At 46.8% G+C, this 112,542-nt stretch overlaps 1 protein-coding gene, 1 long non-coding RNA gene and 2 pseudogenes across 2 annotated transcripts; 3 read left to right on the top strand and 1 right to left on the bottom strand.

Annotated features, from left to right (window-relative positions):
• Window positions 1-5,405: 5,405 nt before the first annotated feature.
• On the top strand, window positions 5,406-25,041 carry LOC147303127 (uncharacterized). The gene is made up of 9 exons (XM_086281207.1): window positions 5,406-5,622; window positions 5,767-6,015; window positions 8,458-8,503; window positions 14,772-14,908; window positions 16,052-16,528; window positions 20,108-20,411; window positions 21,600-21,760; window positions 24,551-24,737; window positions 24,900-25,041. Exons 1-9 carry the CDS (start codon window positions 5,406-5,408, stop codon window positions 25,039-25,041), a joined length of 1,920 nt encoding a protein of 639 aa, XP_086137333.1.
• Window positions 25,042-28,152: 3,111 nt separating this feature from the next.
• LOC147303125 (uncharacterized) lies at window positions 28,153-81,294 on the top strand (annotated as a pseudogene).
• Window positions 30,145-32,247, top strand: LOC147303126 (uncharacterized; annotated as a pseudogene).
• Window positions 81,295-91,465: 10,171 nt separating the features above from the next.
• LOC147303124 (uncharacterized) lies at window positions 91,466-92,194 on the bottom strand. The gene is made up of 3 exons (XR_015126894.1): window positions 92,143-92,194; window positions 91,804-91,892; window positions 91,466-91,691 (listed from the first exon to the last, which is right to left on the bottom strand). It is a non-coding gene; the product is annotated as an uncharacterized LOC147303124 (long non-coding RNA).
• Between the last annotated feature and the right edge of the window lie 20,348 nt (window positions 92,195-112,542).

Raw genomic sequence — 112,542 nt, 5'->3', positions numbered from 1 at the left:
GGAAGCTTTTTATTTAGTCTAATGAAATATACTAAGAGTCATAGCCTTCCTTGTTATGATAACATGAATCTGTGTATTAGACATGCATATTTATTTATAGCATATACATATATTTTAGATTTAAAATACATACATATATAACCATTAGGTTTTCTGAGAATGGCTAAAATCCATATTGCTTGTGATTTCTTAGTTATTCACAAGTTTAAGCTGTAGGCAATGGTAATCTGGGATATTGTGTCTCTTTATGGGATATGGCAATAAGCGAGAAAAAAAGGCTGTGAGGTTCCGCATCAAATGGGACAATTAGTCACTGTCCCGACAAACCTTAACGTCAATGCATATGTGTTTGCAGGTGTTGCAGTCAGACTGTGAGGAAAAAATATCTAAATAAAAAGATACATTTTCCTGGCTTCTGATAAGTTGAATTACTCCAAAACATAATAAATAACAAAAATATAACTAGTTCAAGGGGTTAAAGTGGACTATTAAAAGGGCGACCTTCTAAACCTTGTCCTGTGTAAAAGTGCAGTGGGAAAGAAGTGAAGAAAAAAGAAAAAGACTTTGTGAGCTCCAATAGTTTGGTTTCTTTTGCGGCCAGGCTGTGTTCAGCTGACATGCTGCCGATCCAGCTCTGAGGTTTAGTGCTCTTTGTGGAGTTAGCTGACTGCACAATACAAAACAGGGACGCCACAGGCACCTGCAGCCGTCACTGCAGTTCACAATTATAAACTGTAGCACTTGTGTAAACTGTTTGGTGTTCTTAAAGGTTTCGATAGCAACAAATGAGCATCAATAAATTTGTATTCCAAAATATTTTGTAGATATTCAGAAAATATTTGTTTTTCTCTTTCTGGGACACAATGAACTTAAACAAATATGTTTGTAAATGAGTATCAAGCAAATCTAAACACCATCATATGTACGCTGGCTGGAGTCTTTAGTTTAGACGATTACGTGAGGATTCTGATAGTTCCGTCAACTCATATGTGTCTTTATTTCTTCTATAGCAATACGATAAAAAATTGTCATGGTCCTGGGTCATTTGACCCATCGTTTTGTGTTTTCTATTATTGTAATATATTCTGGTCATGGTTTCTTGCGCGTTGGTTTTGGTTCGGTTCTTTCTCAGTTCTGTTTTTGCCACCCTCGCCTTTCTTGTATGTTCCCTCTCCATAAATACAGCTCCCTCACATCAGTAGTGCCTGCATCTTGGGTCCTTTAATAATTCCACATGGTTTGCCCTGCTAACCGTGACAGTATGAACTATTATTGTAATATATTCTGGTTGTGGTTTCTAGCTCGTTGGTTTGGGTTCAGTTCTTCCTCAGTTTAGTGTTAGTCATCCCTGCCTGTGTGTTCCCTCCGTGTAAGTCTGTGTTTCTTTGAATGTGAGAGTTCCTGCTTTATTTTGAAGGTCAGTGTCTCTTTGTCTCTTTGTGTATATAAGCCCTGTGTTGTCTGGTGTGTGTTGCTGGTTCAATTCAATTCAATTCCATTTTAATTATATAGTGCCAAATCACAACAACAGTCGCCTCAAGGCGCTTTATATTGTACAGTAGATCCTACAATAATAGATTCAGAGAAAACCCAACAATCATATGAGCCCCTATGAGCAGCACTTTGGCGACAGTGGGAAGGAAAAACTCCCTTTTAACAGGAAGAAACCTCCAGCAGAACCAGGCTCAGGGAGGGGTGGGGCCATCTGCTGTGATTGGTTGGGGTGAGAGAAGGAAGACAGGATGAAGACATGCTGTGGAAGAGAGACAGAGGTTAATAACAGATATGATTCAATGCAGAGAGGTCTGTTAATACATAGTGAGTGAGAAAGGTGACTGGAAAGGAAAAACTCAATGCATCATGGGAATCCCCCGGCAGCCTACGTCTATTGCAGCATAACTAAGGGAGGATTCAGAGTCCCCTGGTCCAGCCCTAACTATATGCTTTAGCAAAAAGGAAAGTTTGAAGCCTAATCTTGAAAGTAGAGATAGTGTCTGTCTCCTGAATCCAAACTGGAAGCTGGTTCCACAGAAGAGGGGCCTGAAAACTGAAGGCTCTGCCTCCCATTCTACTTTTAAATACTCTAGGAACAACAAGTAGGCCTGCAGAGCGAGAGCGAAGTGCTCTAATAGGGTGATATGGTACTACAAGGACATTAAGATAAGATGGGGCCTGATTATTTAAGACCTTGTATGTGAGGAGCAGGATTTTGAATTCTGGATTTAACAGGAAGCCAAAACAGGAGAAATATGCTCTCTCTTTCTAGTCCCTGTCAGGACTCTTGCTGCAGCATTTTGGATCAGCTGAAGGCTTTTCAGGGAGTTTTTAGGACTTCCTGATAATAATGAATTACAGTCGTCCAGCCTGGAAGTAATAAATGCATGAACTAGTTTTTCAGCGTCACTCTGAGACAGGATATTTCTAACTTTAGAGATGTTGCACAAATGGAAGAAAGCAGTCTGACATATTTGTTTAATATGTGCATTGAAGGACATGTCCTGGTCAAAAATGACTCCAAGGTTCCTCACAGTGTTACTGGAGGCCAAGGTAATGCCATCCAGAGTAAGAATCTGGTTAGATACCATATTTCTAAGCTTTTCAGGGCCGAGTACAATAACCTCAGTTTGATCTGAATTAAGAAGCAGAAAGTTAGCAGCCATCCAGGTCTTTATGTCTTTAAGACATTCCTGCAGTTTAACTCATTGGTGTGTGTTATCTGGCTTCATGGACAGATAGAGCTGGGTGTCATCTGCATAGCAGTGTAAATGTATGCTATGTCTTCTAATGATGCTGCCTAAGGGAAGCATGTATAATGTAAACAGAATTGGTCCTAGCACTGAACCCTGTGGAACTCCATAATTAACCTCAGTGTGTGAAGAGGACTCTCCATTTACATGCACAAACTGGAGTCTATTAGATAGATATGATACAAACCACTGCAGTGCAGTACCTGTAATACCTACAGCATGTTCTAATCGCTCTAATAGGATATTATGGTCGACAGTATCGAACGCTGCACTGAGGTCTAGCAGGACAAGCACAGAGATGAGTCCACTGTCAGAGGCCATAAGAAGATCATTTGTAACCTTCACTAAAGCTGTTTCTGTGCTGTGATGAGCTCTGAAACCTGACTGAAACTCTTCAAATAAACCATTCCTCTGCAGATGATCTGTTAGCTGTTTGACAACTACTCTTTCAAGGATGTTTGATATAAAGGAAGGTTGGAGATTGGCCTATAATTAGCTAAGACTGCTGGGTCTAGAGAGGCTTTTTGAGTAAAGGTTTAACTACAGCCAGCTTGAAGGCCTGTGGTACATAGCTGATTATTAGAGATAGGTTGATCATATTTAAGATTGAAGCATTAATTAATGGCAGGACTTCTTTGAGCAGTTTTGTAGGAATGGGGTCTAAAAGACACGTTGATGGTTTGGAGGAAGTAATTATTGAAGTTAACTCAGAAAGATCAATTGGAGAAAAAGAGTCTAAATGGATATCATTAAGATAAGATAACCTTTATTAGTCCCACACGTGGGAAATTTGTTTTGTCACAGCAGAAAGTGGTCAGTGCAAAGATATATAGCAAAAATTAGAGAACCCTGGAATACAATAAGAATAAGATACTGTACACAACCGTACAGAATAGAATAGAATAAAATAAAATATTATAAACAATAGGATAAAAATAGAATACAAATGCTATATGCAACTGAGTAAAAATACAACAATGGCAGAAAAGATTATTGCACTTAGTGTTATTGCACATGTGTGGATGTGTGTGTTTGTTCAGTTAAAGTCTTTGTTGTGGAGTCTGACAGCAGTGGGGAGGAAAGACCTGCAAAATCTCTCCATCCCACACCGTGGGTGCTGCAGCCACTGAAGGAGCTGCTCAGTGCTGTCAGAGTCTCCTGCATGGGGTGGGAGATGTTGTCCAACAGGGATGACAGCTTAGCCACCATTCTCCTGTCACTCACCACCTCCACTGGGTCCAGAGGGCATCCTAGAACAGAGCTGGCCATGCGGATCAGCCTTTTCAGTCTCTTCCTTACCCCGGCAGAGATGCTGCTGCCCCAGCAGACCACACCATAAAAGATGGCTGAGGCCACCACAGAGTCATAGAAGGTCTTCAGGAGTGGGCCCTTCACTCCAAACGACCTGAGTCTCCACAGCAGGTACAGCCTGCTCTGCCCTTTCCTGTAGAGGGCGTCTGAGTTATGAGTCCACTTTAGTTTATTGTTTAGATGAACATCAAGGTACCTGTAGCTGTCCACAGCCTCAATGTCCATACCTTGAATGTTCAGTGGTTGCAGTGGAGGATGTTTGTGCCTGTGGAAGTCTACCACCAGCTCCTTGGTTTTATTAGTGTTGATCTGGAGGTAGTTCTGCTGGCACCAGTCCACAAAGTCATGGATCAGTTCTCTGTACTCTTTGTCATCCCCATCAGTGATGAGGCCGACTATTGCAGAGTCGTCAGAGAACTGATAACAGTGGGTGGATTATATTCTTAAATTTAGTTGCAGCACTTTCAGAAAGACATCTACTGTGATAAAGTCTACTCTCCACTGCTGTGTAATCAATTATTGTAAATGTAAATGTTATCAGGAAATGATCAGACAGGAGAGGGTTTTCAGGAAACTAATAACAGATTAAATGCCATGTTGAGGCTGTCATTTTTAGCATCTGCATGGATGTTAAAATCACCCACAATAATTATTTTATCTGAGCTCAGAACTAAATTAGATAAAAAGTCTGAGAAATCAGACAGAAACTCTGTGTAAGGCCCAGGTGGACGATAGATGATAACAAGTAAGACTGGTTTCTGAGTTTCACAGCTGGGGTGGACGAGGCTAAGCAGCAGCCTTCAAATGAATTAAAAGTCTGTCTGGGTCTTTGGTTGATTAATAGGCTGGTGTGAAAAATTGCTGCCACACCTCCCCCTCGGCCTGTGCGTCGAGATTTCTGGTAGTTAGAATGACTCGGGGGTGTTGATTCATTTAAACTAACATAATCATCCTGCTGCAACCAGGTTTCTGTGAGGCAGAGTAAATCGATTTGTTGATCAATTATTAAGTCATGTACTAACAGAGACTTGGAGGAGAGAGACCTAATATTTAATAACCCACATTTCTCTGTTTTACTCTTTGCTTCAGATGTGGATGCTGTATTGTTCTTTCTTTTTGATTTTTTTATGTTAGGGTTAGTTAAGTTGTTTGTTGCTGGTTTTAGTTTGTTTTTTGTCTTTTTTGGAGCTGACACAGTCTCAGTGGAGATGTTTTTTTTTTTTTTTTGGGGGGGGGGGGGGGGGTGTAACAGGAAGAGAGAAGCTGCATAGAGGCGTGTAACGGTGCGTTCACACCAAACGCAATAGACGCGACCAGATAATTCAGAATCAGATTTGTGTCTCGAAAATGCCTCAGTCACGCGTCCAAGTAGTATATTTTGTGTATTCGCCCGTATCGCGTCTACCGCTCAAGTTGGAAAAATCTGAACTCCAGCGTCAAGTCGCGCCACGACAACCAATCAGAAGCCTGGTGACGGTTTACGACGCCATCTCCTTTCTGTACCGTGACAGGAATAAAAAGGACCTAGCTTGGAAGAAGATAAGCGAAGAGATCGGGCAACCTGGTAAGTTCATTCATTTCTCTTTTAAAATTTTTTGACTGACCCGTGGAAGCCGCACAAAAGCTAGCAAGCCCGCTTACTGTCCCGCTATTTTCCCACTGATGAACATATACCTTTCCGCTAACAAGATAATGTGTTTATTCAGAGGACATCTGCAGGAGAAAGTGGAAGAGCCTCAGGGACACATACAACAAAGAGAAGAGGACGGAGAAGGAAAGAGGAGTGGGTCTGCAGCAGGATCAGGGAGGAGATGGAAGTTCTTCGTGGTCATGGGGTTTCTGGACTCCTTCCTCACCCCGCGGGAGATTAGCAGCAATATGGTGAAGACCGTGGAGAACATCCCCCCCGAGGACCAGGGACAGCCCGCAGAGGCAGCAGGGGAGTCCCAGTCAGAAGGTATGTTTACAATGAATTAATGTAGGCAGTTCATTTATGTATGTTGTCATATAGGTATATATGTTATTGTTTATTAATAAACAGTATACAGTGGTCCCACTGTTCATCTGTCGCTGAATTGCTTTTTCACAGATTTTTTTATTGCACGGTACAACTTTCAACAATGCACATTGCATTCTGCAGCCTGATTGACAAATCTCCTCCGTGTCGTGTCTCCTGCGCTTGCCAAATTTATCATGTTTGGTTTTGATAACCATCACGTCCAATAAAAAAAACAGCACAAAAACACCCATAACTATGAACCCTCATTCGGAAATAGACCCCTGCACCGGGAGGGAAAAAGGCGCACAAAAGTGGCACATAGACAAAGAAAAAACGCGGCATAATAATACTTTTACGTTTTAAAATCTAGAAAAGTTTGCACTTTGAGAATCAACTTGTGAGAACTGTGACTAATGTTTATGTGTGTGACAAAAAGTGTATAAAGTGCGTGGTGAAGGGCTAGTTATTCTGAGAACCCCTGTTGTAATAAATGAGGGACCACTGTATATACTTTCTCTGTAAATAGTTATATTTTATATATTTATGTTTAATGTTTTTCTGTTTGAGAATTTTAATATTATTTCAAATAAATTTTTGTAATGACTAATGTCTCAGTTCTACTACCCAGCAAATATTGGCACACAATTTGACACATGTAGAATTAATTTCATATTATACTAATAAAAACAAAATATTGCTATATAGGAACATAGTGAAGACCAATTATTTAAGAGAATAAAGAGAGGTTAGTTTATTTTGGAGGCAAGCTCCATTTATTAAGAATATTTTTAGAAAGGCAGGAACGCTCTTTAGAGGTTTGTGGGTGGCTCAGAGCCGTTGTGGGGGAAGTCACTGAGACTTTAAATGGGCTATTTTTTTGTTTGCCAAGACGCTGCTCCCTCCGCCGAGAAGTGGGCCATGAACTTCTCCCTCACCAGGACAGCCTCTCTGGAGGAGTTTTTGGCTGCTACACGACCCAGGCCTTTTTTGAAAAATTAACCTGTGATAAGACAGCATATCAAGATAGAATTGTTATTATCATATAACTAAAGATGAACCAAACTGTTCACAATTTTATCTAGCTCTCAGTTTTAAAAAAGGCTGGTGATCCCTGTTATAGAATCTGACAGTTGCAGGGATTATATACAAATATTCAATTGGTTCTATACCAGAATTAAACCAGGTCTTAATAAAAAAAAAAAGACTTTATAAGATAGACCTTTTGAGTATCACTAGAAAGATTAACCCACAGTGGTCCTCATACCACAGTTTGATATCAGCAAACACCGAGAGAAGGGCTGCTCGATTATGGCAAAAATGATAATCATGATTATTTTCACTGAAATTGAGATCTCGATTATTTGACGATATTTATTTAACAATAACAATGTATTGAATAATGACTTTAAACATCAAAAGCTCAAAAAATAATATAAAATAGTGTGCAAATACTGATAACAGTGCAAATGTTTGCAATATAAAAAATAAATGAAAAATGTAAACATCTATGTTTAGTAAAGTCAAAGGAGCTTGCAAAGAAAAGCGTCTGGACTTCTTTAAGTTACTTGAAGACGTTTCACCTCTCATCCGAGAAGCTTCTTCAGTTCTAAGGTCAAATGGTGGAGAGTCCCAGATATAAACCTAGTGGGAGTTTCCCCCCACAGAGGGACAAAAGGCCAAATCGCCTGAGCCAAGGTGTGAAACTGGGTGTGGGTCCCAATCAGCCACAGTTTTGGGTGAGTTCATTGTGAAACCTGGCCCCACCTTATCATGCGAATTCCTGAGGTCAGATGGCCCAGGATGTGAGTGGGTGTTAAGGCGCCTGGGGAGGATCTCAAAACTGGATTATAGATGGCAGAGAGTTGGTGTCGTAAACCCCGCCTCTGTTCAAAGATGGTCGCTCACAGTGGACATAGATGGCTTCTTTCATGTCATGGTCCGCGGCCCAGCGTCCGAGGTGCTGATGGGATGCCCACTCCCGTGGGCGTGGCTGCTAACTCCACACCTGCATCCCATCCCGGGCGATCACCAGGTGGACTATTTAATCCTGCCCAGCCTGCTGCTCCACGCCAGTCCGTAGTCGTCCTTCTGCGGTAACGTACACCTGCGGGAAAGCCCTTATGTAAACCTATCCGTGTGAACTAACACTAACTCTGCCTTGTATACTCAGATCACAGCTCGGCGTGTTTGAGCCACCAGCCTGTCCACCTGCCTGTCCGGAATTTGGATCAAAATCAGCCCCAGCCGCCTCGACCTTTCTGAAGCTTCTCCCCACGGACCCTCACCCCTCCCTCCGGTTCCCTCGGCCCCGCTATCATCGTAAGACGCGTACTCTACTTCCCTTCGTATGCTGCCGTTTTCCCACACCCCAATAATCCTTTTTTCCCTTTTCTGTTTCAGCCTCCCACAGTCCCGCTCTCGGCGTTCCTGCGCGATTCACCTCCCGGTCCCTCGGTTTTTCTGGTTCCGTGCGTTTTTTCCCTTCTACCCTCCCGGGACACCCTCAGTTATAATAAAGTTTATTTTTTGTTCTCTCGTACCGCTGTGTGTGTGTGTTCTGCTCCTGGGTCCAGCTTGTGCGTGGAACTTCGGTTCATGACATTTCACTCCTCTTTTGAAAGAAAGCTGTGCATGGAGTGTGATTTTAATAGTCGTGGAAGCAAAACAGCAAAATTCATGACGCATTGATCAAATGTGAAGCGCAGTTTGCTGCTTCTTTTGCTGCTGGCTCGGTGAATTTTGGTTGGAGAGACAAAACCTGCAGCTCAGAATCAGCGCAAAAAGACGTAAACACAGCGCGGACCGGACGCATCAGGATCGCTGAGCTCCGACAGCGTGTCCGTCTGCGGGCCGTCGGGTGAGAAAGCCGAGAAAGACAAAGCTGATTCTGATGCGTCGGTCTGTGTTTACGTCTTTGTGTGGAGTCCGTGTACCTGCTCTCATCTGCTGTTTGGTTGTTGTTGAAATGGTTTTGTGAGCTTTAATCTGAGAATCTGGCGTTTCTGGCAAAACACAGTTATATTTAAAAGTCGATTCAGGATTTAATGAATTGATATCGCTTTATTCAAGCTACTCACCTCCCACTTCCACCTGCACTTTCAACTGGACCACGGCCAATCAGAGAGGTCCCGCCCCTTACCATCTCTGATTGGTTTAGTCCACGATAGGGGCAAAATGTGTGTCTGTTGTTGACCACAGGGAAGGTTGCAGATTTTTTTTTTTTTTTGCTACCCGAACAGTTGGTCGCACAGGTGCAACCAAATTTTTTTTTTTAGTCGCACCACTGAAAAATTTGGTCGCATTTGCGACCAAATTGGTCGCACTCTAGAGCCCTGATATGTGTATATTTATACACAAGCACTCATATATATTCAAATAATTTACAATTTATTTTTATTTACCTGTTAGTACCACACACCAAATCCGGTCGTTGGTACTTCTTGGCTTGTGTAGCCTCTAGGTAACAAAAGCTCAACACTGCCCCCTAGCATCCTGGAGCACTTCTGTTGTGTTTTGGAGTTTGTACGTGCTTCTGAGTTTTTACGTGTTTTGGAGCTTGTATGTGTTTTGTCTCATGGGCCACCTTAAATATACTTTCATTTATTCACTCCACATAAAATGTAATAAATAAATCATATAATACAAAGAACATTTCAACTTTTAACTATTTAAATTTTCAGCTTTTTCCTTTTAAACAAATTTAAAGTGAAACAACACAAAACATAGCAAACCACAACACAATTAAATCTAAATTATAATATGAAAACAAAAAGAAGATGCACATTATCTGTCATATGGGCCTGCATGAATAAACTTTCTGAATCCTTTATCAACTGTATATAGTTGTGGATGATTACCATACCTTTCTAATGTGACGTTGTTGTCCCTGGCCTTCTTTCTCTCTCTTTCCCTCCCGCTCTGTTCCTGTGCCCAGTGCAAGCACAAGGCTCACGTGCGGAGTGAAGCGGGAAAAAGTGCAAGAGAGAGGGTGAGAGAAAGAAAAAACAAAACAAAACATGGCTCCCACTAAGGAGCCAGCTTGCGTCGTTCACTTCAAAGACTGCTCTAAGAGCCATTTTGTTCGCGACCGACACATCACTATTCAGTACGTAGCAATGTGGTATATACTGTAACTGCTGTAAGAGAAGCAGGGAACACCCTGGAGAGATCACAGGGTTACAGACACTGAATCTGCGTGTGTGTGTGTGTTTCCTGCTAGGTCCCAGCAAACTACTGAATAAACAGAATATTTGCTCTATTGGCTTAAATCTTTCAAGTCCTAAAACTAAGTAGAACAGAAGCAAAAGTCATGCATTTGATTATAATTTTTTTCTGACATAGTTTGATTAATGTTTTTTTGTTTATTGAAGCTACTGCAGGTCAGAATGAAAACAACTTTTAATTCCACTATTCTTGATCTCATGATACAATACAATACAACTTTATTTATAAAGCACATTTAAAACCGAAGGTACACCAAAGAGCTTTACAACAAGGTTTAAATACAAGATATAAGATAAAAGGCTATAACAGAGTACAAAAAATGATGTTACACTGCTCTCACACAGAGGCGTTGTGAATGCCTTGTTATTCTCAAATATGACTTATGCTGCTGCACAGCCGAAACTTTATATACTGTAAATTGAATAACGTCTGCTTATCTATATTTGTTCTCTAAATAGGTAATAGTACACGTTAGCTGGATCAGCTACATCACTAGCCATTATTAGCTTATTATTATTAGCTTTCTGAGCCACAGTACACTGGTATATCAGTAGCTGCCAGCCAAGGAGCTGATGTACTTTTATTGTCTTACTGTGTGTATATTTTATATTCTGGTATATATTGTGACAGCACAAATACTGCAGATGAAGGACAGAGAAACTGAAACAGCAAAAAGACAAAAGGAGAGACCGAAAAGAAACAGGTAACAGTGAAGGTAGTCAAAGTTAGAGACTGGAAGGAAAAATGAGGTGAGCAGATGGGGAGTTAGTGAAGTTAGGTGGAACAACATAAAATCACCTCATAAAAATGGGTGAAAAACAATCCCCAAATGATTTTGACAAGCATTTGATGAATGTTTTGTGTGCTTTCCTGTAGCACTCTTAAAATGTCAGTGGACATTTGAAAAAGAACTTATGGATTGATATGAATGGTAGCATTTATTCCGCAGTCACCCGTGTGGCTCCTGGCTGCGGCTAAGGACGTAGAACAGCTCATCTACTAATGGGAAGCTCTGTGGTTTGATCCTCATCTGTTCCAGTCCGCTACATGTCCTTGGGCAAGTTGCTGTCCAATGGATCCATCAAAGAATAAATGTTAGATAGAAAGCACTTGTGCAGAAGAAGTGTCTAAAAAGAGTGCTTGTATGAATGGGTGAATGAGGCAAGTTGTGTAAAGTGCTTTGCCATCTCAGATGGGTTGGCTAGGATAGGATAGGATAGGATAGGATAGGCTGCCACTACACTGAAATCTATTTTTCTCCTCTCGGAACCAAGAGTAGAATCTGCAGAATAAAGGTAGGGTTTGTATGAACTTGATGTAAAAGAGACTAAAACAATGCTTGGCATTTTACTTGTTTTATGTGCTTTACTACAACTTGTTCCTTAACTTACTTTGGAGTGTTATGATGAGCCTTTTCCTTAAGTTTAGGGTCTACTTTAAAAGCATCAATCCATTAATTTTCCACCGCTTATTCAGGTTTTTGCTGTGGGGCATCAGTCTGAGCAGAGGAACCCGGACTTACCTCTCACCAGCTGGCTGTTCTGGCTGATCAGGAGGAACACAGAGTCGTTCAGATATAATCTCTCCACAAAGTCCTGAGTCTGCCCTGGGAGCTCCTCCCAGTAGGGATCAAGAATATCTCCTAGGTGAGGTGAGCCGCACCTCACCTAGGAGGTGTCCAAAAGGCATTCTATGTCATGGTCCTGGGTCTTTGACTCAGTATTTTGAATTGCAATTCCTTATTCTTAGTTAAGAGTATCCTTAATCTTGCATTCTTTATGGCTGAAGTCTTGTAATTTTCGGATAAGGATTTTGATTTTTTGTTCTCTGTTTGTTTTCTTGTATTTGTGTCAGTGTATTTGTGTCACTGATGTGCCATTCCATACCCTGCCACCTACTGGTTGTTTAATGCTACTATAGATGTATGATGGTTCATTGTACTTATTTTTATTTAACCTGTCATGCATTATAATGAAAACCTCAATCAAGATTTGGCAGTCAGCTGGGTGTTACACACCCAGCTGACTGTTTCAGGAGGACAATAGGAGAAAGGTAATTGGATGGTTAATGCACACACCTTTAACCATGACAATAACTACCATTGCTCCACCTGCACATATTTGCCTGCTCATAAAAGGAGGAGCTCAAATCAGAAAGCACTTTCTTCCACTTCAGAAGACGACATACAAGCAGAGAAGTAATATGTAAGTAATCCTATAAAAAAAGAAATAACTGACATCAACATGTGATATTTAAGGTGAACTGTTTTTGTGTGTTCTTTTTTCCGTCTGTAATCAGTTTAGAATATATTGAGTCACACATGAGTTACTCAACGACGTTCAAAAAATCACTGATAAAATATTAACAAAAATGTATTTATTTATAACTTCTTTGCCTATTTTTTTCTCCTGGAAAGTTTTTTGTTTCAAAAATACTAGGAAGAAAACTTAAGGTGTTTGAGAGAATAATGGTTTACAATATCGCATTCAACATGATGTACAGCATGTCTAACTGAATCATCCCTTTCTCTAATATTCAATGATACTTTGATGACCAATCAACTATAAAGTTTTTTCTGTCATCCATTATTAATACTATGCTTTTCGTTCAAACAAACAGTGTACTGAAACATGTAGACTAATTGTGAAACTATTATGAACTAAAGAAAAGTGAAAAGTTGCAGAAGTATACCGAGAAAGCCCTGGTAGGAAAAATATTTATGACTAGAAAGAATACAAGGGACTTTTAAATGTAAAGTTTCCATCATGAATTAAAAAAGGAATATGTTAGAACTTTAATGTTTAAAGTTTTTAATGAAATAAAATTTTTTATTCTATGGATGGTTAAACAAAATAAAATTTCTATTGTGGACAGATTATGTTTTTAGGCTCTCTAATACATGTTATCCACATCAATTATCATTTTTAGAGAAGGCAACAGGGAAACACCATCACCATGGGTGAAAAGATTGGTGTCAGATTTCTTCTATTTGTTGGTAAGACAAACGTATATTCATGAGAAACTGTTATATTTAGTTTAATTATCTAACCACATGTAAAAATAACAAAATAGTTTCTACTAAGTCTGCACAGCTACCACACCAATATCAACAACTGCAGCCCCAACAACAACCATAACTGCGGTAACAACTACAGATGCTCCAACAACAACCACAGTGATAGCCACAACTGCTCAAACAACTACAACAGCTGCACCCACAAACACAGCAACCCCCACAACAACCACAGCTGCTCCAACAACAACTACAACTGCTTCATCAACAACCACAACTGTGGCCACAACTGCAGCTGCTCCAACAACAACTACAGCTGTTCCAACAACAGCCACAGCTTCCCCAACAACAACAACAACACCCTCAACCACAGCTGCACCCACAACAACTACAGCTGCTCCAACAACAACCACAGCTTCCTCAACAACAACAACAGCAACAACACCCTCAACCACAGCTGCTCCAACAACAACCACAACTGTGGCCACAACTGCAGCTGCTCCAACAACAACCACAGCTGCTCCAACAACAACCACAACTGCACCCACAACAACCACAGCTGCTCCAACAACAACTACAGCTGCTCCAACAACAACTACAACTGCTCCAACCACAACTGCCGCCCTAACAACAGCCACAACTGCACCAACAACAACCACAGCTGCCCCAACAACAACCACAGCTTCCTCAACAACAACAACAGCAACAACACCCTCAACCACAGCTGCTCCAACAACAACCACAACTGTGGCCACAACTGCAGCTGCTCCAACAACAACTACAGCTGCTCCAACAACAACCACAGCTGCTCCAACAACAACCACAACTGCACCCACAACAACCACAGCTGCTCCAACAACAACTACAGCTGCTCCAACAACAACTACAACTGCTCCAACCACAACTGCCGCCCTAACAACAGCCACAACTGCACCAACAACAACCACAGCTGCCCCAACAACAACCACAGCTTCCTCAACAACAACAACAACAACAACTCCCTCAACCACAGCTGCTCCAACAACAACTACAGCTGCCCCAACAACAACCACAGCTTCCTCAACAACAACAACAACAACAACAACTCCCTCAACCACAGCTGCTCCAACAACAACCTCAGCTGCTCCAACAACAACTACAGCTGTTCCAACAACAACCACAACTGTCTCCCCAACAACTACCACAATTGCACCCACAACAAACACAGCTGCTCAAACAACTACTACAGCTGCTCCAACAACAACCACAGCTTCCCCAAAAACAACAACAACACCCTCAACCACAGCTGCAACCACAACAACCACAGCTGCTCCAACAACAACTACAGCTGCTCCAACAACAACCACAACTGCACCCTCAACAACAACAACTACACCCACAACAACCACATCTTCTCCAACAACAACTACAGCTGCTCCAACAACAACCACAGCTTCCCCAACAGCAACAACAACAACAACTGCACCCTCAACTACAGGTGCTCCAACAACAACAACCGCTGCTCCAACACCCACAACCACAGCTGCTCCAACAACAACCACAACTGCACCCACAACAACCACAGCTGCTCCAACAACAACTACAGCTGCTCCAACAACAACTACAACTGCTCCAACCACAACTGCCGCCCTAACAACAGCCACAACTGCACCAACAACAACCACAGCTGCCCCAACAACAACCACAGCTTCCTCAACAACAACAACAACAACAACTCCCTCAACCACAGCTGCTCCAACAACAACTACAGCTGCCCCAACAACAACCACAGCTTCCTCAACAACAACAACAACAACAACAACTCCCTCAACCACAGCTGCTCCAACAACAACCTCAGCTGCTCCAACAACAACTACAGCTGTTCCAACAACAACCACAACTGTCTCCCCAACAACTACCACAATTGCACCCACAACAAACACAGCTGCTCAAACAACTACTACAGCTGCTCCAACAACAACCACAGCTTCCCCAAAAACAACAACAACACCCTCAACCACAGCTGCAACCACAACAACCACAGCTGCTCCAACAACAACTACAGCTGCTCCAACAACAACCACAACTGCTCCAACAACAACCACAACTGAGGCCACAACAACCACAGCTTCGCCAACAACAACTACAGCTGCCCCAACAACAACCACAGCTTCCTCAACAACAAAAACAACAACACCCTCAACCACAGCTGCTCCAACAACAACAACAACTGTGGCCACAAGTGCAGCTGCTCCAACAACAACTACAGCTGCTCCAACAACAACCACAACTGCTCCAACAACAACCACAACTGAGGCCACAACAACCACAGCTTCCCCAACAGCAACAACAACAACAACTGCACCCTCAACTACAGGTGCTCCAACAACAACAACCGCTGCTCCAACACCCACAACCACAACTGCGCCAACCACAACTGCCGCCGTAACAACAGCCACAACTGCACCAACAACAACCACAGCTGCCCCAACAACAACCACAGCTTCATCAACAACAACAACAACAACAACTCCCTCAACCACAGCTGCTCCAACAACAACTACAGCTGCCCCAACAACAACCACAACTTCCTCAACAACAACAACAACAACAACTCCCACAACCACAGCTGTTCCAACAACAACCACAACTGCCGCCCCAACAACTACCACAACTGCACCCACAACAACCACAGCTGCTCCAACAACAACCACAGCTTTGCCACCACCAACAACAACAACACCCTCAACCACAGCTGCACCCACAACAACCACAGCTGCTCCAACAACCACTACAGCTGCTCCAACAACAACCACAACTGCTCTAACAACAACCACAACTGTGGCCACAACTGCAGCTGCTCCAACAACAACTACAGCTGCTCCAACAACAACCACAACTGTCTCCCCAACAACTACCACAATTGCACCCACAACAACCACAGCTTCCCCAACAACAATAACACCCTCAACCACAGCTGCACCCACAACAACTACAGCTGCCCCAACAACAACCACAACTTCCTCAACAACAACAACAACAACAACAACTCCCTCAACCACAGCTGCTCCAACAACAACTACAGCTGCCCCAACAACAACCACAGCTGCTCCAACAACAACTACAGCTGTTCCAACAACAACCACAACTGTGGCCACAACTGCAGCTGCTCCAACAACAACTACAGCTGTTCCAACAACAACCACAACTGTGGCCACAACCACAGCTGCTCCAACAACAACTACAGCTGCTCCAACAACAACTACAGCTGCCCCAACAACAACCACAGCTTCCTCAACAACAAAAACAACAACACCCTCAACCACAGCTGCTCCAACAACAACCACAGCTGCTCCAACAACTACCACAACTGCACCCACAACAACCACAGCTGCTCCAACAACAACTACAACTGCTCCAACAACAACCACAACTGAGGCCACAACAACCACAGCTGCTCCAACACCAACCACAGCTTCCCCAACAACAACAACACCCTCAACCACAGCTGCACCCACAACAAGTACAGCTGCTCCAACAACTACCAAAACTGCACCCACTATAACCACAGCTGCTCCAACAACAACCACAACTGCACCCACAACAACCACAGCTGCTCCAACAACAACCACAGCTGCTCCAACAACAACTACAGCTGCCCCAACAACAACTACAGCTGCTCCAACAACAACCACAACTGCTCCAACAACAACCACAACTGAGGCCACAACAACCACAGCTGCTCAAACAACAACCACAGCTTTGCCACCAACAACAACAACACCCTCAACCACAGCTGCTCCAACAACAACTACAGCTGCTCCAACAACAACTACAGCTGCCCCAACAACAACCACAGCTTCCTCAACAACAAAAACAACAACACCCTCAACCACAGCTGCTCCAACAACAACAACAACTGTGGCCACAACTGCAGCTGCTCCAACAACAACTACAGCTTCTCCAACAACAACCACAACTGCTCCAACAACAACCACAACTGAGGCCACAACAACCACAGCTTCCCCAACAGCAACAACAACAACAACTGCACCCTCAACTACAGGTGCTCAAACAACAACAACCGCTGCTCCAACACCCACAACCACAACGGCGCCAACCACAACTGCCGCCGTAACAACAGCCACAACTGCACCAACAACAACCACAGCTGCCCCAACAACAACCACAGCTTCATCAACAACAACAACAACGACAACAACTCCCTCGACCACAGCTGCTCCAACAACAACTACAGCTGCCCCAACAACAACCACAACTTCCTCAACAACAACAACAACAACAACAACAACTCCCTCAACCACAGCTGCTCCAACAACAACTACAGCTGCTCCCACAACAACCACAGCTGCTCCAACAACAACTACAGCTGCTCCAACACCAACCACAGCTTCCCCAACAACAACAACACCCTCAACCACAGCTGCACCCACAACAAGTACAGCTGCTCCAACAACAACCACAGCTTTGCCACCACCAACAACAACAACACCCTCAACCACAGCTGCACCCACAACAACCACAGCTGCTCCAACAACCACTACAGCTGCTCCAACAACAACCACAACTGCTCTAACAACAACCACAACTGTGGCCACAACTGCAGCTGCTCCAACAACAACTACAGCTGCTCCAACAACAACCACAACTGTCTCCCCAACAACTACCACAATTGCACCCACAACAGCCACAGCTTCCCCAACAACAATAACACCCTCAACCACAGCTGCACCCACAACAACTACAGCTGCCCCAACAACAACCACAACTTCCTCAACAACAACAACAACAACAACAACTCCCTCAACCACAGCTGCTCCAACAACAACTACAGCTGCCCCAACAACAACCACAGCTGCTCCAACAACAACTACAGCTGTTCCAACAACAACCACAACTGTGGCCACAACTGCAGCTGCTCCAACAACAACTACAGCTGTTCCAACAACAACCACAACTGTGGCCACAACCACAGCTGCTCCAACAACAACTACAGCTGCTCCAACAACAACTACAGCTGCCCCAACAACAACCACAGCTTCCTCAACAACAAAAACAACAACACCCTCAACCACAGCTGCTCCAACAACAACCACAGCTGCTCCAACAACTACCACAACTGCACCCACAACAACCACAGCTGCTCCAACAACAACTACAACTGCTCCAACAACAACCACAACTGAGGCCACAACAACCACAGCTGCTCCAACACCAACCACAGCTTCCCCAACAACAACAACACCCTCAACCACAGCTGCACCCACAACAAGTACAGCTGCTCCAACAACTACCAAAACTGCACCCACTATAACCACAGCTGCTCCAACAACAACCACAACTGCACCCACAACAACCACAGCTGCTCCAACAACAACCACAGCTGCTCCAACAACAACTACAGCTGCCCCAACAACAACTACAGCTGCTCCAACAACAACCACAACTGCTCCAACAACAACCACAACTGAGGCCACAACAACCACAGCTGCTCAAACAACAACCACAGCTGCTCCAACAACTACCACAACTGCACCCACAACAACCACAGCTGCTCCAACAACAACTACAGCTGCTCCAACAACAACTACAGCTGCCCCAACAACAACCACAGCTTCCTCAACAACAAAAACAACAACACCCTCAACCACAGCTGCTCCAACAACAACAACAACTGTGGCCACAACTGCAGCTGCTCCAACAACAACTACAGCTTCTCCAACAACAACCACAACTGCTCCAACAACAACCACAACTGAGGCCACAACAACCACAGCTTCCCCAACAGCAACAACAACAACAACTGCACCCTCAACTACAGGTGCTCAAACAACAACAACCGCTGCTCCAACACCCACAACCACAACTGCGCCAACCACAACTGCCGCCGTAACAACAGCCACAACTGCACCAACAACAACCACAGCTGCCCCAACAACAACCACAGCTTCATCAACAACAACAACAACGACAACAACTCCCTCGACCACAGCTGCTCCAACAACAACTACAGCTGCCCCAACAACAACCACAACTTCCTCAACAACAACAACAACAACAACAACTCCCTCAACCACAGCTGCTCCAACAACAACTACAGCTGCCCCAACAACAACCACAGCTGCTCCCACAACAACTACAGCTGCCCCAACAACAACCACAGCTTCCCAAACAACAACAACAACAACACCCTCAACCACAGCTGCACCCACAACAACTACAGCTGCTCCAACAACAACCACAGCTGCACCCACAACAACCACAGCTGCTCCAACAACAACTACAGCTGCTCCAACAACAACCACAACTGCTCCAACAACAACCACAACTGTCTCCCCAACAACTACCACAATTGCACCCACAACAAACACAGCTGCTCAAACAACTACTACAGCTTCCCCAACAACTACAACAACTTCCTCAACAACAACAACAACAACAACTCCCTCAACCACAGCTGCAACCACAACAACCACAGCTGCTCCAACAACCACTACAGCTGCTCCAACAACAACCACAACTGCTCTAACAACAACCACAACTGTGGCCACAACTGCAGCTGCTCCAACAACAACTACAGCTGCTCCAACAACAACCACAACTGTCTCCCCAACAACTACCACAATTGCACCCACAACAACCACAGCTTCCCCAACAACAATAACACCCTCAACCACAGCTGCACCCACAACAACTACAGCTGCCCCAACAACAACCACAACTTCCTCAACAACAACAACAACAACAACAACTCCCTCAACCACAGCTGCTCCAACAACAACTACAGCTGCCCCAACAACAACCACAGCTGCTCCAACAACAACTACAGCTGTTCCAACAACAACCACAACTGTGGCCACAACTGCAGCTGCTCCAACAACAACTACAGCTGTTCCAACAACAACCACAACTGTGGCCACAACCACAGCTGCTCCAACAACAACTACAGCTGCCCCAACAACAACCACAGCTTCCTCAACAACAAAAACAACAACACCCTCAACCACAGCTGCTCCAACAACAACCACAGCTGCTCCAACAACTACCACAACTGCACCCACAACAACCACAGCTGCTCCAACAACAACTACAACTGCTCCAACAACAACCACAACTGAGGCCACAACAACCACAGCTGCTCCAACACCAACCACAGCTTCCCCAACAACAACAACACCCTCAACCACAGCTGCACCGACAACAAGTACAGCTGCTCCAACAACTACCAAAACTGCACCCACTATAACCACAGCTGCTCCAACAACAACCACAACTGCACCCACAACAACCACAGCTGCTCCAACAACAACCACAGCTGCTCCAACAACAACCACAACTGAGGCCACAACAACCACAGCTGCTCCAACAACAACTACAGCTGCTCCAACAACAACCACAACTGCTCCAACAACAACCACAACTGAGGCCACAACAACCACAGCTGCTCAAACAACAACCACAGCTTTGCCACCAACAACAACAACAACACCCTCAACCACAGCTGCTCCAACAACAACTACAGCTGCTCCAACAACAACTACAGCTGCCCCAACAACAACCACAGCTTCCTCAACAACAAAAACAACAACACCCTCAACCACAGCTGCTCCAACAACAACAACAACTGTGGCCACAACTGCAGCTGCTCCAACAACAACTACAGCTTCTCCAACAACAACCACAACTGCTCCAACAACAACCACAACTGAGGCCACAACAACCACAGCTTCCCCAACAGCAACAACAACAACAACTGCACCCTCAACTACAGGTGCTCCAACAACAACAACCGCTGCTCCAACACCCACAACCACAACTGCGCCAATCACAACTGCCGCCGTAACAACAGCCACAACTGCACCAACAACAACCACAGCTGCCCCAACAACAACCACAGCTTCATCAACAACAACAACAACGACAACAACTCCCTCGACCACAGCTGCTCCAACAACAACTACAGCTGCCCCAACAACAACCACAACTTCCTCAACAACAACAACAACAACAACAACTCCCTCAACCACAGCTGCTCCAACAACAACTACAGCTGCCCCAACAACAACCACAGCTGCTCCCACAACAACTACAGCTGCCCCAACAACAACCACAGCTTCCCAAACAACAACAACAACAACACCCTCAACCACAGCTGCACCCACAACAACTACAGCTGCTCCAACAACAACCACAGCTGCACCAACAACAACCACAGCTGCTCCAACAACAACTACAGCTGCTCCAACAACAACGACAGCTTCCCCAACAACTACAACAACTTCCTCAACAACAACAACAACAACAACTCCCTCAACCACAGCTGCAACCACAACAACCACAGCTGCTCCAACAACCACTACAGCTGCTCCAACAACAACCACAACTGCTCTAACAACAACCACAACTGTGGCCACAACTGCAGCTGCTCCAACAACAACTACAGCTGCTCCAACAACAACCACAACTGTCTCCCCAACAACTACCACAATTGCACCCACAACAACCACAGCTTCCCCAACAACAATAACACCCTCAACCACAGCTGCACCCACAACAACTACAGCTGCTCCCACAACAACCACAGCTGCTCCAACAACAACTACAGCTGCTCCAACAACAACCACATCTTTGCCACCAACAACAACAACAACACCCTCAACCACAGCTGCTCCAACAACAACTACAGCTGCTCCAACAACAACCACAGCTTTGCCACCACCAACAACAACAACACCCTCAACCACAGCTGCACCCACAACAACTACAGCTGTTCCAACAACTACCACAACTGCACCCACAATAACTACAGCTACTCCAACAACAACCACAACTGCACCCACAACAACCACAACTGAGGCCACAACAACCACAGCTGCTCAAACAACAACCAAAGCTTTGCCACCAACAACAACAACAACACCCTCAACCACAGCTGCTCCAACAACAACTACAGCTGCTCCAACAACAACTACAGCTGCTCCAACAACAACCTCAGCTGCTCCAACAACAACTACAGCTGTTCCAACAACAACCACAACTGTCTCCCCAACAACTACCACAATTGCACCCACAACAAACACAGCTGCTCAAACAACTACTACAGCTGCTCCAACAACAACCACAGCTTCCCCAAAAACAACAACAACACCCTCAACCACAGCTGCAACCACAACAACCACAGCTGCTCCAACAACAACTACAGCTGCTCCAACAACAACCACAACTGCACCCTCAACAACAACAACTACACCCACAACAACCACATCTTCTCCAACAACAACTACAGCTGCTCCAACAACAACCACAGCTTCCCCAACAGCAACAACAACAACAACTGCACCCTCAACTACAGGTGCTCCAACAACAACAACCGCTGCTCCAACACCCACAACCACAGCTGCTCCAACAACAACTACAGCTGCTCCAACAACAACTACAACTGCTCCAACCACAACTGCCGCCCTAACAACAGCCACAACTGCACCAACAACAACCACAGCTTCCTCAACAACAACAACAACAACAACTCCCTCAACCACAGCTGCTCCAACAACAACCTCAGCTGCTCCAACAACAACTACAGCTGTTCCAACAACAACCACAACTGTCTCCCCAACAACTACCACAATTGCACCCACAACAAACACAGCTGCTCAAACAACTACTACAGCTGCTCCAACAACAACCACAGCTGCTCCAACAACAACCACAACTGCTCCAACCACAACTGCGCCAACCACAACTGCCGCCGTAACAACAGCCACAACTGCCCCAACAACAACCACAGCCGCCCCAACAACAACTACAGCTGCCCCAACAACAACCACAGCTTCCTCAACAACAACAACAACAACACCCTCAACCACAGCTGCTCCAACAACAACCACAACTGTGGCCACAACTGCAGCTGCTCCAACAACAACTACAGCTGCTCCAACAACAACCACAACTGCTCCAACAACAACCACAACTGAGGCCACAACAACCACAGCTTCGCCAACAACAACTACAGCTGCCCCAACAACAACCACAGCTTCCTCAACAACAAAAACAACAACACCCTCAACCACAGCTGCTCCAACAACAACAACAACTGTGGCCACAAGTGCAGCTGCTCCAACAACAACTACAGCTGCTCCAACAACAACCACAACTGCTCCAACAACAACCACAACTGAGGCCACAACAACCACAGCTTCCCCAACAGCAACAACAACAACAACTGCACCCTCAACTACAGGTGCTCCAACAACAACAACCGCTGCTCCAACACCCACAACCACAACTGCGCCATCCACAACTGCCGCCGTAACAACAGCCACAACTGCACCAACAACAACCACAGCTGCCCCAACAACAACCACAGCTTCATCAACAACAACAACAACAACAACAACTCCCTCAACCACAGCTGCTCCAACAACAACTACAGCTGCCACAACAACAACCACAACTTCCTCAACAACAACAACAACAACAACTCCCTCAACCACAGCTGCTCCAACAACAACTACAGCTGCCCCAACAACAACCACAGCTGCTCCCACAACAACTACAGCTGCCCCAACAACAACCACAGCTTCCCAAACAACAACAACAACAACAACTCCCTCAACCACAGCTGCTCCAACAACAACTACAGCTGCCCCAACAACAACTGCCGCCCTAACAACAACCACAGCTTCCTCAACAACAACAACAACAACAACAACAACTCCCTCAACCACAGCTGCTCCAACAACAACTACAGCTTCCTCAACAACAACAACAACAACAACAACAACGCCCTCAACCACAGCTGCTCCAACAACAACTACAGCTGCCCCAACAACAACCACAACTTCCTCAACAACAACAACAACAACAACAACTCCCTCAACCACAGCTGCTCCAACAACAACTACAGCTGCCCCAACAACAACCACAGCTGCTCCAACAACAACTACAGCTGTTCCAACAACAACCACAACTGTGGCCACAACTGCAGCTGCTCCAACAACAACTACAGCTGTTCCAACAACAACCACAACTGTGGCCACAACCACAGCTGCTCCAACAACAACTACAGCTGCTCCAACAACAACTACAGCTGCCCCAACAACAACCACAGCTTCCTCAACAACAAAAACAACAACACCCTCAACCACAGCTGCTCCAACAACAACAACAACTGTGGCCACAACTGCAGCTGCTCCAACAACAACTACAGCTGCTCCAACAACAACCACAACTGCTCCAACAACAACCACAACTGAGGCCACAACAACCACAGCTTCGCCAACAACAACTACAGCTGCCCCAACAACAACCACAGCTTCCTCAACAACAAAAACAACAACACCCTCAACCACAGCTGCTCCAACAACAACCACAGCTGCTCCAACAACTACCACAACTGCACCCACAACAACCACAGCTGCTCCAACAACAACTACAACTGCTCCAACAACAACCACAACTGAGGCCACAACAACCACAGCTGCTCCAACACCAACCACAGCTTCCCCAACAACAACAACACCCTCAACCACAGTTGCACCCACAACAAGTACAGCTGCTCCAACAACTACCAAAACTGCACCCACTATAACCACAGCTGCTCCAACAACAACCACAACTGCACCCACAACAACCACAGCTGCTCCAACAACAACCACAGCTGCTCCAACAACAACTACAGCTGCCCCAACAACAACTACAGCTGCTCCAACAACAACCACAACTGCTCCAACAACAACCACAACTGAGGCCACAACAACCACAGCTTCGCCAACAACAACTACAGCTGCTCAAACAACAACCACAGCTTTGCCACCAACAACAACAACAACACCCTCAACCACAGCTGCTCCAACAACAACTACAGCTGCTCCAACAACAACTACAGCTGCCCCAACAACAACTGCCGCCCTAACAACAGCCACAACTGCACCAACAACAACCACAGCTGCCCCAACAACAACCACAGCTTCCTCAACAACAACAACAACAACAACAACAACTCCCTCAACCACAGCTGCTCCAACAACAACTACAGCTGCCCCAACAACAACCACAACTTCCTCAACAACAACAACAACAACAACAACTCCCTCAACCACAGCTGCTCCAACAACAACTACAGCTGCCCGAACAACAACCACAGCTGCTCCAACAACAACTACAGCTGTTCCAACAACAACCACAACTGTGGCCACAACTGCAGCTGCTCCAACAACAACTACAGCTGTTCCAACAACAACCACAACTGTGGCCACAACCACAGCTGCTCCAACAACAACTACAGCTGCTCCAACAACAACTACAGCTGCCCCAACAACAACCACAGCTTCCTCAACAACAAAAACAACAACACCCTCAACCACAGCTGCTCCAACAACAACCACAACTGAGGCCACAACAACCACAGCTTCGCCAACAACAACTACAGCTGCCCCAACAACAACCACAGCTTCCTCAACAACAAAAACAACAACACCCTCAACCACAGCTGCTCCAACAACAACCACAGCTGCTCCAACAACTACCACAACTGCACCCACAACAACCACAGCTGCTCCAACAACAACTACAACTGCTCCAACAACAACCACAACTGAGGCCACAACAACCACAGCTGCTCCAACACCAACCACAGCTTCCCCAACAACAACAACACCCTCAACCACAGCTGCACCCACAACAAGTACAGCTGCTCCAACAACTACCAAAACTGCTCCAACAACAACCACAACTGCACCCACAACAACTACAGCTGCCCCAACAACAACTACAGCTGCTCCAACAACAACCACAACTGCTCCAACAACAACCACAACTGCACCCACAACAACCACAGCTGCTCCAACAACAACCACAGCTGCTCCAACAACAACTACAGCTGCCCCAACAACAACCACAGCTGCTCCAACAACAACTACAGCTGCCCCAACAACAACTACAGCTGTTCCAACAACAACCACAACTGTGGCCACAACTGCAGCTGCTCCAACAACAACTACAGCTGTTCCAACAACAACCACAACTGTGGCCACAACCACAGCTGCTCCAACAACAACTACAGCTGCTCCAACAACAACTACAGCTGCCCCAACAACAACCACAGCTTCCTCAACAACAAAAACAACAACACCCTCAACCACAGCTGCTCCAACAACAACAACAACTGTGGCCACAACTGCAGCTGCTCCAACAACAACTACAGCTGCTCCAACAACAACCACAACTGCTCCAACAACAACCACAACTGAGGCCACAACAACCACAGCTTCGCCAACAACAACTACAGCTGCCCCAACAACAACCACAGCTTCCTCAACAACAAAAACAACAACACCCTCAACCACAGCTGCTCCAACAACAACCACAGCTGCTCCAACAACTACCACAACTGCACCCACAACAACCACAGCTGCTCCAACAACAACTACAGCTGCTCCAACAACAACTACAGCTGCCCCAACAACAACCACAGCTTCCTCAACAACAAAAACAACAACACCCTCAACCACAGCTGCTCCAACAACAACAACAACTGTGGCCACAACTGCAGCTGCTCCAACAACAACTACAGCTGCTCCAACAACAACCACAACTGCTCCAACAACAACCACAACTGAGGCCACAACAACCACAGCTTCGCCAACAACAACTACAGCTGCCCCAACAACAACCACAGCTTCCTCAACAACAAAAACAACAACACCCTCAACCACAGCTGCTCCAACAACAACAACAACTGTGGCCACAAGTGCAGCTGCTCCAACAACAACTACAGCTGCTCCAACAACAACCACAACTGCTCCAACAACAACCACAACTGAGGCCACAACAACCACAGCTTCCCCAACAGCAACAACAACAACAACTGCACCCTCAACTACAGGTGCTCCAACAACAACAACCGCTGCTCCAACACCCACAACCACAACTGCGCCAACCACAACTGCCGCCGTAACAACAGCCACAACTGCACCAACAACAACCACAGCTGCCCCAACAACAACCACAGCTTCATCAACAACAACAACAACAACAACTCCCTCAACCACAGCTGCTCCAACAACAACTACAGCTGCCCCAACAACAACCACAACTTCCTCAACAACAACAACAACAACAACTCCCACAACCACAGCTGTTCCAACAACAACCACAACTGCCGCCCCAACAACTACCACAACTGCACCCACAACAACCACAGCTGCTCCAACAACAACCACAGCTTTGCCACCACCAACAACAACAACACCCTCAACCACAGCTGCACCCACAACAACCACAGCTGCTCCAACAACCACTACAGCTGCTCCAACAACAACCACAACTGCTCTAACAACAACCACAACTGTGGCCACAACTGCAGCTGCTCCAACAACAACTACAGCTGCTCCAACAACAACCACAACTGTCTCCCCAACAACTACCACAATTGCACCCACAACAACCACAGCTTCCCCAACAACAATAACACCCTCAACCACAGCTGCACCCACAACAACTACAGCTGCCCCAACAACAACCACAACTTCCTCAACAACAACAACAACAACAACAACTCCCTCAACCACAGCTGCTCCAACAACAACTACAGCTGCCCCAACAACAACCACAGCTGCTCCAACAACAACTACAGCTGTTCCAACAACAACCACAACTGTGGCCACAACTGCAGCTGCTCCAACAACAACTACAGCTGTTCCAACAACAACCACAACTGTGGCCACAACCACAGCTGCTCCAACAACAACTACAGCTGCTCCAACAACAACTACAGCTGCCCCAACAACAACCACAGCTTCCTCAACAACAAAAACAACAACACCCTCAACCACAGCTGCTCCAACAACAACCACAGCTGCTCCAACAACTACCACAACTGCACCCACAACAACCACAGCTGCTCCAACAACAACTACAACTGCTCCAACAACAACCACAACTGAGGCCACAACAACCACAGCTGCTCCAACACCAACCACAGCTTCCCCAACAACAACAACACCCTCAACCACAGCTGCACCCACAACAAGTACAGCTGCTCCAACAACTACCAAAACTGCACCCACTATAACCACAGCTGCTCCAACAACAACCACAACTGCACCCACAACAACCACAGCTGCTCCAACAACAACCACAGCTGCTCCAACAACAACTACAGCTGCCCCAACAACAACTACAGCTGCTCCAACAACAACCACAACTGCTCCAACAACAACCACAACTGAGGCCACAACAACCACAGCTGCTCAAACAACAACCACAGCTTTGCCACCAACAACAACAACACCCTCAACCACAGCTGCTCCAACAACAACTACAGCTGCTCCAACAACAACTACAGCTGCCCCAACAACAACCACAGCTTCCTCAACAACAAAAACAACAACACCCTCAACCACAGCTGCTCCAACAACAACAACAACTGTGGCCACAACTGCAGCTGCTCCAACAACAACTACAGCTTCTCCAACAACAACCACAACTGCTCCAACAACAACCACAACTGAGGCCACAACAACCACAGCTTCCCCAACAGCAACAACAACAACAACTGCACCCTCAACTACAGGTGCTCAAACAACAACAACCGCTGCTCCAACACCCACAACCACAACGGCGCCAACCACAACTGCCGCCGTAACAACAGCCACAACTGCACCAACAACAACCACAGCTGCCCCAACAACAACCACAGCTTCATCAACAACAACAACAACGACAACAACTCCCTCGACCACAGCTGCTCCAACAACAACTACAGCTGCCCCAACAACAACCACAACTTCCTCAACAACAACAACAACAACAACAACAACTCCCTCAACCACAGCTGCTCCAACAACAACTACAGCTGCTCCCACAACAACCACAGCTGCTCCAACAACAACTACAGCTGCTCCAACACCAACCACAGCTTCCCCAACAACAACAACACCCTCAACCACAGCTGCACCCACAACAAGTACAGCTGCTCCAACAACAACCACAGCTTTGCCACCACCAACAACAACAACACCCTCAACCACAGCTGCACCCACAACAACCACAGCTGCTCCAACAACCACTACAGCTGCTCCAACAACAACCACAACTGCTCTAACAACAACCACAACTGTGGCCACAACTGCAGCTGCTCCAACAACAACTACAGCTGCTCCAACAACAACCACAACTGTCTCCCCAACAACTACCACAATTGCACCCACAACAGCCACAGCTTCCCCAACAACAATAACACCCTCAACCACAGCTGCACCCACAACAACTACAGCTGCCCCAACAACAACCACAACTTCCTCAACAACAACAACAACAACAACAACTCCCTCAACCACAGCTGCTCCAACAACAACTACAGCTGCCCCAACAACAACCACAGCTGCTCCAACAACAACTACAGCTGTTCCAACAACAACCACAACTGTGGCCACAACTGCAGCTGCTCCAACAACAACTACAGCTGTTCCAACAACAACCACAACTGTGGCCACAACCACAGCTGCTCCAACAACAACTACAGCTGCTCCAACAACAACTACAGCTGCCCCAACAACAACCACAGCTTCCTCAACAACAAAAACAACAACACCCTCAACCACAGCTGCTCCAACAACAACCACAGCTGCTCCAACAACTACCACAACTGCACCCACAACAACCACAGCTGCTCCAACAACAACTACAACTGCTCCAACAACAACCACAACTGAGGCCACAACAACCACAGCTGCTCCAACACCAACCACAGCTTCCCCAACAACAACAACACCCTCAACCACAGCTGCACCCACAACAAGTACAGCTGCTCCAACAACTACCAAAACTGCACCCACTATAACCACAGCTGCTCCAACAACAACCACAACTGCACCCACAACAACCACAGCTGCTCCAACAACAACCACAGCTGCTCCAACAACAACTACAGCTGCCCCAACAACAACTACAGCTGCTCCAACAACAACCACAACTGCTCCAACAACAACCACAACTGAGGCCACAACAACCACAGCTGCTCAAACAACAACCACAGCTGCTCCAACAACTACCACAACTGCACCCACAACAACCACAGCTGCTCCAACAACAACTACAGCTGCTCCAACAACAACTACAGCTGCCCCAACAACAACCACAGCTTCCTCAACAACAAAAACAACAACACCCTCAACCACAGCTGCTCCAACAACAACAACAACTGTGGCCACAACTGCAGCTGCTCCAACAACAACTACAGCTTCTCCAACAACAACCACAACTGCTCCAACAACAACCACAACTGAGGCCACAACAACCACAGCTTCCCCAACAGCAACAACAACAACAACTGCACCCTCAACTACAGGTGCTCAAACAACAACAACCGCTGCTCCAACACCCACAACCACAACTGCGCCAACCACAACTGCCGCCGTAACAACAGCCACAACTGCACCAACAACAACCACAGCTGCCCCAACAACAACCACAGCTTCATCAACAACAACAACAACGACAACAACTCCCTCGACCACAGCTGCTCCAACAACAACTACAGCTGCCCCAACAACAACCACAACTTCCTCAACAACAACAACAACAACAACAACTCCCTCAACCACAGCTGCTCCAACAACAACTACAGCTGCCCCAACAACAACCACAGCTGCTCCCACAACAACTACAGCTGCCCCAACAACAACCACAGCTTCCCAAACAACAACAACAACAACACCCTCAACCACAGCTGCACCCACAACAACTACAGCTGCTCCAACAACAACCACAGCTGCACCCACAACAACCACAGCTGCTCCAACAACAACTACAGCTGCTCCAACAACAACCACAACTGCTCCAACAACAACCACAACTGTCTCCCCAACAACTACCACAATTGCACCCACAACAAACACAGCTGCTCAAACAACTACTACAGCTTCCCCAACAACTACAACAACTTCCTCAACAACAACAACAACAACAACTCCCTCAACCACAGCTGCAACCACAACAACCACAGCTGCTCCAACAACCACTACAGCTGCTCCAACAACAACCACAACTGCTCTAACAACAACCACAACTGTGGCCACAACTGCAGCTGCTCCAACAACAACTACAGCTGCTCCAACAACAACCACAACTGTCTCCCCAACAACTACCACAATTGCACCCACAACAACCACAGCTTCCCCAACAACAATAACACCCTCAACCACAGCTGCACCCACAACAACTACAGCTGCCCCAACAACAACCACAACTTCCTCAACAACAACAACAACAACAACAACTCCCTCAACCACAGCTGCTCCAACAACAACTACAGCTGCCCCAACAACAACCACAGCTGCTCCAACAACAACTACAGCTGTTCCAACAACAACCACAACTGTGGCCACAACTGCAGCTGCTCCAACAACAACTACAGCTGTTCCAACAACAACCACAACTGTGGCCACAACCACAGCTGCTCCAACAACAACTACAGCTGCCCCAACAACAACCACAGCTTCCTCAACAACAAAAACAACAACACCCTCAACCACAGCTGCTCCAACAACAACCACAGCTGCTCCAACAACTACCACAACTGCACCCACAACAACCACAGCTGCTCCAACAACAACTACAACTGCTCCAACAACAACCACAACTGAGGCCACAACAACCACAGCTGCTCCAACACCAACCACAGCTTCCCCAACAACAACAACACCCTCAACCACAGCTGCACCGACAACAAGTACAGCTGCTCCAACAACTACCAAAACTGCACCCACTATAACCACAGCTGCTCCAACAACAACCACAACTGCACCCACAACAACCACAGCTGCTCCAACAACAACCACAGCTGCTCCAACAACAACCACAACTGAGGCCACAACAACCACAGCTGCTCCAACAACAACTACAGCTGCTCCAACAACAACCACAACTGCTCCAACAACAACCACAACTGAGGCCACAACAACCACAGCTGCTCAAACAACAACCACAGCTTTGCCACCAACAACAACAACAACACCCTCAACCACAGCTGCTCCAACAACAACTACAGCTGCTCCAACAACAACTACAGCTGCCCCAACAACAACCACAGCTTCCTCAACAACAAAAACAACAACACCCTCAACCACAGCTGCTCCAACAACAACAACAACTGTGGCCACAACTGCAGCTGCTCCAACAACAACTACAGCTTCTCCAACAACAACCACAACTGCTCCAACAACAACCACAACTGAGGCCACAACAACCACAGCTTCCCCAACAGCAACAACAACAACAACTGCACCCTCAACTACAGGTGCTCCAACAACAACAACCGCTGCTCCAACACCCACAACCACAACTGCGCCAATCACAACTGCCGCCGTAACAACAGCCACAACTGCACCAACAACAACCACAGCTGCCCCAACAACAACCACAGCTTCATCAACAACAACAACAACGACAACAACTCCCTCGACCACAGCTGCTCCAACAACAACTACAGCTGCCCCAACAACAACCACAACTTCCTCAACAACAACAACAACAACAACAACTCCCTCAACCACAGCTGCTCCAACAACAACTACAGCTGCCCCAACAACAACCACAGCTGCTCCCACAACAACTACAGCTGCCCCAACAACAACCACAGCTTCCCAAACAACAACAACAACAACACCCTCAACCACAGCTGCACCCACAACAACTACAGCTGCTCCAACAACAACCACAGCTGCACCAACAACAACCACAGCTGCTCCAACAACAACTACAGCTGCTCCAACAACAACGACAGCTTCCCCAACAACTACAACAACTTCCTCAACAACAACAACAACAACAACTCCCTCAACCACAGCTGCAACCACAACAACCACAGCTGCTCCAACAACCACTACAGCTGCTCCAACAACAACCACAACTGCTCTAACAACAACCACAACTGTGGCCACAACTGCAGCTGCTCCAACAACAACTACAGCTGCTCCAACAACAACCACAACTGTCTCCCCAACAACTACCACAATTGCACCCACAACAACCACAGCTTCCCCAACAACAATAACACCCTCAACCACAGCTGCACCCACAACAACTACAGCTGCTCCCACAACAACCACAGCTGCTCCAACAACAACTACAGCTGCTCCAACAACAACCACATCTTTGCCACCAACAACAACAACAACACCCTCAACCACAGCTGCTCCAACAACAACTACAGCTGCTCCAACAACAACCACATCTTTGCCACCAACAACAACAACAACACCCTCAACCACAGCTGCACCCACAACAACTACAGCTGTTCCAACAACTACCACAACTGCACCCACAATAACTACAGCTACTCCAACAACAACCACAACTGCACCCACAACAACCACAACTGAGGCCACAACAACCACAGCTGCTCAAACAACAACCAAAGCTTTGCCACCAACAACAACAACAACACCCTCAACCACAGCTGCTCCAACAACAACTACAGCTGCTCCAACAACAACTACAGCTGCTCCAACAACAACCTCAGCTGCTCCAACAACAACTACAGCTGTTCCAACAACAACCACAACTGTCTCCCCAACAACTACCACAATTGCACCCACAACAAACACAGCTGCTCAAACAACTACTACAGCTGCTCCAACAACAACCACAGCTTCCCCAAAAACAACAACAACACCCTCAACCACAGCTGCAACCACAACAACCACAGCTGCTCCAACAACAACTACAGCTGCTCCAACAACAACCACAACTGCACCCTCAACAACAACAACTACACCCACAACAACCACATCTTCTCCAACAACAACTACAGCTGCTCCAACAACAACCACAGCTTCCCCAACAGCAACAACAACAACAACTGCACCCTCAACTACAGGTGCTCCAACAACAACAACCGCTGCTCCAACACCCACAACCACAGCTGCTCCAACAACAACTACAGCTGCTCCAACAACAACTACAACTGCTCCAACCACAACTGCCGCCCTAACAACAGCCACAACTGCACCAACAACAACCACAGCTTCCTCAACAACAACAACAACAACAACTCCCTCAACCACAGCTGCTCCAACAACAACCTCAGCTGCTCCAACAACAACTACAGCTGTTCCAACAACAACCACAACTGTCTCCCCAACAACTACCACAATTGCACCCACAACAAACACAGCTGCTCAAACAACTACTACAGCTGCTCCAACAACAACCACAGCTGCTCCAACAACAACCACAACTGCTCCAACCACAACTGCGCCAACCACAACTGCCGCCGTAACAACAGCCACAACTGCCCCAACAACAACCACAGCCGCCCCAACAACAACTACAGCTGCCCCAACAACAACCACAGCTTCCTCAACAACAACAACAACAACACCCTCAACCACAGCTGCTCCAACAACAACCACAACTGTGGCCACAACTGCAGCTGCTCCAACAACAACTACAGCTGCTCCAACAACAACCACAACTGCTCCAACAACAACCACAACTGAGGCCACAACAACCACAGCTTCGCCAACAACAACTACAGCTGCCCCAACAACAACCACAGCTTCCTCAACAACAAAAACAACAACACCCTCAACCACAGCTGCTCCAACAACAACAACAACTGTGGCCACAAGTGCAGCTGCTCCAACAACAACTACAGCTGCTCCAACAACAACCACAACTGCTCCAACAACAACCACAACTGAGGCCACAACAACCACAGCTTCCCCAACAGCAACAACAACAACAACTGCACCCTCAACTACAGGTGCTCCAACAACAACAACCGCTGCTCCAACACCCACAACCACAACTGCGCCATCCACAACTGCCGCCGTAACAACAGCCACAACTGCACCAACAACAACCACAGCTGCCCCAACAACAACCACAGCTTCATCAACAACAACAACAACAACAACAACTCCCTCAACCACAGCTGCTCCAACAACAACTACAGCTGCCACAACAACAACCACAACTTCCTCAACAACAACAACAACAACAACTCCCTCAACCACAGCTGCTCCAACAACAACTACAGCTGCCCCAACAACAACCACAGCTGCTCCCACAACAACTACAGCTGCCCCAACAACAACCACAGCTTCCCAAACAACAACAACAACAACAACTCCCTCAACCACAGCTGCTCCAACAACAACTACAGCTGCCCCAACAACAACTGCCGCCCTAACAACAACCACAGCTTCCTCAACAACAACAACAACAACAACAACAACTCCCTCAACCACAGCTGCTCCAACAACAACTACAGCTTCCTCAACAACAACAACAACAACAACAACAACGCCCTCAACCACAGCTGCTCCAACAACAACTACAGCTGCCCCAACAACAACCACAACTTCCTCAACAACAACAACAACAACAACAACTCCCTCAACCACAGCTGCTCCAACAACAACTACAGCTGCCCCAACAACAACCACAGCTGCTCCAACAACAACTACAGCTGTTCCAACAACAACCACAACTGTGGCCACAACTGCAGCTGCTCCAACAACAACTACAGCTGTTCCAACAACAACCACAACTGTGGCCACAACCACAGCTGCTCCAACAACAACTACAGCTGCTCCAACAACAACTACAGCTGCCCCAACAACAACCACAGCTTCCTCAACAACAAAAACAACAACACCCTCAACCACAGCTGCTCCAACAACAACAACAACTGTGGCCACAACTGCAGCTGCTCCAACAACAACTACAGCTGCTCCAACAACAACCACAACTGCTCCAACAACAACCACAACTGAGGCCACAACAACCACAGCTTCGCCAACAACAACTACAGCTGCCCCAACAACAACCACAGCTTCCTCAACAACAAAAACAACAACACCCTCAACCACAGCTGCTCCAACAACAACCACAGCTGCTCCAACAACTACCACAACTGCACCCACAACAACCACAGCTGCTCCAACAACAACTACAACTGCTCCAACAACAACCACAACTGAGGCCACAACAACCACAGCTGCTCCAACACCAACCACAGCTTCCCCAACAACAACAACACCCTCAACCACAGTTGCACCCACAACAAGTACAGCTGCTCCAACAACTACCAAAACTGCACCCACTATAACCACAGCTGCTCCAACAACAACCACAACTGCACCCACAACAACCACAGCTGCTCCAACAACAACCACAGCTGCTCCAACAACAACTACAGCTGCCCCAACAACAACTACAGCTGCTCCAACAACAACCACAACTGCTCCAACAACAACCACAACTGAGGCCACAACAACCACAGCTTCGCCAACAACAACTACAGCTGCTCAAACAACAACCACAGCTTTGCCACCAACAACAACAACAACACCCTCAACCACAGCTGCTCCAACAACAACTACAGCTGCTCCAACAACAACTACAGCTGCCCCAACAACAACTGCCGCCCTAACAACAGCCACAACTGCACCAACAACAACCACAGCTGCCCCAACAACAACCACAGCTTCCTCAACAACAACAACAACAACAACAACAACTCCCTCAACCACAGCTGCTCCAACAACAACTACAGCTGCCCCAACAACAACCACAACTTCCTCAACAACAACAACAACAACAACAACTCCCTCAACCACAGCTGCTCCAACAACAACTACAGCTGCCCGAACAACAACCACAGCTGCTCCAACAACAACTACAGCTGTTCCAACAACAACCACAACTGTGGCCACAACTGCAGCTGCTCCAACAACAACTACAGCTGTTCCAACAACAACCACAACTGTGGCCACAACCACAGCTGCTCCAACAACAACTACAGCTGCTCCAACAACAACTACAGCTGCCCCAACAACAACCACAGCTTCCTCAACAACAAAAACAACAACACCCTCAACCACAGCTGCTCCAACAACAACCACAACTGAGGCCACAACAACCACAGCTTCGCCAACAACAACTACAGCTGCCCCAACAACCACAGCTTCCTCAACAACAAAAACAACAACACCCTCAACCACAGCTGCTCCAACAACAACCACAGCTGCTCCAACAACTACCACAACTGCACCCACAACAACCACAGCTGCTCCAACAACAACTACAACTGCTCCAACAACAACCACAACTGAGGCCACAACAACCACAGCTGCTCCAACACCAACCACAGCTTCCCCAACAACAACAACACCCTCAACCACAGCTGCACCCACAACAAGTACAGCTGCTCCAACAACTACCAAAACTGCTCCAACAACAACCACAACTGCACCCACAACAACTACAGCTGCCCCAACAACAACTACAGCTGCTCCAACAACAACCACAACTGCTCCAACAACAACCACAACTGCACCCACAACAACCACAGCTGCTCCAACAACAACCACAGCTGCTCCAACAACAACTACAGCTGCTCCAACAACAACTACAGCTGCCCCAACAACAACTACAGCTGTTCCAACAACAACCACAACTGTGGCCACAACTGCAGCTGCTCCAACAACAACTACAGCTGTTCCAACAACAACCACAACTGTGGCCACAACCACAGCTGCTCCAACAACAACTACAGCTGCTCCAACAACAACTACAGCTGCCCCAACAACAACCACAGCTTCCTCAACAACAAAAACAACAACACCCTCAACCACAGCTGCTCCAACAACAACAACAACTGTGGCCACAACTGCAGCTGCTCCAACAACAACTACAGCTGCTCCAACAACAACCACAACTGCTCCAACAACAACCACAACTGAGGCCACAACAACCACAGCTTCGCCAACAACAACTACAGCTGCCCCAACAACAACCACAGCTTCCTCAACAACAAAAACAACAACACCCTCAACCACAGCTGCTCCAACAACAACCACAGCTGCTCCAACAACTACCACAACTGCACCCACAACAACCACAGCTGCTCCAACAACAACTACAGCTGCTCCAACAACAACTACAGCTGCCCCAACAACAACCACAGCTTCCTCAACAACAAAAACAACAACACCCTCAACCACAGCTGCTCCAACAACAACAACAACTGTGGCCACAACTGCAGCTGCTCCAACAACAACTACAGCTGCTCCAACAACAACCACAACTGCTCCAACAACAACCACAACTGAGGCCACAACAACCACAGCTTCGCCAACAACAACTACAGCTGCCCCAACAACAACCACAGCTTCCTCAACAACAAAAACAACAACACCCTCAACCACAGCTGCTCCAACAACAACAACAACTGTGGCCACAAGTGCAGCTGCTCCAACAACAACTACAGCTGCTCCAACAACAACCACAACTGCTCCAACAACAACCACAACTGAGGCCACAACAACCACAGCTTCCCCAACAGCAACAACAACAACAACTGCACCCTCAACTACAGGTGCTCCAACAACAACAACCGCTGCTCCAACACCCACAACCACAACTGCGCCAACCACAACTGCCGCCGTAACAACAGCCACAACTGCACCAACAACAACCACAGCTGCCCCAACAACAACCACAGCTTCATCAACAACAACAACAACAACAACTCCCTCAACCACAGCTGCTCCAACAACAACTACAGCTGCCCCAACAACAACCACAACTTCCTCAACAACAACAACAACAACAACTCCCACAACCACAGCTGTTCCAACAACAACCACAACTGCCGCCCCAACAACTACCACAACTGCACCCACAACAACCACAGCTGCTCCAACAACAACCACAGCTTTGCCACCACCAACAACAACAACACCCTCAACCACAGCTGCACCCACAACAACCACAGCTGCTCCAACAACCACTACAGCTGCTCCAACAACAACCACAACTGCTCTAACAACAACCACAACTGTGGCCACAACTGCAGCTGCTCCAACAACAACTACAGCTGCTCCAACAACAACCACAACTGTCTCCCCAACAACTACCACAATTGCACCCACAACAACCACAGCTTCCCCAACAACAATAACACCCTCAACCACAGCTGCACCCACAACAACTACAGCTGCCCCAACAACAACCACAACTTCCTCAACAACAACAACAACAACAACAACTCCCTCAACCACAGCTGCTCCAACAACAACTACAGCTGCCCCAACAACAACCACAGCTGCTCCAACAACAACTACAGCTGTTCCAACAACAACCACAACTGTGGCCACAACTGCAGCTGCTCCAACAACAACTACAGCTGTTCCAACAACAACCACAACTGTGGCCACAACCACAGCTGCTCCAACAACAACTACAGCTGCTCCAACAACAACTACAGCTGCCCCAACAACAACCACAGCTTCCTCAACAACAAAAACAACAACACCCTCAACCACAGCTGCTCCAACAACAACCACAGCTGCTCCAACAACAACCACAACTGCACCCACAACAACCACAGCTGCTCCAACAACAACTACAACTGCTCCAACAACAACCACAACTGAGGCCACAACAACCACAGCTGCTCCAACACCAACCACAGCTTCCCCAACAACAACAACACCCTCAACCACAGCTGCACCCACAACAAGTACAGCTGCTCCAACAACTACCAAAACTGCACCCACTATAACCACAGCTGCTCCAACAACAACCACAACTGCACCCACAACAACCACAGCTGCTCCAACAACAACCACAGCTGCTCCAACAACAACTACAGCTGCCCCAACAACAACTACAGCTGCTCCAACAACAACCACAACTGCTCCAACAACAACCACAACTGAGGCCACAACAACCACAGCTGCTCAAACAACAACCACAGCTTTGCCACCAACAACAACAACACCCTCAACCACAGCTGCTCCAACAACAACTACAGCTGCTCCAACAACAACTACAGCTGCCCCAACAACAACCACAGCTTCCTCAACAACAAAAACAACAACACCCTCAACCACAGCTGCTCCAACAACAACAACAACTGTGGCCACAACTGCAGCTGCTCCAACAACAACTACAGCTTCTCCAACAACAACCACAACTGCTCCAACAACAACCACAACTGAGGCCACAACAACCACAGCTTCCCCAACAGCAACAACAACAACAACTGCACCCTCAACTACAGGTGCTCAAACAACAACAACCGCTGCTCCAACACCCACAACCACAACGGCGCCAACCACAACTGCCGCCGTAACAACAGCCACAACTGCACCAACAACAACCACAGCTGCCCCAACAACAACCACAGCTTCATCAACAACAACAACAACGACAACAACTCCCTCGACCACAGCTGCTCCAACAACAACTACAGCTGCCCCAACAACAACCACAACTTCCTCAACAACAACAACAACAACAACAACAACTCCCTCAACCACAGCTGCTCCAACAACAACTACAGCTGCTCCCACAACAACCACAGCTGCTCCAACAACAACTACAGCTGCTCCAACACCAACCACAGCTTCCCCAACAACAACAACACCCTCAACCACAGCTGCACCCACAACAAGTACAGCTGCTCCAACAACAACCACAGCTTTGCCACCACCAACAACAACAACACCCTCAACCACAGCTGCACCCACAACAACCACAGCTGCTCCAACAACCACTACAGCTGCTCCAACAACAACCACAACTGCTCTAACAACAACCACAACTGTGGCCACAACTGCAGCTGCTCCAACAACAACTACAGCTGCTCCAACAACAACCACAACTGTCTCCCCAACAACTACCACAATTGCACCCACAACAACCACAGCTTCCCCAACAACAATAACACCCTCAACCACAGCTGCACCCACAACAACTACAGCTTCGCCAACAACAACCACAACTTCCTCAACAACAACAACAACAACAACAACTCCCTCAACCACAGCTGCTCCAACAACAACTACAGCTGCCCCAACAACAACCACAGCTGCTCCAACAACAACTACAGCTGTTCCAACAACAACCACAACTGTGGCCACAACTGCAGCTGCTCCAACAACAACTACAGCTGTTCCAACAACAACCACAACTGTGGCCACAACCACAGCTGCTCCAACAACAACTACAGCTGCTCCAACAACAACTACAGCTGCCCCAACAACAACCACAGCTTCCTCAACAACAAAAACAACAACACCCTCAACCACAGCTGCTCCAACAACAACCACAGCTGCTCCAACAACTACCACAACTGCACCCACAACAACCACAGCTGCTCCAACAACAACTACAACTGCTCCAACAACAACCACAACTGAGGCCACAACAACCACAGCTGCTCCAACACCAACCACAGCTTCCCCAACAACAACAACACCCTCAACCACAGCTGCACCCACAACAAGTACAGCTGCTCCAACAACTACCAAAACTGCACCCACTATAACCACAGCTGCTCCAACAACAACCACAACTGCACCCACAACAACCACAGCTGCTCCAACAACAACCACAGCTGCTCCAACAACAACCACAACTGAGGCCACAACAACCACAGCTGCTCCAACAACAACTACAGCTGCTCCAACAACAACCACAACTGCTCCAACAACAACCACAACTGAGGCCACAACAACCACAGCTGCTCAAACAACAACCACAGCTTTGCCACCAACAACAACAACAACACCCTCAACCACAGCTGCTCCAACAACAACTACAGCTGCTCCAACAACAACTACAGCTGCCCCAACAACAACCACAGCTTCCTCAACAACAAAAACAACAACACCCTCAACCACAGCTGCTCCAACAACAACAACAACTGTGGCCACAACTGCAGCTGCTCCAACAACAACTACAGCTTCTCCAACAACAACCACAACTGCTCCAACAACAACCACAACTGAGGCCACAACAACCACAGCTTCCCCAACAGCAACAACAACAACAACTGCACCCTCAACTACAGGTGCTCCAACAACAACAACCGCTGCTCCAACACCCACAACCACAACTGCGCCAATCACAACTGCCGCCGTAACAACAGCCACAACTGCACCAACAACAACCACAGCTGCCCCAACAACAACCACAGCTTCATCAACAACAACAACAACGACAACAACTCCCTCGACCACAGCTGCTCCAACAACAACTACAGCTGCCCCAACAACAACCACAACTTCCTCAACAACAACAACAACAACAACAACTCCCTCAACCACAGCTGCTCCAACAACAACTACAGCTGCCCCAACAACAACCACAGCTGCTCCCACAACAACTACAGCTGCCCCAACAACAACCACAGCTTCCCAAACAACAACAACAACAACACCCTCAACCACAGCTGCACCCACAACAACTACAGCTGCTCCAACAACAACCACAGCTGCACCAACAACAACCACAGCTGCTCCAACAACAACTACAGCTGCTCCAACAACAACGACAGCTTCCCCAACAACTACAACAACTTCCTCAACAACAACAACAACAACAACTCCCTCAACCACAGCTGCAACCACAACAACCACAGCTGCTCCAACAACAACTACAACTGAGGCCACAACAACCACAACTGCTCCAACAACAACCACAACTGAGGCCACAACAACCACAGCTTCGCCAACAACAACGACAGCTTCCCCAACAACTACAACAACTTCCTCAACAACAACAACAACAACAACTCCCTCAACCACAGCTGCAACCACAACAACCACAGCTGCTCCAACAACCACTACAGCTGCTCCAACAACAACCACAACTGCTCTAACAACAACCACAACTGTGGCCACAACTGCAGCTGCTCCAACAACAACTACAGCTGCTCCAACAACAACCACAACTGTCTCCCCAACAACTACCACAATTGCACCCACAACAACCACAGCTTCCCCAACAACAATAACACCCTCAACCACAGCTGCACCCACAACAACTACAGCTGCTCCCACAACAACCACAGCTGCTCCAACAACAACTACAGCTGCTCCAACAACAACCACATCTTTGCCACCAACAACAACAACAACACCCTCAACCACAGCTGCTCCAACAACAACTACAGCTGCTCCAACAACAACCACAGCTTTGCCACCACCAACAACAACAACACCCTCAACCACAGCTGCACCCACAACAACTACAGCTGTTCCAACAACTACCACAACTGCACCCACAATAACTACAGCTACTCCAACAACAACCACAACTGCACCCACAACAACCACAACTGAGGCCACAACAACCACAGCTGCTCAAACAACAACCAAAGCTTTGCCACCAACAACAACAACAACACCCTCAACCACAGCTGCTCCAACAACAACTACAGCTGCTCCAACAACAACTACAGCTGCTCCAACAACAACCACAACTTCCTCAACAACAACAACAACGACAACAACTCCCTCGACCACAGCTGCTCCAACAACAACTACAGCTGCCCCAACAACAACCACAACTTCCTCAACAACAACAACAACAACAACAACTCCCTCAACCACAGCTGCTCCAACAACAACTACAGCTGCCCCAACAACAACCACAGCTGCTCCCACAACAACTACAGCTGCCCCAACAACAACCACAGCTTCCCAAACAACAACAACAACAACACCCTCAACCACAGCTGCACCCACAACAACTACAGCTGCTCCAACAACAACCACAGCTGCACCCACAACAACCACAGCTGCTCCAACAACAACTACAGCTGCTCCAACAACAACCACAGCTTCCCCAACAACTACAACAACTTCCTCAACAACAACAACAACAACAACTCCCTCAACCACAGCTGCAACCACAACAACCACAGCTGCTCCAACAACCACTACAGCTGCTCCAACAACAACCACAACTGCTCTAACAACAACCACAACTGTGGCCACAACTGCAGCTGCTCCAACAACAACTACAGCTGCTCCAACAACAACCACAACTGTCTCCCCAACAACTACCACAATTGCACCCACAACAACCACAGCTTCCCCAACAACAATAACACCCTCAACCACAGCTGCACCCACAACAACTACAGCTGCTCCCACAACAACCACAGCTGCTTCAACAACAACTACAGCTGCTCCAACAACAACCACATCTTTGCCACCAACAACAACAACAACACCCTCAACCACAGCTGCTCCAACAACAACTACAGCTGCTCCAACAACAACCACAGCTTTGCCACCACCAACAACAACAACACCCTCAACCACAGCTGCACCCACAACAACCACAGCTGCTCCATCAACCACTACAGCTGCTCCAACAACAACCACAACTGCTCTAACAACAACCACAACTGTGGCCACAACTGCAGCTGCTCCAACAACAACTACAGCTGCTCCAACAACAACCACAACTGTGGCCACAACTGCAGCTGCTCCAACAACAACTACAGCTGCTCCAACAACAACCACAACTGCTCCAACAACAACCACAACTGAGGCCACAACAACCACAGCTTCGCCAACAACAACTACAGCTGCCCCAACAACAACCACAGCTTCCTCAACAACAAAAACAACAACACCCTCAACCACAGCTGCTCCAACAACAACAACAACTGTGGCCACAAGTGCAGCTGCTCCAACAACAACTACAGCTGCTCCAACAACAACCACAACTGCTCCAACAACAACCACAACTGAGGCCACAACAACCACAGCTTCCCCAACAGCAACAACAACAACAACTGCACCCTCAACTACAGGAGCTCCAACAACAACAACCGCTGCTCCAACACCCACAACCACAACTGCGCCAACCACAACTGCCGCCGTAACAACAGCCACAACTGCACCAACAACAACCACAGCTGCCCCAACAACAACCACAGCTTCATCAACAACAACAACAACAACAACAACAACAACTCCCTCAACCACAGCTGCTCCAACAACAACTACAGCTGCCCCAACAACAAACACAACAACAACAACAACAACAACAACTCCCTCAACCACAGCTGCTCCAACAACAACTACAGCTGCCCCAACAACAACCACAGCTGCTCCCACAACAACTACAGCTGCCCCAACAACAACCACAGCTTCCCAAACAACAACAACAACAACACCCTCAACCACAGCTGCACCCACAACAACTACAGCTGCTCCAACAACAACCACAGCTGCACCCACAACAACCACAGCCGCTCCAACAACAACTACAGCTGCTCCAACAACAACCACAACTGCTCCAACAACAACCACAACTGTCTCCCCAACAACTACCACAATTGCACCCACAACAAACACAGCTGCTCCAACAACAACAACAACTGTGGCCACAACTGCAGCTGCTCCAACAACAACTACAGCTGCTCCAACAACAACCACAACTGCTCCAACAACAACCACAACTGAGGCCACAACAACCACAGCTTCGCCAACAACAACTACAGCTGCCCCAACAACAACCACAGCTTCCTCAACAACAAAAACAACAACACCCTCAACCACAGCTGCTCCAACAACAACCACAGCTGCTCCAACAACTACCACAACTGCACCCACAACAACCACAGCTGCTCCAACAACAACTACAACTGCTCCAACAACAACCACAACTGAGGCCACAACAACCACAGCTGCTCCAACACCAACCACAGCTTCCCCAACAACAACCACAGCTGCTCCAACAACAACTACAGCTGTTCCAACAACAACCACAGCTTCCTCAACAACAACAACAACAACACCCTCAACCACAGCTGCACCCACAACAACTACAGCTGCTCCAACAACAACCACAACTGCTCCAACAACAACCACAACTGTCTCCCCAACAACTACCACAATTGCACCCACAACAAACACAGCTGCTCAAACAACTACTACAGCTGCTCCAACAACAACCACAGCTTCGCCAACAACAACTACAGCTGCCCCAACAACAACCACAGCTTCCTCAACAACAAAAACAACAACACCCTCAACCACAGCTGCTCCAACAACAACCACAGCTGCTCCAACAACTACCACAACTGCACCCACAACAACCACAGCTGCTCCAACAACAACCACAACTGCTCCAACAACAACCACAACTGAGGCCACAACAACCACAGCTTCGCCAACAACAACTACAGCTGCCCCAACAACAACCACAGCTTCCCAAACAACAACAACAACAACACCCTCAACCACAGCTGCACCCACAACAACTACAGCTGCTCCAACAACAACCACAGCTGCACCCACAACAACCACAGCTGCTCCAACAACAACTACAGCTGCTCCAACAACAACCACAACTGCTCCAACAACAACCACAACTGAGGCCACAACAACCACAGCTTCGCCAACAACAACTACAGCTGCCCCAACAACAACCACAGCTTCCTCAACAACAAAAACAACAACACCCTCAACCACAGCTGCTCCAACAACAACCACAGCTGCTCCAACAACTACCACAACTGCACCCACAACAACCACAGCTGCTCCAACAACAACTACAGCTGCTCCAACAACAACCACAACTGTCTCCCCAACAACTACCACAATTGCACCCACAACAACCACAGCTTCCCCAACAACAATAACACCCTCAACCACAGCTGCACCCACAACAACTACAGCTGCTCCCACAACAACCACAGCTGCTCCAACAACAACTACAGCTGCTCCAACAACAACCACATCTTTGCCACCAACAACAACAACAACACCCTCAACCACAGCTGCTCCAACAACAACTACAGCTGCTCCAACATCAACCACAGCTTTGCCACCACCAACAACAACAACACCCTCAACCACAGCTGCACCCACAACAACTACAGCTGTTCCAACAACTACCACAACTGCACCCACAATAACTACAGCTACTCCAACAACAACCACAACTGCACCCACAACAACCACAACTGAGGCCACAACAACCACAGCTGCTCAAACAACAACCAAAGCTTTGCCACCAACAACAACAACAACAACACCCTCAACCACAGCTGCTCCAACAACAACTACAGCTGCTCCAACAACAACTACAGCTGCTCCAACAACAACCACAACTTCCTCAACAACAACAACAACGACAACAACTCCCTCGACCACAGCTGCTCCAACAACAACTACAGCTGCCCCAACAACAACCACAACTTCCTCAACAACAACAACAACAACAACAACTCCCTCAACCACAGCTGCTCCAACAACAACTACAGCTGCCCCAACAACAACCACAGCTGCTCCCACAACAACTACAGCTGCCCCAACAACAACCACAGCTTCCCAAACAACAACAACAACAACACCCTCAACCACAGCTGCACCCACAACAACTACAGCTGCTCCAACAACAACCACAGCTGCACCCACAACAACCACAGCTGCTCCAACAACAACTACAGCTGCTCCAACAACAACCACAGCTTCCCCAACAACTACAACAACTTCCTCAACAACAACAACAACAACAACTCCCTCAACCACAGCTGCAACCACAACAACCACAGCTGCTCCAACAACCACTACAGCTGCTCCAACAACAACCACAACTGCTCTAACAACAACCACAACTGTGGCCACAACTGCAGCTGCTCCAACAACAACTACAGCTGCTCCAACAACAACCACAACTGTCTCCCCAACAACTACCACAATTGCACCCACAACAACCACAGCTTCCCCAACAACAATAACACCCTCAACCACAGCTGCACCCACAACAACTACAGCTGCTCCCACAACAACCACAGCTGCTTCAACAACAACTACAGCTGCTCCAACAACAACCACATCTTTGCCACCAACAACAACAACAACACCCTCAACCACAGCTGCTCCAACAACAACTACAGCTGCTCCAACAACAACCACAGCTTTGCCACCACCAACAACAACAACACCCTCAACCACAGCTGCACCCACAACAACCACAGCTGCTCCAACAACCACTACAGCTGCTCCAACAACAACTACAGCTGCTCCAACAACAACCACAACCGTTGCCCAAACAACAAGAACCACAACTGTTGCCCCAACAATCACAACAACTCCCTCAACCACAGCTGCTCCAACAACAACTACAGCTGCTCCCACAACAACCACAGCTGCTCCAACAACAACTACAGCTGCTCCAACACCAACCACAGCTTCCCCAACAACAACAACACCCTCAACCACAGCTGCACCCACAACAAGTACAGCTGCTCCAACAACAACCACAGCTTTGCCACCACCAACAACAACAACACCCTCAACCACAGCTGCACCCACAACAACCACAGCTGCTCCATCAACCACTACAGCTGCTCCAACAACAACCACAACTGCTCTAACAACAACCACAACTGTGGCCACAACTGCAGCTGCTCCAACAACAACTACAGCTGCTCCAACAACAACCACAACTGTGGCCACAACTGCAGCTGCTCCAACAACAACTACAGCTGCTCCAACAACAACCACAACTGCTCCAACAACAACCACAACTGAGGCCACAACAACCACAGCTTCGCCAACAACAACTACAGCTGCCCCAACAACAACCACAGCTTCCTCAACAACAAAAACAACAACACCCTCAACCACAGCTGCTCCAACAACAACAACAACTGTGGCCACAAGTGCAGCTGCTCCAACAACAACTACAGCTGCTCCAACAACAACCACAACTGCTCCAACAACAACCACAACTGAGGCCACAACAACCACAGCTTCCCCAACAGCAACAACAACAACAACTGCACCCTCAACTACAGGTGCTCCAACAACAACAACCGCTGCTCCAACACCCACAACCACAACTGCGCCAACCACAACTGCCGCCGTAACAACAGCCACAACTGCACCAACAACAACCACAGCTGCCCCAACAACAACCACAGCTTCATCAACAACAACAACAACAACAACAACTCCCTCAACCACAGCTGCTCCAACAACAACTACAGCTGCCCCAACAACAACCACAACAACAACAACAACAACAACAACAACAACAACAACTCCCTCAACCACAGCTGCTCCAACAACAACTACAGCTGCCCCAACAACAACCACAGCTGCTCCCACAACAACTACAGCTGCCCCAACAACAACCACAGCTTCCCAAACAACAACAAAAACAACACCCTCAACCACAGCTGCACCCACAACAACTACAGCTGCTCCAACAACAACCACAGCTGCACCCACAACAACCACAGCCGCTCCAACAACAACTACAGCTGCTCCAACAACAACCACAACTGCTCCAACAACAACCACAACTGTCTCCCCAACAACTACCACAATTGCACCCACAACAAACACAGCTGCTCCAACAACAACAACAACTGTGGCCACAACTGCAGCTGCTCCAACAACAACTACAGCTGCTCCAACAACAACCACAACTGCTCCAACAACAACCACAACTGAGGCCACAACAACCACAGCTTCGCCAACAACAACTACAGCTGCCCCAACAACAACCACAGCTTCCTCAACAACAAAAACAACAACACCCTCAACCACAGCTGCTCCAACAACAACCACAGCTGCTCCAACAACTACCACAACTGCACCCACAACAACCACAGCTGCTCCAACAACAACCACAACTGAGGCCACAACAACCACAGCTGCTCCAACACCAACCACAGCTTCCCCAACAACAACCACAGCTGCTCCAACAACAACTACAGCTGTTCCAACAACAACCACAGCTTCCTCAACAACAACAACAACAACACCCTCAACCACAGCTGCACCCACAACAACTACAGCTGCTCCAACAACAACCACAACTGCTCCAACAACAACCACAACTGTCTCCCCAACAACTACCACAATTGCACCCACAACAAACACAGCTGCTCAAACAACTACTACAGCTGCTCCAACAACAACCACAGCTTCCCCAACAACTACAACAACACCCTCAACCACAGCTGCAACCACAACAACCACAGCTGCTCCAACAACCACTACAGCTGCTCCAACAACAACCACAACTGCTCTAACAACAACCACAACTGTGGCCACAACTGCAGCTGCTCCAACAACAACTACAGCTGCTCCAACAACAACCACAGCTTCCCCAACAACAACAACAACACCCTCAACCATAGCTGCAACCACAACAACCACAGCTGCTCCAACAACAACTACAGCTGCCCCAACAGCTTCCTCAACAACAAAAACAACAACACCTTCAACCACAGCTGCTCCAACAACAACAACAACTGTGGCCACAACTGCAGCTGCTCCAACAACAACTACAGCTGCTCCAACAACAACCACAACTGCTCCAACAACAACCACAGCTTCCCCAACGGCAACAACAACAACAACTGCACCCTCAACTACAGGTGCTCCAACAACAACAACCGCTGCTCCAACACCCACAACCACAACTGCGCCAACCACAACTGCCGCCGTAACAACAGCCACAACTGCACCAACAACAACCACAGCTGCCCCAACAACAACCACAGCTTCATCAACAACAACAACAACAACAACTCCCTCAACCACAGCTGCTCCAACAACAACTACAGCTGCCCCAACAACAACCACAACTTCCTCAACAACAACAACAACAACAACTCCCTCAACCACAGCTGCTCCAACAACAACTACAGCTGCCCCAACAACAACCACAGCTGCTCCCACAACAACTACAGCTGCCCCAACAACAACCACAGCTTCCCAAACAACAACAACAACAACACCCTCAACCATAGCTGCAACCACAACAACCACAGCTGCTCCAACAACAACTACAGCTGCCCCAACAGCTTCCTCAACAACAAAAACAACAACACCTTCAACCACAGCTGCTCCAACAACAACAACAACTGTGGCCACAACTGCAGCTGCTCCAACAACAACTACAGCTGCTCCAACAACAACCACAACTGCTCCAACAACAACCACAGCTTCCCCAACGGCAACAACAACAACAACTGCACCCTCAACTACAGGTGCTCCAACAACAACAACCGCTGCTCCAACACCCACAACCACAACTGCGCCAACCACAACTGCCGCCGTAACAACAGCCACAACTGCACCAACAACAACCACAGCTGCCCCAACAACAACCACAGCTTCATCAACAACAACAACAACAACAACAACAACTCCCTCAACCACAGCTGCACCCACAACAACTACAGCTGCTCCAACAACAACCACAGCTGCACCCACAACAACCACAGCTGCTCCAACAACAACTACAGCTGCTCCAACAACAACTACAGCTGCTCCCACAACAACCACAGCTGCTCCAACAACAACTACAGCTGCTCCAACACCAACCACATCTTCCCCAACAACTACAACACCCTCAACCACAGCTGCACCCACAACAAGTACAGCTGCTCCAACAACAACCACAGCTTTGCCACCACCAACAACAACAACACCCTCAACCACAGCTGCACCCACAACAACCACAGCTGCTCCAACAACCACTACAGCTGCTCCAACAACAACCACAACTGCTCTAACAACAACCACAACTGAGGCCACAACAACCACAGCTGCTCCAACACCAACCACAGCTTCCCCAACAACAACCACAGCTGCTCCAACAACAACTACAGCTGCTCCAACAACAACCACAACTGAGGCCACAACAACCACAGCTGCTCCAACACCAACCACAGCTTCCCCAACAACAACCACAGCTGCTCCAACAACAACTACAGCTGTTCCAACAACAACCACAGCTTCCTCAACAACAACAACAACAACACCCTCAACCACAGCTGCACCCACAACAACTACAGCTGCCCCAACAACAACCACAACTGCTCCAACAACAACCACAACTGTCTCCCCAACAACTACCACAATTGCACCCACAACAAACACAGCTGCTCAAACAACTACTACAGCTGCTCCAACAACAACCACAGCTTCCCCAACAACTACAACAACACCCTCAACCACAGCTGCAACCACAACAACCACAGCTGCTCCAACAACCACTACAGCTGCTCCAACAACAACCACAACTGCTCTAACAACAACCACAACTGTGGCCACAACTGCAGCTGCTCCAACAACAACTACAGCTGCTCCAACAACAACCACAGCTTCCCCAACAACAACAACAACACCCTCAACCATAGCTGCAACCACAACAACCACAGCTGCTCCAACAACAACTACAGCTGCCACAACAGCTTCCTCAACAACAAAAACAACAACACCTTCAACCACAGCTGCTCCAACAACAACAACAACTGTGGCCACAACTGCAGCTGCTCCAACAACAACTACAGCTGCTCCAACAACAACCACAACTGCTCCAACAACAACCACAGCTTCCCCAACGGCAACAACAACAACAACTGCACCCTCAACTACAGGTGCTCCAACAACAACAACCGCTGCTCCAACACCCACAACCACAACTGCGCCAACCACAACTGCCGCCGTAACAACAGCCACAACTGCACCAACAACAACTACAGCTGTTCCAACAACAACCACAACTGTGGCCACAACTGCAGCTGCTCCAACAACAACTACAGCTGCTCCCACAACAACCACAGCTGCTCCAACAACAACTACAGCTGCCCCAACAACAACCACAGCTGCTCCAACAACAACTACAGCTGTTCCAACAACAACCACAACTGTGGCCACAACTGCAGCTGCTCCAACAACAACTACAGCTGCTCCCACAAAAACCACAGCTGCTCCAACAACAACTACAGCTGCTCCAACACCAACCACAGCTTCCCCAACAACAACAACACCCTCAACCACAGCTGCACCCACAACAAGTACAGCTGCTCCAACAACAACCACAGCTTTGCCACCACCAACAACAACAACACCCTCAACCACAGCTGCACCCACAACAACCACAGCTGCTCCAACAACCACTACAGCTGCTCCAACAACAACCACAACTGCTCTAACAACAACCACAACTGTGGCCACAACTGCAGCTGCTCCAACAACAACTACAGCTGCTCCAACAACAACCACAACTGTCTCCCCAACAACTACCACAATTGCACCCACAACAACCACAGCTTCCCCAACAACAATAACACCCTCAACCACAGCTGCACCCACAATAACTACAGCTGCCCCAACAACAACCACAACTTCCTCAACAACAACAACAACAACAACAACAACAACAACTCCCTCAACCACAGCTGCTCCAACAACAACTACAGCTGCCCCAACAACAACCACAGCTGCTCCAACAACAACTACAGCTGTTCCAACAACAACCACAACTGTGGCCACAACTGCAGCTGCTCCAACAACAACTACAGCTGTTCCAACAACAACCACAACTGTGGCCACAACCACAGCTGCTCCAACAACAACTACAGCTGCTCCAACAACAACTACAGCTGCCCCAACAACAACCACAGCTTCCTCAACAACAAAAACAACAACACCCTCAACCACAGCTGCTCCAACAACAACCACAGCTGCTCCAACAACTACCACAACTGCACCCACAACAACCACAGCTGCTCCAACAACAACTACAACTGCTCCAACAACAACCACAACTGAGGCCACAACAACCACAGCTGCTCCAACACCAACCACAGCTTCCCCAACAACAACAACACCCTCAACCACAGCTGCACCGACAACAACCACAGCCGCTCCAACAACAACTACAGCTGCTCCAACAACAACCACAACTGCTCCAACAACAACCACAACTGTCTCCCCAACAACTACCACAATTGCACCCACAACAACCACAGCTGCTCCAACAACAACAACAACTGTGGCCACAACTGCAGCTGCTCCAACAACAACTACAGCTGCTCCAACAACAACCACAACTGCTCCAACAACAACCACAACTGAGGCCACAACAACCACAGCTGCTCCAACAACAACTACAACTGAGGCCACAACAACCACAGCTGCTCCAACACCAACCACAGCTTCCCCAACAACAACCACAGCTGCTCCAACAACAACTACAGCTGTTCCAACAACAACCACAGCTTCCTCAACAACAACAACAACAACACCCTCAACCACAGCTGCACCCACAACAACTACAGCTGCTCCAACAACAACCACAACTGCTCCAACAACAACCACAACTGTCTCCCCAACAACTACCACAATTGCACCCACAACAAACACAGCTGCTCAAACAACTACTACAGCTGCTCCAACAACAACCACAGCTTCGCCAACAACAACTACAGCTGCCCCAACAACAACCACAGCTTCCTCAACAACAAAAACAACAACACCCTCAAACACAGCTGCTCCAACAACAACCACAGCTGCTCCAACAACTACCACAACTGCACCCACAACAACCACAGCTGCTCCAACAACAACCACAACTGCTCCAACAACAACCACAACTGAGGCCACAACAACCACAGCTTCGCCAACAACAACTACAGCTGCCCCAACAACAACCACAGCTTCCCAAACAACAACAACAACAACACCCTCAACCACAGCTGCACCCACAACAACTACAGCTGCTCCAACAACAACCACAGCTGCACCCACAACAACCACAGCTGCTCCAACAACAACTACAGCTGCTCCAACAACAACCACAACTGCTCCAACAACAACCACAACTGTCTCCCCAACAACTACCACAATTGCACCCACAACAAACACAGCTGCTCCAACAACAACAACAACTGTGGCCACAACTGCAGCTGCTCCAACAACAACTACAGCTGCTCCAACAACAACCACAACTGAGGCCACAACAACCACAGCTTCGCCAACAACAACTACAGCTGCCCCAACAACAACCACAGCTTCCTCAACAACAAAAACAACAACACCCTCAACCACAGCTGCTACAACAACAACCACAGCTGCTCCAACAACTACCACAACTGCACCCACAACAACCACAGCTGCTCCAACAACAACTACAACTGCTCCAACAACAACCACAACTGAGGCCACAACAACCACAGCTGCTCCAACACCAACCACAGCTGCTCCAACAACTACCACAACTGCACCCACAACAACCACAACTGCTTCCCCAACAACAACCACAGCTGCTCCAACAACAACTACAGCTGTTCCAACAACAACCACAGCTTCATCAACAACAACAACAACAACACCTTCAACCACAGCTGCACCCACAACAACTACAGCTGCTCCAACAACAACCACAACTGTCTCCCCAACAACTACCACAATTGCACCCACAACAAACACAGCTGCTCAAACAACTACTACAGCTGCTCCAACAACAACCACAGCTTCCCCAACAACTACAACAACACCCTCAACCACAGCTGCAACCACAACAACCACAGCTGCTCCAACAACCACTACAGCTGCTCCAACAACAACCACAACTGCTCTAACAACAACCACAACTGTGGCCACAACTGCAGCTGCTCCAACAACAACTACAGCTGCTCCAACAACAACCACAGCTTCTCCAACAACAACAACAACACCCTCAACCATAGCTGCAACCACAACAACCACAGCTGCTCCAACAACAACTACAGCTGCCCCAACAGCTTCCTCAACAACAAAAACAACAACACCTTCAACCACAGCTGCTCCAACAACAACAACAACTGTGGCCACAACTGCAGCTGCTCCAACAACAACTACAGCTGCTCCAACAACAACCACAACTGCTCCAACAACAACCACAACTGAGGCCACAACAACCACAGCTTCGCCAACAACAACTACAGCTGCCCCAACAACAACCACAGCTTCCCAAACAACAACAACAACAACACCCTCAACCACAGCTGCACCCACAACAACTACAGCTGCTCCAACAACAACCACAGCTGCACCCACAACAACCACAGCTGCTCCAACAACAACTACAGCTGCTCCAACAACAACTACAGCTGCCCCAACAACAACCACAACTTCCTCAACAACAACAACAACAACAACTCCCTCAACCACAGCTGCTCCAACAACAACTACAGCTGCCCCAACAACAACCACAGCTGCTCCCACAACAACTACAGCTGCCCCAACAACAACCACAGCTTCCCAAACAACAACAACAACAACACCCTCAACCACAGCTGCACCCACAACAACTACAGCTGCTCCAACAACAACCACAGCTGCACCCACAACAACCACAGCTGCTCCAACAACAACTACAGCTGCTCCAACAACAACTACAGCTGCTCCCACAACAACCACAGCTGCACCAACAACAACCACAGCTGCTCCAACAACAACTACAGCTGCTCCAACAACAACGACAGCTTCCCCAACAACTACAACAACTTCCTCAACAACAACAACAACAACAACTCCCTCAACCACAGCTGCAACCACAACAACCACAGCTGCTCCAACAACAACTACAACTGAGGCCACAACAACCACAACTGCTCCAACAACAACCACAACTGAGGCCACAACAACCACAGCTTCGCCAACAACAACGACAGCTTCCCCAACAACTACAACAACTTCCTCAACAACAACAACAACAACAACTCCCTCAACCACAGCTGCAACCACAACAACCACAGCTGCTCCAACAACCACTACAGCTGCTCCAACAACAACCACAACTGCTCTAACAACAACCACAACTGTGGCCACAACTGCAGCTGCTCCAACAACAACTACAGCTGCTCCAACAACAACCACAACTGTCTCCCCAACAACTACCACAATTGCACCCACAACAACCACAGCTTCCCCAACAACAATAACACCCTCAACCACAGCTGCACCCACAACAACTACAGCTGCTCCCACAACAACCACAGCTGCTCCAACAACAACTACAGCTGCTCCAACAACAACCACATCTTTGCCACCAACAACAACAACAACACCCTCAACCACAGCTGCTCCAACAACAACTACAGCTGCTCCAACAACAACCACAGCTTTGCCACCACCAACAACAACAACACCCTCAACCACAGCTGCACCCACAACAACTACAGCTGTTCCAACAACTACCACAACTGCACCCACAATAACTACAGCTACTCCAACAACAACCACAACTGCACCCACAACAACCACAACTGAGGCCACAACAACCACAGCTGCTCAAACAACAACCAAAGCTTTGCCACCAACAACAACAACAACACCCTCAACCACAGCTGCTCCAACAACAACTACAGCTGCTCCAACAACAACTACAGCTGCTCCAACAACAACCACAACTTCCTCAACAACAACAACAACGACAACAACTCCCTCGACCACAGCTGCTCCAACAACAACTACAGCTGCCCCAACAACAACCACAACTTCCTCAACAACAACAACAACAACAACAACTCCCTCAACCACAGCTGCTCCAACAACAACTACAGCTGCCCCAACAACAACCACAGCTGCTCCCACAACAACTACAGCTGCCCCAACAACAACCACAGCTTCCCAAACAACAACAACAACAACACCCTCAACCACAGCTGCACCCACAACAACTACAGCTGCTCCAACAACAACCACAGCTGCACCCACAACAACCACAGCTGCTCCAACAACAACTACAGCTGCTCCAACAACAACCACAGCTTCCCCAACAACTACAACAACTTCCTCAACAACAACAACAACAACAACTCCCTCAACCACAGCTGCAACCACAACAACCACAGCTGCTCCAACAACCACTACAGCTGCTCCAACAACAACCACAACTGCTCTAACAACAACCACAACTGTGGCCACAACTGCAGCTGCTCCAACAACAACTACAGCTGCTCCAACAACAACCACAACTGTCTCCCCAACAACTACCACAATTGCACCCACAACAACCACAGCTTCCCCAACAACAATAACACCCTCAACCACAGCTGCACCCACAACAACTACAGCTGCTCCCACAACAACCACAGCTGCTTCAACAACAACTACAGCTGCTCCAACAACAACCACATCTTTGCCACCAACAACAACAACAACACCCTCAACCACAGCTGCTCCAACAACAACTACAGCTGCTCCAACAACAACCACAGCTTTGCCACCACCAACAACAACAACACCCTCAACCACAGCTGCACCCACAACAACCACAGCTGCTCCATCAACCACTACAGCTGCTCCAACAACAACCACAACTGCTCTAACAACAACCACAACTGTGGCCACAACTGCAGCTGCTCCAACAACAACTACAGCTGCTCCAACAACAACCACAACTGTGGCCACAACTGCAGCTGCTCCAACAACAACTACAGCTGCTCCAACAACAACCACAACTGCTCCAACAACAACCACAACTGAGGCCACAACAACCACAGCTTCGCCAACAACAACTACAGCTGCCCCAACAACAACCACAGCTTCCTCAACAACAAAAACAACAACACCCTCAACCACAGCTGCTCCAACAACAACAACAACTGTGGCCACAAGTGCAGCTGCTCCAACAACAACTACAGCTGCTCCAACAACAACCACAACTGCTCCAACAACAACCACAACTGAGGCCACAACAACCACAGCTTCCCCAACAGCAACAACAACAACAACTGCACCCTCAACTACAGGAGCTCCAACAACAACAACCGCTGCTCCAACACCCACAACCACAACTGCGCCAACCACAACTGCCGCCGTAACAACAGCCACAACTGCACCAACAACAACCACAGCTGCCCCAACAACAACCACAGCTTCATCAACAACAACAACAACAACAACAACAACAACTCCCTCAACCACAGCTGCTCCAACAACAACTACAGCTGCCCCAACAACAAACACAACAACAACAACAACAACAACAACTCCCTCAACCACAGCTGCTCCAACAACAACTACAGCTGCCCCAACAACAACCACAGCTGCTCCCACAACAACTACAGCTGCCCCAACAACAACCACAGCTTCCCAAACAACAACAACAACAACACCCTCAACCACAGCTGCACCCACAACAACTACAGCTGCTCCAACAACAACCACAGCTGCACCCACAACAACCACAGCCGCTCCAACAACAACTACAGCTGCTCCAACAACAACCACAACTGCTCCAACAACAACCACAACTGTCTCCCCAACAACTACCACAATTGCACCCACAACAAACACAGCTGCTCCAACAACAACAACAACTGTGGCCACAACTGCAGCTGCTCCAACAACAACTACAGCTGCTCCAACAACAACCACAACTGCTCCAACAACAACCACAACTGAGGCCACAACAACCACAGCTTCGCCAACAACAACTACAGCTGCCCCAACAACAACCACAGCTTCCTCAACAACAAAAACAACAACACCCTCAACCACAGCTGCTCCAACAACAACCACAGCTGCTCCAACAACTACCACAACTGCACCCACAACAACCACAGCTGCTCCAACAACAACTACAACTGCTCCAACAACAACCACAACTGAGGCCACAACAACCACAGCTGCTCCAACACCAACCACAGCTTCCCCAACAACAACCACAGCTGCTCCAACAACAACTACAGCTGTTCCAACAACAACCACAGCTTCCTCAACAACAACAACAACAACACCCTCAACCACAGCTGCACCCACAACAACTACAGCTGCTCCAACAACAACCACAACTGCTCCAACAACAACCACAACTGTCTCCCCAACAACTACCACAATTGCACCCACAACAAACACAGCTGCTCAAACAACTACTACAGCTGCTCCAACAACAACCACAGCTTCGCCAACAACAACTACAGCTGCCCCAACAACAACCACAGCTTCCTCAACAACAAAAACAACAACACCCTCAACCACAGCTGCTCCAACAACAACCACAGCTGCTCCAACAACTACCACAACTGCACCCACAACAACCACAGCTGCTCCAACAACAACCACAACTGCTCCAACAACAACCACAACTGAGGCCACAACAACCACAGCTTCGCCAACAACAACTACAGCTGCCCCAACAACAACCACAGCTTCCCAAACAACAACAACAACAACACCCTCAACCACAGCTGCACCCACAACAACTACAGCTGCTCCAACAACAACCACAGCTGCACCCACAACAACCACAGCTGCTCCAACAACAACTACAGCTGCTCCAACAACAACCACAACTGCTCCAACAACAACCACAACTGAGGCCACAACAACCACAGCTTCGCCAACAACAACTACAGCTGCCCCAACAACAACCACAGCTTCCTCAACAACAAAAACAACAACACCCTCAACCACAGCTGCTCCAACAACAACCACAGCTGCTCCAACAACTACCACAACTGCACCCACAACAACCACAGCTGCTCCAACAACAACTACAGCTGCTCCAACAACAACCACAACTGTCTCCCCAACAACTACCACAATTGCACCCACAACAACCACAGCTTCCCCAACAACAATAACACCCTCAACCACAGCTGCACCCACAACAACTACAGCTGCTCCCACAACAACCACAGCTGCTCCAACAACAACTACAGCTGCTCCAACAACAACCACATCTTTGCCACCAACAACAACAACAACACCCTCAACCACAGCTGCTCCAACAACAACTACAGCTGCTCCAACAACAACCACAGCTTTGCCACCACCAACAACAACAACACCCTCAACCACAGCTGCACCCACAACAACTACAGCTGTTCCAACAACTACCACAACTGCACCCACAATAACTACAGCTACTCCAACAACAACCACAACTGCACCCACAACAACCACAACTGAGGCCACAACAACCACAGCTGCTCAAACAACAACCAAAGCTTTGCCACCAACAACAACAACAACAACACCCTCAACCACAGCTGCTCCAACAACAACTACAGCTGCTCCAACAACAACTACAGCTGCTCCAACAACAACCACAACTTCCTCAACAACAACAACAACGACAACAACTCCCTCGACCACAGCTGCTCCAACAACAACTACAGCTGCCCCAACAACAACCACAACTTCCTCAACAACAACAACAACAACAACAACTCCCTCAACCACAGCTGCTCCAACAACAACTACAGCTGCCCCAACAACAACCACAGCTGCTCCCACAACAACTACAGCTGCCCCAACAACAACCACAGCTTCCCAAACAACAACAACAACAACACCCTCAACCACAGCTGCACCCACAACAACTACAGCTGCTCCAACAACAACCACAGCTGCACCCACAACAACCACAGCTGCTCCAACAACAACTACAGCTGCTCCAACAACAACCACAGCTTCCCCAACAACTACAACAACTTCCTCAACAACAACAACAACAACAACTCCCTCAACCACAGCTGCAACCACAACAACCACAGCTGCTCCAACAACCACTACAGCTGCTCCAACAACAACCACAACTGCTCTAACAACAACCACAACTGTGGCCACAACTGCAGCTGCTCCAACAACAACTACAGCTGCTCCAACAACAACCACAACTGTCTCCCCAACAACTACCACAATTGCACCCACAACAACCACAGCTTCCCCAACAACAATAACACCCTCAACCACAGCTGCACCCACAACAACTACAGCTGCTCCCACAACAACCACAGCTGCTTCAACAACAACTACAGCTGCTCCAACAACAACCACATCTTTGCCACCAACAACAACAACAACACCCTCAACCACAGCTGCTCCAACAACAACTACAGCTGCTCCAACAACAACCACAGCTTTGCCACCACCAACAACAACAACACCCTCAACCACAGCTGCACCCACAACAACCACAGCTGCTCCAACAACCACTACAGCTGCTCCAACAACAACTACAGCTGCTCCAACAACAACCACAACCGTTGCCCAAACAACAAGAACCACAACTGTTGCCCCAACAATCACAACAACTCCCTCAACCACAGCTGCTCCAACAACAACTACAGCTGCTCCCACAACAACCACAGCTGCTCCAACAACAACTACAGCTGCTCCAACACCAACCACAGCTTCCCCAACAACAACAACACCCTCAACCACAGCTGCACCCACAACAAGTACAGCTGCTCCAACAACAACCACAGCTTTGCCACCACCAACAACAACAACACCCTCAACCACAGCTGCACCCACAACAACCACAGCTGCTCCATCAACCACTACAGCTGCTCCAACAACAACCACAACTGCTCTAACAACAACCACAACTGTGGCCACAACTGCAGCTGCTCCAACAACAACTACAGCTGCTCCAACAACAACCACAACTGTGGCCACAACTGCAGCTGCTCCAACAACAACTACAGCTGCTCCAACAACAACCACAACTGCTCCAACAACAACCACAACTGAGGCCACAACAACCACAGCTTCGCCAACAACAACTACAGCTGCCCCAACAACAACCACAGCTTCCTCAACAACAAAAACAACAACACCCTCAACCACAGCTGCTCCAACAACAACAACAACTGTGGCCACAAGTGCAGCTGCTCCAACAACAACTACAGCTGCTCCAACAACAACCACAACTGCTCCAACAACAACCACAACTGAGGCCACAACAACCACAGCTTCCCCAACAGCAACAACAACAACAACTGCACCCTCAACTACAGGTGCTCCAACAACAACAACTGCTGCTCCAACACCCACAACCACAACTGCGCCAACCACAACTGCCGCCGTAACAACAGCCACAACTGCACCAACAACAACCACAGCTGCCCCAACAACAACCACAGCTTCATCAACAACAACAACAACAACAACAACTCCCTCAACCACAGCTGCTCCAACAACAACTACAGCTGCCCCAACAACAACCACAACAACAACAACAACAACAACAACAACAACAACAACTCCCTCAACCACAGCTGCTCCAACAACAACTACAGCTGCCCCAACAACAACCACAGCTGCTCCCACAACAACTACAGCTGCCCCAACAACAACCACAGCTTCCCAAACAACAACAAAAACAACACCCTCAACCACAGCTGCACCCACAACAACTACAGCTGCTCCAACAACAACCACAGCTGCACCCACAACAACCACAGCCGCTCCAACAACAACTACAGCTGCTCCAACAACAACCACAACTGCTCCAACAACAACCACAACTGTCTCCCCAACAACTACCACAATTGCACCCACAACAAACACAGCTGCTCCAACAACAACAACAACTGTGGCCACAACTGCAGCTGCTCCAACAACAACTACAGCTGCTCCAACAACAACCACAACTGCTCCAACAACAACCACAACTGAGGCCACAACAACCACAGCTTCGCCAACAACAACTACAGCTGCCCCAACAACAACCACAGCTTCCTCAACAACAAAAACAACAACACCCTCAACCACAGCTGCTCCAACAACAACCACAGCTGCTCCAACAACTACCACAACTGCACCCACAACAACCACAGCTGCTCCAACAACAACTACAACTGCTCCAACAACAACCACAACTGAGGCCACAACAACCACAGCTGCTCCAACACCAACCACAGCTTCCCCAACAACAACCACAGCTGCTCCAACAACAACTACAGCTGTTCCAACAACAACCACAGCTTCCTCAACAACAACAACAACAACACCCTCAACCACAGCTGCACCCACAACAACTACAGCTGCTCCAACAACAACCACAACTGCTCCAACAACAACCACAACTGTCTCCCCAACAACTACCACAATTGCACCCACAACAAACACAGCTGCTCAAACAACTACTACAGCTGCTCCAACAACAACCACAGCTTCCCCAACAACTACAACAACACCCTCAACCACAGCTGCAACCACAACAACCACAGCTGCTCCAACAACCACTACAGCTGCTCCAACAACAACCACAACTGCTCTAACAACAACCACAACTGTGGCCACAACTGCAGCTGCTCCAACAACAACTACAGCTGCTCCAACAACAACCACAGCTTCCCCAACAACAACAACAACACCCTCAACCATAGCTGCAACCACAACAACCACAGCTGCTCCAACAACAACTACAGCTGCCCCAACAGCTTCCTCAACAACAAAAACAACAACACCTTCAACCACAGCTGCTCCAACAACAACAACAACTGTGGCCACAACTGCAGCTGCTCCAACAACAACTACAGCTGCTCCAACAACAACCACAACTGCTCCAACAACAACCACAGCTTCCCCAACGGCAACAACAACAACAACTGCACCCTCAACTACAGGTGCTCCAACAACAACAACCGCTGCTCCAACACCCACAACCACAACTGCGCCAACCACAACTGCCGCCGTAACAACAGCCACAACTGCACCAACAACAACCACAGCTGCCCCAACAACAACCACAGCTTCATCAACAACAACAACAACAACAACTCCCTCAACCACAGCTGCTCCAACAACAACTACAGCTGCCCCAACAACAACCACAACTTCCTCAACAACAACAACAACAACAACTCCCTCAACCACAGCTGCTCCAACAACAACTACAGCTGCCCCAACAACAACCACAGCTGCTCCCACAACAACTACAGCTGCCCCAACAACAACCACAGCTTCCCAAACAACAACAACAACAACACCCTCAACCATAGCTGCAACCACAACAACCACAGCTGCTCCAACAACAACTACAGCTGCCCCAACAGCTTCCTCAACAACAAAAACAACAACACCTTCAACCACAGCTGCTCCAACAACAACAACAACTGTGGCCACAACTGCAGCTGCTCCAACAACAACTACAGCTGCTCCAACAACAACCACAACTGCTCCAACAACAACCACAGCTTCCCCAACGGCAACAACAACAACAACTGCACCCTCAACTACAGGTGCTCCAACAACAACAACCGCTGCTCCAACACCCACAACCACAACTGCGCCAACCACAACTGCCGCCGTAACAACAGCCACAACTGCACCAACAACAACCACAGCTGCCCCAACAACAACCACAGCTTCATCAACAACAACAACAACAACAACAACAACTCCCTCAACCACAGCTGCACCCACAACAACTACAGCTGCTCCAACAACAACCACAGCTGCACCCACAACAACCACAGCTGCTCCAACAACAACTACAGCTGCTCCAACAACAACTACAGCTGCTCCCACAACAACCACAGCTGCTCCAACAACAACTACAGCTGCTCCAACACCAACCACATCTTCCCCAACAACTACAACACCCTCAACCACAGCTGCACCCACAACAAGTACAGCTGCTCCAACAACAACCACAGCTTTGCCACCACCAACAACAACAACACCCTCAACCACAGCTGCACCCACAACAACCACAGCTGCTCCAACAACCACTACAGCTGCTCCAACAACAACCACAACTGCTCTAACAACAACCACAACTGAGGCCACAACAACCACAGCTGCTCCAACACCAACCACAGCTTCCCCAACAACAACCACAGCTGCTCCAACAACAACTACAGCTGCTCCAACAACAACCACAACTGAGGCCACAACAACCACAGCTGCTCCAACACCAACCACAGCTTCCCCAACAACAACCACAGCTGCTCCAACAACAACTACAGCTGTTCCAACAACAACCACAGCTTCCTCAACAACAACAACAACAACACCCTCAACCACAGCTGCACCCACAACAACTACAGCTGCCCCAACAACAACCACAACTGCTCCAACAACAACCACAACTGTCTCCCCAACAACTACCACAATTGCACCCACAACAAACACAGCTGCTCAAACAACTACTACAGCTGCTCCAACAACAACCACAGCTTCCCCAACAACTACAACAACACCCTCAACCACAGCTGCAACCACAACAACCACAGCTGCTCCAACAACCACTACAGCTGCTCCAACAACAACCACAACTGCTCTAACAACAACCACAACTGTGGCCACAACTGCAGCTGCTCCAACAACAACTACAGCTGCTCCAACAACAACCACAGCTTCCCCAACAACAACAACAACACCCTCAACCATAGCTGCAACCACAACAACCACAGCTGCTCCAACAACAACTACAGCTGCCCCAACAGCTTCCTCAACAACAAAAACAACAACACCTTCAACCACAGCTGCTCCAACAACAACAACAACTGTGGCCACAACTGCAGCTGCTCCAACAACAACTACAGCTGCTCCAACAACAACCACAACTGCTCCAACAACAACCACAGCTTCCCCAACGGCAACAACAACAACAACTGCACCCTCAACTACAGGTGCTCCAACAACAACAACCGCTGCTCCAACACCCACAACCACAACTGCGCCAACCACAACTGCCGCCGTAACAACAGCCACAACTGCACCAACAACAACTACAGCTGTTCCAACAACAACCACAACTGTGGCCACAACTGCAGCTGCTCCAACAACAACTACAGCTGCTCCCACAACAACCACAGCTGCTCCAACAACAACTACAGCTGCCCCAACAACAACCACAGCTGCTCCAACAACAACTACAGCTGTTCCAACAACAACCACAACTGTGGCCACAACTGCAGCTGCTCCAACAACAACTACAGCTGCTCCCACAAAAACCACAGCTGCTCCAACAACAACTACAGCTGCTCCAACACCAACCACAGCTTCCCCAACAACAACAACACCCTCAACCACAGCTGCACCCACAACAAGTACAGCTGCTCCAACAACAACCACAGCTTTGCCACCACCAACAACAACAACACCCTCAACCACAGCTGCACCCACAACAACCACAGCTGCTCCAACAACCACTACAGCTGCTCCAACAACAACCACAACTGCTCTAACAACAACCACAACTGTGGCCACAACTGCAGCTGCTCCAACAACAACTACAGCTGCTCCAACAACAACCACAACTGTCTCCCCAACAACTACCACAATTGCACCCACAACAACCACAGCTTCCCCAACAACAATAACACCCTCAACCACAGCTGCACCCACAATAACTACAGCTGCCCCAACAACAACCACAACTTCCTCAACAACAACAACAACAACAACAACAACAACAACTCCCTCAACCACAGCTGCTCCAACAACAACTACAGCTGCCCCAACAACAACCACAGCTGCTCCAACAACAACTACAGCTGTTCCAACAACAACCACAACTGTGGCCACAACTGCAGCTGCTCCAACAACAACTACAGCTGTTCCAACAACAACCACAACTGTGGCCACAACCACAGCTGCTCCAACAACAACTACAGCTGCTCCAACAACAACTACAGCTGCCCCAACAACAACCACAGCTTCCTCAACAACAAAAACAACAACACCCTCAACCACAGCTGCTCCAACAACAACCACAGCTGCTCCAACAACTACCACAACTGCACCCACAACAACCACAGCTGCTCCAACAACAACTACAACTGCTCCAACAACAACCACAACTGAGGCCACAACAACCACAGCTGCTCCAACACCAACCACAGCTTCCCCAACAACAACAACACCCTCAACCACAGCTGCACCGACAACAACCACAGCCGCTCCAACAACAACTACAGCTGCTCCAACAACAACCACAACTGCTCCAACAACAACCACAACTGTCTCCCCAACAACTACCACAATTGCACCCACAACAACCACAGCTGCTCCAACAACAACAACAACTGTGGCCACAACTGCAGCTGCTCCAACAACAACTACAGCTGCTCCAACAACAACCACAACTGCTCCAACAACAACCACAACTGAGGCCACAACAACCACAGCTGCTCCAACAACAACTACAACTGAGGCCACAACAACCACAGCTGCTCCAACACCAACCACAGCTTCCCCAACAACAACCACAGCTGCTCCAACAACAACTACAGCTGTTCCAACAACAACCACAGCTTCCTCAACAACAACAACAACAACACCCTCAACCACAGCTGCACCCACAACAACTACAGCTGCTCCAACAACAACCACAACTGCTCCAACAACAACCACAACTGTCTCCCCAACAACTACCACAATTGCACCCACAACAAACACAGCTGCTCAAACAACTACTACAGCTGCTCCAACAACAACCACAGCTTCGCCAACAACAACTACAGCTGCCCCAACAACAACCACAGCTTCCTCAACAACAAAAACAACAACACCCTCAAACACAGCTGCTCCAACAACAACCACAGCTGCTCCAACAACTACCACAACTGCACCCACAACAACCACAGCTGCTCCAACAACAACCACAACTGCTCCAACAACAACCACAACTGAGGCCACAACAACCACAGCTTCGCCAACAACAACTACAGCTGCCCCAACAACAACCACAGCTTCCCAAACAACAACAACAACAACACCCTCAACCACAGCTGCACCCACAACAACTACAGCTGCTCCAACAACAACCACAGCTGCACCCACAACAACCACAGCTGCTCCAACAACAACTACAGCTGCTCCAACAACAACCACAACTGCTCCAACAACAACCACAACTGTCTCCCCAACAACTACCACAATTGCACCCACAACAAACACAGCTGCTCCAACAACAACAACAACTGTGGCCACAACTGCAGCTGCTCCAACAACAACTACAGCTGCTCCAACAACAACCACAACTGAGGCCACAACAACCACAGCTTCGCCAACAACAACTACAGCTGCCCCAACAACAACCACAGCTTCCTCAACAACAAAAACAACAACACCCTCAACCACAGCTGCTACAACAACAACCACAGCTGCTCCAACAACTACCACAACTGCACCCACAACAACCACAGCTGCTCCAACAACAACTACAACTGCTCCAACAACAACCACAACTGAGGCCACAACAACCACAGCTGCTCCAACACCAACCACAGCTGCTCCAACAACTACCACAACTGCACCCACAACAACCACAACTGCTTCCCCAACAACAACCACAGCTGCTCCAACAACAACTACAGCTGTTCCAACAACAACCACAGCTTCATCAACAACAACAACAACAACACCTTCAACCACAGCTGCACCCACAACAACTACAGCTGCTCCAACAACAACCACAACTGTCTCCCCAACAACTACCACAATTGCACCCACAACAAACACAGCTGCTCAAACAACTACTACAGCTGCTCCAACAACAACCACAGCTTCCCCAACAACTACAACAACACCCTCAACCACAGCTGCAACCACAACAACCACAGCTGCTCCAACAACCACTACAGCTGCTCCAACAACAACCACAACTGCTCTAACAACAACCACAACTGTGGCCACAACTGCAGCTGCTCCAACAACAACTACAGCTGCTCCAACAACAACCACAGCTTCTCCAACAACAACAACAACACCCTCAACCATAGCTGCAACCACAACAACCACAGCTGCTCCAACAACAACTACAGCTGCCCCAACAGCTTCCTCAACAACAAAAACAACAACACCTTCAACCACAGCTGCTCCAACAACAACAACAACTGTGGCCACAACTGCAGCTGCTCCAACAACAACTACAGCTGCTCCAACAACAACCACAACTGCTCCAACAACAACCACAACTGAGGCCACAACAACCACAGCTTCGCCAACAACAACTACAGCTGCCCCAACAACAACCACAGCTTCCCAAACAACAACAACAACAACACCCTCAACCACAGCTGCACCCACAACAACTACAGCTGCTCCAACAACAACCACAGCTGCACCCACAACAACCACAGCTGCTCCAACAACAACTACAGCTGCTCCAACAACAACTACAGCTGCCCCAACAACAACCACAACTTCCTCAACAACAACAACAACAACAACTCCCTCAACCACAGCTGCTCCAACAACAACTACAGCTGCCCCAACAACAACCACAGCTGCTCCCACAACAACTACAGCTGCCCCAACAACAACCACAGCTTCCCAAACAACAACAACAACAACACCCTCAACCACAGCTGCACCCACAACAACTACAGCTGCTCCAACAACAACCACAGCTGCACCCACAACAACCACAGCTGCTCCAACAACAACTACAGCTGCTCCAACAACAACTACAGCTGCTCCCACAACAACCACAGCTGCTCCAACAACAACTACAGCTGCTCCAACACCAACCACAGCTTCCCCAACAACAACAACACCCTCAACCACAGCTGCACCCACAACAAGTACAGCTGCTCCAACAACAACCACAGCTTTGCCACCACCAACAACAACAACACCCTCAACCACAGCTGCACCCACAACAACCACAGCTGCTCCAACAACCACTACAGCTGCTCCAACAACAACCACAACTGCTCTAACAACAACCACAACTGTGGCCACAACTGCAGCTGCTCCAACAACAACTACAGCTGCTCCAACAACAACCACAACTGTGGCCACAACTGCAGCTGCTCCAACAACAACTACAGCTGCTCCAACAACAACTACAGCTGCCCCAACAACAACCACAGCTTCCTCAACAACAAAAACAACAACACCCTCAACCACAGCTGCTCCAACAACAACAACAACTGTGGCCACAAGTGCAGCTGCTCCAACAACAACTACAGCTGCTCCAACAACAACCACAACTGCTCCAACAACAACCACAACTGAGGCCACAACAACCACAGCTTCCCCAACAGCAACAACAACAACAACTGCACCCTCAACTACAGGTGCTCCAACAACAACAACCGCTGCTCCAACACCCACAACCACAACTGCGCCAACCACAACTGCCGCCGTAACAACAGCCACAACTGCACCAACAATAACCACAGCTGCCCCAACAACAACCACAGCTTCATCATCAACAACAACAACAACAACAACAACTCCCTCAACCACAGCTGCTCCAACAACAACCACAGCTGCTCCAACAACTACCACAACTGCTCCAACAACAACCACAACTGAGGCCACAACAACCACAGCTTCGCCAACAACAACTACAGCTGCCCCAACAACAACCACAGCTTCCCAAACAACAACAACAACAACACCCTCAACCACAGCTGCAACCACAACAACCACAGCTGCTCCAACAACCACTACAGCTGCTCCAACAACAACCACAACTGCTCTAACAACAACCACAACTGTGGCCACAACTGCAGCTGCTCCAACAACAACTACAGCTGCTCCAACAACAACCACAGCTTCCCCAACAACAACAACAACACCCTTAACCATAGCTGCAACCACAACAACCACAGCTGCTCCAACAACAACTACAGCTGCCCCAACAGCTTCCTCAACAACAAAAACAACAACACCTTCAACCACAGCTGCTCCAACAACAACAACAACTGTGGCCACAACTGCAGCTGCTCCAACAACAACTACAGCTGCTCCAACAACAACCACAACTGCTCCAACAACAACCACAACTGAGGCCACAACAACCACAGCTTCGCCAACAACAACTACAGCTGCCCCAACAACAACCACAGCTTCCTCAACAACAAAAACAACAACACCCTCAACCACAGCTGCTCCAACAACAACCACAGCTGCTCCAACAACTACCACAACTGCACCCACAACAACCACAGCTGCTCCAACAACAACCACAACTGAGGCCACAACAACCACAGCTTCGCCAACAACAACTACAGCTGCCCCAACAACAACCACAGCTTCCCAAACAACAACAACAACAACACCCTCAACCACAGCTGCACCCACAACAACTACAGCTGCTCCAACAACAACCACAGCTGCACCCACAACAACCACAGCTGCTCCAACAACAACTACAGCTGCTCCAACAACAACCACAACTGCTCCAACAACAACCACAACTGTCTCCCCAACAACTACCACAATTGCACCCACAACAACCACAGCTTCGCCAACAACAACTACAGCTGCCCCAACAACAACCACAGCTTCCTCAACAACAAAAACAACAACACCCTCAACCACAGCTGCTCCAACAACAACCACAGCTGCTCCAACAACTACCACAACTGCACCCACAACAACCACAGCTGCTCCAACAACAACTGCTCCAACAACAACCACAACTGAGGCCACAACAACCACAGCTGCTCCAACACCAACCACAGCTTCCCCAACAACAACCACAGCTGCTCCAACAACAACTACAGCTGCTCAAACAACAACCACAGCTTTGCCACCAACAACAACAACAACACCCTCAACCACAGCTGCTCCAACAACAACTACAGCTGCTCCAACAACAACTACAGCTGCCCCAACAACAACCACAGCTTCCTCAACAACAAAAACAACAACACCTTCAACCACAGCTGCTCCAACAACAACAACAACTGTGGCCACAACTGCAGCTGCTCCAACAACAACTACAGCTGCTCCAACAACAACCACAGCTTCCTCAACAACAACAACAACAACAACAACTCCCTCAACCACAGCTGCTCGAACAACAACTACAGCTGCCCCAACAACAACCACAGCTGCTCCAACAACAACTACAGCTGTTCCAACAACAACCACAACTGTGGCCACAACTGCAGCTGTTCCAACAACAACTACATCTGTTCCAACAACAACCACAACTGTCTCCCCAACAACTACCACAATTGCAACCACAGCTTCCCCAACAGCAACCACAGCTTCCCCAACAACAACAACAACAACTGCACCCACAACCACAGCTGCACCCACAACAACCACAACTGCACCCACAATAACTACCACAACTGCACCCACAACAACCACAGCTGCTCCAACAACAACTACAGCTGCTCCAACAACAACCACAACTGCTCCAACAACAACCACAACTGAGGCCACAACAACCACAGCTTCGCCAACAACAACTACAGCTGCTCCAACAACAACCACAACTGCTCCAACAACAACCACAACTGAGGCCACAACAACCACAGTTTCTCCAACAACAACTACAGCTGCTCAAACAACAACCACAGCTTTGCCACCAACAACAACAACAGCTGCCCCAACAACAACCACGGCTTCCTCAACAACAAAAACAACAACACCTTCAACCACAGCTGCTCCAACAACAACAACAACTGTGGCCACAACTGCAGCTGCTCCAACAACAACTATAGCTGCTCCAACAACAACCACAACTGCTCCAACAACAACCACAACTGAGGCCACAACAACCACAGCTTCGCCAACAACAACTACAGCTGCCCCAACAACAACCACAGCTTCCTCAACAACAAAAACAACAACACCCTCAACCACAGCTGCACCCACAACAAGTACAGCTGCTCCAACAACTACCAAAACTGCACCCACAACAACCACAGCTGCTCCAACAACAACCACAACTGTGGCCACAACTGCAGCTGCTCCAACAACAACTACATCTGTTCCAACAACAACCACAACTGTCTCCCCAACAACTACCACAATTGCACCCACAACAAACACAGCTGCTCCAACAACAACTACAGCTGCTCGAACAACAACCACAGCTGCTCCAACAACAACCACAGCTGCTCCAACAACAACTACAGCTGCTCCAACAACAACCACAGCTTCCCCAACAACAACAACAACTACACCATCAACTACAGGTGCTCCAACAACAACTACAGCTGTTCCAACAACAACCACAACTGCCGCCCCAACAACTACCACAACTGCACCCACAACAACCACAGCTGCTCCAACAACAACTACAGCTGCTCCAACATCAACTACAGCTGCCCCAACAACAACCACAGCTTCCTCAACAACAAAAACAACAACACCCTCAACCACAGCTGCTCCAACAACAACAACAACTGTGGCCACAACTGCAGCTGCTCCAACAACAACTACAGCTGCTCCAACAACAACTACAGCTGCTCCAACAACAACCACAGCTGCTCCAACAACAACTACAACTGCTCCAACAACAACCACAGCTGAGGCCACAACAACCACAGCTTCGCCAACAACAACCACAACTGCTCCAACAACAACCACAACTTTGGCCACAACTGCAGCTGCTCCAACAACAACCACAGCTGCTTCTACAACAACCACAACTGTGGCCACAACTGCAGCTGTTCCAACAACAACTACATCTGTTCCAACAACAACCACAACTGTCTCCCCAACAACTACCACAATTGCACCCACAACAAACACAGCTGCTCCAACAACAACTACAGCTGCTCCAACAACAACCAAAACTGCACCCACTATAACCACAGCTGCTCCAACAACAACCACAACTGCACCCACAACAACCACAGCTGCTCCAACAACAAACACAGCTGCTCCAACAACAACCACAGCTTCCCCAACAACAACAACAACAACTGCACCCACAACCACAGCTGCACCCACAACAACTACAGCTGCTCCAACAACAACCACAACTGTGGCCACAACTGCAGCTGCTCCAACAACAACTACAACTGCGGCCACAACTACAGCTGCTCCAACAACAACCACAGCTTCCTCAAAAACAACAACAACAACAACTCCCTCAACCACAGCTGCTCCAATAACAACTACAGCTGCTCCAACAACAACCGCAGCTTCCCCAACAGCAACAACAACAACAACTGCACCGTCAACTACAGGTGCTCCAACAACAACAACAACAGTTGTTCCAACAACCACAACCACAACTGCAGCCCTAACAACAGCCACAACTGCACCAACAACAACCACAGCTGCCCCAACAACAGCCACAGCTGCTCCAACAACAACTACAGCTGCTCCAACAACAACCACAACTGTGGCCACAACTGCAGCTGTTCCAACAACAACTACATCTGTTCCAACAACAACCACAACTGTCTCCCCAACAACTACCACAACTGCACCCACAACAAACACAGCTGCTCCAACACCAACCACAGCTTCCCCAACAACAACAACACCCTCAACCACAGCTGCACCCACAACAAGTACAGCTGCTCCAACAACTACCAAAACTGCACCCACTATAACCACAGCTGCTCCAACAACAACCACAACTGCACCCACAACAACCACAGCTGCTCCAACAACAACCACAGCTGCTCCAACAACAACTACAGCTGCTCCAACAACAACCACAGCTTCCCCAACAACAACAACAACTACACCATCAACTACAGGTGCTCCAACAACAACTACAGCTGTTCCAACAACAACCACAACTGCCGCCCCAACAACTACCACAACTGCACCCACAACAACCACAGCTGTTCCAACAACAACTACAGCTGCTCCAACAACAACCACAACCGTTGCCCATACAACAAGAACCACAACTGTTGCCCCAACAATCACAACTGCGGCCTCAACCACAGTTGCTCCAACAACAACCACAGCTGCTCCAACAACTACCACAACTGCACCCACAACAACCACAGCTGCACCCACAACAAGTACAGCTGCTCCAACAACTACCAAAACTGCACCCACTATAACCACAGCTGCTCCAACAACAACCACAGCTGCTCCAACAACAACTACCACAATTGCACCCACAACAAACACAGCTGCTCCAACAACAACTACAGCTGCTCCAACAACAACCAAAACTGCACCCACTATAACCACAGCTGCTCCAACAACAACCACAACTGCACCCACAACAACCACAGCTGCTCCAACAACAACCACAGCTTCCCCAACAACAACAACAACAACTGCACCCACAACCACAGCTGCACCCACAACAACTACAGCTGCTCCAACAACAACTACAACTGCGGCCACAACTACAGCTGCTCCAACAACAACCACAGCTTCCTCAAAAACAACCACAACAACAACTCCCTCAACCACAGCTGCACCCACTATAACCACAGCTGCTCCAACAACAACCACAACTGCACCCACAACAAACACAGCTGCTCCAACACCAACCACAGCTTCCCCAACAACAACAACACCCTCAACCACAGCTGCACCCACAACAAGTACAGCTGCTCCAACAACTACCAAAACTGCACCCACTATAACCACAGCTGCTCCAACAACAACCACAACTGCACCCACAACAACCACAGCTGCTCCAACAACAACCACAGCTGCTCCAACAACAACCACAGCTTCCCCAACAACAACAACAACTACACCATCAACTACAGGTGCTCCAACAACAACTACAGCTGTTCCAACAACAACCACAACTGCCGCCCCAACAACTACCACAACTGCACCCACAACAACCACAGCTGCTCCAACAACAACTACAGCTGCTCCAACAACAACCACAACCGTTGCCCAAACAACAAGAACCACAACTGTTGCCCCAACAATCACAACTGCGGCCTCAACCACAGTTGCTCCAACAACAACCACAGCTGCTCCAACAACTACCACAACTGCACCCACAACAACCACAGCTGCTCCAACAACAACTACAGGTGCTCAAACAACAACAACTGCTGCTCCAACAACCACAACCACAACTGTACCAACCACAACTGCCGCCCTAACAACAGCCACAACTGCACCAACAACAACCACAGCTGCCCCAACAACAGCCACAGCTGCTACAACAACAACTACAGCTGCTCCAACAACAACCACAGCCTCCCCAGCAACAGCTACAACTGCACCCTCAACTACAGGTGCTCCAACAACAACTACAGCTGTTCCAACAACAACCACAGCTTTGCCACCAACAACAACAACTGCACCCTCAAGTACAGGTGCTCCAACAACTACAGCTGTTCCAAGAACAACCACAACTGTCGCCACAACAACTACCACAACTCCACCCACAACAACCACAGCTGCTCCAACAACAACTACAGCTGCTCCAACAACAACAACAGCTTCTCCAACAACAACAACCGCTGCTCCAACAACCACAACCACAACTGCGCCAACCACAACTGCCGCCCTAACAACAGCCACAACTGCACCAACAACAACCACAGCTGCCCCAACAACAACCACAGCTTCCTCAACAACAACAACAACATCAACAACTCCCTCAACCACAGCTGCTCCAACAACAACTACAGCTTCCCCAACAACAACCACAGCTTCCTCAACAACACCAACAACACCCTCAACCACAGCTGCACACACAACAACCACAGCTGCTCCATCAACAACCACAACTGTGGCCACAACTGCAGCTGCTCCAACAACAACTACAGCTGTTCCAACAACAACCACAACTGTCTCCCAAACAACTACCACAATTGCACCCACAAAAAACACAGCTGCTCCAACAACAACTACAGCTGCTCCAACAACAACCACAGCTGTTCCAACAACAACCACAACTGTCTCCCCAACAACTACCAAAACTGCACCCACTATAACCACAGCTGCTCCAACAACAACCACAACTGCACCCACAACAACCACAGCTGCTCCAACAACAACTACAGCTGCTCCAACAACAACCACAGCTTCTCCAACAACAACTACAGCTGCTCCAACAAGAACCACAGCTTCCCCAACAGCAACAACAACAACAACTGCACCGTCAACTACAGGTGCTCCAACAACAACAACCGTTGCTCCAACAACCACAACAGCAACTGCGCCAACAACAACCACAACTTTGGCCACAACTGCAAATGCTCCAACAACAACCACAGCTTCTCCAACAACAACTACAGCTGCTCCAACAAGAACCACAGCTTCCCCAACAGCAACAACAACTACAACTGCACCCTCAACTACAGCTGCTCCAACAAGAACCACAGCTTCCCCAACAGCAACAACAACTACAACTGCAACCTCAACTACAGGTGCTCCAACAACAACAACTGCTGCTCCAACAACCACAACCACAACTGTACCAACCACAACTGCCGCCCTAACAACAGCCACAACTGCACCAACAACAACCACAGCTGCCCCAACAACAACCACAGCTGCTCCAACAACAACTACAGCTGCTCCAACAACAACCACAGCTTCCCCAACAGCAACAACAACTACAGCTGCTCCAACAACAACCACAGCTTCCCCAACAGCAACAACAACTACAACTGCTCCAACAACAACCACAGCTTCCCCAACAGCAACAACAACTACAACTGCAACCTCAACTACAGGTGCTCCAACAACAACAACTGCTGCTCCAACAACCACAACCACAACTGTACCAACCACAACTGCCGCCCTAACAACAACCACAACTGCCGCCCCAACAACTACAACAACTGCACCCACAACAGCCACAGCTGCTACAACAACAACTACAGCTGCTCCAACAACAACCACAGCCTCCCCAGCAACAGCTACAACTGCACCCTCAACTACAGGTGCTCCAACAACAACTACAGCTGCTCCAATAACAACAACAACTGTTGCCCCAACAACAACACCAACTGCACCCTCAACCACAGTTGCTCCAACAACAACCACAGCTGCTCCAACAACTACCACAACTGCACCCACAACAACCACAGCTGCTCCAACAACAACCACAGCTGCTCCAACAACAACTTCAACTGCTCCAACAACAACCACAGCCTCCCCAACAACAACCACAACTGCACCCTCAACTAAAGCTGCTCCAACAACAACTACAGCTGTTCCAACAACAACCACAGCTTTGCCACCAACAACAACAACTGCACCCTCAAGTACAGGTGCTCCAACTACTACAGCTGTTCCAAGAACAACCACAACTGTCGCCACAACAACTACCACAACTGCACCCACAACAACCACAGCTGCTCCAACAACAACTACAGCTGCTCCAACAACAACAACAGCTTCCCCAAAAACAACAACAACTGCACCATCAACTACAGGTGCTCCAACAACAACTACAGCTGTTCCAACAACAACCACAACTGCCGCCCCAACAACTACAACAACTGCACCCACAACAACCACAGCTGCTCCAACAACAACTACAGCTGCTTCAACAACAACCACAACTGTTGCCCAAACAACAACAACCACAACTGTTGCCCCAACAACCACAACTCCGGCCTCAACCAAAAATGCTCCAACAACAACTACAGCTGCTCCAATAACAACAACAACTGTTGCCCCAACAACAACTACAACTGCACCCTCAACTACAGGTGCTCCAACAACAACAACCGCTGCTCCAACAAACACAACCACAACTGCGCCAACCACAACTGCCGCCCTAACAACAGCCACAACTACACCAACAACAACCACAGCTGCCCCAACAACAACCACAGCTTCCTCAACAACAACAACAACAACAACAACAACAACAACAACAACTCCCTCAACCACAGCTGCTCCAACAACAACTAAAGCTTCCCCAACAACAACCACAGCTTCCTCAACAACAACAACAACAACACCCTCAACTGCAGCTGCTCCAACAACAACTACAGCTGCTCCAACAACAACCACAGCTTCCCCAACAACAACCACAACTGCACCCACAACCACAGCTGCACCCACAACAACTACAGCTGCTCCAACAACTACCAAAACTGCACCCACTATAACCACAGCTGCTCCAACAACAACCACAACTGCACCCACAATAACCACAACTGCTCCAACAACAACCACAGCTGCTCCAACAACAACCACAGCTTTGCCACCAACAACAACAACTGCACCCTCAAGTACAGGTGCTCCAACAACTACAGCTGTTCCAAGAACAACCACAACTCTCGCCCCAACAACTACCACAACTGCATCCACAACAACCACAGCTGCTCCAACAACAACTACAGCTGCTCCAACAACAACCACAGATTCCCCAACAGCAACAACAGCCACAACTGCACACACAACAACCACAGCTGCCCCAACAACAACCACAACTGCTCCAACAACAACTACAGGTGCTCCAACAACAACCACAACTGCGCCAACAACAACAACAACTGTCTCCCCAACAACAACCACAACTGCGGCCACAACTACAGCTGCCTCAACAACAACCACAGCTTCCTCAACAACAACAACAACAAACACTCCCTCAACCACAGCTGCACCCACAACAACCACAGCTGCTCCAACAACAACTACAGCTGCTCCAAAGACAACCACAACTGCTCCAACAACCACAACCACAACTGTGGCCACAACTGCAGCTGCTCCAACAACAACTACAGCTGTTCCAACAACAACCACAACTGTCTCCCCAACAACTACCACAATTGCACCCACAACAAACACAGCTGCTCCAACAACAACTACAGCTGCTCCAACATCAACCACAGCTTCCCCAACAACAACAACAACACCCTCAACCACAGCTGCACCCACAACAACTACAGCTGCTCCAACAACTACCACAACTGCACCCACAATAACCACAGCTGCTCCAACAACAACCACAACTGCACCCACAACAACCACAGCTGCTCCAACAACAACTACAGCTGCTCCAACAACAACCACAGCTTTGCCACCAACAACAACAACTAGATCCTCAAGTACAGGTGCTCCAACAACTACAGCTGTTCCAAGAACAACCACAACTGTCGCCCCAACAACAACCACAACTTTCGCCACAACAACCACAGCTGCACCAACAACAACCACAGCTGCTCCACCAATAACCACAGCTGCTCCAACAAAAACCACAACTGTCTCCCCAACAACAACCACAACTGTCTCCCCAACAACAACCACAACTGCGGCCACAACCACAGCTGCTCCAACAACAACTAGACCTGTTCCAACAACAACGACAGCTGCTCCAACAACAACTACAGATGCTCCAACAACAACCACAACTGTTGCCTCAACAATAACCACAACTGGACCCACAACAACCACAGCTGCTCCAAAAACAACTACAGCTGCTCCAAAAACAACTACAGCTTCTCTAACAACAACCACAGCTGCTCCAACCTCAATACCAACTGCACCCTCAACCATAGGTGCTGCAACAACAAGTACAGCTGCCCCAACAACAGCCACAGCTGCTCCAACAACAACCACAACTGCGCCAACCACAACTGCCACCCCAACAAAAGCCACAACTGTGAAAACAACAACCACAACTGCACCAACAACAACCACAACTGCGCCAACCACAACTGCCGCCCCAACAAAAACCACAACTGTGAAAACAACAACCACAACTGCACCAACAACAACCCGAAGTACAGCAACATCAACCCCAACTAAATCATCAACCACAACAAAAACCACCTCCTCTGCTATTGTTAACAACTTCAGCTTTTTGTCCCTAGTTCTGGCTCTAATACCACATGTTCTTAGCTCATATTTTTAATATTTTTCTCTTACGTTCACATTCGTTAAATGAAGTCACAAACCAAAATACATGTGGAAATGTAAAATAATTAAGTATGTAAATTTTAATTTGTCTTCATTGTGGGTTCATCACTTTTGGTTTGACAGAGAAAAGTTAATTTTAACAGTTTTAGTGTTTTCCTCCTCGAGATGATGTTTGTGTATGTATCATCCAAACGTTTGATTTGATAACTGATAAAAATATTGTAATGTCTGCTATCTCAACACTGATCTTATCATGGCACTTTTCAAAACTATCATAAATAAAGTCTTTTTGCATTGATTAATAAATGTCCCCTGACTTTTTAAGGATGAGAATAAGGGCAGATTCTTAATCATTAAACTATCTATACGTGATAAAAAGCTATGTATTGCAAGTGTATATGGTCCCAATGTTGATGATCCCTCATTCTTTCACGGTTTTTTCAGTGCACTCTCTGAACACTTAGATGGCACACTTGTTCTTGGAGGCGACCTCAACCTTGGACTAAATGAAGACATGGATAGGCTCAATACAGCGCGAACTCAGCGTAATTGGCAGTCCACAAATATAATCAAACAGTATATGAGTGACTTTGGTCTTCGCGATGCATGGCGCTCCCTTCACCCCACCAGTAAGGAATTAGGGCTGGGTATCGTCACTGATTTCTAGAATCGATTCAATTCCGATTCACAAGGTCCTGAATCGATTCGATCCACGATTCGATTTAATTCGATTTAATTCGATTCGATTCGATTTAAATCTAGGAAATTTTGACAGTCAGAAATATTATAATTCAAATCAGTACATTTACATATTTTTGTATCAATAAAAAGGAAGCTGACACACGCAAGACTTTATCAAAGGTGTGAGCATCACAGCAGATGCCTTTGTGTCAAAGTAGCTGAAGATAAAACACAGAAAAACATGAAGGTGGTTTTCCTGGCCTGGGATTTTATAAAAATATTCTGCAGTACATCAAAAACGAAAGAAAACCATTAATCAACATATGAACATTACCTCTGAAGTTACAGCGGTTTTATTAGAGACACGGTTAAGCGTTTTGCATTTTGAATAATTTTAAAAAGTTTAAATTTGTTCAGTATTGAACAGCAGAAATGAGGTTTTCTTTTCGGAAGAATGTAAAAGGGAAAAAAACAGCGGCTGACAGCGCTGTAAACTACGGTAGACTGGTGCGTAACAAGCAAGCGAATAATGAAGAAAGGGAAACTGTTCTTGAAGTACAGAGAGAGAGAGAGAGAGAGAGAGGGAGAGAGAGAGAGAGCTGTGCATCGCGGTGGAAGCAAAACAGTAAAAGTCAGAGTGAATTCATGACAATTTTATGTGAATCGTTTGGATCTTCTTTTGCTGCTGGTTCGGTCAATATTGTTTGGAGAGAGATCAAACTAACAGCTTTAGAATCGGCGCAAAAAGGGCGTAAACACAAAGCGCGGACCCGCCGAAACATCAGGATCAGCGAGCTGTCGGCTTTCAGCCCCAACCGTGAGAAAGGTGACATCTAACTGATTGTGATCCGCGGGTCGCACTGTGTGTTTAAGTCTATGTGCAGAATCCGTGTACCTGCTCTCATTTACTGTCTTAACTGTTTGGTGGTTCTTGAAATTTTGTGAGATGTCACCAAAGATTCTGGCATTTCAAGCAAAATAAATTTATATTAAAAAAATCGATTCAGGATTTAAATGAATCGATTTTACGTTATCCAAGCCAGAATCGATTTTAATCGATGAATCGATTATAAAAACCCACCCCTATAAGGAATATACTTTTTTCTCACATGTCCATCACTCCTACTCTCGTCTGGATTATTTTTTGGTCAGCAGCTCACTGCTGAAAGACATTTCAGACACTGAGATTCACCCTATAGCTGTCAGCGATCATGGTCCTGTATCTTTAACACTAATGCACAAGAATAATACTACGGCAAGAAAAAACTGGAGATTTAATATATCACTACTTAAAGATGAAGACTTTATTAAATATTTTAAAAAAGAGTGGACTTCATATTTGAACTATAATGACACTCCCGAAACATCAGCTTCTGTTCTATGGGAAGCAGGGAAAGCTGTGATGAGAGGTAAAATAATTTCTTTCTCATCACATAAAAAGAAAAAAGAAAACAAAAATATTCAGGAATTAGAAAAAAACATCAAATCACTAGAAGAAGCCTACGCGTCCCACCAAGATCAGGAAACATTGAACAAAATACGCAAAACAAAACTAGAATTAAATGAGATAATTGATAAAAAAACAAAATTCTTAGTACAAAGACTACGCCTACAAAATTACGAACACGGTAATAAATCCGGTCAATTTCTAGCAAACCAGCTAAAAATAAAGAAAGAAAAAACAACTATATGTGCTGTTCAAGATTCATCTGGGAACACAATATATGACCCGATACAAATAAACAACATTTTCAGGGATTTCTATAAAACGTTGTATTCACCACAAATAAACCCGTCTAAAAAAGAAATTGATCAGTTTTTGGACAACATAACTCTTCCAAAATTATTGGACACTCAAGCAATGGCACTGGATTCACCACTGACACCAGGTGAACTCCAGGAAGCCCTGATAAGTATGCCCAATAATAAGGCTCCAGGTCCAGATGGCTTTCCTGCAGAATTCTACAAAGAATGCTGGTCGATTCTAGCACCAGTTTTCTACAGAACGTTGTTGGAAATTAAAGAAAAGGGCAGACTTCCATCAAATATGAATTCTGCAAACATTAATCTCCTGCTAAAACCAGGCAAAGACCCTGTATATCCCTCAAGCTATCGTCCAATATCCCTTATAAATGTAGACCTTAAAATAATCTGCAAAGCTCTCTCAAAGAGACTGGAGAAAATAACCCCCCTCTTAATTCATCCTGACCAAACTGGTTTCATAAAAGGTAGGCACTCATCAACAAATACACGTAGATTACTTAATTTGATAGACTACTCATACAGTAAAAACCTAGAAACTACAATATTCTCTTTAGACGCAGAAAAAGCATTTGACAGAGTTAACTGGAAATTTCTATTTGCAACTTTACACAAATTTGGTTTTGGATCCTCTTTCATAAACTGGTTAAAAATATTATATAATTCCCCAACAGCTTGTGTTAGAACAAATGACCAGACATCCTCCAGCTTCTGTCTCTTGAGGGGCACCAGGCAGGGATGCCCACTCTCCCCTTCACTGTTTGCAATTTTTATTGAACCACTAGCAGCAGCAATTAGACAGAATTCAGTAATTAAGGGCATAAAATGCAAGAACGTGGAACATAAAATCAGCCTTTATGCGGATGATGTGTTACTCTTTCTCCAAAATTCACAAACCAATATCTCTGGGGTGATTGAATTGATAAACTCTTTTGCAAGAATATCAGATTACTCAATTAACTGGCCAAAATCTACAGTTCTACCGATTAATTGCTCCCTCCATAATTCCTCTTCTACACCACTGCAATCGGGAAATATATAATATTTAGGTATTAATGTTTCTCCCAAGCTTGCAGATCTAACTAAATTAAACCATATCCCACTTTTAAAGAAGGTAGAAGATGATCTGGCTAGATGGAAATGTCTACCCATATCACTCATGGGAAGGGTTGCCGCTATAAAAATGATGGTCTTACCAAAAATTAATTATTTATTCTCAATGATCCCAACTAAACCGCCACAAGATTGGTTCAGATCTCTAGATTCATGTATGTCCAAATTCCTTTGGAAAAATAAACCCCCACGTATAAGCTTAAAAACACTACAAAAGACCAAGGATAAAGGAGGACTAGAACTGCCTAACTTTCAGCACTACTTCTTAGCCAACAGGCTTCAATTTATCTCAGGATGGCTAAAACACACCCTCTTAGATGAACCTTGGCTAGATGTAGAACAAGCACTCTGCAATAATCTAGAGATCTCAGACCTACCATTTATCAGCTCAAACATCCAACGACATGAATGCTTTAAAAGCATCAACATCAGCTCTTCTCTGACAGCATGGTGGGAGTTTCTAAAATTGACGGCGTCTTCATTAATCCCATGCAAACGTACACCTATCTGGAACAACCCTGACATATTACAAAACAATAATATGATAAACTTTTCAGATTGGAGTGGTAAAGGAATCAAATATTTAGAACATATACTAGAAGGAACAGAATTTATTCCATTTGACGGACTAGTTACACAATATGGGATCAACAAGAAAAGATTTTTAGAATATCAACAAATTAAATCCATAGTAAAAAAGAAATTTAAACCGGGTCAAGTTGAACTACAAACACCACCAAGTGTGGTTCAATTTCTTACTCTTAAAACCCCCAAATTACTTTCCAAAATATACAGAATGCTTTCTAAAACAGATGAATCAATATCACTTCCTATTGCAAAATGGGAAGCGGATTTATCAGTTAACTTAGACCTAAACTTCTGGTCTCAGATTTGCTTAAAAACCTTTCATCTAATTAGAAATCCCAGTCTTCAATTAATTCAATACAAAATATTACATAGAGTGCACTATACAGGTCATCGAATGTTCAAGATGGGCTTTACGTCTACCAACAACTGCTCACACTGCCAAACCAATTCACCGGACAATTATATCCACGCTCTTTGGTTCTGTCCACCAGTTCAGAAGTTTTGGCGCGAGATATGTGAAGACTTATCGAAGTGTCTGAAATGTAACATTCCAACTTCCCCCTTAGTGTGTTTGTTGGGCAGCTTAGATAATGTCACTTCAGAAAAGAATATAGCCCATATGGTTTTCACTGCCCTATGCATAGCCAAGAAAACAGTCCTCATGAACTGGAAAAATAAAAATAATCTTAATTCTAACCAATATAGAAATTATCTATTAGATTACATTAGTCTTGATACAGCCTCTGCCACCACATCAGATCAATTGCTCTGGGCTCCTTTGATCAGCTCCATCACCTAGTGGGGGTGGGGGGTCATAGTTTGGTCCCACCTTCACTGTTGTGATTGGTGTGGGGGTAGGGACAGGCTTAGGGCGTCGGGGGGTTCCCCGGAGGCATCTTCCTTGGGGGGCTCAACCCGGGGTAGCGGTCATGTCCGGTTAGGGGCTCTGTTGGCTCTCAGGTGACTGTTTCCTCGCGGCTGCGTGCAGCGGGGCTAGGGGAGGGTCTGTGCTGACGGACGTGGGTTACTGACCTGGTAGCCTGGCTGCCCCTGGGTGGGTCCGGGATGGGCGTGAGGTTCTGGGGGCGCTCCGTCTCTGGGCTGGGGCCCGGGCTGGGGCCTCGGGGGCTTGGGTCCTGGTTGGTGTGTTGCCGGGGTTGTGGGCGGGTGGGTGCATGGGGGCCCAGCCCTGGAGCAGGGTGCCGCCGGTGCATCGAGCCACCTGGGGGGCTCTTCAACTGGTGGGGAAGATTGTCACATCTTGCAGGAGCTTTCCTCTCCTCAGGGGCTCTCTCTGCAGGAGGGGGAGATACAGGAGAGGTGGAGGAAGATCTCAGCCTGGGCGTCTATTGTCTCATGTAGTCTGGAAGATGAGTGGATGGTGGGGTGGGTGCAGTTTTCTCTGTGGTGGGGTTGGGTGGACTGTCCCGGCCTCTGTGGGGCCGGGAGGCGCTGTTGCGCTGGGCCCCGGTCTGGATGGGCCTGGGCCCCCTTTCCCTGGTGGGTCGCGAGTATGGGGGTGCCTACTGGGGTCAGCGGGGGAGCTGGCCCCAGGGAGGGATCACTTGCCCCTCCCTTCCTTCCCTCCCCATCTCCAGCTGCCTCCCTCTTCCCGCTCCACCACAACCACCCACACATGCAGGACCTTGGAGTTGGGGTATGTCACCAGGGTGCAGAGGAGGCAACCCCCCCCCCCCCCCCCCCTGTCCCCTTCTGGCTGCTTCTGCCTCAATTTTATCCCACAACTTAGACATTCACATTACTCACACTCTCATTACACATACATGTAGGATCTTGGGGGTGGGCACGATACACGGAATCCAAAGTACCATCAGGGTGTACACCCCACCCCTGGCGTCGGTGCCCACCTCTCAATGTTAAATACACGTAGACATTGAGGGCTAGCAGGAGGGACCATGCGCTTACCTGCTGCTCTCTGGCAGGTAGCTCCATGCCCTCCTGGGTTTTAAATGCACCTTAGAACACACATGCATCAACACTACAATGAGCGGGTGGAGGGAGGTTTGGAGTCTTCTCTCACCCCCGTTCTCTGCGACCTGCTGGAGCAGGGGGGCTAGGAGGAGGAGTTGGCCGTCCGACTGCAGTCTGGAGTGTGGGGCCTCCCTGCTGCTGCGGAGTCGGGGCGGTCTCCCCCCCACCGCAGGGAAAAGGGTAACACCACCTGGGTCTGGGTGCAGTTCCCCCCTCCAGGGGCAAGGGTACCTAGACCTGGTTTGTAGAGTACGCTTGGGGAGTGTGATCGTGTGTACAGCGTCTCTTTATGTCTGTCTCCACGTTGGTTGAGTGTGGAGTAAGTGCATATGAGAGCATGAGGGTGGGAATGGATGTTTGTATCTGTGTGTGCCTGTATGTCTGTGTCTATATGTCAGGTTGGGTGTCAGGCGCCACCTCTCTGGGGACATCTCAGGCCCTCCAAGGTTTGGAGGCCTATCTCCCCCCACCACCACGTCCCCTGCCAGTGGCGGACTCCCTCAGACATCGGTGCGTTGGTGGTTCTTTGTGTCCGGGGATGGGCGTCCAGGTACACACCGGCTCACTCCTTGGCGGCCGCTTATCGGGGCCTGGAGTCTGGGGCTCGCTCGGGCCACTTCGGAGGTGGGGTGCCCCCGGCCTCTCGGCCTGGGGCTTGGTCACTCAGGCACGGCTGGCTGCCGGCGGAGCTCACGGGCGCGTCACTGCAACTCCCCCTGGCTTCTGCTCCGCGGCTGCTGAGTGAGCCCTCATCTGGGACTCTCCTCAGCTCTTTCTGGGACAGTGGCGCAGCTGCCCCTCTGTTGGTCTTCCTTGGTCTCTTGTGTTCTGGGGGCCTCTGGATGTCTGGAGTTTTGATCTCCTCCATACCTGCTTCATGCCCTGGAGGACGGGGCTGTGGCCCCCCCACACCCTCTAGCAGATCATTACATGGAGGAACCTTTTAAAAAAAAAAAAGAAGCGCGTCCATGCTCACAGGTGTACACACGGGTGATCACACCCACAAACTACACCCTTTTTGGCTCCTACCTCAAAGCACACTGTGTTCTGTTGATCTTATGTGCTGCACAATAATGTTTAATATTTAGTATTTACTGTCATATTCCCATATATCATTGTGATGCTGTTTATTCTATTACTCTTGTTCTCTTCTGCTTGTTTTCTTTTTTCTTTCTCAGCAGGTGATCCATATGCTTTTTCTTTTTTTTTTCTGCCCATTCTGTTGGTTTTTGTTTTTTGCCCTTCTCCCCCGTCCCTCTTCTCAGCTGTTTCTCTTTCCCTCTTTCTTTCTCCCCTTCTTTCCCCCAGTCAAGTCTGTCCCGTATTCAGTAAGTGAAAATAAAATAAACAATAAAAGATGAATCAAATGGACCATTACGGCAAGGCTGGGATGGTCAATTTGGTAAAGTAAATCCGTTGGGCATCTTTCTTTGCCTTTAGACAATAATTCTGAGGGCAAAAGAGCCAAACGGGACAGGCAAAAAAAAAAAAAAAAAAAAAGGATGAGAATAATTTCTCATAATAATAATTTCTCTACAATAGTCAGTGTTAATACTAACTTATTCAGCTTTTTTTTAATTTTGCTGCAACTCACAATAGTTCTCTCATCACATTTTGTAAATTAAAGACCGTGCAGTATTTGGAAGACAAAACAAGCAAGCACAAACTGTGGGAGAATATTGAGTGACATCCTGCAGTTGTATATAAACACACACAGAGAGAGTATATACGCATAAAAATTATGATATTTTAAAGCAAAAGTCTGAGTGATTCTGATAATCCAGACTATATGACTGTGGTTTTATGGGGTCTGATATCTCCTTGTAATGTAACCAATCAACATAAATATCCAATTTGATTATTAAACTTGACAGTGGTAATCTAACACAACTAACAGTTGACACTCACATACAACTGCTTTTACAACCACAGAGGTGCAGAAGAATGTGATTGGATGTGGTGAAATATTGTCGCTCATGTCATACTTGCCAGGTAGTGGGAAAGCCAAATAAACTGATTCCGCCAGCGCCTCTTCACCCGATTCCAGCGCGGCTGGACTGTGTGGACCCGTTGTGCTGCCACTCGTTTTCCAGAGGCAATTCCATTACGTTCATTAAAGGCAAAGAACGTTGTGAAAGCCCTCACAAAATTCTTTTCAACTTTTGGGTTACCCAGTCAGGGTGCACTGGAACGATTTCATGAAACCCTAAAAACTATGTTGCGCAAATACTGCCTTGAATCCGGTAAAGAATGGGCTGAGGGACTTCCACTTTTGCTTTTTGCTGTTAGAGAAACCACTCAGGAATCCCTTGGATTTAGTCCGGCTGACTTAGTTTTTGAACACACTGTGCGCGGTCCCCTGCGACTGCTTAAAGAAAAGTGGTTATCCGAGTCGCAGCAAGCCGAACATAATGTGTTAGATTATGTTTGCAGTTTTAAAGCGCGTCTTTTCCGTGCATGTCAGTTGGCCCGTGACAATTTGGAACAACCTCAAGGCAACATGAAAGCCCGGTATGACAAAAAGACGGTGGTCCGACATTTTGCTCCTGGTGAAAAAGTTCTGGTGTTGCTTCCTTTAGTTGGGTCTAGCCTCCATGCTCAGTTTTCCGGTCCCTTTGAGGTGGACAAAAAGATAAGTGACACTAGCTATGCAATAAAAACTCCTGATGAAAGAGAAAACTGAGTGTTTGCCACTTTAACATGCTTAAAGGCTATGTGTATGTGCTTCTCTATGAGATTGTAATTGTTCTAATTCTTTTTAACAGAACTGAATGTTGCAGTTGCTTTGCACACTGTTAATGAAGACTGTGTGCTGTTTTCTTTGTACCAGGTAGGCGCTGTTAAGTATAAGTTTTAATTGATGCTGTTGTATAGAAAAAAATAAATAAATAATACTGCTACTATACGATCACAGGTTTGGTTTCAGCTAGAACTTTTAAAAGAAAGACTTTGTTGATGTTGTGTTGTATAAATATATACAACACAACATCAACAAAATTGGGGGTGAGCTATGGTGTTGATTTTCCACCTCTTTCGCACAGTTGCTTTTTATTAAAACAGTTAAATCATGACTGGAAATCTACCTTTCTTTATAGGTATTTTAACCAATACTAAACTACTGCATGTTTCCATCAATACTTCAACCACCTAAACACATAATTGTACTTATTCCTCAAATTGGACACCCTTTATAAAAAAAACAAAAAACAAATGTCTCACAATGTATCATGTCAATATTAATATCCTAAAATAAGAAAGCATTGCATGTGATGTAACAGAGAAAAAAATAAACAAAAAAAGGTCAATAGGCATGTTTCGTTTGCTAAATACTTTATTAAAAGACAGTTTCCTATTTACATTTATATGTTTCACAGAAGATTGTAATTTTTTACTCTGGGATGGGGATGCATGATGTGCGTCCTGCACCACCCAAACGATCTGGGGCGTATCGGAGCCATTTCTGCACTGCTTGTGCAAAGACAAACTCGGACATAGAGTTTGCCCCTAACTGCTGCGTCAGGCCATCTAGGACAAAAATACACACACACACACACAAACAAAAAAAGTGAATTAGAGCACATGAATAAGCTCTTTTTAACTGTCTTCAGCGGGGAGAAAGTATGTAAACTCCTAGGCTGATAAACATGAAAGTCACCAGGCGTAAATCTGCAAACTGCTGCATTTGATTCCCAAAGAGCTATGAGTGGAAAAAGTGATAAGTCTTATTAGCATGGTGTGCCGTGTATCCTTTAAAACAAAATAAACATGGGGTCCTCGGGCTGTACAAACTACAACCCGAGGACTAAACAAGCCAAAGACCAAAGACTCCATCTCCAGATTAACCGGACATGAAAGTCTTGTTATTAAGAAAGAAAAAGTAATATAGCAAAAAAACGGTAAAACTTACCAAATATGCATTTGCAGAGCGCTGTATCTTTAAATGCCCTTTTTTGCTTTGTCTGGTCCTTGGTTTTTTTCCCTGCCCAGTTTAGTACCGAGGCCAGCTCGTTTGTAATAGCATAAGTCATTACACGGCGGACTCGCACCTCCAGTGTGGTCCCTCCAATCAAGGCAAAGCGTCTCACCTATAGACACATTTTAAGAGATGGAATTAGCGTGTCTCATGTCTTAAATGTGTATGCAAGTGCTTGTGTGTTTAATCAACAGGTCGTTGTTATGTATTTAAATCACATCTGACAGCTATTACACTTTATAGTTACAAAGTGTACATAACCTTTATATACTTACCATTGCCTTATTTGCCTCTTGTGATTGAAGAGCTGGCTCTGCATTGTTTAGCTCCTCAATGTTGTGCAAGGGCAAATCCAGAGGCAGTACCCCAGCATCTACCGATTCATTGCAGCCGGTATTGCGGATGGCTCTGACCTCCTCACGGAGTTCGTTAACAGCTCTCGTCAGGTCTGACAGAAAAAGATAATTTTTTTTAAGTATTTAAGAATACAGACAACTTGTCAAAAGTCTCCTTGTGTCACACACAGATATGTACAAAGACACTAGACAGTATTTTATTACCTGGTATTTTCACTCGAGGGGCCTGGGGAAACCATTTTTTTGTGGGCTGCTCATCCTCTGAGTCACTATATGTGTACAGGGGATTTGGTCTAAAGAAAAAAAGTTGAAAATGGTCATAAGTAATTACAAATGTGCTTTTGGAATATTTTTTCCTGAAGTTACAGTTTGATTTATAACAACACACACAGGAAACGGAGATGTGCAAGAAGGTACAGTATACAAGGAATTTTTGAAGTGCACAAGTGTACACGGTTTTGCATTTATGCAGATATGTATAAAAGACAAGATCATAAATTCTTAGCAATCAAAGATATGTTTGTGAAATAAAAACAGTTTTACTTGTGCTTTCTTTTATGACTGGTCTGAGTTTCAGCTTCGGACTGAAGGTCAGACGTGTCACAGTGTTCACTTAGATATTTCTGAAGACTGCGTTCTGCTTCGTGAAATGTGTCTGGAAGTACAAACACAATGTATGGCCAGACATAAATTAGGACACGAAAAACTTGTTATTGTTACATTTATACAACACCAATCCAGATGATACCCACCATGGCTTATTAGAAGTCGGACTGGTGCATAGGTGAGCCATGTTGCACCAGGATGAACTCTCCTCTTTACTGCGTCGTGGATCCTGAATGTGTCTCATGGAGGATATGGAGGCCATGACAATTTCTCTCCATTTATCCATGATCTAGGGACTATTTCTGTACCACCAGTGCTAAACTGCACAATGCACCAGTCTTTCATTTTTATCTTTTTTTTAAAATTTGGAGTCCTTTTTTGTCCTGTCTAGGATAAACAGGAAACAGATAATTACAATATATTTCATAGTCACTACAAAACTTGATCTATTGATTGAACTAAATAATAAATAATAGCTTAAAATGTATATAGGCAACAATTACAAGCAAACCCGATAAAACAAACTCTTTTTTTTTTTTACATACAACTGCGTGTGTATATGTAAGCATTTAAACACTGAAGATAATAAAATTAACTGTATTTTCTCTAAGTCTGCCATTGTAGGAATTCATGGCACCGAGGCAAAAACTTGGCGCACAGTGTGGCGTCAAAATAGGCGCACACCTTTGACGCTGCGTTTTCTCCGTCTTCCTCGTCCACACATAAATGCTAAACGGAGTTTTCGAAAATATCCGCCCTGGCAGGCGTCTTTAAAAATCTCAGTTTTCAGTTAACAAAAACGCAGTTTACGTGTGGACAAAAGGTGCAAAAGCAAGGTAGGTGAGCGTGCAACGTAAAGGTAGGTGAGCGTGCAACGTAAAGTTTGAATTGAGTGCGAATCGAAGCGGGTGCTCTCCAATCATTAAAAGTAACAAAGTCATTGAACACATTTATACAGTTACCTTTACGTTTATCAATCATATTTACAATTTTTTGTAGTACTATGCTAAAAAGCAACAGAGCGAAAGTCTGCGTCAAGCGTCGAGGCGACGGCAAGAACAAAGGAACCCTCGAAGCGTTAAAGCTAGCTTTGTAAGGGAATATAACGGAAAAGTATGAAACGAAAATGTTTTCTTTGTTGATAGACTTTGTTCACAGTGCAATTTATTTGTTGCCGGATTGTAAGATGAAAGTAGACACAATTTCGGGCTCCCACATTTTATCCGAAACTTTACATTAACAAGTTTGTTTGTTTTTTTTACTGTTATTCAAATGCGACCGTGGAAATAACGAATAGAACAAAAGTCATTCATTCTTACCTTATACTAATCGTGGTGCAGGCCAGTGCAGTGCATGAACTGATGCCTTCTCCGGTCAATTCCGCTGAGAGTAAATCTAATGTCCCGCTCTACTGTACAAGACAATGGTTACCTGGAGGGATGTACCAATGTGATAGGGGTGCTGCGGAATAGTCCAATGGTAGCAGCTTTGATTTCCCGCTCAACCATAAATTGATGATTTTTCAACGTGATTGTTGTCACCTTGTCAACTATAAATAGATCAACAATCAACGATGACAGAACAACAGTGAATCAATGTTAATTCAATGTCAGTGTAAGGTTTCATCAGTATTTCAATGTTGTTTCAACATTGGTTTTGTGTTGTGTGGAGCAGGGAAATTATTTTACTGCTATTGTTAAATAATCATCATTATTACCATTGCATTAATAATATAATCTGGAGTTTATATTGCATTCAGGGGTTGAACAGTGTGTGTCTTTCAGAAAGGCTAAAAGTCACAGGCTGACAGGAAACAGGCTTGCAGAGAGTTTGCAGAAGCAGGAAGTTATTTTGAGCAGCAGGCTAAGACGAGGCTTTAACAATGTAACAGATAGCTTTAAGAAGGCCTTAAGATGTTATGCATACAGTTATTATGTTGACCTTGTATTTCAGGTGCAGTTATGACTATTTTATACACAATGCATATCTGTGCTTATTAAAGAGTTGGAGCTCGGTCAATTAATTGGGGGTTGGAAGCTTTGTTCGGCGCGATGTCCGGACAATCTATTGTGCAAGTGACTTGGAGCCATAGAAGGAATTGCAATACATGCTTACAAAACACTTATATCAGGTCATTTTATATTAAGGTTTTAGTAGAAGTTCTTGGTTAAAACATTTATTTAGTAGAAGACATACATATAGTCTCAGTGAGCCTCTGGTCTGGTGAAAGGTCAGAAGTGCAACAGGTGAATTGAGAAAGAGCATTTGAGGACGAGACACAGACAGTTAGTAGGTGAAGAGGTGACACAGAGAGCATGTGAGGTCAACATACACACACACATGAGTTAGATTTATTTAGAGGAGAGATTAGTCATGTCTCGGTAAGAAAGAGGAACGATTCACTTTAAGACAAGAACGGAAAGTACCAGCCATGAAAATAGAAGATGATCTTCTGGGTTAAAAGTCATTGTGGTGTTGATCTGATCTATGTATAAAATGTATCTGTGACGCATGAAGGGGCGTCAGTAAATCAAACCCTGATGCTATAAAATATCTGTTCATGCTTTGATTAAGTTGAAGACTACTTGCTGTCTGCATACAGAGTTGTCTTCCCACACGTGTGTATTCATTAAAATCATTGTTTGACCAAGAGCTCCTGGACCATGGGTGGTTTGTATTCTCCTTCCTCAATTTTGAACCTTAACATTTGGGGGCTCGTCCGGTGGTTGAGGAGGGAGAATTGAAGGTGTAGATGGAGAAATTTGGTCTTAGGTGGTCTGACGGGCAGACATGAATTCCAGTGGTCGAAGTGAGTGGACATAAGCCGGCTGATCCAAAGGTAAGGCACTACCTGTTGAATTATTTCCAAAGTGTGCCAAATTGGACATGATAAAATTTAAGTCTACTCACTGAAATTACTGGTGGATGTCTGTTTTGATTTTGATGAAAAATCTCATGAGTTGAAGCAGTTAGAGTTCTGCTAAGAAGAAATGAAAGCAGTAAAGTCTGCTAAAGCAGTTAGAGTCTGCCAGGAAAAGTTTAAATACTGGGTTGAAGTCCCAAAGAAATTGAGTTAGAGTCTCAAGTAGTTTGGTAGGAAATTTGGTCATTTTGTGGGTTAAAGTCCCGGTTGGTCATTAGGTCAGACCTTGGTTGGTCATTTTGTGGGTTAGAGTCCCCATTGTCCATCAGGGTAGATCTGCCTCAGTCATACACTTGTGTTGGGTGTTGATTGTTGTTTCAAAGTATTATAAATTATTCTAGAACGGCAGTTCGAGTCTGCTAGGAAGCGCAGAGCCCGGAGGTTATGCTCCCTCCTTGTCGTGGACGCGCGACATTGACCTGTCGGCGAACAGGGTTAGTTCAGTTTGGCTTAACTGTGGGGTACAGGGCATCCTGGAATGAAGCTAGGAGTTAGAGTCTCCTTACCGTTTGGAACGGTACCTGCGCTTTTTTGGTCAGAAGAAGTTGGACTTCGGGCGTGTAACTTTAACTTAAAACTTCGGGGAAAGCCTTGGCTGGGAAACGCCAAAAATAGAGCTTCAGGCAAAGTTTGGGTTGGTTGACGCTTTTAAATTGTGTTAGGGATTTTAGAGATGAGGCCAGAAACAGTTAAAGTCTGATACTGGTTAATTGGTCGCAAAAAACTCAGGGAGTTTATCCGCTGGGCGGTTATTTTAAATTTGTCGAAATTGTGTAGGCGCTAAAGCTGACAGATCTGACAGTGGTTGTAAATATAAGACGTCGTTGTAATATAGAATAAGAAAATTTGGTGTGAGAGATCTCTGTGTGTCGAGTCAGTAATGCACTGACTGCCTGCTGCTATTTTTAGACGGTGTGTGTGAGTGTGAAAATGCAAATTAGTAAGCAGTGAACTGTTTAAGCCACAGTTGGTTTTACAAATACTGCTGCAAACATTGTAGAGTGTGTGTTTAAGATGCCATTTATGTTTACTAGAGGGTTATAAATAAAGTTTTGAGTTGCCGTAGTGGATGTATAGTAATTGACTGAGTTTGGATGTAGATATATAAATATATTGAGTGCCCGGTATATACTTAAGACTAACACATTACTTTCAGTAGTAACTTTTCTCCAGCATTAGTTGCTGGTGTGGTTTATTTTTTCAATTTCTTGTGTGTGCGGTGAGAATTAATGGAGGTTTCAATTTTTCGTTTGTTTGTTTTTGACTTGCTCTTTCTGATTATGACAAGCATGTCTAAAATACTCTTAGGAAAGTGTGTTTTGAGTTATATTCCTCAACTCTAGTCACAGTTTAAGTGTGTGAATGCGGTGACTAGAAGGTTTTGAATGATGAATAAAGGTGAGAGGTATTTCTTTGGTGATGTCAAGTAGGATGTTTTAAAGTTTGAAAGTGTTTTTAATTTGAGAGAGGCATGAGTGATGTTATAAGAGTTTGAGTTTCTTTTTCTTTCAGTTCAAGAACGCATAAGTACATACACTTGGTACACCCGTTTACTCTTTTACTTTATTAAAACAGACGGTGTATTTGAGTTTGAATTTCAGTAATTGTATGTTGATATGGTAATTTAGTTTATGTTAGGTGAAGGAGATGTCCATCTCTGCGTCTTGCAGGATTGAAAGTGAAAGTTGAAGGTTGTGATGTGAATGCTGTGAGTACTCGATTTGAATGATTCTGTGTGATGTGTACAAAATACTAAATAATAATAACACTATGAAAGTTGATAGTAGAGTGAGTGCAAGGCGGTGTGTGAACAGAGGAAGTCTGAGAGAGAAGTGTGTGCGTAGGCAAAATGCAGTGTGTGCGTGAAATAAGGGAGTATTGTTTTTACATCAAGGTTTAGTAGAACTAAAGTAGAACGTTACAAACAAACAGATAAAAAAGTAAAATTGAAGAGAGAAAATAACTGACAATTACATTAATGAATAGAAAACACACATACACAAAGTGCCATATGTGAAATTATTCTAGGAAGGAATCAGAAGTGAGATAGTTTAATATAAGATGCAATGAAGGAAGCAGCTTACACTCCTTTAATTTCCAGAGCCAGTGTGTTCCCTCCCCTGCCCACTTGGGCCCCGTATCAGGCGAGTATGGAAGGCTGGATAGCCCATGACGGGTAAGATCCCACCTCGAAACCCTGGGACAACCTAAGGCAGGCACAGTCACGATTACTCGGCCTCACTCAGTCCCGGTGAGCTCAGACTCACGGGTGAGATGAAGGGAAGAAGACGGGACCTTAAGGGTAAAGCCGCTGGGCTAAGGCGAAGGGGGTAAGTGGCAAGTGGAGCCCTACCTTCTGGCTGAGGACAAGGAATGCTGCTATTTAAGGTAGGAAATCAGAATTTGGGTTAGTAAATTTGGGAAGGAGTAAATTGACTGTTTAAAGGCAAAATTATGAAGGAGTCTGACACACTGCAAAAGCAACATATGCAAATTCACACACACAAACAGAAAATGCATTAACCTTATAAAGACAAGACAAGCTCATGATGATTATTTGTATAGATACTGATTAAACCTGGCTTAGAACACAAAGATACGCAATGAAGATCAGCTTGCTACTTGTATGAGTGGTACAATGGTGTGAATGGTTAATGAAATACACTTGAGTTTGAAGCTGAGGAATAACTCAAAGAAGCTATATGACAAAGGGAGTTATGAAAATAAAAGTGATTAAAGTAGTTTTAAAAGAGTGACTTAGGAGTGCTCTCTCGTACTGAGTGATCAAGTAGTGATCACTGTAGAAAGAAATAAAATGATTTAATGAGGTGGTAATGTTTAAACATATGTTTCTGTTGTTACAGCAACTCATTGAGAGATGACTCAGTATGCAAATTAGTTGGAGTGAGTGGTGACGTAGGAGCTTCCTGTGTGTGTGTGACTGAGGCTTTCAGAAGAGGAAGCATGGCAGACAAGAGAAGTACAGATTTGGGTAGGAAATAGTTTATAGTTTAGTGATTATATGTTGTCGTAAGGGGGTTTTATGCTGAATTTAAGTATGTTAAAGGGGGTGATTTTTGTGTGCAAATTGTGTGGTTTTAATGAGACTTTCGGTGTATTGAGGAGGTGAAATTATGTGGTGGCAAGACTTGTGTGTTTAAGGTTGTTGAGGTTGTTGTGGTGATGGGTTGATTCTGTCAGTTAGGTTTGGGTTGTTGTTGTTGTTTTTAATAGAGGGAGTTTTAGGAAACATCGACATGTCTAAAATTGGGCCCATTATTTTGTAACAGTGCACTTAAAGAAAACCTGTCAGGTGATTTTGATTTTGTTTTTATGAGCTAATAATCAGCTCTATTTTTTCTCATTTCTGTTTTAAGCAGGCCTGCAACAGTGAATAACGGCGCTGAAAATTATCGGGAAGAGCAAATATAAGGGGGCTTTCCAGATTACAATTGGCTGAGGAGAAAGCTACCTGTGGGGACTATTCAGGTCGTAAGTCCCTGTAAAAAGGATTTTATGCGAGTCAATCCAGTCCAAAAGCATAAAGAAATATTTTCCTATGGAAAATAAAAAATGACTGAGCTCATTTTGCTGAGGGTGGAGAATCTGACGCGGGAAGCTCCACTATTAGCAAAAATATGGAGTGAATGTGTGAGTGAATGTGAGGATGAATACATGTGGACAAACAATTTGCTTTTACCAGAGAAAATTTCTGTTTTGTTGACTGGGGTTAGATTATGGGATTATAGTATATGGTTGGGAGAATGCCAAATGTTAAAGGGGAAACATTTTCTTAATTGTAGAAACACATGACTGATAATTGTTCTGTTTTAAGTTTATTTGTAAGACACAGATTGGAACATGAGTGGGGAAAACTGAGCATTTTTAGTTTTGTATAGTATTTTGACACATTTCATGTATCAAAATAAAGGGGGGTTTAGGGTGTATTAATTTAATTGTTTAATAATTTAGGATCATTTTAGGACTTTTGGGGTTTTTGATCATTTGGATATGGTAAAACTGAAACTGTTATTTTTATGTTAAGGTTAAAGGATTAAAGAACTGAATCCTGTTTAGAAGATACAATGCCGGTTTTTCAAAGCTGTGAATAAATCTTAGAGGGAAAATTAGTGAGGGTTGAAGGAGTAGAACAGGTTTGATTTCTTTTTTGATTTTTAGAAGAAGTGGTTATAATGTAGGCTTACACAGACAGATATTACACAGAAACACACATGACAGTATTGATTCCAGGCAAAAGGCCTCAAATTCATTTAGCTTTTTGACTGAACTTAAAGAAGGACCAAAGAGGAAGGAAAGCATATATTTTGGTTAAGTCTGATAAATTAGAATTAGAAGGTATTGTTAAATTAAAAGGAGCAAATGAAATAAAAAGGCTATACCAAAAACGGGTTATAACATAGGAAATGTGAGGTTAAAATGAAGTTAGTGTTAACACATAGGAGTTGTTTTTAGGCAGCATTTAGCTATGATGAAATGTATACAGGAGTAGTTGCTTATATGCTTAAACTTAATTGATTAAAGTGGTTGTTTTCTTTTGGAGCTTTTAGTAGAATAGGCTGGTTCTAATGATTTTTTGTTAAAAAGGTGGACAGTTTGTGTAAAGGATGTTGATGATCAGATAAGGGAAAATAGAGCGAGCAACCGGACGTGAAACCAGCGCTTAAAGAATTTTAAAGTGATGAGGAACGTTGAAGAATATATATAAATACAAGTCAATAAGTTAAGAGCATAATTAGGATCAGGCTTTTGATTAAAGAGTCCCAGATAGGATAAGTTAGGGAGGTGCAGGAAAAGGTGTTTTGTTTCCTTTGCAGAAGATCTCGACGACCACAGGGAGGTCCGAGACCACCAGAGAGGGACCGAGAAAACCTAAGCTTACACATGGAGTGTTCTCGAAGGGGAGCTGGTGTTTATTACCGGACCAATTAGATGACATGAGGTTGTCTGATTTGCTGAGAGAGGACACAATGTATTGCGACCTCTGGTGTTCCAGAGGTCGAGAGAGGGAGTGTGGAGCAGGGAAATTATTTTACTGCTATTGTTAAATAATCATCATTATTACCATTGCATTAATAATATAATCTGGAGTTTATATTGCATTCAGGGGTTGAACAGTGTGTGTCTTTCAGAAAGGCTAAAAGTCACAGGCTGACAGGAAACAGGCTTGCAGAGAGTTTGCAGAAGCAGGAAGTTATTTTGAGCAGCAGGCTAAGACGAGGCTTTAACAATGTAACAGATAGCTTTAAGAAGGCCTTAAGATGTTATGCATACAGTTATTATGTTGACCTTGTATTTCAGGTGCAGTTATGACTATTTTATACACAATGCATATCTGTGCTTATTAAAGAGTTGGAGCTCGGTCAATTAATTGGGGGTTGGAAGCTTTGTTCGGCGCGATGTCCGGACAATCTATTGTGCAAGTGACTTGGAGCCATAGAAGGAATTGCAATACATGCTTACAAAACACTTATATCAGGTCATTTTATATTAAGGTTTTAGTAGAAGTTCTTGGTTAAAACATTTATTTAGTAGAAGACATACATATAGTCTCAGTGAGCCTCTGGTCTGGTGAAAGGTCAGAAGTGCAACAGGTGAATTGAGAAAGAGCATTTGAGGACGAGACACAGACAGTTAGTAGGTGAAGAGGTGACACAGAGAGCATGTGAGGTCAACATACACACACACATGAGTTAGATTTATTTAGAGGAGAGATTAGTCATGTCTCGGTAAGAAAGAGGAACGATTCACTTTAAGACAAGAACGGAAAGTACCAGCCATGAAAATAGAAGATGATCTTCTGGGTTAAAAGTCATTGTGGTGTTGATCTGATCTATGTATAAAATGTATCTGTGACGCATGAAGGGGCGTCAGTAAATCAAACCCTGATGCTATAAAATATCTGTTCATGCTTTGATTAAGTTGAAGACTACTTGCTGTCTGCATACAGAGTTGTCTTCCCACACGTGTGTATTCATTAAAATCATTGTTTGACCAAGAGCTCCTGGACCATGGGTGGTTTGTATTCTCCTTCCTCAATTTTGAACCTTAACAGTTGACATTTCAATCCTGACGATTCTGATGGTTCAGATGGAAAATCAACATCTGTTCAATGTCTCCTTGCTATCTGGGTAGTCATTTGTTAAGTGTTATGTTTGGAAAGAAAAAGGAAAAAAACTCCCAAGCTGGTGAACTGAATGTTGCAGTTGCTTTGCACACTGTTAATGAAGACTGTGTGCTGTTTTGTTTGTACCAGTTGCCAGAATAAAGAGGGAGCCCAGAGTAAAGGCAAGTCCAGCGTTGCAGTGCCGTCCTTTCTACATGGGCATATCACACCACTTGCACAATAAACTCACAGAACAGCAACAGCTACATATGTTTCCAGAGAGGATGCGGCAGCTGAAAAAACCTCTCCCATTGCGCCTGTCTCTGTGTGTTCGGCACCACCATTGTATGTTTTGCAAGATGATGACTTGATTGACAAGAGCAGTTGTATGCCTGTGGCCCGTTTGCGAAACTCAGAAGTGTTAGAAAACTTAGAATCGTTTCTGTCGCATCTGTCAGATTCCGCCCGTGAAGATATCCTTGATCTGATTGAAGCTAATTTGCTGCTTTTCTCTGACCATCCTCAGCAGACGCCTGTGCTGTTTCATGATATCGTTGTGGAAGTTGATAAGCCAATAAAACAACATGCTTATAGACTAAATCCAACCAAGCGGATTTTAATGCAACAGGAAGTTGAATACCTGGTTAAACATGGGTTAGCTGAGCCCAGTAACAGTGCGTGGAGTTCGCCCTGTATTTTCGTGCCTAAACCAGATGACACCCCACGTTTCTGTACCGATTTCAGAAAGGTTAATGCAGTCACAAAACCTGATTCTTTCCCTCTCCCCAGAACGGAGGACTGCATTGATCGTGTCGGCTCAGCTACATACTGTCACGGTGCGGCATGGCACACCGTGGAAGGAGTGGGGAAGGAGGACCCAGGCGCGTGGAAGGAGTGGGGAAGGAGGACCCAGGCGCGTGGAAGGAGTGGGGAAGGAGGACCCAGGCGCGTGGAAGGAGTGGGGAAGGAGGACCCAGGCGCGTGGAAGGAGTGGGGAAGGAGGACCCAGGCGCGGTACTCTGTGTATAAACAGTGCGTTTATTTACAGTGATGGAAACAATAACAGTAAATCCCCGTGCTCTCCCGTGACTCCCGTGTCGTGTCTTCCCAAAAAGTCCGTGCTCCGTGTTCTCCACTCTCGTGTGTCCACACACACCCCGTGCCTGCTGCCCTCCGATGTTCCACGCTCCTCCTGAGGGGAAAATGACAGAGGCAGCCGTCAAGACACTTAATTCCAGTAGGCATACACTCAGACTTTAACTAAGCAGAAGACTAACGTGGAGTCTCATGGAATGATCCCGCGTCGGTGGGAGCTCCAAGACTCTCTTAAGTAGCTCCCCCGACGAGGCCTGATCAGCAGCAGGTGTGTGGCTTCGGGTGTGGCCAGTCCCCTTGCAGGACCACACCCTCCAGGCCTGACGCCGCCTATAAACAGGTGCTCAGCCACACACACATATATATATATACACACACACAAGCACAGAGAAGGGAAGCAACACCAAAATACATATAATAATACTAATAATATAATTCATAACTGCTCAGGGATCCTGGGTCGCTCAGACCCAGGACCCTGACACATACATCATAAATTAGACCTGTTAAAAGGGTATTGGCAAGTCCCGTTAACCCCCAGAGCTTCTGAAGTCTCCGCGTTTGTAACTCCAGATCATTTCCTCCAATACACTGTAATGCCCTTCGGGTTGCGAAATGCACCTGCAACATTTCAACGTCTGATGCAGAAGGTATTGTTTGGAGTGAGAAACTGTGAGGCATACTTGGATGACATTGTCATTTATTCTCCAACATGGTCAGAACATCTGGAAACGCTCTCTGAGGTGTTCAGAAGTTTTTGTGAATCTTCTCTCACATTAAACCTCTCTAAGTGTGAGTTTGGTAAAGCCATTATTATTTATTTAGGGAAACAGGTCGGACAGGGGCAAGTGCGCCCTGTTGCTGCGAAAGTACAGGCCATTGTTGATTTTCCTGTCCCGCAGACAAAAAGAGCTCTGCGTCGTTTTTTAGGAATGGCTGGTTTTTATCGAGGGTTTTGCAGAAATTTTTCTGATGTGGTTAGTCCCCTAACTGATCTTGTTAGCCCCTTAAAGTCTTTTATTTGGTCTCCAGCGTGTCAGGTGGCATTCGAGTCTGCCAAAGCATTGTTGTGCAGTGCACCAGTGCTAGCTGCGCCGACTTTTGAGCACCCTTTTAAACTAGAAACTGGGGGCGATCGTGGTTCAAGAGTTGGGAGTTCGCCTTGTAATCGGAAGGTTGCCGGTTCGAGCTCTGGCACGGACAGTCTCGGTCGTTGTGTCCTTGGGCAAGACACTTCACCCGTTGCCTACTGGTGGAGGTCAGAGGGCCCGGTGGCACCAGTGTCCGGCAGCCTCGCCTCTGTCAGTGCGCCCCAGGGTGGCTGTGGCTACAATGTAGCTGCCATCACCAGTGTGTGAATGTGTGGATGACTGGATATGTAAAGCGCTTTGGGGTCCTTAGGGACGAGTAAAGCGCTATATAAATACAGGCCATTTACCATTTACCATAGAAGTTGATGCCAGCTCGTGTGGCGCAGGCGCTGTTCTGTTACAGGAAGATGGTCACGGCGTAGATCATCCCGTCTGCTACTTTTCAAAAAAGTTTAACAGACACCAGACCCATTATAACACCACTGAAAAAGAGGCCATTTTTGAGCATTTTGAGGTCTATGTCGGGTCAAGTGTGCTGCCTGTGCAGGTGTTTGCCGATCACAACCCACTAGTGTTTCTTTCCCAAATGCGCAACTCCAATCAAAGACTTATGTGCTGGTCCTTGTTACTGCAAGATTTTAACTTGGAGATCAATTACAAGAAAGGGAAAGAGAATGTGTTGGCTGATACTCTGTCTAGAGCACTTTCTCCTTGAATTAAACATTTTGGGGGTAATGTTAATTCTTGGGAAAGGGGGTGTTACGACTGTGATCATATCATATCGTAAATTTGAGTGTGCAGGTGCTCCTCCGTGGTTGGTGCATCCAGGGTGGATGGCTCGCACCGATTGGCTTAGGACCGTATATATATATACATATGTGTATATGTGTGTGTGTGTGTGTGTGTGTGTGTGTGTGTATGTATGTATATATATATATATATATATCGATTCACTGATCCACACTACCAGGCTATACAGCAATGACATTGGAATGTCGTTCGGACTGGAGAAGTGTAGTCGGATGGTAACAAAGAGAGGGAAGGTAGTCAGAACTGAGGGGATTGAACTACCAGAAGGCAACATTGCAGACATAGAGGACAGTTACAAGTACCTGGGGATCCCGCAGGCGAATGGGAACCATGAAGAGGCCGCTAGAAAAGCTGCAACCACCTGCAGAGGGTCAGGCAAGTCCTGAGGAGTCAGCTGAATGGTAAGAACAAGATCCGGGCCATCAACACGTACGCCCTGCCCGTGATCAGGTACCCTGCTGGGGTAATAGGCTGGCCAAAGGAGGAGATAGAAGCCACTGACATAAAGACAAGAAAGCTCCTTACCATGCATGGAGGGTTTCACCCCAAGTCCAGCACCCTGAGGCTGTACGCTAAGCGGAAGGAAGGGGGCCGGGGACTGGTGAGTGTCAGCACCACAGTCCAGGATGAGACAACGAACATCCAAGAATACATTGGGAAGATGGCTCCAACTGACCGAGTGCTCAGTGAATACCTCAGGCAGCAGAAACCCAAGAAAGAGGAGGGAGACGAGGAACCATCATGGAAGGACAGGCCCCTGCACGGTATGTACCACCGGCAGATAGAGGAGGTGGCTGATATCCAGAAATCCTACCAGTGGCTGGACAAAGCTGGACTGAAAGACAGCACAGAGGCACTAATCATGGCAGCACAAGAACAAGCTCTGAGCACAAGATCCATAGAGGCTGGGGTCTATCACACCAGGCAAGACCCCAGGTGCAGGCTGTGTAAAGATGCCCCAGAGACAATCCAGCACATAACAGCAGGGTGCAAGATGCTAGCAGGCAAGGCATACATGGAACGCCATAACCAAGTGGCCGGCATAGTGTACAGGAACATCTGTGCCGAGTATAACCTGGAAGTCCCGAGGTCAAAATGGGAGATGCCCCCAAGGGTGGTGGAGAATGACCGAGCTAAGATCCTGTGGGACTTCCAGATACAGACGGACAAAATGGTGGTGGCTAACCATAGTGGTGGTAGACAAACAGAAGAAGATATATATATATATATATATATATATATATATATATATATATATTCAGTGAGCAACAAATCACCCTGTCATGAAATAAAACTATGTTAAAATAAGGACCACTAGATTTATTGTCTTGTGTCTGGGGGTGGGCGTCCGGGTACACACCGGCTCACTCCTTGGCGGCCGCTTATCGGGGCCTGGAGCCTGGGGCTCGCTCGGGCCACTTCAGAGGTGGGGTGCCCCCGGCCTCTTGGCGTGGTGCTCGGTCACTCAGGCACAGCTGGCTGCCGGCGGAGCTCACGGGCGCGTCACTGCAACTCCCCCTGGCTTCTGCTCCGCGGCTGCTGAGTGAGCCCTCATCTGGGACTCTCCTCAGCTCTTTCTGGGACAGTGGCGCGGCTGCCCCTGTGTTGGTCTTCCTTGGTCTCTTGTGTTCTGGGGCCTCCGGATGTCTGGAGTTTTGATCTCCTCCATACCTGCTTCATACCCTGGGGACGGGGCTGTGGCTCCCCACACCCTCTAGCAGATCGTTACATGGAGAAACCTTTGGAATGCAAGCATGCTGATCCACACAGGTGTCCACACAGGTGTACACACGGGTATTCACAGACGCGGACTACAGCTTTCTTGGCTGCTGCCTCAAAGCACATTGTGCGCTGTCTATCTTGCGTGCTGCACAATATCGTTTATTATTTAGTATCTACTGATATCTACTGCTAGCTAGTTTATTGTGATGGTGCTGTTCTTTTTATTATGTTGCTCTTTGTTGTTTTCTTTCTCTCCCTCTCTTTCTTTCATTCTTTCCCCCTGTCCTATCACACAGTCATGTCTGTCCCGTTTGCAACTGAAAATAAAATAAATCCATAATTATAATAAAGGTCAATCAAATGGACCAATATGGCAAGGCCATGATGATCCACTTGGTAAAATAAATCCGCTTGGCATCTTTCTTGGCCTTAAGACAACAATTCTGATGGTAAAGATCCAAACGGGACACAAAAAAAAAAAAAAAAAAAAAAAAAGATTTATTGTCTTGTCATAACGTCTTGTAATAACTGTGTATTTTGGATTTGAAAACACATAGATGAGGTTAATAATGACACCATATTCTGTACCATAAAACAAAGTGCAACTCGGGACTCTTACTTGTAATGAAGCATTACCATCTTAAAAGCAATAGTATCTCCCACCAGTGATTACAGGAAATTTTGCTGATAAATCTCCTGGACACGCCTGCAGCACAAAACAATAAATTCTCGTTCTGAGTGCCTGTTAATGCACAACAGGCTAAACTATAAACTAGGTGCGGCTGAAAGTTTATGCAACGAGAGGCAGCTTCAATCACCACACCTCATATATCTGAGCATCAGATCAACAAGATTCATAAAACAAGTTGAATAAAGTAGAACACCAATGCAATATCATCTACAGCTGGACGTGTGTTCAGTTTAAGGGGCACCATCATAAACATGTAACATATTCAGCCAACATGATTTATGGCTGTTCAGCAGTTACACGTTCAAACTAACTCGTAACCCAAGAAGAGATTAGACCCATAATGCTAGCATCTCTGACTTTCCACTGAACCGACGGAGCCTGTGTAGCAGCCACCACATTCATGTAACACTGAGGGAGGAACAATTTGAGACTATGATGGGCACACTGAAAAATGTGTATTTATGTTAAGTTGCAGATGGATTTCAGCCTTTAGCTCCATATGTGAGATGTGTGGGGCAGCGTAGGCGACTGTAGGATGAAGGCAAAGATAAAGGAACAATAATTGGAGATTAACTATCTGAATTTCAGGAGCGAGACCACTCCTCCAAACAGGGCCCTTCCAGGTCCTATGTGACCCCCCCTCCCAGTTGTACAAGCTGTTCGTTCTAGTTTTTGTGCTCCACCCTCTCTACCCTTTTTTCTCATTAGTACATGGGGATTTGTCAGGACCAGGAGCCGCTGCCAGTCACCAATGAGGCCTTCCCCAAACCATAGCTCAATTCTTGGTTAAGCCATCCGCTGTTCTCTACTAAAAAATGCTGCCCAAGCTAAAATGAGGACGTGGGCCCAGCTAGTGAAACAAAAAGACTTAGGTGACATCTAGTGGCAGCAGTGAGAGACTACAAACTCAGAAAATACAGTCCACTGTATACATGAAGGAATCTGAAACAGCAGATTTTATATAAAGTGAGACTGTGAGCCATAACTGCACACTGCAGTAAAATCCCCTCACATATGAAACTAACGCAACAGCATCATATACATGACACACACATTAGTCATATTAGTAACTCAGTCCTGAACGATGGCATCTGCTGATGTCACAGTGAGCATGTTTCCTTTGAGTGTTATGATCTGTGCACAGTCGAACAAGACCAAGCTGTCACTTGTCCTGCGATGTGGATCCAGGTGAGTATTTAGACTGGGAGGGGAAATCCATATCACAGGAAAAAGGAGGAAAAAGGAACCAATAGGGAACAAGACAGGACACAAAAATGACCGTGAGACAGAGAGAGAATATTACTCAGATACTCGCATCTTTACATTGGCTGCAAATTAAATATAGAGTGATTTCAAGGTTTTATTATTGGTTTTTAAAGCCCTCTATGGTTTGGCTCCAGGTTACATTTCAGATCACCTTAGCCTGCGCCTACCCACTCAAACTCTATGTTCCTCCAGTCAGATGCTTTTCCTGGTTCCAGGCTTCTAGTTAAAATCAAGAGGTGACAAGCTTTCTCCATCGCCGCTCCGAGACTCTGGAACAGTCTTCCGTCTTTTATAAAATTCTCTTCCTCTTTCAAAATCTTCAAATCGAACTTCAAGATTGACCTTTTCAAGTCTTTCAGATCTTTTTGACAGCGCATGTGTCTCTGTATATATATATATATATATATGCACGTATATGTATGTGCATGTGTACCTCTACATATATACACTTGTATAGACATTTGTATATAACAGTTTGCTTGTGCGTATATGTGGATGTTTTGTAATCTTTTTTACTTCAGTTATCTTAATTATTTATTTTCTTTGATTACATCAGGGGTCCCCAATCCCAGTCCACGAGGGCCGGTGTCCCTGCAGGTTTTAGATCTCACCCTGGGTCAACGCACCTCCATCACATGATTAGTTCATTACCAGGCCTCCGGAGACCTTCAAGACATGTTGAGCAGATCCATCCATACATTTAAATCAGCTGTGATGGATCAAGGACACATCTAAAACCTGCAGGGACACTGGGATTGGGGACTGGGATTGGGGACCCCTGGATTACATTGTCCCTCTGTTCAGCATTTCGGCCGACACTTGATGAAACATGCTAAACAAATAAACCTGACTTGACACAAAAATGTTCTTGACCTGACTTAACACCTTGAGTGAGTTCACTACCTGGTGAAGACTGAGCACTCATGTTAATGTTTAATTACCGCTGGGTTGATCACCAGATGGGAGGGCAGGTGTGACAGCTGAGGCGTGGGAAAGCCAGACCGCCTCAAAGGGAATAATCTCTGCCCAGTGCCGCTTAAACTAAATCAGGGAAAACCAGTAAACCTGCGCAAATCATAACAGAATCAGCTGATTACAGTACTTTACCTGGTAACAGAGTGCTGTTTTTTCTGTTGGCTTTTTTTTTAGATCATACATATGTGTGTGTTGTGTTGTCTGGTGGATTTTTTAGGGTTGGTCTTTAAACAAACCAACCCTAAACAGAAGCCATCAGCTGATGTGGGAAAACAAACACAAAGTTGTTGTTCCGTCAACATCTCATCAAGCTTCAGAAATACATCTCTGTCACAGGAAGCAGCAGATTAGAACTTAGAATCAGCAGAAGAACAATGGATAATAACATTAGATTATCAAGGCTAGGCAGGGGTTGTTTTTCTTTTCTGTCTCTTACAGAGGAGGGAGCAGATACCAGACGAGGTCACGAATGTACGAGGAGAATTCGCAAGGAGACAGCAAGACAGCCACGTCAGTGTGGGAGCAAGACAGCCATGGTAATCTTTGTTTTTGTCTCACTATATAAAGTTGTAGAGCCCATTTGAGGTTTATCCTTTTTGTGGAGCAGGCTGGTGGTTCACACAGAGGTCCACAGCGCTGTATACACTTGTAATTTCAACTGCTAACGCAAATGAAATCTTTTTAAATAACAGAACTTTCTTCTGAAATTCCTTCTGAAAAATTTGACACCACACTGTGATGAGCCACGTAAAGACTTTGGTGACATCTAGTGGCAGCAGTGAGAGTCTACAACCTTGGCAATCCAGTCTCTTCAGAAAAGTCTTGATTTCCTGCACAGATATAACTGCCTTGTTGTGACTTGGCCCTGTATAAATATTATTGAATGCTGAGGGCTTTCCACAGTAGGGTTGGTGTGTAATGGTTTGCACTCTGGAATCCAGTGATCTGATTTCAAATCTCATTGGTACTTCATTTGGCTGTCTTGCCCTTTGCCCCAGAGGTAAATTACCACACTTTATTTTCTTTTTATCACTTTGAAAAACATCCGTTCTCCGGGCTTTACCAGCTCTCCTCCTGGATGCTGCTACTGTTAGCCACCAATACTTTTATTTTGTAATACGTTTTTTTTTTGTTTTGTTTTTTTACAAGGAATGGGTGCATGGAACAGCTCAGGTATCCATACACTTAGGTCTATAAGATATTTGCTTTTGGCTTAAATTAATATATTTTTTTAACTTGTAAATGTTCTGTTTTTATTGGTACCATCCCTCCTTTTTAGACATGGCTCAATTTTGCTGCGTATCTATGTCAGCTTTTCGTTACTATATGTACTCCCCTTCATAAAAATAAATATCCGAGGATAATTGAAGCATCTTCCTTTTCCCAAAATGTACAACTCATAATCTTGAAAGGAACTGCAAGCAGCTTGAATCTGCAAGGAAAATAAAGTATCTGAGCTTGTTTCTCACATGAAACTTAGCATGTTCTCATTTCAATCAGTCATCCACACGTCTTTAGAGTTTCTTTTGTTTTATCAGTACAAAGTGAAAGGGAGAGAAGAACTCCTCGAGGCAACCCTATTCTGCAACACTTACGTGTCAGAAGCTTGCCACCCACCTTAACTCTTTGCAACCTCCTTGTCAAAAAAAGATCAAACATTTGATAATTAAGGAATTCACTTCTAAATTTATGATCTTTGGAACACCAGGCACACATGAACAGAATCAAACAGACCTGAAATCATCAAACAGAATCCCATGATGAGCTTTTGGGTCTGATGGCATATTTGTTGTCCATGTAGGCCATGGGTATCAAACATGCAGCCCAGGGGTCAGAACCAGCTAGACAAGTAGGCCGGCCTGGCCCACTGGAGGAATTTCAATTTTGCACTTTTAACTTTATTTTCAAAGGTTTTGCTGACTGATAAAGGGCTTTTGTCTTTCGGGTGAACCAGTTTTTGTCTGAGCGTGTTGCTGGGTCTGAAATGCACCGGGATGTCATGCTTGGAGAAAACTCTCCTGAGTTTCTCTGATACACCGGCTACATAGGGGATGACAATGTTGTTGCGTCTGTCCTTCTTATCCTCCCTCGCTGGTGTCTGGTCTTCTTTTCTGTGCCTCTTTGCTGACTTTAAGAACGCCCATTTAGGATAGCCGCACGTTTTGAGTGCTTCCTTTACATGCGTGTGTCCTTTCTTGGGAAACTCCCACTAGGTTCATATCTGGGACTCTCCACCATTTGACCTTAGAACTGAAGAAGCTCTCATTACACATACATATAGGATCTTGGGGGTGGGCACGATACACGGAATCCAAAGTACCATCAGGGTGTACACCCCACCCCTGGCGTCGGTGCCCACCTCTCAATTTTAAATACACGTAGACATTGAGGGCTAGCAGGAGGGACCATGCGCTTACCTGCTCCTCTCTGGCAGGTAGCTCCATGCCCTCCTGGGTTTTAATTGCACCTTAGAACACACATGCATCAACACTACAATGAGCAGGTGGAGGGAGGTTTGGAGTCTTCTCTCACCCCCATTCTCTGCGACCTGCTGGAGCAGGGGGGCTAGGAGGAGGAGTTGGCCGTCCGACTGCGGTCTGGAGTGTGGAGCCTTCCTGCTGCTGCGGAGTCGGGGCGGTCTGCCTCCCCCCACCACAGGGAAAAGGGAAACACCACCTGGGTCTGGGTGCAGTTCCTCCCTCCAGGGGCGGGGGCACCTAGACCCGGTTTGTAGAGTACGCTTGGGGGAGTGTGATCGTGTGTACAACGTCTCTTTATGTCTGTCTCCACGTTGGTTGAGTGTGGAGTAAGTGCATATGAGAGCATGAGGGTGGGAATGGATGTTTGTGTCTGTGTGTGCCTGTATGTCTGTGTCTATATGTCAGGTTGGGTGTCAGGCGCCACCTCTCTGGGGACATCTCAGGCCCTCCAAGGTTTGGAGGCCTATCTCCCTCAGACATCGGTGCGTTGGTGGTTCTTTGTGTCCGGGGATGGGCGTCCGGGTACACACCGGCTCACTCCTTGGCGGCCGCTTATCGGGGCCTGGAGCCTGGGGCTCGCTCGGGCCACTTCGGAGGTGGGGTGCCCCCGGCCTCTCGGCCTGGGGCTTGGTCACTCAGGCACGGCTGGCTGCCGGCGGAGCTCACGGGCGCGTCACTGCAACCCCCCCTGGCTTCTGCTCCGCGGCTGCTGAGTGAGCCCTCATCTGGGACTCTCCTCAGCTCTTTCTGGGACAGTGGCGCGGCTGCCCCTCTGGTGGTCTTCCTTGGTCTCTTGTGTTCTGGGGGCCTCTGGATGTCTGGAGTTTTGATCTCCTCCACACCTGCTTCATGCCCTGGAGGACGGGACTGTGGCCCCCCCACACCCTCTAGCAGATCATTACATGGAGGAACCTTTTAAAAAACAAAAAACAAGCGCGTCCATGCTCACAGGTGTACACACGGGTGATCACACCCACAAACTACACCCTTTTTGGCTCCTACCTCAAAGCACACTGTGTTCTGTTGATCTTATGTGCTGCACAATAATGTTTAATATTTAGTATTTACTGTCATATTCCCATATATCATTGTGATGCTGTTTATTCTATTACTCTTGTTCTCTTCTGCTTGCTTTCTTTTTTCTTTCTCAGCAGGTGATC

Source organism: Aulonocara sp. 'chitande type north' Nkhata Bay, linkage group LG22 (genome assembly GCF_057382095.1).
Source record: "Aulonocara sp. 'chitande type north' Nkhata Bay isolate Kocher_YH1m ecotype deep benthic linkage group LG22, A_spYH_male_GT1.1, whole genome shotgun sequence".
In the NCBI taxonomy this organism is placed as follows: Eukaryota; Metazoa; Chordata; class Actinopteri; order Cichliformes; family Cichlidae; genus Aulonocara; species Aulonocara sp. 'chitande type north' Nkhata Bay.
This window is presented reverse-complemented; position numbering and strand designations above follow the sequence as displayed.

Coding starts and splice junctions, on each gene's coding strand:
- LOC147303127 (XM_086281207.1), top strand. CDS start 5,406: ATGCCTCAGTCACGCGTCCAAGTAGTATATTTTGTGTATTCGCCCGTA. Junction 5,623..5,766: donor CGAAGAGATCGGGCAACCTG/GTAAGTTCATTC, acceptor GTTTATTCAGAG/GACATCTGCAGGAGAAAGTG. Junction 14,909..16,051: donor CAACAACTACAACTGCTCCA/ACCACAACTGCC, acceptor ACAACCACAGCT/GCTCCAACAACCACTACAGC.